We start from the raw sequence: 144,179 nt of genomic DNA on the forward strand, positions 1-144,179 counted from the left end.
GTTCAGCAGAGGGGCGACAGCAGCGGAAGCAGCCAGAAACATTTGCACCCTGCAGATGGCATAGCAAGAAACTGGTTTCCTCATTTTAAATAGGACCATTTTGGCATTAGTGACTATCCACGTTCAGGAAGACCTTTGGGGTTCAAATGGCTCTGAGCACTATGGGACTTAGCTTCTCAGGTCATCAGTCCCCTAGAACTTAGAACTACTTAAACCTAATTAACCTAAGGACATCACACACATCCGTGCCCGAGGCAGGATTCGAACCTGTGACCGTAGCAGTTGCACGGTTCCGGACTGAAGCGTCTAAAACCGCTCAGCCACTGCGGCCGGCTACCTTTGGTGTATGAAGAAGATTGTTTAAACACATTAATCCACAATGGTCCACGTCAGTGTACTTCAGTGCTGGCAAACGTGATGAACTGTCATCATTCCACCACTGTGGAACGTGTGTGTGCAATGAGGAAGGCTCAAAAGTCGGGTGTACGGCTACCACATTCTCTAAGCCAAAATCACAAAAGTCAGCACGTGGCCATTTTTGCATCTCAGCTTGCTCATCATCAATTGGCTCAGCAATAATACGGTCGTTCCTATCCCGTACTGTTACTGTTGATGAGAAATGATGATGTTATGGTAATGTAAAGAAAAGAAAGGAACGGTTGAGCCCAAACAAAGCAGCAACTCCCGTAACAAGACTTGCGCACATCCACAACCGATAATGTTCTGCCTCTGGTGGAACAGCAACTGTGTGGTGTACTGTGAATTGCTTCCCCAAGGTGTAACCATCACTGTAGACATTTACTGTCAATAACTGGGACAATTTGCAGATGAAATCTGAGAACAACAAGCAGGAAGACTGCATGTAGCTCCAAAATAATGACTGACTGCATTGTGCTAGACTGACAAAAAACACTACACAGAAGTAGGGTTGGAAATCATTCGGCAGCCACCTTACTCATCTGATCTGGAACCCTGAGATTTTCACCTCTTCCGCTCTCTTATCAAACAACCTTCCGGGGACTTCCTTTCCAGTGTGGTCCGAACATGGCTCCACAAGCTCTTTACATCAAAACCACACGGTTTCTACATTTGTGGAATCGAAAACCTACTCCAGTGTTGCCAGACTGTTGTAAACAGTGAAGGAGAATATATTCTTGATGACTTAAGTCTTTGTTATGTGTATCTGATGTGTTTATTAAACTTGTGGAATAACACTATGAACTAATGCACCAACTTAATATATTTACAATTCAATCCCAACTTAACCCTTACAAGCACAGTCATTTTTTTAACAAGGCCAGGCAAACAAAATAATTTAATTGTTATTTTTACACTGTTAAAATGCCCAAATAGTGAGGAAACATTTACACGAAAGTCAGTTTTACAGTCTGTAAGACCACAACTAAGCTGGCGGCATTATAGCCTAGTCAATGAAGACCAAAAACAGTCAAACGTGAGAACTAATTTGTGAAGTCGCAAATTTCTGCAGTGTAGTTGCAGGAGTACTGTGATCATCATCCTGGCTGCTGGGGGTGCATTTTAATGTTAAGTTTGTAGGCTTCTCTTTAATAACTCTCAAGTGACGGCCTCTAGTGAAAACGTATCCACGACAAAATTAAACTACTTTTAATTTCGTACTAAAAAGGTCCTATTCCCTTTGTTCCCCTAGGGCCAATAGTTTGCACGAAGAGAGCGAGAAAATACTGAAAATCTGATGTGAAGCGCATGTGCTGTGGTTTAGGTGGTGGTTGTAGGCCGATTTGAGATAGGTATTTGATACACCCCAAGTGTCCTATAACAAATTCCTCATCTTGACTTTCTCCACACCACTGTAACATAATGAAAACCATTACCATTTGCACCCTGTATGAAAAAATGACTTCTGCTATTTGGAAAGCAAAATAACTAATGACGGTCGAAGTAGAGAGGATATAAAATGTAAGATTGGCAATGGCAAGAAAAGCGTTTCTGAACAAGAGAAATTTGTTAACATCGAGTATAGATTTAAGTGTCAGAAAGTCGTTTCTGAAAGTATTTGCATGGAGTGTAGCCATGTATGGAAGTGAAACATGGACGATAAATAATTTGGACAAGAGAATACAAGCTTTCGAAATGTGGTGCTACAGAAGAATGCTGAAGATTAGATGGGTATATCACACAACTAATGAGGAGGTATTGAATAGAATTGGGGAGAAAAGGAGTTTGTGGCACAACTTGACAAGACGACGGGACCAGTTGGTAGGACATGTTCTGTGGCATCGAGGGATCACAAATTTAGCATTGGAGGGCAGCGTGGAGGGTAAAAATCGTAGAGGGAGACCAAGAGATGAATACACTAAGCAGATTCAGAAGGATGTAGGCTGCAGTAGGTACTGGGAGATGATGAAGCTTACACAGGATAGAGTAGCATGGAGAGCTGCATCAAACCAGTCTCTGGATTGAAAACAACAACAACAACAACAACAACAACAACAACAACAACATAAAAAAATGTGCAACTGAGAAAAGAAAATAAACTATATAATTTCTTTACAAATATGAGAGTTGTACCAAAGGTTCCCATATTTTTTACAAATAGAAAACATTGTTTATTATTATTAATTTATACATCGTTGAAAAGCTTACACCTTTGTCTATTTTTCAACACAGTCACCAGTTTTTTTGAAACACTTTTGAAGATGGTGCTCCAGCTTTTGTATTAATAAGTCGAAGAAGTTTCCCACCAACCTATTGAGGAGGCATGTGACCTCCACTCAGATTTCATCGTTACTCTTGAACGTTTGCCACCGAAGTGACCCCTTAGCTTTGGGAAGAGGTGATAATCAGTGGGAGCTAAGCCCGGGCTGTGTGGGGGATGGGGCATAACAGTCCACCCAAATTTCTTCAAAAGCTCTCATGTTTGACGAGCGACGTGGGGTCGAACGTTGTCATGAAGAAGCACTACTCCCTCCTTCAGTCGCCTCTATATGGCGATTCTGGATTGCTCGCCATAGTTCGGTCAATGTTTCACAATATCTGTCTGAGTTTATTGTCATCCCAGGAACACAGTCGCCATAACCTTTCCTGCCGACTGCAGTTGTCTGTATTTCTTTGGTGGCGGTGAACCGGAGATATGCCACTGACGAGATCGTTGTTTTGTTTTGGGGGTGTAATGAAACACCCACGTTTGATCTCCCGTGACAATAGAGTCCAACAACTTCTCCTTGTTGCCTCCCCCCTCACAATGTCGAAGAAACTTCCAAGCACCGTCAAGGCGTCGGTCACTCTGTCCATCAATCACCATCCGGGGGGACCCAGCGAGTGCACACCTTGCAATAACCAACGTTTCTTTTGAAGTTCTTTCAATTGTGCCACTGTTGATCTTCTGGACAGTCGCATCTTAAACAGGTGGTCTTCCACTCTGTTCTTCACTGTGAACTTTCACGCATCCCTCAGCAAAAGCTCTGCACCATTTGCGGACGTGCCAAACGGACGTGCTCTCTCCACCATAAACCTGTCACCTGCTAACAAATCTCCACGGGCGGTAACTTCCTCACGTGGAGAAACCGGATTACTGCTCGAACCTAGCACTCGGCGGGAGCGGCGATCGACTCTTCCATCTCCGACGGCTGCCGAGCCGACACTGAGCGACGTAGCAAATCGCGGACGGACGGGCTCGAGAGAGAGGGAACCACTGCGCGTGGCACTGTTGTCGGATTTAGCCTAGCACCTTCCCTCGAGGCTGTAGCTCATTGGGAACCTTACTTTTGGTACAACACTCGTCGCGTACGGTTCGGGGGAAGAACGACTGTCTGAAAGCCTCCGTGCGCGCTCGAATCTCCCTAATTTTACATTCGTGATCTCCTCAGGAGGTATAAGTAGGGGGAAGCAATATATTCGATACCTCATCCAGAAACGCACCCTCTCGAAACCTGGACAGCAAGCTACACCGCGATGCAGAGCGCCTCTCTTGCAGAGTCTGCCACTTGAGTTTGCTAAACATCTCCGTAACGCTATCACAGCTCTAAAACCTTTGCAGTTCTGTCTATTCAGCAGCTTTGTGTATTCATTGTACCCTGTAGTGTAAAATGAGCCTTCTCGTGATGAACAAGTCAGCTGTAGTGACGGATTTCCGTATTAACTATAATACAAAAGATAGGTATGCCTGACTTTTGCGCTGCCAATGAAAATGTAATAATTTTGTATTTTGACATTTAGTGGTAATTGTCCTACAGATGTCCTTCAACAGCTGCTGTCAACTGTGGCCGAGTCTTCAGCGAATAAAGTTCAGTGAAAGTCAGCCTCACTTGTGTAAAACTAACTGGAGAATTTTTAACATCGTGCTGCCCCGTCAGCAGCTATGATAATTAAACATATAACATGTCAGCCTCAGTTCCAAATAGAAACCAATCTGCAAGTAAGGTTGGCGTGTTATATGTCTAACTGCAGACTTGAAGTTTATATAGTTTACTGATCTGTTTGGTTACAAGAATGAAATTTACTACAAAAACGTTGAGCCCTCAACAGTACGAAGAGTGGTGATATGCAGCAGGAGTAAATTTGAAAATCTGGTGCAAAAGGTTAAATTTCACTGAAATCACACAGCCACTGGACGCAAATAGAGGTGGAGGAGGAAGAGGACACGGCTTCTGCTGTATCGGGCAATTCTTCTACCGGCAATACAGGCACGACCGGCAGGTCGGCAAAGCTCTGACACCGCCGGTGACTAACTCGGCAAGACTGTACGCAAACAGTACGTCCGACCACAACACACACCGAGCAGCACCTGCTTCGTCAAAGGTTTGTATCCCCGACAGGCACAGTACTACTGGGTGTAGTACAGCTATTCACAGAGGTCGGTTGTGGACTGTAATTATAGTACGACTGCAAAACTATAACATTAATGCGGAACAAATTTACGCTATTAAAAAATTAGTTCCAATTTTGGCCACCAGGTGCAAATGTGGCACTGTGAATGCAAGAAAGACAGAAATGTTTCCGTATGTAATGGATTAGGAACAGGACACAGGCAGAAAAAGTCAACTATGTGAGAAAGGCATAATGTCGATTTTATTATTACCACTGCTTACACACTTTGTTCAATGCAAACACCGGAGACACCAGTGAGATGCCGTATCCGTAAAATGACACATCGACAGTTGCTCGCAGCAGTTCTGTTGCAATCTGAGCGACGTCTTCCTGTGTATTGGATTTCGAATCACGTAGAGACCAAACACATCCCCGGTAAATGTGTTCTTATAGATATAACCAGAGCCAAAAGTGTCTCAGCTTTAGATCGTGTGACCTTGCAGGTCGCAGAGTTCTAAAACCTTTGCAGTTCTGTCTATTCAGCAGCTTCGTGTATTCATTGTACCCTGTAGTGTAAAATGAGCCTTCTCATTCCAGTAAAATGAGCCTTATCATTCCATATAATATTGCCTGGCCACATGCTATCAACTACAATCCGTGCCAGATACCAAAGAGTAAATTCAGAATGTCACTGCGGATAATGGGGTTTCAGTTGCTGCACCAGTCTGGATCTTGTATGACTACCAGTGTAATATAGACCAAAAAACGTTCCGTACTGTTGACCACAGGATGGACAATTCTTGTGAGCCTGCACGAACACTAGCACTACCATAGCACATGCTGCACGGTCATTTACAGCAACAACCACCTCGTCAATAACTTCCACCGGGATAGGATGCCTTCCTCTTCTAGGTGCCACACCAGTTTTTTCAGATTTCATTTTCATCATCATTATCATCATCTGTAAACCACATAATGACGTAAGGCCTCTCCCCAGACATTTCAGTCGGTGGTACTCTCTTAGCAGAGCACAGTCATTGCTGCCGTTTCACGTAAAAGAGTTTCCCTAACAGCGAATGTGTTCTTTTCTCAATAGCCACAGTCTTCACATATTAGGGCTTCTCAAATGACAGTCGGACGTTGTACTGTCCTACAAACAGAGTCTAGTGCCAGATTTGCACCTGATGGCCACAATTGGAACTAATTTCTCTTCCACATTAATGCATTAGCATATCTACCAAGTTTTACTGCCATACAATAATTAAAACCCACACTGGACCTATGTGAGGAGCTGCACTTAAAATTAGATTTACTTGGTACCTGCTACCACCAACAACATGTGTGCAAGTACACTGAGCAAATATCATTCTACCAGCCACGGATGGGCAGTCCCAACCACAGAGGTTCACCACAGCAGCCATCAGTCACAGCCGGAGCCCTCGCCTCCACCAATTTCTGCCTCACTCGGACTGTGCCCTCCGGGAGGTACACGCTCGTCGACTCGGATTTCGTCATCTCGTCAATTAAAAATCGACAGTGACGGGTGTCTCACAGAACTTCAAACTGTACCGATTAACTGTCTGCAATGATAGGCACTCGACCAGACTCAGCGAAACTCTTGAGCGTTCTCATTTTTCTGCCACCAGATTAATCACTTTGGAGACTTATTCTCACGCTAAATTCAAATCGAGATCACTATTTTGTGTGTTATTAGATTTAATTACTTTGTGTATCTGAGGAGACTGTTTTTTTGAGACCTTCCACTTTACATGTTGCTGGAATAGTGTTTTGTATTATCACCAACTGGAAAACTTGTTATGGTCGTGTGGGAATCACTCGAGGTTACTCCAACTTCCCATCAACTGACAGGTTGGTGAACTTGTGCGTACAGACGCAGGTGTCACATTCTCAGTTACATATTGAGACTTTCGATTTTGAGCTATATTTTTTATTGATTTAAGTCTCGTTTGATACATAAAGAAAATGAAACAGCACCACAGTCCGGACAACATCCCTAGAATATAGTGCCGATATCGATAGCAACAGTGACCGAGGACAGCCAAAACTGTGAAAGAACTTCACAAAGTGGCCACCTCAGTCAGTAGTTTCTCTCTCTTTCTTCTCTCTCTCTCTTCCTTCTCTTTTCTTCCTTACAGCTGCCTGGCTGCAAGGCGCGGAGAAAGTCCTGGAACAAAGTGAATGCAACTTATCACGATCACATCCAAGCTTTCAGGAATGCTAATTATAACAGTAAATCACAATGTACCTCTCGTGTCGGCAGGAAATGTTCTATGTGAATTATAAAAGAGTCATAACATTAAAGCACATGATTCGTGACAACTTGTCTCCATTTTTAACATTTGCTGAGGAGGCTATCAACTTTCATGACCCATTTCCTTACTTGTATGTTTCCTTACTTGTATGAAGCTGGTATCTGTACAAATACCAATGGTGACCTTGCAGCTCTCGAAGAATGAAAGTACAATGAAATCCAGACTTCTAGCTTCTTACAGGTTTTGATAAATATCAACGGGGACAGTTGAAAAATGTGAGCCCCGAGTGGGACTTGCACCCGGGACCTCCCGCTTACAAGGTAGACGCTCTATCCGACTGATTCACTGATTACAGAGTTCATAGTGCGACTGCAGGGACTTATCTCTGACACACTCCCCGTGAGACCCACAATTTCCAACTTTCTGTCCACACACTACATTTTTAGTGCCCCTGACCACCATATTCATCAGCTAAAGGTCTGGATTTCATTATAATTTCATTTCTGTACTTGGCTACAACAGTTTTCACGCACACTACTACATCACTCAGTCAGCGCAGATAAATTTAAATGTTTTATTACGGACTTCACTTATACAGAAACCACATAGGTATATGCAGTCTGGATTACTTTGATGCACACATATGCACGCCCACTGTCACACCCGGGTGCACGTACCCGACCCTCAGTGCCTGGAAACTACAATGGCCACGTATGTGCAAGTTGTTTACCCCTGAAGGAGGACTCTGTCAAAAGCTGCAATATGTCTTGCATTCTTTTTTACTGTTCCAGTCTGCAACTTGTCTGCTCTAAGGGGTGAGTAGCAAGCTATCCCTTCCATATGACTGTTAAGACCAAACTACTTTTATTTTCTTCATACTTACAGGATCTGAAGATCAGTGCCCGTATATCAATTCTTAAAATAGCAAAACAAAATTATCAAAAATCACCTCTGAAGATTAGAAGACTTTCGAGGACTCTTGAACTCAAAATATTTGTATCTCATTGGCACAGTTACCTGCAGTTGAATGTATAACATAAATACCTTATTATTGTAAAATCAGCAGTTCAAATCTTGCTTGGAGCAACTTTTTCTTTACTTTCATTCAAATTCTATATTTACTATCAAATGGAAACAATTAACAAGTACCGAATCAGGTTTTTTTTAAAAATTACAAATCGCACTAGAATGTGAGTATTTGCAGATGCGGGTGTCGGGACCGGTCCCCGGAGCCGCGTACCCGATATGGCAGAGGCACCTCGAACATTATCCTCTCCTGTGCATCCAGCCCATTCAGCAGAACTCACAAGATCTAGCAAGAACTTACAATGACAGTGGGCGGCATGTCTGTAGTAGTACTGGGCACCCTGTACAGGGGACACGGGAACCGAGCATATTTGGGATACTGTATCTGTAACCACAAAGATCGAGGTGGCATATTTGACGGAAAGGGCAACTGTGCCAGTGAGACTCGCATCACCTTTCGGTAAACATGCCGTGTCCCGTGGCGAGAGGAGGTAAATACGAGGGTCTATTACTCGTCAGAAGTTTGAACGTACAACGAAATGGCATCCGGGGACGGAAAGAAACACCGAGTGCATTCAATGTGTATGCCCGGGAACCTAATTTGACTTGTCGAAGAGACTATTCCACTAGCCACCGAAGGAGCAGGACGTAACTAATTCCAGATTGTGATGCACGATCGAATAAACGGCACCCGTCGTCAGGGCTCGGAGGAGAAGATTAGTGTTTAACGTCCTGTCGACAACGAGGTCGTTCGAGACAGAGCAGGAGCTCCGATTACAGAAGGACAGAGAAGGAAAGTAGCCTTGCCTAAATCGGGACGGCCGAACGCGGATTCAAACCGTCGTCCTCCCAAATGCGAGTCCGGTGCGCTAACCGCTACACTACCCTGCTCATGCTCAGTTGGGGTTCCGAGGTCACACACTGATCGTTTCGGTGACTGGCAGAGATGGCTGAGAAGACCAGCACTGTTTACAGTGTTTCAGTGAAGCTTACAATCTGCAGCACTGTCCCTCAAACTGATTGTGGCCTGCCAGTTCTCTGTCAAGTGAGGGGATCGAACCACAGACTTCAAAGGCTCTGTGACAAGCTAGGCTGCAACTTCGTGGACTTGTGCCATTGCATTCAGACCTGTAGGGTTCCCGTAAATGGGTAGGGTGCACTACTCGCATAGCTGTGTGAGACGCACACAAACTGCTTTTTGGTTTTTTTCTTTTTTAGATTAGGCAACTCTCCATCCAGTCCAGATAACGATGGACGCAGAGGACGTGGAAATGGCAGTACGGGATCGAAAGAAATGCCCCGACAGATGATAGTATTAAAATCCTACAGATTAACTGCTGAAGCATTCCCAACGAAGTGCCACAGTAAAAGGGCTCCTGAAAAGCACTGAAGCTCACATAATACTAGTCACAAAAATACGGTTAAACTTGGACGTTGATAGCAGTCAAATGTTTGGCTTGATAACTGGGAATCAGAAACACAATCCCACAATCAGAATCACAATCCCCAATCTCACCGTTATCATCGAAGGAGACTAAACTACCTACAACAGATCTCTCTCTCGACGGAAATACATTAGATCTAATGGCAACAACCAGAACTGACTTCTTTGAGGATGGCCGTGTCAAAACTGGTGTCAGTGGCCATGACGTGGCTCTGGTAGGAATTATTATCAAAGTACAAAGGACAACTAAAACAAGCAGAAAGATATATATGTTCAATAAACTAGATAAAAAATCAGTAGCGTTGTATCTCAATGAGGAACCTGAAACTTTCAACACAGGACAGGAGCACGCAGAGGAACTATGGCTCGACTTCAAAAGAACAGCTCACGATGGTAGGGATCCTAGATACTAGTCGATAATAAATGTCAAACAAAACTAAGGGCTACAGACAGATAAGACATTGAATGAAATGTGTTTGGCTGACAAGATAGCAATGCACAAAACTTTCAATGGCTACTGTAGGAGAATACTGACAAAAGATCTCTCACAAAAGCCAAAGAATTTCTGGTCATATGTAAAGGCTGTTAGTGGCACCAAAATCAGTGTCAAGACACTCGTACACAACTGAAATTGAGGGTAGTACAGCAAAAGCAGAAATGCTCAACTCCATTTTTAAATGTTTACAAAGGAAAATCTTGGGCTATTGTCCCGATTTACTTCTTGCACCACTGCAAAGATGAGTGATATAGATATTAGTGCCAGTGGGATTGTGTAACACTTTAAATTGCTGAAACTAAAAGTTCCAGAGACCAACAGAAACCATATCAGACTCTAGAGTGAATTTGTGGCCGAGTTAGCCCCTCTGTTAACTACTCGTATAATCTATTGTAGACCCCTCCAACAAAAAACTGTGTCCAGTAGCTGGATGACAGCACACGTCACACCTGACTATAAGAAAAGTAGCAGAAGTGATCGATAAAACTGCCATTTAATATCCTTGACATCCATTTCCTGTAGCATCATAGAACATATTCTTAGCTCAAACATAATGAAGTATTTCAAACAGAATGATCTCTTCCCCACCAATCACCAAAGATTCTGAAAACACCGATCACATGAAACCCAACAAGCATTTTTCTCACACGACATCCTGAAAGCCACGTAGCCAGTCAGTCAGGTAGATACAGTATTTCGTGACTTCCAAAAAGCATTTGACTCTGTACCACATCTACATTTATTATCGACAATACAAATGTATGAGGTGTAGAGTGAAATTTGTGACTTGATTCTGGTATGGAGGACACAGCATGTTATCTCAGGTAGAGTGTCATCTACAGAGAATGAAGTAATTTCAGATGTGATGAAGAAGAACCAAAAGAAGAAGAGGAGGAACACAAAATGATGCCCCTAGAAAAATTAATATGCCTGAAGAAACCATTGCATGCATAACCAATGTCATGCAATTTGCAGCACACACAAATTCTCCCAACGTAATGGAACTATTGTATTGTGCAAAAAAACTGCCTAGAAAAAACAATTTTGAACAGGAAATTAAAACAAGTTTCCCTCCTTGATATGTGGCAAAAAAAGTGATATGTAAAACAAATAAACATGGGAATAATATGTATATACGTACAATAATAAACGAATTTAAAAATAGAGTAAAAATATAGAAATGAGTGTAATTTATCAACTAGTGTAATACTCCAGTGTTCTATTGTCCAATATGCAGTAAATGAACATCTACTGTGCTGGAGTGAAGGTAGATAAATACAGTATAAGCATAATTAAAAATTATTACTTTAATTTTGTGCATGATACCTGACAAATTTTATGTAACCCAGTGAGTTGTGTATAGTTCGGAAACTTGTCCAATTTGGAAAATTATTTTAGTCCCAGACGATTTCGTTCTGAGCATGTTTTACTGTACATTTATCTCAATGTGACACGACATTCAATGCGTTAATGGAAAAACATTTGTGGCTGCCTACGGAACCCCAATTGTACACAGGCGCGCACCTCTGTATTTGAAGCAAATCAACTGCCATGAATGTCTTTCAAGTTTATTTCAGAGTTTGAGAAGTATTCTATCTTCATAAAACATGTGGGTACTCACCATATAGCAGAGATGCTGTGTGGCAGATACACACAACAAAAAGACTCTCACAATTAAAGCTTATGGCCATTAAAGCCTTTGTCAACAACACACACACACACACACACACACACGACTGCAGTTTCAGGCATCTGAAACCACACTGCAGTGTTGACGAAGGAACAGAGTAGTAACTATATACTAACAACAGCAACCACTGGCTCTGAAATTTAAACTTCCTAATATTCATTGAGAAAGTACATCAAATATTTATCATTAAAATAACTAAAACTGTGTTTCTTAAATACTGAGTATTAACTGCAAAGAAACTGATGGATGATATAGGTCTTCTGTTATTGTAAAGGACACTAAAACCAGAAGAATAAGCTACTTTCATTTAAGAAGTTTCTCTCATTATTGTCCTGAGTGAGTACAGAACAGCTATGGCAAACGAGGCAGCAGCAACTGAAGTTCTACAAATATGTAGGCTAGAGGGAAAAAAAGGTACACCACCTTTTGCTTAAGTTCAATGTTACAAGTCTTGTCCAGTGTTTATGCTAGTGACTAAAACAACAGACGGCAAAAGGCATGTCCAGAAGTTAAGAGTATTCAAGTTTTCAAAAATTGCAAACGCAATACATTCTAAAAAAAAAAGGGGGGGGGGAGAGAAAGAATTCATAGATTACATCAAATACTATTTTTCAACACAGTCAGCTTCAGTCTCAACACTTTCTTCAGTCCAAAGATGAGCTTTCTGATGCATTTCTCAAAAGTCTTCAGGCACCTGTTTGGCACATCGTTTGATGGCACTGTAGCCCTCGTGATCGACAAAAAACCTTTTTCTACTCGTAAACATCTTCTGAGAGGTGAAGATGAAAAGTTGGATGTGTCAGATGAGGAGATGACTGGGAGTGGGGTGGTTCACAAAGTCCCAACCAAATTAATTCAAGAGTTGCTTTGTGCTTTGGCTATGTGGGAACAAGCACACTTCCTTTTGTTAACATTCCCCTTCTTTTGTTCTGTGCCAACCATACACACATTATTATAGCTTTCACAGCATCACACGGCTTTAATTGTTTCCCCCAGGGGCCAAAACTCCACGACAAGAGTTCCCTTACGGTATCAAGAGACAGACGCCATGTTTTCGAATTTTTTCACCGACAGCAATGTCGCAACTGCACGGACTGTTTTTCCTTAACGAGAGTGTGGTGGTGAACCTACATTCTGTTGCCAGTCACAATAGAGTGAAGGAAGCGTTCACCTCCCAGTTCGAGTGCTCGAGAAATTCCCATGAACCGTCAACTGTTGTGATCTGTGAGCTGTCGTGGTACCCACATACCTCACAATTTTTGAAAAAACAGTGTTTCAGTAATAATTTCATGCATAAGAGATATGGGGATTTCTGAAAATGTGTTCATTTTATCCAAAGTCCATCGACAGTTGTCATTTCTTTGATCTAATCTCGGTTCTCCACCTCGTCAGAAACAATTGAGGAATGCTCAATCCTCTGCTTGTCACTAACATTCATTCTTTCAATTCAAAAAGCACAATAGCACTTGAACATATTAGTACGGTTCACCCCACCATCCCCATGAATGGTTCTAATTTGCTTAAAAAATCTGCAACGTCTGATTTCCCCTTTGTGAGAAAAAATCCCATTACACTCCTCAGCTCGCAGCTGGTGAGATTCGAAATAGACACACACTCATTTCAGCGCGGAAGTTCAACAAGAGTTTTCAGCTGACTGAAACATATGAGCACGCTTTCTACTAGCAACACCTTGTCGTCGAATGCAGTGCTTCAAACTTCACTGGGAGGGGGAATACACCTTCCCTCTAAAAGCATCAGAGCCTCAGCACTCTTTCTTTCTGGATATGCCTCATACTTTTTTATTGTTGACTAATTTACAGTGAGTATTTCTCACTGCAAACAAAAGAAGACAACTAGTAGCGGAGAAACCGCGCAGCAAAAGATGCCGGTTTTACAGCTGAAACAATGACGAGCTCGCACGACGGCAGGGGATAACGCTGTGTTTCCCCACGGCTGCGTCTGATGCAGCTTCCTCACCTTTCTTACTGGCTGACGGGCTCGATCTTCTCCCCTCCGCGGATCTGTCCCCAGCCAATCAACCTGAGGCAAACAAAACACACAGTATAGCTCCGCACACGCCAAACCTGCACACAATACACTCAATACCTGGTGATTTATCGTGGTATTCGACACATACTTGCAAGTGCTCCGGATATAAAAACAGCTACCCAAAATATTAAGTGTTACATTATATACAATTGTAAGATATAGTATTTTCAAAAATGAGGAACACACTTCGTACACTGTGTCCTGAGATGACATGTTTCAACAGTCTTATGCAGCCATCACCAGATCTAAGCGGCGAACTTGGAGATAATGAGAGTGGGGTGTGGGGGAAGGAGTCACAATTAATTCCACCTAGTTTATAAAATACAAACAACAGAAAATGCAGGATGGAATAGTGACAATCTATGAAAAGGATAGTTGCTACTTACTACATAGCAGAGATGCCGAATCACAGATAGCCTCACTGAAAAGACTGTCAAACAAAGCTTTCGGCCAAAGCATAAATGCAACTCGCAACTCGTGTGTGTGTGTGTGTGTGTGTGTGTGTGTGTGTGTGTGTGTGTGTGTGTGTGTACGTGTGTGTTGTTAATGAAAGCCTGTTTGGCCGAAAGCTTTCTTTAACAGACTTTTCATTGTGACTATCTGCAACTCAGCATCTCTGCTACATGGTGAGTAGCAATTATCCTTTTCATAATACTGTCATACAAAATGCCTAGTTTCACATACCTTATGGAACTTGTTACAACAAGAATCATGTCACATTATATGAAGTCAGAGCACAAAAGGCACTCCAACATATACGTATGTTAATGAAACACACACATAGTTGATAAAATGTACAATTGATGATAATCATAGCGTACTGAAAAGCATACAAATTTACAGAAATTAAAAAGAGATACCCAGAACACCTTCTTAATGAGCAACTAAGTCAGCTCACCACATTTTTTAGCATTTTTGATGGTGTATTACAAGTTCATGTAAGGCAATGGAAGAGGTGGCAGGTTAATAAGTTGCTTGATTTATACACGAAGTGTGAATATACACACACATAGGTGCTTGTAATGGAACAACCCCTTTTATGAGTGATACCATGTCACTAGCCCAAACCAACCTAACCCCAAGTAAATGTCTCACTGTATAACAAATAAATACTTTGCTTCACAGCGTGTAACGGGTATCTCACATGACAGTCAGTTATCATTTGATCATCTAGTACATTAATCTGAGCTTTACCATCATATCACTGTGAGGGACTGCAGGTTTTACAGATTCGGTCTCAACCCTTAGCCATAATACTAAATATCGACCTCCACTCAGTACAGTTATTTGATTTCCATCATTGCTATTTTCTCAAATGCCTCCATTTATATCAGTTTCTGATGCACAGCTTGGACTACAGACACCCTTCGTGCACAATCAGGTCCTGTTCACATATTCACTGTTACGACCCATCCATACCTATACTTTATTGTAGCTGTCCACATTACTATTTATAGTACACATTTCGATTTGACTCTGTAAGAGACACCTTGTACTCAATAGGGCTTGCTTCTGGATTAGATGACTGCTGAAGTAGGTTCAGCCCCATGTGATTGTAGCATACGCTAACCTTTTTCATGAGTGTCACCTAGCGAAACACCTGCAGGTCTGGGCAGCTTAGCATTCGTGCTCTCACCTGTGTGGTTCTCTCTTCATTTGCTTTGTTGCTTCAGCTGCTTTGTTAATTAAAGGTATAGGTTATCTTTTAAATTTTTTTTTTTTTATGTATGACTATAGATTTTATATGAAGAGTAAGCCTGGATTAAATTTAAACACGTGGCCAACTGGCATTCCCAATCATTATATTGGACATTCTGAAAAATCCATCTCTCTTTCTGGTGCTTGCTATTCATTGCTTATAACCTCAGCACATAATCCTTTAGTGTGTACTATTTACAATATCCAGCAGCATGGAGGTAAGTTCGTAGTGAATCTGCCACATCTATGTTAACACTCTGCCCATAGGACAGTGCACTGTGAGAAGCTCGGGAGAGTTATGCCCGTTGCTGATATGCATGGATGGTATGAGGAGGTTATCAACTGTGCATTTGTGTGTGTGTGTGTGTGTGTGTGTGTGTGTGTGTGTGTGTGTGTCCCTCCCACGAAGATCTGTATACGTGTGGAGTGCCTTTTGTGTTCTGACTGCAAGTAAGACAATGTGGCACTTTTATAACAAGTCCCATGAGGAATGTGGAATATTGTATTTTATATAACAGGTGAAATTAACTGTAATCTCCCCCCCCCCCCCTCCCCCATTATCATCATCATGTTCTGTCATCTCGTAACAACAAAAGTTTTGTTTCTGTAAACACAGCATATTAAGTGTGTTCTCTATTTCCAATCACAGAGATTGCCCAACAGCAAAACATGTGCATCCTACAATATAATACCTTCATCGAATGCTTATGAAGGCAACAAATTAATAGGCTATTAGTCTAATCTATGAGGTGTCATCACAATGTGAGACAAGAACATTGTGTGCCCATGAAACAGGAAACAAACAATGTTGATGTATGGCACATACAGTATTGAATCTGATTAGATGTTGACTTATCATAATCCACATTATTATTATCATCAGATATCAATAAGCAGTGTTAGTTACTATTACTGCTGTTGTAGTCTTTATTCCAAACACCGGTTTGATGTCGCTCTGCCTCTGCCCCTCTCTACAGCTTCCCCCACCCAAAAGGAAAATCTCTCTTTATCCCCTACCTTCCTCCTCTGTTGCCAAACTGAAGATTCCTCCAATGCCTCAGGATGTGTCCCATAAATGATCCCTTCCTTTAGCCAGGTTGTGCCCCATATCACATTTTCCTCATCTCATTCAGTATCTCCTCATTAGTTATTCAACCTGGCCATCTAATTTTCTTCATATTTCTGTAGTACCACATTTCAAGAGTGTGTCTTCTAATCTTGAAACTGTTTGTTGTCCACATCTCACTTTCTAGGCAAATACCTTCAGAAAATATACTGTAATGGTTAAATTTATATTTAATATCGACGAACTTCTTTTCTGCAGAAAAGCTATTTGTCATTTCCTGCCTACATTTTACATCCTTTTTACTACTGTTAATGTCAGTTATCCTGCTGCAGAAACAGCAGAACAACTCCTCCTCCTCCTCCTCCTCCTCCTCCCACCCCCACCACCACCACCACCACCACCACCACCACCTTCGGTATCTCATTTCGTAGCTTAATATCCTCACCATCACGCAACACACGTAAGATTCCCGAGGCGGTCCAGCAATCTTTTTTCAGTAGTTGCAGGGGCAATAATCTGTGTGACTGACTTATCTGGCTTTGTAAGATTAGCAGACACCGTCTTGCTGTGCCGGTACAGCAAACAGCAGAATCTGACGGGGAACTGCAGCCTCTAGTTACCTATGTTTTAACTCTTGTCCATTCAGTCTTAGAGGATGCAACTTTACACTCGATCTGAACTGCAACTATTTCAGAATTTTATTAATCTAAAAATTACTTTTAGCTTTTCATTGGAATAGCTTACAATGTGAAGTTCTGAACATGTCACAATAGTTAAAGCTAAAGCATGCTAATACTTATAATTAACCAAATTGTAAAGTTATTATAATGAGAACTGTTTTTCCGATGATATCGATGGGCATATCACTTTTAAATCCACCCAACTATTACTTTCTTAATCATATGAAGTTACTTTACAACCACACAATGTAGGTACACAGGGTGAGGCAGCTAAGACAGGAAACCCCAAATATATCCAGAATGAATAAATATATTGAGGTGCGGTTTTACCAAGTTGTTGTGAGCAATACAGCCAACTTCCTGGCACACTCACAAGTAGTTTTTTTTTACCATTTACGGTTCCAACTGTTTTTTTCCTGATGGAACTATATATTTTTTTCTTTGGCATTTGAAGGAGGCTTCTAAGAGGTCTCAAACCACAAAACGTGTGAGACTCTTTCAAATAGTATTGAGATATCAGCACTGCAAACCACGGTTCAACCATCAAGAAAAGAAGTTCCACAAACATCTGTCCTATTACACTAAATGTAAACCAACACAGAATACTGGTTTGTGTGTTTATAATCACAGCAGTCGTACCGAGTGCTCGAAATGTTGACCTCGGGCATTTTTACACGCTACAAAGTGATCCCGGAGAAACAGTACTGTACGCTGAATTTCATCTGAGGTGAAAAGCAGCATACGCCCGTGTTATACGGCATTTCACGCCTTTGTGGACTGTCAGTGTTTCCTAACAGACCTCTTGTTTTAATTTTGGCACAGATAAAAGTATAAAAGTGTTAAGTGTGGTGAGGGTGCAGACCAGTTTGCATTTTCTGAACAACCGTTGCTCTCTCAAGAGGATCTGTCACTACCTGTACGAAGTGTGAGGGACGTCCACTGTGCTGATGCCACACTGACTCCCTTGTATCCAGTAGGACGTCTTCCAATAACTGCACCAGCAGCAGTATCTATCAGGAACTCTAGATACTCAAGTTTATTTAGATTAGAACACACACCAAATGTTGTCAGATCGAGAGAACTATTTTTATCCACTTCAAGTCCACAGGGGTTTTCAGCTGACATTTAGTGCTTATAGCAAACACTGACTTGCCATAGCTTGTAAACGATGCTTCTTTAAACAAAATTTGGCACAGATATGTCACAACACTTTGCACATTTGCAGACACCATTCACAGAAATGTAACCAATTTTGGAAGTCACTGCCACAAAGACGTCGATGCAGCAAAATGCGAAGAGGATTAAATGCGACGGAACGTAGTGTTCCGAGAAAACACGTTCGGTTGATCCTTCTCGTACTTCTGAGATGCTTCTTAGTGACATTTTCATTTCTTTAACCAACTGATTCTTTTTTTTCTTTGGCGTCCTACTCTCCGCACTTCCACTTTCTAGAACATTTCTTTTTATAACGTCTACGAGAACAAAACAAGTGCCTGGCGCAACCTGGATACTCTTCAGCCTACGACTGCACCACTGCTACAATAGTTTGGCAACATTTGCCATGAACAATATTCGTTTTCCCGACTGTCATATACATTGTGAGTGTCTCAAACGCTTTACGAGCAAGTTATCTAATTGCTACAACACCAGAAGATAAACCGATGGACTTCATACACAAAGGTAAAAATGAGAACATACCCGAGTTATGTGTTTGCTTACATTTGGTATAACAGACCAAATGTTTTGTGGAACCTCTTTTCCTGACAACGGCACAGTGGCTCGTGTCACTGTTATCACCGTATTACTCGATCGAGACTTGTACGTGTTACACCGTTATAGTTTCCTTAGAAGCTTCTTTCAAACACCGCAGAAAAAACTATATAGTTCCCTTTGAAGCAAGGGAAAAAAACGAAATTGGTGTCGTAAATTGGTGACTAAAAACAATAACAATTACTTGTGAAAGTCAGGAAATTTGTTATACTGTCCACTATAACTCTGTGAAATTGCACCTCGATACATCTATTTGTTCCGGTTTTATTTGAGGAGCGTCTTAGCTGCCCTGCCTTGTATATTTTTTCTGTACCTATACTGTACATGTGTAAATTTTGTTTTTCGCGTCCTGTTATGTAAAATATTTATGAACATCTGTTATACTGTACACTAACAGTGGCCGTTTCTGATCCAATCGAAAATGGCCAGGGGCGAAGACTGAAACTGGTTGTACACTTAAATGAAGTAGGTATTAGCAAACGGCGGGCCTTTCACAGCACTCTGAGTGTGGAGAAACTAATACCTGTTTGGAAATCTTACACAAAAGTGGAACAAGGACGACTAACAGTTCAGACAAGAGGAGAATACGAGCTTTAGAAATGTGGTGCTATAGAAAACTGTAGAAGATTAGCTAGGTAGATCACTTCACTAATGGGGAGGTACTGAATACAACTGGGGTCATGTTGGAGGAGTGGGGCATGCCGGGGGGGGGGGGGGGGGGGGTGATCGGGGGGGGTGGGGGGCGGGTGAAACTTTCGTGTCACAGCTCGACTAAGGCGTCCGTTGAAAGGACACATCTTGAGGCATTAAGGAATCATCTATCTGGTAATGGATGGAAGCGTGTGGGATAGGAATAGTAGAGGGAGACCCAGGCTTAACTTCAGAAAACAAGTTTACAGTTTTATACGAGTGGTGTTCAGTAAGTAATGCAACAGTTTTGTTGCCCACTTTCAGTTGAAAAAATGTGGAATTTGTTGTGGGCCACCATGGACCATACCCGTTTCAATCCCTACAGTTTCACGAAGTTCCGACAGGTGGCAGTACTACACGCACCCTTCAAATTCGAGTCTGTAACGGACGTGCACGACAACCAGAGCCGTCACCAAGTTCTTTCAGCGGAAGACCAGAGTGTCGTAGATATTCGAAGGAACTCGCAGGACGTCTACGGAGGCCCGGTAGTGAACAAAAGCACAGCGAGTCACTGCGCGAAGTGTCCGTCACTTATCACGACGAGGTGGTGGAAACCTGTCCGCTCTCCCGCCTGCCACACGCAGGTGTTACTCCTGTACCGTCGGAACTTTCGCACACTCGTTCGAGGTGACAGATGGCTCACAATCACACACTTCGCTGCTTTTGGTAGTGCTGACACACTTGTCCACCAGTTGGGGGTGTTCAAAACTTGTGTGCCCACTGGATTCCTCGTCAACTAACAGAGGAACATAAAGAGCAACGAAGGACCACCTTTGCAGAATTGTTTGCATTTTACGAGGCCGATCGTGACAATTTTACGTCTTACATTGCGACAGGTGACGAATTGTGGGTTTGTCACTCCAAACTGGAAACAAAACAGAAATCTGTGGAGTGGTACTGCACCACCTCTCCTGAAAGCCCTACGCTCAGCCGGTAAAGTTGTGGCAATAATCTCCCGGGACTGTGAAGGCGTCGTTCTGTTCGATGTCTTCCCTCGTGGTGTAATGATCGACTCTGAAGTGTATCGTGCCACCCTCGGGAAATTAAAGAAACGTCTTCACCGTGTTCACCGCCAAAACGACGCAGGCGAGCTTCTCCTCCTCCGTGACAGTGCGAGGCCTCACGAGACTGTGCACCCCGAAGGGCTCACAAAACTTCGTCGGACTGTTCTCCTCGTCCACCGTACGGCCCGAATCTCTGGCTTCCACCTGTCCGGTCCGATGAAGGACGCACTTTACGGGTAGCAGTACGTGGACGACGGAGAGGTTATTGATGAAGCAGGAAGACAGGTCTGACGTCTACCGGTGAAGTGGTACAGTTGCCGACACACTGGCTCTCCGATTAACGCGGCACAGGACCGTCTCATTGAACGGAGATTCTGTCAAAAATAGGGTTTGTGGTCAAAAGGGTGGAGAATAATGTGATGCATTGGAATCCTAAATAAAACCAATCTGCTGTCAGAAAGGAATGTGTTGCATTACTTATTGAATGACCCTCATATCAACCTTAGAAATTTCTGACTTCCTCCACTTGCGAATCGAGGGTGGACGACTATCTCTCTATTCCTCGGTAGACACCCTAATTTGCTTTTACTTAACGGGAGCCGGGATGGTGAAAATGACAAAATTAATGATTTTTTTTTCATTATAAAATTATTTGGAGTTTTTTGAACAAAACAAATCAAGTTTCACTCTGGTTGGTTGGTTGTTGGGATGTTTAAGGGGGACTAAACAGCTAAGGTCATCAGTCCCCCAAGTTTCACTCTCCTAAGTGAATTCTAAGTGTGTTTTTTATCGCTGAAAAGTTGACGCGCCGCGTGAACAGTTGTAGCAACTCAGTGTGTCACCTCTGACGGCGCCACTCGCTGGATGCAGGCGGGGTATCTTTGTGGAATTAGACAGTGTTTTGTTTCCCAACGTTGTACGGATTTATCTCTGTGACGAGAGAGTGTTCGTATCGGTAAACATAAATGATATACCGTGTGTGTTGACTTGTGGAGTTTGCTTTGTGTTGTTTAGCTGTTCAATTTTGTGTATTTGACGAATATTGCACGTACCTGTTTTACGTTTCAGCAATCGAGTGATTAAGAAAAGGCACAATGAGTGGAAGAAGGGAGGTGCTGCTCAGACTGCTTCACCGACTACTCCAAATGAATGTGATAGAACTACTTCCAGCAAGAAACCTTGTGACAGCAAAGAAAAATTTGAAAACTATGAAAGTGACAGTAATAATGTGAATGAAGTAATTAACATTCCCTTGTTCTCTAATATTTTGAAACATCACGTATTATGCCAAGTTTGCAAAGAAAGAGGACTGGAATTGAAAATAATTTCACATATTGGTTTGGCATGTAAAATGTTATTGAAGTGTAACAAATGTGCTGCAGAAGTTTCGTTTTCTAATTCTAACAGTATTCCTCGTAGTGGTAATAGTGGAAAGAAGATGTACGATATAAATGTTAGGCTAGTGTATGGCTTGCATTGCATTGGCAAGGGCAGTACTGCAGGGACAATGTTATGTGGAATTATGAACGTGCCAAAACCACTAACCAAGTGTGGATTTTATAATGAATAAGTGGGATCTTCTGCTGAAGATATTGCTCAAGCAACAATGTAGAAAGCAGTTGAAGAAGCAGTAGTGGATCCATTCTTAAAACTTTCCAGTCACACTTCATGTAGTACAGAAACCAAACTGCAGTTTTAAGACTCAAGGATGTCAAAGGGAAGCAGTAGTTGCGAAAGGGGTGAGGCAGGGTTGTAGCCTCCCAACACGGAGCCCGTACATTCCACGAGTAATAAAGAAAATGGAGAAATTTGGAAAGGGATTCAAAAGTTCCAGGAGAAGAAATAAAAACTTTGTGGTTTGCTAACGACATTTTCATTTTATCAGAGATGGTAAATAACATGGGAGACTAGCTGAGCAGAATACATTGTGTTTTGAAAATAGCTTACACAAAGAATGTTGAGAAAAATACAATGAGGGCAACTGAATGTAGTCAAATTAAATACAATGATGCTGAATGAATTGGATTACGAAATGAAACACTGAAAGTAGAACTTGAGTTTTGCTACTAATGCAGTAAGATAATTCATGATGTCCCAAGTAGAGTGTGTACAAAATTCAAATTGACTGCAGTAAGAAAAGGAGTTTCTGATAATAGACATTTGTTAACTTGTAATGAGGTTTATACATGTAATTCATTGACCATATCTCTGATATTTTTAAAGCATGTCAGTACATTCTTCAGGGACAAAATGTTGTCATTTTTCCACATTACCTCGGTTCCTTTCATTTGCTCAATGCCACTACGGACATAAGGCACGTGTATCTGCACGGCAGAAGTTAGGATCTGGACAATCGAGCCCCTTTTTGGTGGTCTTCGCAAGAAAGTCACCACCTTCAAACCTCATCCCCCAAAGCGATTCTTTCAGTTTACCGAAGAGGGGGTAATCGTGTTGTCCCAACTCAGGGCCCTAATGTGGGTGTTACAATGTTGTCCACCCAAGCTTTGTGATCTCTGTGGTGGTTTTCTCATACGCACGTGGCCCGGTGTTATCGTGCAATAGTACGAGGGCTATTCAGAAAGTAGGGAATGTTTTGGCATTAAAAAAATCTAAGTAAAAGAAATACATTTTATTATATACATCTGAAAGAGCAACTGACACACTAATTTTCCACATAGCCATCAAACACATTGAGGCACTTATCATAGCTGTGTGCATGCTTTGAAAGACCTTCATCATAAAATTCTGCCACCTGAGACCTCAGCCAATTCGAGTTCCGCACCGTCATCAAAGTGCTGCGTTGTAAGCCAATTCTTCATCTTTGGAAACTGGGGGGAAGGCGCTCGGTGCAAGATCGGGGCTGTAGGGTGGATGAGGGAAAATTTCCTATTTGAATTAATTAAGGAGTTCTTTAGTGCGGTTTGCCACGAGAAATCGGGCAGCGTCGTGCAAAAACAAAATTTTGGACATCAGCTTTCCTCGGTGTTTGTTTTGAACTGCTCTTCTGAGGCTGTGCAAAGTTTGACAGTACCGGGCAGAATTTACGGTTGCTCCACATTTGAGAAAATCAATAGGAAGCACACCTTGCCTATCCCAAAACACTGATGCCATCAACTTCCTGGCTGACAAGGTTTGCAAGCATTTTCTTGGTTTTTGGGGGACCTCGTGTGCTCTTGCAATTGACGTGTTTCACCTAAGTCTCGTCACCGGTTACGATTCGATCCAGTAATGAATCACCACGTTTGTGGTAGGCCTCCAGAAATGTCAACATTGACCGCATTCCTGTTCTTTATGGCACTCTGTAAACATTTTGGGCACCCATCGTGCACAAAATTAGTGGCAGCCAAGCTTTTGAGCGACAATTCAACAAAGTCCGTGAAACTTGTGGAAAGTAAAGCGAAAGCTCCATTATTGTGAAGTGACCGTTTTCACGAATAATTTCGTCAACTTTAGTGACAAAATCGTCAGCCACAATGCTCGGGCATCCACTCTTCTCATCACGAACGTCGGTTCGGCCATTTTTAAACCGAATGCACCATTTCTGGACGGAGCATTCACTCATTACACTGTCTCCATACACTTCGCACAGTTCACAATAGATTTCTATGGGTTTAAGGTCTTTTGCCAACAAAAACCGTATCACCGACCACACCTCACAACTGGCAAGATTTTCAACTGCAGCACACATTTCAAACTCGAATATTGAAAAAACAGATGCGCAGAGACGTTCCCGCCGACACGGACGGATGCCAACTGTGCTGCCGAGCACGCACGTACCAAAATATACGCGATCGGCATGCGCCTAGCGTCGTCAGACGGAAATTGTTCCCAACTTTCTGAATAGCCCTTGTAAAGTATCGTGTTTTTGACAATGTAGTCAAACAGGACACAACTGAGCCTCGAAGTTTAAAGCTCCCACATAGCCATCAGAATTGGTAGCCATCACTGCTGAAGGCACAGTTTTAGATTTCTTCTTCAGAGAGTTTGCACACCGCCATTCCAGGGATTGGCATTTCATCTCCGGTTCAAAGTGATGCGACAAGCTTTTGTCTCCCGTCACAATTATTGTAAGGAAGTCATCTCCAGAATTCTTGTATCATTCCAAAATTTCACTGTGCACTGTTTTCTGCATTCGCTGGTGGACAGCTGTCAACAATTAGTAGAACCTACTCGGCACAGATTTTTCTCGACTTCAACTGTCTCGACATTGTGCACGCACTCACTTCTCCTACTCCTGCTCGCCGACAGCTCATTCACTGACATGCGTGTCAGCGAAAATCAGGCTGCGAATACGTCACACGCTGCAGTGTGCGCAGTGCTCAGTCTACGGCCAGGTGGGAGGTCCCGAATATCAGTGTGCATACTTTCAACAGATTATCTGCTCGCTTTATGGTTAACTGTACTGCAATAGACAGTGTCAACCTTATACACATTCTTCAATCTCTCGGGAATGTTCATCACCGCCCCGTTCTCACAACACGGGAACTCGACAGCACGCTGCTTTAGACGAACGTGAAGCATGGCAGTTCCTCTGATGGAGCTCTATGACAATGTGATTTGCAGAAACAGGTCGGATTAAATTTAACTACAAGCAGAAAGAATATTTCTAAGACTTTCCCGAATAGGAAAGGTGTAGAACAAAAACTGGATTTTTCAAAAAAAAATCTTGTTCATTTCTTTTAGAATGACCATCATAAATTTTAGTGTTAGGAACTATTTTCTGAGGATGATTTTACGGAGTGCGGTCTCGTACGAAAGGGAAATGTGGACAATAACCAGTTCAGATGTGGTAATTGAAGCTTTTGAAATGTGGTACTACAGAAAAATGCTGAAAATTAGACAGAAAGACAACATAACTAATGTGGAGGTGCAGGATCAAACTAGGGAGAAAAATATATGACACAACTTGCTTAAAAGAAGAAACCATCGGATAGGACACGTCGTGAGGTATCGACGAATCACAAATTTGGTGATGGAGGGAAACTGGGGGATAAAGACTGTAGAGGGAAACCAATGTTTGCGTGCAGTACTCAGGTTTAAGAGGCTGTAGGTTGCAGCAGTTACACAGGGACGAAGAGACCTGCGCAGGATAGCCTATCTAGAGTGGGAAGCTCCATAGAAACTAATCTTCGAAGTACGGTGATTACGACGACGTTGTCGACGACGACGACAGCAGCTGCACTACACACTTCACCTCAGTACTGGCAAGCAATTCTGTATCTCAACTTTACAGTGTTCTCGAGAAAATTTTTCTTTCGATGCAATCTTATATGTGCGACGACAGTCCAACTGATTGTATCTCGATTGCAAGTAATTTTTTGAAAACTTATCTCCAGACACACAGATGACCAATCTTGACATTTTTTCAAGTGAGTGAGAGAGCAGTACGTACCTCCAGTGCTTCTCCACCCTGCGGCTCAGGGCGATCTTCTCGCCGACCTCAGTGCACACGGGGTTGGTCAGCGAGATCTTGGCCAGATCGGCACGGGTCGCCAGAACCCGCCCGCCCGTCGACAGCGACCCGATGTTCACCAGCAGCACCTCACCCTTCGTCAGCTTCTGGACCTGCGAGAACGACGCGAACGGGGAGTTAGCGACACGAGTGTTTTCGAAATGGGAAATTTGCGTTAAAGTCTTACGGGATCAAACTGCTGAGGTCATCGGTCCCTAGGCTTACACACTGCTTAAACTAACTAACGCTATGGACAAAAACACACACACACACACACACACACACACACACACACACACACACACACGTCCGAGGGAGGACTCGAGCCTCTGACAATGGGGGGGAGGGGGGGGGGGCGCGAAAACTGTGGCGAGGCACCTCAGACCACACAGCTACCCCGTGCAGCAGCGTAATCTTCGGGGCATTGCTGTTACTATGAAACAAAAGTGTTTACTTGCAGAAGTGTGCAGTAAGAATATTGTGTGAAGTTGATAACCAAAGATCTTGTGAAAGCCTCTTAAGGCATCTACAGATTCTTACATTATGCCAGTACATACATCTCCTAGTGGTATTTATGGTTGACAACAACAGTAAATTTAGGATGAACTCACCAATTCATCATGACAGTACAAGAAGTAGAAATTATTTCCATACAGTCTATGCATTCCCCTAGAGTTCAGAATGAAGCTTTATATTCTGGTGCAAAAATTCCAGGTACGGAATTGAATATTTCTATTTAAAAGACTACCTTTGTAGCAACTCCTACAATTTATGAGAATACTTGGACTTAGGAATGTAAATTTCATTTATCTCTGACATTTGTATTAGATAGATCCTGACTTTGCTAAGAAACAGACAACTAATGCTGATCTGCTTAATGTTAAAAATGCTTTGTTTTAAGTACCTTACTATCGTATGTGTGGTGTGTGTTCTTTTAGGCACGTCCGGAAGAGCAGACACCAAACATACAGGAAGACAGAAAGGAAGACTAGATTTCAATTGTTTATTACAGAAAAACTGTAACAGATTCAAATACACGGTGCTTGTCACCGGATAAAGAAGGTTCCAAGTTTTGACACTGCTGCACTGTTGATTTGTTTGTGGCAACTTCGTCACAAGAGAAATCATTTTGCGTGTTGGAATTTTGCAACGTCAATCCATTTTTCGAGTGCAATGTGCATTCGACCATCGATTCGGCAAGAAACTGGCCCTGCACAAGCAGATTTACGACTGGCATACAAAATTCGTGCAAGTCGGTCGCATATGCAAAGGAAAGAACACTGGTCGGCCACGCACGTCTGACGAAAATGTCGAGCATATAAGAGATGTGTACACGTGGAGCCCTCACAAATCCACAAGACGGGTAGGCCAGTACCTCGACAACGCTGTCGCGTGTTCTGAAAGGACACCCGCTTATGAAGCTTTACACGATGCAGTTACTGCAGCAATTGCATAACAGAGGATAGGAATTTTGCATTTCAGTTCTCCAGGATATGGCAGAGGACATTTTTTGTGAAGAACTCGTCTTTTTGGATTAATCGATGTTTCCTCTATCGGGTAAAGTAAACCGCCATACTGTAAGAATTTGTACGTCACAAAATCCTTGCATCATTGTAGAATGAGAGAGAGAGACTCACTGAGACTGGATCCCTTTGGTTCAGTTTCTGTTCACAAAGTTTATGGACCTTCCTTTTTTGCAGAAGAAACTGTGACAGGAATGTCTTACTTGAAGATGCCACAAAACTGGTCGTTTCCTCAGTTTCACGAAGATTCTAAGGACTTAATTTTTACCCACGAGAGTGCCCTACCTCACTTTCACCTCGAGGTGCGGTCTTATCTTAACACCACAATCCCACAATATGGGATTACAAGTGGTGGAAAACGATGTTATTCATTGTTTTCCCAGGTAACTATGCTTCACACCTAATGATTTTTTTCCTCTGAAGTACATAAAAGACAGAGTCTTTGTCCGACCTATGGCAGCTACTCACCAAGATCTGGGAAATCGAACTGTCGGAGCTGTCAGTTCGGTAAACAGGGGCCTGTCGATCTGCGAGTGGAATGAAATGGCGTTTCGATGTTTCTCGAGCAGGACGGGGTTCTCGTAAGGTACAGTGTGTGTGCGACATAAAACTTTGAACCTTTCTTTATCCAGTGACATGTGCAATGTGTTTCTATCTTCCATAGTCTGTCTGTAATGAACAACTGAAACCCGTTCTTTCTTTTTGAATCACTCTGTATAATGGTAATATCTATATGCACTGACGATATTTCATCGACATATCCTCAGTGTGGATGCACCGCAGGTCTGACCGCCTGCAGGAATCGGGCCACGAGCAGCGAGCAGTGAGGACGGCGAACAGAAGTAGTATGCGACAAGTTGGGAGTTTGGGTTGGCTGGGAAGTGTGTCTAGACAGCCGAAGTATTTAAGGCTCCACATTCATAAAGCGGGAAATCTGGGTTCGAGTCTCGGTCCGGCACAAATTTTTATTGTTGCCACCGTTTTATTTCGACATTCCTTTTGCAGCCGTAGTCATATATCTTCCGTTATAAGCCGAGTAGTATAGGAGGAGGAATAGTGGCTTCTTTCAAAATAGCTGCTTTTCTTTTATAAGGGGCAATCAAATAGAAATGAAACAAATGGAGAAAATTAAGTAAACAGTTTATTACTTCAAAAGAGATTGCCATAATTGTTAATACAGAGAGACAATATGGTCAGTGCCTCTGAAGAAAAACATGTGTGGTTGCCTACTGTAATGAATCTTGCCTCCACGGGACATTTGCATGTCAAATGAAATGTTCAATTCCGTATAAATTTTGGGCTGACCTGAGTTAATTTTCATACTTAAGTTACTATTCCATATCAGAAGATTTTTTGCATATATCTGACCATCAAAATATAATTTTATTTTTCATATAGATCCATTTCACAACATCAATTTTGAACTGTGATAATTAGTAATCAAATTTTCCACTTTAGTAAAAGAACTACTTTACTGTAAAGATAATATTAAACTTCAATTTTCATTAAAAAAAAAAATCCGTTTTCATTTATAATTTCATTATAATTGATACAGTTGACCGGGTATGCTTACAGGGAATTGATATTTTACAGATTGTCAAAAAAGGCAACCTTTATTATTAACTACTAGGTGCATAAATCTTCACGTAAATACTGATTTCCAGAGACCACTATCTGAAAAGGTATTTCAGTTAAAAGAGCCAAATACTAAGTTGACTACATCCCGTGCTGCAAGGTATTAGACCGCTGGACTTTTAGATGACGTATATAGTGCACCTCAGTTGAGCCAGAGTGGTTTTACCAGCCACCGAGACTGGTCCATGTTACTATCTGAGAAACAACATTCTTTGTATTGCGTAGAAGTGTTGCACAATGTATTTACTTAACATGTGGTGGTGTAGAAAATGTGTCAGGAACGTAAAATACATTGATACAGTGACAAAGAGTAACAATGTTCCGGCGATCTGTAATTGCAACGCCTCGGACCCCTTCACTGCAATGCCTTAACAGGAATGAAGACACACTAGAGGACGAGATAACCATAGCAAGGTAAGTTATATTTGTCTACTAGAACCTCTACTAAACCTTCTGTTGCAAGATAATGCCAGCCTCATGTTGCCAAAGTTGTTTTGACAACATTGCAGAGGATCTACTGGGACGTCTTTACACATCCTCCGTACTGTCACGGTTTCTCCCTGTGTGATTTCCGTATTTCTGGAGTCCCGAAGAAAGACTTTGTGGCCATCGATTTGCTTTAGATGAAGATAAGCACACATGGGTACAATCTTAATTCCATAAATAACGATAAACATGTTTTCGTAAAGGCAATGACCATTTTGCATCACACTGGGATAAATGTATTAGTTTACTCACTTTTTGTCCATTTGCCTTGTTTTCATTTGACTGCTCCCTTATAATATATACATAAAAGATGTGATATGATCACCTTTAAATGCAAAAATTTAGGTTAGGCTTTATCGTGACTGTTATTGACATTAAATGAAACAACAAGTTTACTGTAACCAGACACTGTTTATTTATCTCCACGACATGTATCAAAGGTTTAACCTCCAGTGATCACAGGTTCCTTTCACAGTCTTAACACATCACATGTATACTGTCATATTTTGTAAACAAATATGGCGTCTAAATCTATTGAGTGCATGGATCGTATAATAGAAGAGAAAATGTTGTCACAAAGTCCAAACAATATACATCCTAACGACATTATTAGAGAATAAATTTTTTATACCTAATTATCAGTTTGAGTAGTTAGTGGTAATCATAGTTTGTTGTTACTACAATTTACAGAGTTACGCAGCAGTTGTTGCCATTTAGGCCACATGTGGGCAGTGCGTCTCGTTCCTCAAGTATTAGCATTTTTTTTCTGGATGCAATAGAGTGTAGCAAATGCAAACCATTTCAGCCGATATGGCAAACGTATTATTTACAAGAAAAGGGAAGTAATTGCGAAATCATAGGGGTGTCTCTCTGATAAACACAGGAGTGTAGAATATATGCTAAAATAGTAACACACAGAATAGCAGAATTGTTGACAATATTCTGCCAGAAACGCAATTGCACTTTAGGAAAGGTAGAGAGTTCACAGGTAATACGTTACACACACACACACACACACACACACACACACACACACACACACACACACACACACTTACTATTTGTAGACTACGTGAAAACTTTAGCCCAAGTAAACAAAGAATAGCTATGGGAGATAACGAAGAAAACAGAAATACCTCTGCACATAACAACACTAGTAGAAAGCATGTACCATGGGATCAGAAATCTCCATTGCAGGAAATGCAAAAATCTAAGACCAGGACAAATTTAATATTCATATTGATGACATGCTGAGGCATCGGATATATAAATTTGTATACTTGTGACCTCACAGAAAGGATATAATCTACAACATTTCTCTTTGGTGATGGTCAAGTTGTGACTGCAAAGAGTGGGAACACACTTCAAAAAGCTGCTCACATTTTATCCACAATATAATCTATTAGTAAAAACAAAGATGATGTAACTTACCAAACGAAAGCATTGGTATGCTGATAGACACACAAACAAACACAAACAAACACACACAAAATTCGAGCTTTCGCAACCAAAGGTTGCTTCATCAGGAAAGAGGGAAGGAGAGGGAAATACGAAAGGATGCGGGTTTTAAGGGAGAGGGTAAGGAGTCATTCCAATCCCGGGAGCGGAAAGACTTACCTTAGGGGGAGAAAAGGACAGGTATGCGCGCGCGCGCGAAGCAACCTTAGGTTGCGAAAGCTCGAATTTTGTGTGTGTGTGTTTGTGTTTGTTTGTGTGTCTATCAACATACCAACGCTTTCGTTTGGTAAGTTACATCATCTTTGTTTTTAGATATATAATCTATTAGTATGGACATAAAAAAAGAAAGTAGTAAGATTTAATTACACTAATGGAACAATATATAAGACTGTCACAGAAAGCTTTTCCCGACAATCTAACAGAGTTGCCAGTAACGACAGAGTACAGCTGTGGCGTGGATGTCAGTTTACGACGTGAAATAATTGTAAGTAGCAATATTGGACGGTGTAGCCACTCACCTTGGCGCCCTTCTTGTCGCCCTCCGTGCGCACGCCCAGCAGCCGCTTCAGCAGGTAGTACGACACCTCCAGCTCGATGAAGATCTCCGGCAGCGCGCCCACCGCGCCCAGCACCTGGCCCACCAGCCGGTCCGCGCGGCACAGCGTCGGCTCGATCTTCGTGCCCACACCTGCGGGCACACGGAGTGTCCTCGGCACGACGTACACGATTTGAGGACCGCGTGCTGCGGCTCACCGGACGGTCGAGTTGTCGAGGAACGGAGTCGTGACCGGGAATGTCTGTAGCTTTCGGGCTACGGAGGGACCGTCCGCACGGAGTGTCGCCGAACGAAATAGTATTGACGTGTAGCGACAGCAACACCGTCGGTCGAGTGTATCAGTTTCCTTTAACTGCGACCCGTTTCGGCAATACAGTCCACCGTAACCTGTCCCCTAGGTAGACGTGGCAAATGTATCGTTATATCACCATTCGTCAATTGAGCCGATATAATTTATATACGTGCACACGACTATCGAGGTATAACACGTCATTCGTAGAATAAGGTGTTCCACGTCTTCAGTATCACTTTTCCAACAAAAGACATTTGTGGCTCAAGGTAGGTAGAAAGTAGGAAGCGCCCCACTTTCGGGAAGTTTTCGACGGTCTGCACGTATCGATATTGTACCGATCCCGTGTTGTCGGCGACGTCGACCGCGGAACGGCCCTTTCGTCTGCCGGGTGGAGTCGTTCGCTCCGTGGGGCCGTAAGGGAAAGGCACGGAGAGCACGTGACCTCCGTCACACCGAAGAAATTGTCACAGCATTCGTGTAAAGAATTTTATTGTACTACTGTTCAGAGTCTCGTGTGGGGCGGACTCACAACAACATCTAGCTGGAATGTAACACACGTGTAGTCATGTCATTAAGATAATGTTGACTAGTACATTATAAGAAGTATGAAGGGTTCAACTTCTCCAAATGTGTAATTCCACCAGAACGAGAAAAAATTCTTTCAGCCCTTTCGATGCAACAGATTGATTTCCACTAGGGAGAAGATGTCTGACAGTTTGATGGTAGTGAACAGCAGGACCTTTGCCCCACTGGTATGTACAGCAACTGTGAGAAAAAGTAAGAGCAGCAAGAAACCTAGCAAGATACGGAAGTTACGAATTGACTACTGGACCGTTTCAGCAGCCCACTCCTAAAACCCCCTTTAGGGAAATAAAGACCTGGGAAACGGTCCACCATCACACTACTAAAACTGTAACAGACAATAGCTACTGATAATGCTCCACTGTAACATAAATTTAATAGCTGCTACAATGAAACAACATATACAACAAGTGTATCACTCAGTAAGAACAATACACACCGTTATGCACCTGTACGTCCCAAAAACAAAAACCAACAAGAGCACAGTACATACATGTAAATGGGAGGGGTGTAAATATGTCTTTTTCATAGTGTCTAAGAACCAAATAGACTAAAGTAACATAATGAGAACTGTATTTACTTTGTCATACACATAAAACAGATAAAATGCTGAGCTGCATAATGCGTCATCTACGTGGGGGTGGAATAAAAATGTAAAATGAAATATGTACAGCTTTGGTAGAAATTTATCCCTATAGGATTCAAATAATATTTCTGATGCAATGTAGCATCACAGGAAGCTATGCATAATATGCACTGCATCACAAATATTATTTGTACCTCGTACAGATAGTTTTTTACGACGACTCAGTTTAAAGCAACTGATATATACATATTTCGTTATACATTCTTATCTCACCCCGTGCAGGTGACACATTGTTGTCCACGGCATTTTATCAGCATTATATGTATGACAAAAGGAACACAATCCTCCTCGTACAGTTACTTTAGCCTAGTCGGTTCTTAGACCCTACGAAACAAACATACGTACATCCCTTTCAGTTATTCGTATATGGTTTTCATACTGTGTAATGCACCTGTTGTGTAAACTGTTTAGTTTTAGCAGCTATTAAATGTATGTTACTGTGGAGCAGTATCAGTAGCTATTGTCAGTTATAGTAGTAACATTGTGTAACTGAATAGACTAATCTACTCACCAAGTGTCAGCAGGACTAAATATATGAAACATTAAAAAATGTGCAAGCTTTCAGAGCCAATAGTTTTTCCTCCTGGCAGAAGAATGGAGGAGTCAGGGAGAGGGATGAAGGGCAAAGACTGGTGAGGTTTAAGAAATGGGGAGAGTTTGGAAAAGTTGCCCAGAACCCTGGGTCAGGGGAAACTAACCGCACGGGATGAGAAGGAAAGATCGATTGCCGGGTTGGGGACCGCACCCAGATGCGTTCTGAAAATGCGAAAGCTCGAAAGGGGAAGATAGGGTAATAAGCAAGGTAGAGATAAGTGACAAAACACTGTGCAAGAGGAACACGCAAAAAAATAGACAGGTAGATGGTAAGGACCAAGGACATGTTGTAATGCCTGTTCCCACCTGCAGGGTTCCGAGAAACTGATGTCTGGGGGAAGAATCTAGATGGCACGTGTCTTGAAACGGGTACTGAGGTCGCGTGAGCAGACACCCTTCAATGTCTATTCATCCTGACTGATAACCAAGTGATATTCATGCCAATGTAGTAGGTTGAACAGTGTTTACACAGCAGCTGGTACATGATACATGTCATTTCATTTCACAGGTAGCTCTCCCTTTGATAGCATATGTTTTGCCAGTTACAGGGCTGGTATAAGTAGTGGTAGGAGGGTGTACAGGGCAAGTCATGCAGTGGGGTCGATAACAGAGGTAGGAACCGTAGGGTAGGAGATGGGTGCAGGAGCAGCATAGGGTCTGAGACTGGGAGGGCAGTGATAAACTATTCTGGGTGTGGTGGGCAAAATGTCACACAGAAAGAACCTCATCTCAGGATATCATTTTACGAAGTCATAGTTGCTGATTAATACATTTGAGACCACATTAGTAGGGAGTGACAAGATGTGTACTCCTAAGCTGTTTTTGGAAGTATCAGCGGTACCAGGATTGGATGTGCTGGCCCTGGAAATCTGCTTTCGAACTAGGCTGGCAGGGTAATTACGACCAGGGATTTGGAACAGGACCGTACGAAATTTAATTCTGAGAATGTATGTTTGCTCCTACCACCATTTGGCAAGTTGATTTTTGGTCCATCCAATTACATTCTATTTTCAAAAAAATGATTGTTTTCATTGATTTATTTGTTTTGATAATGTGATAGCCACATGCACAGATATTATATAAATCAGTTCAGTTAACCACTAGAGTGATAATGATATTTTTAATTTTTTTGTATCACTGAAAGTGGTTGCAGTTAAACAAAATTAATAAACCCAGCTGTTGCTACACCTAAATATAACAGCTGTTGTCCCATTATCCACTAGGAAAGGGATATGTTGAAAAAAAAATCTTAGTCACTTCCTACAGTACACTCGTCGCTTTGGAACGTGCCCATCAAGTGACCCCTCTGCTGCCGACGTGTCACAGCAGTCGAGTGACGTATACGTGACAGTCGGTTGTACGGAACCAGAGCAATAAGGTAATTCCACACACAGATGTGGCAGAAAAGCAGCAAGGGTATATTTTGTTTGGAGGTGCCTTTGACCGCACTGTGAATGAAACTGACCAATTTGGCAACCCAGTAACACGTTAGCCACCTGTACGAGGAACAGCGCATCACTCGCAGCCACATAATGCATTCTAAGAACGGCATTCGTAACAAGATCCTAACCGACAGTGACCCAATACGAGTGTCGTGTCTCGTCAATTACAATCTATTTCAAAGATGACAGGAACTGCTACTGTCATTAGGTGGAGGTTTACCTCAGCCAGTTTCCAAGTAAACACTGGGGAGGGAAACACACACAGAGTACATTCAGAGTCGGGTAGCTCATTCACAGCAGCAAGTGTTTGGTGGGTCAAATGACAGGAGGAACCCAATACGGTCTATCCCAAGGAACTGTATTGTCACTGGTGCTCTTTAACATCCGTGCAAAAGTTTAATATACACTGAAGGCCTCACTTTGACAGTACAGACAGACGATTTTCAAGATGCGATACACGTGCTGAAAAGAGCTCTAGGAATGTTTTCCGATTACTGTAACGTGAACTGTCTGAAGCCAAACCGACAAAAAACTCAGGTCTGTGTTTTCCACCTACAACAACGGCTGGAAGGTAGAAAATTGAAAATGATTTGGAAGGCACCAAGATGGAGCACTGTTTAACACCCAAATACCTTTCACTCAGTCACCAGTGGCACACCCTTAATACTGAACGTGAGTGTCAGCCTGAAACATCATCTTCCAGAAGTTTGCCAGTACTGACTCTGGTGCCTGGGACGGGGGGAGGTCTGTATTTCCACAACGGCACTCAGTTTCTGAGCTGGTGAATGTATCTGCTTAGTGTGGTATAAATACAAGCGTACAAAACGAGAAGGTTTAGCCCTTAGCGAAACAGCAAGGCTAATTATGTGCACCCAAAATTGATTCCTGGAGATAAACTGTAATGCATGGCAGGAGATCCCTCCTCCTGACGCATGCTGAAAAACTAGCTGCAAATGCTGAAAGGAAGAAAGTCAAAGAACATGAGGTACACCCAGTTCATACACATACTCCACTGTGAACTAGTTTGAAGCTGAGGAAGAGCTTTACTGTTAACATTTATGCAAAATACAACATGTAAGAAAGCTACAGTAAAGCCAGCAGAACCATTACCAACCAGACAGAACTCTGACTGCACCAGAAGCAGATCACTGAACGGTTACAGACGAGCAGTGGAAAAACTGAGGACAACCCAAAGCACTGTGGATGGCCTAATCAGTGCCCAGTGGTCTACTTTCAGAAAAGTTGCCGCATGCCCGTCACTGATTTTGCTGAAATTCTGTAAGGCCATTTGCAGATGTTCACAATAAACATTGGTAAAGTTTTGCTATCACCAATTTAATACTTGTACAGATATGGGCACTCGTTTGACCCCACAGCACAGCTGTCAACAGTGCACCCACGAGTTTTCAGCAATTTTGAGACGTGGTATTTCCATCAATATTTTCTCGAAAGTAACAAAACTACACTATTTGGTGCAACTTTTTAACTGCTCTTAAGCAAAATAATAAAATATTTCTTGACCATTTTTCATATGGATAATTTGAAGCAGGTGGTTCAAAAAATAGGTGCTTAAAAAGTCAAAGTTAGCTTTCTATCTGTCCAGAAATAATTGCAGGATAAAAATGAAACTTTGCATGTAATAATTTACCAATACAAGGTCATAGAATATAAAATTTCATTCTCCTCCTGTTTCCAATAGTTTACAAATTGAGAGCAAAGTTGACAAGGTTATTGCCAAATGCCAAAAATGGGTATTTTTTACCCATTTTTATAAAATAATCTTCTGTAAACTATTTTAGACCATTTTCATTAGAAAGGCCACATTCTAAACCACCTAAAAGCTGCGACCATATAAGGCGCTAAAAATCAACAAGGTGGAGGTGCACTGTAAATGGGCTCATATTCCACTGGTACTCAAATCTGAGATCTTTTATGATGTTCTACAATTTTTTAGTACTCTCTGGGGAAAGCAACTTCTGAATTATTGATGAATGGGAAGTGCAATTAAGTCCTAGTAACATAAAAAAAAGATGTGTCTTATCCTGACTTATTGTGACAAATTTCAGTCTGTTTTTCTGCTACAACTACAGAACCAAACTCGTTATGAACTTCACAATTTAAGTGTACATTACCAAGGCAGTGGAGATCATGGTAACAAAATTGTTGCACGACAGCTGCACCACACATTGTACAAATAGCTTTCAGGTTTTACACCATTGTCGCAAATTTCTTCCTCACTTTTTGAAATGGATTCATACTATAGAGAATTATTAGTATGAATCTTGTGCAATGCTATTGAAGTGATGGTATAATTCAGGTTTAAGGATAACATCTTTTTTTAGCATAGTTTGCAGTTTATGTGGAACATTTAAGTGTGATAGTCCATGGTGGCTTAACCACTGCTGGTTCTTTTTAAAGTGAGAAAGTCGGCATCCCCACAGGGGCCATGCCTTACAGCTGTGCAACAGCAGCCATGGGCGGGCGGGTTTCTTTAACCAGGGTACCAAGCCTGATGATACATTTTTATAAGTGTCACAGGCAAAAGCTAGAAGAGATCTCTTTTACGATCCTAAGCTTAAGTTTACTCCAAGCTACTTGAATTTTTTTACAGGTTTCATTAATTTGCTGCCGAGTGTCATGAAGAAAAGTATACTGGTGGCTGTACGATATCACCGACGGGACTGTATGAGAAGAAATTTTGATACGACAGAACCCAAAAATTATATTTTTCAGATCTGATTGCCCCAAATTATTAGATCCTCACAAAAGGGAAAACTGTCCTGCATATCGGATTCTTTATTCCATTTAATGTTTTATAAAAAGAATTCTGTAGATCTGAATGCTGCACAGGTATGTCAAAAAAAGCTATTTCTATGTAGTTTTTTCTGACTCAAGTTCATTTCTTAGTCATCAGGACTTTTGATAGTACCTTCCATGGAAAAAACTAAAAAACTGTAGAACAAAGGATGTCTAACTTAATTTGTGAACCAGTGAAATATAAGTCAATTCTCAATGCACCTCCATCTTGTTGTTGCTTTTCAGAGCCTTATATGCTCAAATTGTAAAACCATAATTAATTTTAGCTGGTTTAGAACATGGCCTTTCTATTAAAGATGGTTGAAGAAAGTTTGCAGAAGATACTTTTTTGTGAAACGGCTAAAACTGGTTATTTTGACAGTTTTAGGAAAACTGTCAACTTTGCCTTCAATTTGCGAACTATTGGAAACAGTAGGAGAATGAAATTTTATCTTTTACAACCATGCATTGATAAGTTATTAAATGCAAAGTTTCAGGTTTATCTCACAATTACCTCTGCATGCATAAAAAGCTAAATTTCACATTTTTTTCAAGCATTTATTTTTTGACCGACTTTGCTTCAAATTACCCTTACAAAAATTGCTCCCTATATATTTTTTATTATTTAGCCTAAGAGAGTACAAAAAATTGTACAGGATGGTCTAGTTTTGTTTCTTTCAAGAAAGTATTGACAGAGACGTTATGTCTCAAAATTGTCCACAACTCACGAGTGCACTGTCAATAGCTGGATTATGGTGTCAGACAAATGATTACTCCCTGTAAGTACTGAATTAATGACTGTGATACTTTACCGGTATTTATTGGGAACATGTGGGGAAAGTTCACACAAAACTTCAGGGACTTCTGTTATGGTCACGTGGGAGCCTCTAGACAGTGTGGCATGGAATAACCACGACACTTATAATGAATGTGGAGAAATACAGACAACAAAACATCCACGTCAGTGTTTATGTTGCCACGATTGTTGTAATACGGAGGAGTTGTTCACAATACAAGAAAATGCTGTAGCGTTACTCGTTCCTGGGCAAAGACTGTTCGATTTCAATTTTGTATATGTATAAATTTCTTCTATTTCATTACCTGAAATTTTAGATTTCTAGAATCCTATATTTATTTCCTGACTAGAGTAAATAGATAGTCTCATTTATTATCTTGTCGACAACTTAATACGACCACTATTCAGCGAGTTGTTACCTTTACTCGTAGATTATTTGTAGGTATTACGTGAATGTGTGGTGTCTGTTCTTTCGGACACATCCTGTCTGGTCTTCTCCTTTCATGTATCCAGCAAGTCCCGTCCTGACAGTCTCCAGTAAAAGCCCCCTGTGCTGAAGCAAAAATTGCCGTTGTTTCTATAGATACAGAGTGCCATTGTTTAATGGAAACAGTTAAGGAACCACAGTACAATATCTTGTTGTGAAACTGTCTACTTTTCTCACTTGTGGCCGAGAAAACTGAAACCCTCTCACCTTGGGCTGGAAGAATTAAAGATCATGACTGGGATTACATACATTGACTCATGAAGTAATACAAAATTAATTCACTCTTCATTGTATTTGTTTCTGTACAAAATGTGCGTTCTATTGCTATATTTCTATGTTCTTTTGGACACATCCGAAAGAAAAGATATCATGCAGAATCCACAGCTGTGAAACATTATAAATTTAAGGCGATCACTTGCTGGCAGCTGCAGCGGGACATTAAGCGGAATCAGTGGCAACGAGCGAAAATGTGTACCAGATCGGGATTTGAGCCCGGGATCTTACGCTTACGAGGCGTGCTGAAATAGCCCACACAGTTGCAATAATGGTGTGTCCCGAATGGTGCAGTGGTTAACGCACCGCAAGCAGGAGATCCCAGGTTAGAATCCCAGTCCGGTACACATTTTCGCTCATCGCTGTGATTCCACGTAATGTCCCACTGTAGCTGACAGCAAGTGATCCCCTTCAATTTTCATATAATACTTATAGATAAGGAACCTGCTTACATTGTGAGAATAACAGAGTGCACGTGGCATTCTGATGCAAAAAATGTATACTACTTCTCGCTGCATGTCAACAATTCATGAGACGCTGCGCTGTTGACGTACAGTGAAGAATGTACACGATTTTCCGTGCTGGTTCACAGAAGAGAATGAAGTAAAAACTTTGCACCCGACAATATAATGAAAAGGATAGTTGCTACTCACCATATGGCGGAGATGCTGAATTGGACATAGGCACAACAAAAGGACTAAGCTTCCGGCCAACAAGACCTTTATCGGGAACAGACAACATACACAAACATGATCACAGTCTCTGGCCAATATGTTGACCAGCAACCATCCTTTTCGTAATACTGTCACATTCCATCCTGGAATTATATATTCTCTTTCCACTCGCACGGCCACGTGCCAGAGGGACGGCACACTCCCTTACCTATGAGGCCACCTGGCACAGCGAACTGCAGCTCGTTCTGCTCGGTGTAGAGCGAAACGATGCGCGAGAAGATGGGCCGACAAGTCAGGCGGCCGTCGCTGTCCTTGGACACCAGCCCGGGCCGCACCTCGATCTCCATGCCCACCTGCACATTGAAATGCGACTGTCTCAGCTAGCAGTTAATAAGATATCTCATCCGAAAGACTAGTGGAGTACTGCACACACACACATTTTTTTTATTAATTGTTTTCCTTTCTAAATTTTGAGTATTTGCAAATGCTGTTATGGTGTGGGTAATATTTTTTGATGATAAGAGGTTTTATTTCAATTTGAAATTATTTTTCATAAATATGAAAGTTGATACAGTTAAGATGAAAAAAAAAGAAAAAAGAAAAAAAGAAAAAAAAGAAAACAGTCTGAGGGTGTACAAAGGAATACTCAGCTTTACCCATGTGACTTCTGGAAGTAACCAAGCATGCATACTTTACATAACTATGAGAAACTTATGAAGACAAGTGGGCAACTGTTGAAGCCTTTCAAAAGTGTGAAAATTATCACGTTAATCATAATGAGAGAAATAGAAAACCATGTTTTGATGATAGTAAGAGTGTAACTGTATAAAAGATGACAACGCTAATAATTTTACACAGAAATATTAAATTTCAGGCAAAAACTGTAAAAAAATTGTAACTGTTTAATAAAATTAATTTTAAATGATGTACCTACATCTACATTTATAGTCCACAAGCCACCCAACGGTGTGTGGCGGAGGGCACTTTACATGCAACCGTCATCATCTCCGTTTCCTGTTCCAGTCGCGTGCGGTTCGCGGGAAGAACGACTGCCGGAAAGCCTCCGTGCGCGCTCAAATCTCTCTAATTTTACATTCGTGATCTCCTATGGAGATATAAGTAGGGGGAAGCAATCGATATCTCATCCAGAAACGCACCCTCTCGAAACCTGGACAGCAAGCTACACCGCAATGCAGAGCGCCTCTCTTGCAGAGTCTGCCACTCAAGTTTGCTAAACATCTCCGTAACGCTATCACGCTTACCAAATAACCCTGTGACGAAATGCGCCGCTCTTCTTTGGATCTTCTCTATCTCCTCTGTCAACCCAACCTGGTACGGATCCCACACTGATGACCAATACTCAAGTATACGTCAAACGAGTGTTTTGTAAGCCACCTCCTTTGTTGATGGACTACATTTTCTAAGGACTCTCCCATTGAATCTCACACTTCAAATCGTTCCGTAGGCATACTCCCAGATATTTTACAGAAGTAACTGCTACCAGTGTTTGTTCCTCTATCATATAATCATACAACAAAGGATCCTTCTTTCTATGTATTAGCAATACATAACAAAAGATGACAAGTTTTAATCATAAAAATTGTATAATTTTCAACAGTGGTGGCTGTAGGGTCCGCTTGTTTTTATCTTTCTCTTGACTGCAACGAGTTTGATGGCTGCTGTACCCATTTCTTTGCTGGCATTATGGTTGCTTGGCTATGGACAAGGAATGTAACATCAAAAAAAAGAGTACGATTTGGAAATATCAAAACCTGAGGATCACAACAGGAAGTTTTTAAATGTAAGTTTACACTATTAAAATCAATTATGCTTTGTTAAGATGCACTGCCAACTACACATATAGTGATATTAACTTTTCATAATTGGACCAGAAACAAGAACATCAAGAAAAATAATACTGTGTTTCATTCAATTTGTGTATATTTTGATTACGGTTCGTGAAGGGGAGGAACATTTCAACATGTGACAGCTGACTTCTGGAATAGTAATTGCCCATTTTGTATTTTTACTTATTTACATTTCAACTGAATCGGCAATTTGTCTGAGTTTGATGTAGTGAACACTTCCAAAATATTAGAAGTTTTACGATATAGGTAGCCCTTGCATAAATTATTCATTTATTTAATGTCTTTCTAACCCGAAGAGGGTTCTCTTTCATGTCGAGATCTAGACTTTGTTCACGTGCTCCCTTCACACGGTATTCCCTGCTCCACCTGTCACAACATTATCACTACCCTATAGCAGAGATCAATAACCTGCATGTGTCTTCATACATTCCAGACTACACAGTGTGTCTTTTTACTTCTTGTTGTAGACACAACACCCTCAAAAAGATTTATTACTATAACACAGGATAATTGTCATAACCATGCCAAATGATGTTATGAGAGTGGTAATAATTACATAAATGTATTTAGGAAAAGATTCCAACTTTTTTCCACCCTTACATGTTTCTGTGCAACTTCACCACCACAGTGGGTTCATTTATTCTGTGACGAAAACAGGTAAAAAAGTTGTATTAAAACTTACAGTCCTTTGGATCGGGGCCACTATGTTCCATAACATTTTAACAAAGTATATGCCTTATTAGCACATACTGATGTTCCTACAGTTATCTACTATCTCTAGTAAAGATGATATTTTGGTACAGTTTGTCACCTGCAGCTTATAAGGATTTCTCTATAGTACGATAGTGTGATGAACAGTAATGCCTCCAAATTTTTTTAAAATTCTTCAAACATATTAAATGATTTTTTTATTAACATTCTACATCTTTATTCTTCATGCCTTCATACCTGTTTCTCAATATAGTCATCCTGGTCACAAACACACTTCTCCCAATGAGGTCAGTTTGTTGATACTGTCACTGTAGAATGTTTGACTCCACTGACTGTGCCACATCATCACAACGGTGTATCAGACCCGTCATTCGTAACGTTGAAGGAGATGCCGAGCTGTAGGCGAGACTCCCGTATTCTAGACGGCCCTGGACAAATGCCGTGCAGAGCCGCATCACGGCAGAGTAGCCTGTGCCCCAGTTGGAGTTGCTGAGGCACCAAAAGGGACTGAGGTGTGACCAACAGGCCTGCTTCACTTGGCAAAGATGGGGAAGACATGTCAAGCGGGACTCAAAGACCGGTCCCAAAAAACAATAAGACCCCAAAACACTGAGGGATTGGCCGTCAAGTTATTGATCTGGATGGAGACGGACTGTGTGGTGACGGCAGAAACGGATTACACGGATCTACGCATCCGAAAATTGGAAGCCACAAGTGAGAGCCCAAGATTGTGCTCAGTGTATCGGTAACTGTAGTCTGCGCTCGATGACTTATACTGTGGATGAACAAAAATAAATTAAAAAATCATCACAATACAGAGAGGGGGACACCACAGGCCCCACAGCCACCACCAGACCATTGATAGACACTAAAAATAGAGGTACACTCAAGACAGAACCCTGCAGATCTTTATGCTCCTGGAGGAGCTAGATGGTGCAACAGGAGACACCAACCTGTAACTGAGAAGTAAGACACGGAAGAAAGTTCCGGATAAAAATCTGGAGTGGGTTACAGAGAACCCATTCGTGTAAGATAGCGAGGGTGTAGTGGCACCGTGTTGTTTCATAAGCTTTCTGCAGATCGAAGAGGGCTGCAACGAGATGTTGACACCGTGCAAAAGCCGTTCGGACAGCAGACTCCGGGTGAACAAAATTATCTGCAGTAGAGCGGCCTCGGCGAAAACCGGCCTGGGTCAAAGCCAAAAAGAAAATGGTGAAGAAATAAATGACCCAAAAGAAGTGTGTGAGAAATTTATACAAAAGTTCAGTACAGTTGGTACAAATGAAGTTCATGTCAAGCCACAAAATTTTAGTCTTGCAAAATCTAGCCAGTCCTTTTACATCCACCGCATTACTGAGAGGGACGTCCTAGCAATCGTATCAGCACTTCGACCAAAAATGTCTTGTGACTGGGATGACATTTCACCTAAACTGCTAAAGGAATGCAGGGATGAATTAGTGAAACCCCTGACTCACTTGATAAATACCTCCCTCAGAAATGGAGTATTCCCTGACCTTTTGAAAATTACTGAAATTATACCAGTGCATAAAAAGTGATTAAAAACTGACACTAAAAACTACAGGCCAATATCATTAACCTCAGAACTAGGCAAATTGTTAGAGAGAGTAATACTAAATCAAGTTGAATCATATTTCACCAAACACAATCTGTTAAACAACCTACAACATGGATTTAGAAAAGGGAGATCTACTACAACAGCAGTAGCATCTTTTATACATGAAATATTAAATAAGCTGGACAAAAGTGACAAGGTAATAGGCACTTTCCTAGATATGAGTAAAGCCTTTGATACTGTGAATCATACCATTCTTCTGTGTAAGCTAGAAGAGTACAGGTTGAGAGGACTAGCCTTGAAACTACTTACCTCCTCTTTGAAAGGCAGGAAACTGTGTAAAGCTAACTTATCAAAATAATGAGCAGCTCCTAACAACCAAATCAAACTTCAGGACACTTCAATGTGGTGTGCCTCAAGGAAGCATACTAGGGCCTTTTCTGTTCCTCGTATATGTAAATAACTTATTTGAACCCCAAAATTGCACGGTCGTAAGCTATGTCGATGACATCTCCTTCATCAGCTGTAGCAGTGATATGCAGTCTAACAGTACCAAGATCAGTTTCAATACTCTGTCCGCATACCTTACAGCAAACGAGCTTCTTGTAAATAAAAACAAAACGGTAATAATGAAGTTCATCCACAGTTATAATGCTGCCATAGCTAATACTGTATTTACATCCCCATTGGGTCTTGCATATGCAAATTCACATAAATTTTTGGGCATCGTTGTTGATGAACACTTATCATGGAAAGACCATGTAGATAATATTTGCAAGAAAATCAGTAGAAATGTGTATCTACTGAAACGGGTCTCAGCCTTCTTGGACCACGATACTTCAAGGCAAATATATTTTGGGTTAATTCATCCGCACCTTCAGCGTGGTATTGAGATATGGGGTGGGGCATCAGCAGTTCATATAGATAAGACTTTTTAGATTACAAAAACAGGCAGTAAGAATGGTAACCAAGGTAAAGAAGAGAGAGCCTTGTAGAGACATCTCTAGAAAATATAAAATTCTTACGGTTGTACTCCATGTATGTACTGCAGACAGTCATGTTTGTGAAACAAAATCCTGAATTTAATATGAGAAACAGTAAAGCACACAACTATGATACACGGGGAAGGGAAAATTTTCATAGAATTGTGACCAATAAAAAGGCAACGGACCACAACTCACACAGAATGGGAGCAATTTTCTACAATGCACTACCCTGTGAACTCAAGAAAGTAAATCTAAATATGCTAAAGAGTAGACTGAAGCAATTATTAATAGAGAAGTGTTGTTACTCTATAGAGGACTTTAAGTTGTAGTGCCATCTTGGAAAACAGCGTATATAGACAATGTCTCCGATCTATCAGTGGTATGAAAGAATGTAATTATACACCGTATTATGTGTACTGTACTATTATAAATATAAGCTAAATTGTGTTACACTATAGAGGAATCTACTTGTAGTGCCCTTTTGAAAAATAATGTGTACAGACATGTGTCTGATCCATATGCTGTTATGAAAGAATGTAAATATTTTACTGTATAGGCGTAATGTAATCTAAATTTTCCTGACAATGTCCAAAAACTTTTTGTTATATGGACAGAAAATAAATAAATAAATAAATAAATAAAAGGTCCCAGGATTCAAGGATCCAATACAGCTTCCAACCCGTCACGGATCCAAGTAATCTGCAGAGGACATCGGTTAAACTGATCGGACTACAGTTGTGCATCTGAAGAAGTAGTTTACCCAATTTCGAAACTGGGGTAACGGCACTTTCTCGTCATTGGGGAAACAGATGCACCCAGTCTGGTCCGGGAGCCGTGTCCGGGCAGACAGCACTGTGGCCCTACGGCAGCGACATATTGTTGCCAAAAAATCTCTCTCTCCTGTTTAATAAGATAAAGGGCACGGTCACGGAGCCAGTTAAAGACCGAGAGGTGGTCGAGACACGGATGCCGTTTGTAGCACCGGAGGGCACGACAGCGGTCTGCAATAGCTGCAGAAGTTCTGAGGTCCACCGAGGGACAGTCTCCCGTCGGGGAGAAGCCGAGGAAGGAGGAATCACCAAAGCAGTTGCCAAAAGGATGGCATTCGTCAAACTTCGTACAGACAGATCAGTGCGATTGTGTGGTGGAACACACGCAATGACAGCTGAGGAAAAGGCATTTCAGTCTGCATTAGTAAAGATCCACCTGCAAGGGCGTCCAGGCGAGTGATGCCGGAGGTAAGGTAAGACGGTCCAAAAATGATCAACGTCACACAAATTGTCACGAATTCTCCGTCAAACAGAGGGGAGGAATCCAGAGCTACAGGCAAACATCAGTGCCCGAGAAAGTGCCGTGTGCCACACTTGAGTGTGTGGGGACCCAGTGTAGAGGAGGCAGAGATCAAGCTGTGCCAGCACATCTTCAACAATCCTGCCCTGTCAGTGGTCGTAGTACCGCACACAGGGTTACGGGTGTTAAAATCTGCAAGGAGAAGGAACGGGGGAGGGAGCTGTCTAAGGAGGGTCAGAAGAGCAGGAAGCGTAGGAGGCCAGTCTGGGGGAGATAAAGACTGCATATTGCTACTACAGCACCTAAACGGACCCAAATGGCCACAGCTTTCTGTACAGTATAAAGAGGAACCCGAGAACTATGTCCTTGCAGACTGACACACAGACACCACCAGAGGCTCGGAAAGGGCCAACCCCGCGCTGGCAGAAACTCTGAAACCGTGAAGAGTCAGCGAATCAGTATCAACAAAATGAAATCTGTAATACAACATGAGCTACAGAGTACAGAGCAAGAAGAGACTGCAATTCCAGAAAGTGATGATAATAACTGTTACAATTCCACTAGAGAGAGAGAGAGAGAGAGAGAGAGAGAGAGAGAGAGAGAGAAACACGAGAGGCTGGACGGAGATCTAACAAGCCAGAATTGGGGTCACTGTCCCGAGTCAGTGTGCGTCACTAGTAAGGACGGAGTGACGTCCACAACTGTAAGATTGGATCCTGACAGAGAGAAAAGGGGGGGACAGCTCCTGGGATATTGGGGGCTCATCCAGAGACTTACGCATCTTCTACTTCTCCTCTGGAGAGTGAGAGGAAGTGTGGTCAGGAAGAGAACAAGTTCCGACAATATCAGGATCTGAAAGAGGACGAGCAGCCTCGGGGCCCAGATCGTGCGCCCCGTTTCTGACTCGAAGTAACAAGTTCCTCATCCTGGAGATGCCCGGCAGGTGCCAGAAAACAGGGTTTCTCCTCCGGCTGTGGAGAAAGAGCAGCTCCACGAGGAGAGGGAACGGCAACTGTCAGGGAGGAGGAAAGGGAAGGAGGACACGACAGAGGTAAGGAGGAAGTGGAGGAGGAAAAGACATAACAGAAGCAAAGGTAGATGTTAGAGACACCGGGTAAAGACGGTCGAATTTCTGTTAGGCTGCAGGGTAGGGCATACGGTCGAGAGTTTTCAATTCCTGACACTTCCTTTCCTCGTCATATCTCAGGCAATTCGGTGAGCGAGGAGAATGTGGGCCGGAACAGTTCGTGCACTTTGGTAACGGAATGCAAAGGCGTCCCAGACGGAGAAGGCAGCCGCAGTCACTGCAAATAGGATTCAGCTCGTGCTGTGAAAACGTGGGACTGAAACAGAGAGGCCGGAAACGGAGCGTGGGAGGTGGGATACGAGGCTGCACGTTGCAACGGTACACTACAACTGACTTTTTCCAGATGGGTATCCCCTCACAAGACAGACTGAAAGTGCCAGTATCGACGTCAATGTCCTTACGACCTCTCCGGACAAGCCGCAAAAAATGAACGTCGCTCCGTGCCAGGTCAGTGCCGAGTTCCTCGTCAGACTGTAGGAGAGTCTGTGGAAGATATTGCCTCGAGTCATACCTAAGGACTGTTGAGAAGTGGTGCACACTGGCGTGTCTCCTAAGCACTCAAAAGTACAAAGGGCTGTCAAATGACTGGCAGAAGAAATTTTAATCGGCAGGGAACCAGATCTCATCTTATGGAGTCGACTTCGCCAAACTTACCTTCCACATGTTCTACAAAAAAGAGCAGTTTGGTAGAAGTGAACGTCTCTGTCAGTCCCGGAGCAAACCGAGTAACGGAAGAAGGGTTTCACCCCGAACCGGCAGGCCTGGCTCTCCTCCGACGGGGTGGCCGAGGAGGGGAAGGTCGAAAAAGCAAACGTAGGAGCAGAGTGTGAACCGTTCCCGTCCGGAGAGACGGCCAGAACAATGGAGCTCAGCCCGCTTCACCTGCAGAGTGTCTAGCCCCGGTACCGCCCTTTCCTATCACAGGCTCACCACGCGAGTGCTACCCAGTCCGAGCTCGCCCCGCGGATCCCTCCGGTCCCGGCACGGGCCACCCGGCACGGCGGTCACTGTCGGGAGTTCCGATGCACCGGAGAGACGAGCAGCCACTTCCGGGCATACGTGAGGAGGTGAAAGCTCGAGTACTAGAAAAGTGATCGCTGTGTTGTCAGGGGTATGATGTAAAATGCTTGGGCATTTATAAGTAGGGGCTAATGTCCAGGATAAATGCCTGGGTAAGAGCCCAACATTTATAAATGCTTGGGGGCATTTATTCATTTTAAAGATTAACTTATAAGTGGCACTTATAAAAAAAATTTAAGCTGATGTTTTTTAGTGGAAAAGGTGTTTTGCAACAATGGTTCTGTAGCAGTTGTCTAACCCAGTTGAAAAAGCTGCTTGAGAGTAAGGGAAGAGTTATCAGGGGAAATAAATTGGACTGTAAATGTAACTATACATTTTTAATGAAATTAGTTCTTGGGACAGTACACAATAAAAAAAGAAAACACAACTCAAGTTTAAAAGTAAGTCTTTAAGTAGGTAGCCTGTACGTAGTATTTTTACTTATACTATACTACAGTAAAAATGTTAGAGTAAAAAAAGTTTATCCATAATGATTTTAATTAGGGACGAGTCATGTGTCGATTCCAATTCCACAAGTCCAAGAATAGCCAATTCTCTGAGAATCGACTAGTATCAGAATCCAATGAGTCCACAGTCTTCAGCATCGATTCTTTGTTATTAAATCTTTTTTTTACATTAGTGTTCTCGTTTTATCTTCACAGCAGTGCAGTTATAGGGAAGTAGATAAAGGAAGAAGGAGAACAGAAAAATATAGCCCGCCTCAAATGTCACTACATCTGACAAAAGCATTCTTACACCCCCAACCTGCCCCCACTGCAAACCGTTTATCAAGAGACACATGCCAGCTGCTTAATACTATCAGTAATAACTTTGCTATCCATTATCATTCTTCAGTAATATTCAGCAATTATGATCTAAGGACAATTTTTTTTTTTTTAAATACCAGCTTATCACTACACAGCTACTCAATGACAGGTGTGTGTGTGTGAGAGAGAGAGAGAGAGAGAGAGAGAGAGAGAGAGAGAGAACGAACAGGTAAAAGTAGAAAGGTGATTCTAAATGACAAGCAGCTGTCAGTTTCACACACCCTTCCTTGGTGCAACAAGTTGAAATGCTAGTAAAAAAATGCTTCTCTCTTTCTTCTTTCCATTTTTAGTAATAATAGTAATGAGGGATGTACGTATGTTTAAATGTAAACATTTACCAACTTCTAATATCGAGAGTATCATTCCATCCCTTATTTTAGTTGGTAAATTATGCATTCCAACATAAAAACTTTAAAATGTACTTTTTTATAAATGCCCAGATTTTTGGCATTTAAAACTGCTTTGGGCAAATGTCGATATATAAATGTCTTGCCCACTGGGCATTTGCCCGGCCAACATCACTAGTTGGGGTCTCTGTAAGACGGATACTTAACAGCCCCAAGCCCCACCAAACGGAAAGTGGAAACATGGGACACAAGAGCAAAAGGAAAAAGTTGAACCGAGGGAATAGCTGGATCATCATAAAGGGAAATGCAGGCTGCAGCAACGACACCACATGCCACATGGACCATTACATTCAGTGTGTTTTTACTGATTAACTTCTTGTCAGACTTAAATTTGTCTAGTACAGATCTGCTATTCCCATGAAGGGCGGGGTGGGGGGTGGGGGGGTGGGGGGGGAGAACCCCCCCCCCCTCTCTCTCTCTCTCTCTACACACACCTACCTTAGTGCCAGCTTTAAAATTTTGTATTTAGCTGGACCTGACATTTTGATTGTAAGCTATTAAAACCTAGCTCAACCACATAAAAATCTGTGATAAAATCAGAAACTGCACAACACATCTAAATAGCAGGCCCTCATCTTCAGGTAAACTATATAAGAACCTTCTGGAAAAAGTTAATACTTGAACAATGCAAAATGAAACATTGTTATCCTATCAGTAATTTTACATGTTTGGGTCAAACTTTATACCTGAGAAAAATAACATACTTCCCTTGTCGAGCCAGCAGTTACGATCTGTCTAGGTGCAATGGAAATTACACGTATCTAGTGAGCCAAAAGTTATTTGAAGTGCTGTGTAACATCCATCACACTTCAGTCTGCCTACACCACGAGCACACAGAATACGATACAGTACCTTGAGCACACCCCTGAGAATACTGCCACCGGCGACACCTCCCTTCAGGTCGTCAACCTCCGAGCCCGGCTTGTTGACGTCAAACGAACGGATGACGATAAGGCGTGGCGGGCTCGTGAAGTCCCTCATCGGGACGGGTATCTTGGTCGTGATGTACTCGCACAGCACCTCTATGTTGTACTTGAGCTGCGCCGAGATGGGTATCACCGGCGCTCCCTCGGCTACTGTGCCTGTGACACCGTACGACGAGTTCACAAAATGCACTCCGCAGGAGAAAAGGGGGCAGATCTGTGTGAGTAAATTTTACAAGCGAGCAGTATCAAGAGACATAACACGTCAGTTCGTACATCAATATTCTACACCTAAATTATCCTTTTATTTTGAGTAGTATAGCTAGTAGTAGTTACACTAGTTTATATGCAGTTCATAATATAAAAGACAACTGAAATTACAGTGCCACGAACAAGCTCAGGGCAAAAAGAGACCGAGTGCTTACTATAAGGTACGTGTATTATCCGTACATAGTTCGGTCGTTACCAAGGAAATGAAGCACTAAGTATTATCTTATAATTAGAACAAATGTTTCTGTTTAGAATACACTGCTACACACAACTTGTAGGCTGGTGAAACTCTCTGACCCCACCAGGAATCGAACCCGTGACCCCGTGCTCGGGAAGCAAGAACGCGACCGCGAGACCTCGAGCTGCGGACTATCCGAAAGAGTTGATACAGTAGCTCGTGCAGATTTTTGCCAATTCTCCTTTTGTTCAAGCTAATTCTGAAGTTTTAGACCAACCGAATACTTTGTCCAGTTACGTGAATACGAACAACACTACACACAGTGTGGTTTTTGTTAGGATAGAAGTGTTGGAAGAAGAAGCACAAATGGCACAAGCTGTTCCAACTTCTAACAATTTCTACCGATTCAGAACTAGGGAGACTAGTGCTCAACTAATTATATTGTGTAATGTTTTTAAAACGCCTTGCCAACATCACTATACCTCAGCTACAAGTTGCCCGTTTTGATTTTTTTTCTCTCCATAATTGGAAAATTTACAATTATGATAATGTAGAAGAGGGTGAGAATTAACATTCTGACCATATACGAGGGCGGTTCAGAAAGTAACCTCCGATTGGTCACAGTGCGGGTTGTGGGGGGGAGTAGCGATGCCATCTGTGCGTTCACGCACTCAACAGGTCAGTCGGCATCAAGCCGTGGTCGAGTGAACGTCGTACCTGCGCTAGTTTAGTTTTTGTGGCAGTTTGAAATGTGTGCTGCAATAGAAAACCCCGCCAAATGTGAAGTGCGTGCTGTCATAAGGTTTTTTACAGCCAAAGGATATTCTGCAGCAGCTATTCATCGTGAGCTTTGTGCCGTGTACGGACCGAGAGTTATGAGTGAAGGAGTTGTCCGTGAATGGGTATGTTTATTTTAAAGTGGACGAGAAAACGTTCATGATGAAGAGAGGAGTGGTAGACCATCATTGGTGACTGACGAACTCGTTCAGACAGTTGATGCAAAAGTTCGTGAAAATCGACGTTTCTCAATGTCGGAGTTGTCTACTGGTTTTCCACAGATTTCCAAGACTCTCTTGTACGAGATAGTGACAGCAAGATTGGGTTACCGTAAGTTCTGTGCACGGTGGGTGCCCAAAATTCTTACCGACCACCACAAAACTCAAAGAATGGCCTCTGCATTAGACTTTCTGTCACGTTATGAGGACAAAGGAGAACCATTGTTAAACAGAATCGTGACCGGTGACGAAACCTGGATTAAGTATGTGAACCCTGAGACAAAAGAACAATCAAAGATGTGGGCATATTCAAATTCGCCTACCAAACCAAGAAAAGCCTCGCAAGATTTTTCTGCCAGAAAACTGATGGCAACGGTGTTTTGGGATGCCAAAGGGGTGTTGTTGGTTGAATTCATGGAACGTGGTACGACCATTAATCAAGACGTGTACTGTGAAACAATAAAAAAGTTACGACGGGCTGTACAGAACAAACGCCGTGGAATGCTGACTTCCGGTATCGTTTTTTTGCACGATAACGCCCGTCCTCACTCTGCTCGCAGAACAACGGCCCTTCTTGAGTCCTTCAAGTGGGACGTTATCAACCATCCACCTTACAGCCCAGACCTGGCACCAAGTGATTATCACCTCTTCATGCATTTGAAGAAATGGCTCGGGTCACAGCGGTTTGATGACGACGAAGAGCTCAAAGATGCGGTCACAGGCTGGCTCCAGGCGCAAGCGGATGATTTTTATGCAGAAGGAATTTCAAAGCTTGTGAAGAGATACGATAAGTGCCTCAATCGCTATTGAGACTATGTAGAAAAATAGTGCAAAGATGTAGTTGTAAGATGTATATATTAAAATATTTTTATTTAACTTGGTGTATTTTTTTAAATCAACCGGAGGTTACTTTCTGAACGGCCCTCGTAGAATTTGAATGGACTGGTAAAGTAAACAGTTGGGAAACACTGACTCAAGGAACATAATGCCAGGCTTCAAAGTTTTAATTAACAAACAAAGAAGAGTAATGAGGAAAGACACCAATTCCTTGCAATGTATTGACGATTAATTTCCCAACAGGATTTATCTCGAGGCAAACACTGTCACCAATACAGCATACCACCTGTTGAACCTACCCGACAAGAAATGGGAACTTTACTTCACTTGTAAGACAGCCTGTAAGTGGACTCACCTTGCACAAACTTTATTATCTGCTCATACTGCTCCTTGGCCTGTCCCTCCTTGACGAGGTCGATTTTGTTCTGCAGGATGAGGATGTGCTTCAGCTTCATGATCTCGATGGCCGCCAGATGCTCCGACGTCTGCGGCTGCGGACAAGACTCGTTCCCAGCTGAAACGTACCATTAGGGCATGTGGATAGCATGATTATGTATGACATTCTATGGGTATTCTACTTGCAGGTGACTAAAGCCACTATTGCTGCTAGGGTAGCCCTTTGTAAATAAATGTGAGATAAACTTATACAGTATGATGCAATGCAACCAGTGTTTATAGTGATAAGCCCCGAGGTCATTAGTGCACCTGTGAGAAATAGAGGTAGGTGTGTGTGTGTGTGGGGGGGGGGGGGGGGGGGGGGGAGTGGGGATTGGTGTGGAGTGTGAGGACTACAAGCACTAACGTACATACTTTAACTCAAAAAAGAATTCATCTGGAAGTTACCAAAGTTTTCAGTATTGTTTTTATGATTGCCATTAACATAATGCCTCTACTATTTGGTTAGTTGTTACTTTTACTCCTAAATTATTTACATTCTGCCAGAACTTCACAATATTTAGTCCTAGGAGAGGCAGGCGACAGATTCCTTGGACGGATCACCACAAAGTTTAGTCGATGCAGGAAAGAAGCAGCTTTAAATGCCCTACTTTCACTGTTACTCCAATAGTGCTGCTCTGTCTGTCAACTTCATAAGGTAGGATCAATACAGAAAAGAGAGAATGTCTAAAGAAGAGCAGCGCATTTTTATCACGAGCTCGTTCAGTAAATGAGAAAACATCATTCGGATGTTGAGCCAACTCCAGAGGCAGATACTACGAGATAGGCACTGTGCATCACTGAGTGGTTTACTATTGAAATTTCGAGAGCATACATTTGCAGAAGAGTAGAGCAATATGTTATTTACTCCCATGTGCATGTAGTCGAGTGAGCAGGATGAGAAAATCTTAAACATGTTGGCTCTCATTCAGTTGTTCTTCCTCTGCATCATTTCCTAATTTGATAGGAAAGGGTTACCCACACGCTGAAAGATGCTCGGGGAGAGAAGATGTAGATATGCTTGACATCATTTCAGCTAGAAGAAAGTGTTTAGATTTTCCTGGTTCAATAATTTTTATTTCAGAGTGGGATGTATAGAGACACACACAGCACGGCACATTATTAATGTTGTGCATAGAATTAGTTGAATCTCTCCATTTGTATTTACTTTGACTCCAGCCGTACTTCTATAGACTCTCCTTTAGTAACTCAGTAACATAACATACCAAAGAAACAAATGAAGGCTGGGGCCAAACAGTTATAGTTCAATATTACTGTGATACAAAGGAAATGTGATTCTTAGCATTACTAAAGAACTGCCCTGTTACAGTGTGAAAGCAATTTCTGACACTGAACTGTGTCTCTCAAACTGTGACAGGTTTCATCAAAATCAATCTGTTCGTTCAGAGGATGAGCTCGAAATGGGACAAGTTCATACAATACACCTGGACAACTCTCGTGTTTGCCACTGGAGAGCAGCAGCAGGTGATAGACAAGACTGATTAGCCAGGAGATACTGAATGATCAAGAATGGATCAGGAAATTGTAAGAAGCAGAAGTGGGAGTCGTCATGTGGAGAAAACTGAGTGGAGCAGGTGTGAGAAACAAACAAGAACTGAAACAGTGCAGACAATCAATGTTCTATTTTCCTTAACTGAATATGTGGTTTGGTTTTGATTTGTGTAACACGAGTGGAGGAAGGTGTAAAATCTTTTTGTTTTTATATCACGGAAAGTGTAACTAATTATACAAGTATTAAGTAATGTCGACTTCCACAAAGATTAATTCAATTATTACACGAGACAGCTCTCCCACTTTTGTGCGTCCATAAAATTTCTGAATATAGTGTCACTAAACTAAACTAATGCTGAGAAACACAATAGTGAAGACAGCAGAGGGAATCGAATACATATAGAGACAAGGCCTAGTAGAAATCCTCGGATATCACTGAATTTAACTGATGAAAGGAGAAAATATAAAAATCAGCAAAGGAGACAGGGGAAAGGGAATACAAATCTGCAGACTTAAGAGAAAGCTTTTGACACTGTCGATTGGAATACTCTCTCTGAAATTCTGAAGGCAGTGGGTGTAGAATAGAGACGACAAACCCAAGTGGAAATGTTAACTGTTAAAAAATGGGCATTCCACCAGGAAGTGTCGGACAGGTAAAACTTGAGCGCAATGTGTACAAAGTGGTGGGGGAGAGCCACTTAACAAATGGTGATGGCTAGAAAGGCAGTGCGCAATACGCAACATAGTTAGGATCACCACATCCTGGCAGGAAGGCAGAGAGGAGGTTATCCAAGCCGCTGGGAGGGGCTTAACAATACAGAGCTTATTACCGTGAGGGAAGGACTAATGGCGATGCCAAAGTGACACCACCTCCTGACAGACGGCAACACAGAGATCTCCGAAGGGAATCTAGGAACCGGTGGACTGCAACCTCGGCAGCAGCGTCAGCAGCATCGTTTCCTGGCAGACAGACATGACCGGGGACCTCCAGAAACATCACAGTAGATCCACCGACAGTGAGCAAGTGACGGTTTTCCTGGACCCACTGCACTAAGGGACGGGCGGTGTACAGCGAACAGAGACTTTGAAGTGCGCTGAGAGAGTCTGAGCAGAGGACACGAGTGAAAAGGCTGTGTCGCCAGATGTACTCTGAGGACTGACACGGGGTGAAGAGCTCGCCTGTAAACACTGAGCAGTGTGCCGGAAGCCGATATCAAAAAATGCCAGTGCCAATGACGAAGGCACTCCCGACACCACGATCAGTCCGAGAGCCGTCAGTTCCACGAGAAGGTCACGAAACTGAAGGCGATAGACCGAGGCTGGAGTGGTGTCCTTAGGAAGTGAATGAAGGCCAGGGTGACTACAGGCCGCCGCACAAAATCGAGGTTGTGAGAGTTTCACACCCACCGGGAAACTTGTGTGAAGGTAAGCCGCCATAACAAGTGCCAAAAGTGGACACCAGGAGGTAACATAGCGGCGACCAAAGGAGTCATCTGAGAAGGAGGTATAGGATGGATGGCCACACACGGTATACAAATGGCACGCTTACCTGCCGAGGAGAACGCCACGGCAGTAGAACAGTGGTAGTTCAGCAGCTTCAGCACACAGACTCTCAACTGGGCCGGTGTAAAAGGTGCCAGTGGCCAAACGGATGCCACGACGGTGGATAGTGTCGAGACGGGGTAAGAGGGATGGACGTGCAGACACACAAACAAAGCACCCGTAGTCTAGCTAAGAATGGACAAAAGACCAGTTCAAATGGATGGCAGTGTTTTGACCTTCACCCCACGAAGTACCATTGAGGAAATGTAGGACACTGAGGGACTGCGTACAGCGAGCTGCCGGGTAAGGTACACGGGAGGACAAAGATATTTTCCTATCGAGCACGATCCCAGGAATTTTGCAGTTTCAACGAACAGAAGGGCAACAGGTCCGAGATGTAAAGATGGTGGGAGGATCCAACTGCGCTGCCAGAAATTCGTACAGACAGTTCTGTCAGTGAAAAAACAAAGCCACTGTTGATGCTCCAGGAGTAAAGACGATCGAGACATGCTGAAGACGCTGCTCGGTGAGACGAGTCCACGGAGGACTGCAATACGTGGGAAAATTGTCAACAAAAACGGAGCCAAAGTTGCCCGGCGGGAGACAGACCGTTATAGGATTAATGGCGATAGCAAAGAGGACGACGATCGAGACGGAACCCTGAGGCACCGTTTTCCTGGATAAAGGTGTCCGAGACAAGGCAGAACCCACATGCTCCTCGAAAACTCTACCTATTAAAAATTCCTGAAGGAATCGAGGCAGGTGGCCACAGAAGCCCCACATGTGGAGTGTACAGAGGATACCAGTTCTCCAGCAAGTGTCATAGGCCTTCTCCAAATCAAATAACACAGCCACAGCCAGATTTCAGCGGAAGACCTTTCATGACATGGGTGGCCAAAGCAATGAGATGGTAAACTGCAGAACAGCATGCTCAAAATCCACATTTTGCAGTGCTTAGTGAATTGTAAGACTCGAGCCGCCATACCGGCAGGGCACGAATCGTACATTCCATCATCTTGCAAACGCTGCTGGTGAGGGAGATGGGGCGGTAGCTAGAAGGAAGGTTTCTGTCCTTACCGGGCTTAGGTACGGGTATTAGGGTGGCTCCACCCAACGTCCGGGAAACGTGCCCTCTGCCCAGATGCGGTTGCACGTATTAAGCAGAAAGTGCTTCCCTCCAAGAGAAAGGTGCTGCAAAATCTGAATGTGGACAGCATCTGGCCCCAGGGCAAAGGATTGGGTTAAACTGAGAGCACGACCTAGCTCCCTCACAGTAAAGGCAGCACTGCAGCACTCACGATTCTGAGAAGAGAAGGGTATCGCCAGAGCTTCCTCCATTCGTTTCCGATCGACGAAGGCAGGGTGATAGTGGGAAGAGCACGAAATTTCCACAAAACGGCGGCCCGAGGTGTCGGAGACAGCAATAGGGTCCACGGCGACATCGTCAGCTACTGTCGGGCCAGAAAGTGAGGAACGGATTTCGGTTCCACAGACCCGTGAAGGTTGGCCCACACGACACAGGAAGGGATGGAACTGTAAAAAGAACTACTGAATGAAATCCAGACAGCTTTTTTGCTATCCCGAACAACACAATGACAGTTTGCACGCATCTGCCTATAATGAACGCACTCTGCCATCGTAGGATGACGTTTAAAAATGCGGAGAGCACGTCACCACTCGTGAATTGCATCACGGCACGCCTCAGTCCACCAAAGGACTGGGACACAGCACGGTAAAGAGGAAGTGTGAGAAATGGAACATTCCCCAGCATTAAGGATAACTTTTGTAAGATATTCGACCTGGTCATTGCAATTGGGAAACCTCGTTCTTCAAAGGTCACCAGGAAGGAATAAAGCCACCAGTCAGACTTAGTAAGCTGCCATTTGGGTGTGTACGCAGGTGGGGTAGGAGACAGCAAACGGGTAGCATACTGGAAATGGTCGCTCGAGTAGGTGCCAGAAATAACGGACCACTCGAGACGATGGGCAAGCTGGGCAGTGTAGAAGGATAGGTCCAAATGGGAATAGGTGTGTGAGAAGTCAGAAAGGAATGTGGGTGCTCCACTGTTAAGGCAGAAGAGGTTAAGTTGATTAATAAGATAAGCCAAGAGGGCACCTCTCTGACAGATTCTGGGAAAACCCCAAAGGGGACGACATGCGTTAAAGTCACCGAGCTGCAGAAACGGATGAAGTAGCTGCCCAATAAGCTGAAGAAATCAGTTCTGGTGACCTCAAATGATGGAGAGATATAAATGCAACAAAAGGAAAAAGTCAGGTGAGGAAAAAAATAGCAAACTGCAACAGCTCGAAGATGTGTAGTCAGGGAGCCAAGTTGACTACGAATGTCATCCCGTACGAGTAGCTCGACTCCACCGTCAGATGGAATGTCGACTTACGGGGAAGGTCAAAACAGACAGGGAAGAAATGCGAAAGCTCAAAGTGGCCGTGAGGACGCAATTTTGTTTCCTGAAGGCAGAGTACAAGGGGAGACTGGGTTGCTAAAAGCAGCAGTAAATCCCCCTTGTGGGACAGAAGGCCACAAACATTCTGTCCGAGGAGAGTCACGACGAGGAAGAAACGGAGAGGTGTCACCACCGCGGCTGCCAAGTGACAGCCTGCGAAGACTCGCCACTCGAGGGCACAGAAGCAGAAGGATCCCGCTTCACGAGTTTCACATAAGCACCGGCTCTCTCGAGCTGTCAGTCTGCAGAGTCTGACGCAGAAAAACAATCGGTGGTGCACACCAGCGACACGTAGGCCGCCCGGGCTAGTGTATTACGTGGCGACACCGTCGAAGAGGATCTTCGAGTCGGCGAAGGACAAGACCGTTTGCCTCTGTCGGACCCCTTTGAGTCTTTCCGGTTAGCAGAGGAAGACTCGGGTGTCAGTCGGCCGGAGGGACGTAGGAAGTCTTCACGGGAGAACTCCTGTCCTTTCTGGCCGGCCGGTCGTGGAGCCGCTGGCTCCTCCCCTCGAGGGGAGAGTTTGACGGCTCGTCGCACAGCTTGACACTGGGCGATTTCACAACCTCAGAGCTGAATTCGGGGTCACACGTATGCGTGACCCTGTCCTTCACGGAGTGAGAGTAACAATAACAGAACTGTAAGTGCCAGACGGGAGAACGCAGGGTTTGTGACCGGCCAACAACTTGCGAGCGACTGGGCGAGCCACTTTCTCCTTTACCCAGATCTCCCAGACAGCCCACTCCTCAAGATACACGGAACAATCCTCAGAGAATGAGGCACGGCCGCCACTGCAGTCGGTACGGCGGGTAGGAGGTGGCGGACAGTCGCCCTCGTGTGCATCTCTACCACAGGTTACACATTTGGCTGGGTACTGACAAGAAATTCTAGTGTGGTTGGAAAGATGACAACGGTAGCAGTGCATCGGGTTCGCAATGTACAGCCGGACTGTGATAATTTCATAGCCTGCTTTCATCTCGGATGGTGCAAAACTCTAACAGAGGTGAGAAAAAGAGTGCACTAAGAGCGTATCTACATTTTTCATCACCTGATGGACGACAATGATACCCTGACATGCATCTGCCTATAATGAATGCAGTTTGCCATCGTAGGATGACTGTTAAAAATGTGGAGAGCACATCTCCGTGCGCGAATTGCGTCAAGACTGGAGTTCAGCCTCGGTCAGACCGTCAAGCAGCCAAGTGTAAATAATACCACGGAAAGAATTCAAAGTTCTACGGGCCTAGAAAAACAGGATATATAGGCAGTTGTTATGCTCGATAATCGAAAGTAGTCTCCAAAAGCTAAGTGTCACTCCGTAAACGAGAGCAGGATTTCACAGGGCCGGCAACTGCGCCAACACTTTTCTGAATAATAAGTGGATTTAACGTTGCGAAGGACTGACTTTCTTCAGTACGTGAAACCACTAGGAACCGTGGTGCAGCTGAAAGGGTCTTTGAATCGTTAGCCTAATTCCGTTTACGTTTCATAAACGTCGATTGTGTAGGTGATCGGTTCACTGCGAGAAAATCCCTCAAGATTCCCAGTGTCTGTAATGGCACGCTCCTTCCAACTGGGGCCCACTTCACAAGGGGGCGCACCTGCCTTAGACGATTGTTCAGACTTCAAGTCACACATCCTGAACGCCTGACGGGGGAACAATCGGCGATTTTGGAAGGTAGCAGCTCAGGCAATCACCCCTCCCTGGGCCCGGCCTGTACCAGGGGCTGCGGGCGAACCCTACCTGTCGACCCGGGGCTGGGAATTACGCATTACCCATTCACGTGTTGCACTTGAGACACCTGGGCCGGCCTTCAGGAGCGCACAGGGAGGAAGAAGAAAAAGAGGATCCTCAAACACCAAATCGGAGGAAGGATAGGAGAAGGGAAACGAAGAAAAATAAGGGAACGAATAACTGGTGGTGAGACGGTTCTAATGTCGGTGACGGACAATGCAGAACATTTCCAATAACACCCCAGACATGTTCCCCAAGGGAGGGGAAAAAAATAGCAAGAGGATAGACATGCAGCTTTATTTGTGACAGCCTTTTTGTTGTGAGTACCTGCGTCTCAGCATCTCCGCTATATGGTGAGTAGGAACTTTCCCTTTTATAATACTGTTACAATGATTTTTATAAACATATAAATTGTTCATTCTTTAACTTCTTAAGAACAGAAAACTATGTTGTCAAAAAATAGCACTAAAAGTTGTAACTGTTTTGACTTAAATAATATAGACACACATTTGTACTACAGCAAAAACCTACTTCTCTATAGCCCTGGTCACTGCATGTATAAGAATCAGAAGTTCTTTTGTCGCATGCAATATTTTTAAGGAACCGTGTGTTAAATCACATTATGCACAGTACAGGGACAGAAGGACACAATACCCACATACCTATAAGCAGGAGCGCTGCATCCATCACGGCGGCACCGTTTAACATGGTCGCCATAAGAATGTCGTGACCCGGGCAATCCACAAACGATACGTGCCGAACGACCTGCAACCACCAAGCATCACACAACTCTGTAAACGACTAAGAAAAAGTAATACGTAATTTCACATGAAAATTTGGTGAGAAAATCCTGAAACACACTCCCAAGTTTACACCTATAAAAATACTTCTATTAAGGAACATCACTATTGGAAAAAATGCAACGGCTTCAAGTGCAAGGTCAAACAAAACGTTACAGGTAGTTCACCACTGTAGAGTATGTGATAAAGTGAGATGAAACTAACACAATTCACAATAGAGGGTGCCCAAACAGTTACATATATGTAACAGAGTTAAAGTTGGAAATCACGCAAAATGTTTCCTAACTGCATGTTCTGTCAATCACGCAAAACGTTTCCTAATATAGATATTAAAAGTGTGAAAACTTTTTCACCTTTATGTTAGTGACCCAACTAATATTTACAATCACATAAAATTTTTATTTCTTTCTCCAGAAAGTAACCATGATGATCCCTGAAAAGAAGATGATGGCACCTTCAAGACCATCAGCTAAGAAAAAAAATTATATTTTAGTAAAGTGAACACACCATTCCATTACTTTTTTTTCTCAGAATAATTACAAAAGTCTGTTTAGTGGACACATTGTATCAACATTACTGAAACAGTGTATCACACAAGTAACAAAAATTTTAGGGAAAGATCATGCGAGGCTGAGATTTACTGGAAGAATCCTAAGGGAATGCACTTCATTCACAAAAGAAGTGACTTATAAAACACTCGATCGTCCGATTTGCTAGTACTGTTTGTCAGCCCCATAGCCAAGTATGATTTACAGGAGGGAGGGGGGGAGGGGGGAGGGGGGGGGGAGCGGAGAGCGAGTGCAAGCATGAGTGTTAGCTATGTTCACATTGTGGGATTTGTTGTGGAGATTTATGCCCGGCTCGTGCAGCCGATGAGGCGTGGCCCAAGCTGCAAGTTCCTGCAACATCGATGCTAGAACTCTGAGAAATACTCCGTTCTGGCACATGGTCCTGTATCCGTTGGCTCGTCTAAAACACCGCACAAATCCCAGATACATCATCAACTGCACATGCGCAGCTCACAGGCAGACCTGTGATGTTGCATCTTGGGTACAAGCATACAAGTAGATTATAGCTGTATACATTCCATAGTAATCAGTATAACCTTGTTTTCCATTTGTTTGTCAAGATGGAGTGGACAAAAAATAATACAGTAAAACATACTGAAGAATTCTCGAATGATGCTCGTTGTGGGATCTAACATCCCCAGATCATGAAAACCGCAATTCCAAAAATGATGAAATTCACCAGCTAATGTCTTTAATCGGCGTGTCGGATAAAGAGAGAGAGACAGCAAACTTCATAACCTCAGGTCCCAATTCCTCCGAGAATAGAATAAATCTTTATCTTCAAACACATCAGGATCTGGCAGAGAATAGTTTTACATATTCAGGCATACAATTCACTGTGCTTCCTCAAGGACACAAACAGCCTGAGAATGAGTTTATACACGTTTGAGGGAAGTTAGAGCAAACTTATTTTACATGATTTTTATCACAGATATTTATCTGCATAACTTGCATGCTTGAAAAGGAAAGCCTTTTCAATGAACTTCATAGTTATCACTGAACTATCATCGACACGAAGCAAACAAATATTGCCACTCCACTTGCCGGTAGTGACAAAATATGCTGCAACTCACTTCTAACTTGCTTACCGTCCTCGGCAACATTTCTACCGAGTCTTCATAGCAATGTAAATGGTGGTGGTAGGGGTGGGGAGGGGTGCTCTCCACCTCCCAGGTTCTACAGTCGCCCCTGCTAGGTTATCGGTATCTAAACTGCCAGGTGGTGAATAAAGTATACAAGCTTCTCAGTTTCTTCTTAGGAAGTTATGAAGATGAACGCAGCACAAAGTCACAATAGTTGCTTTATGGGGCTCAAGATTAATAGGTTTTCATAGAAAATGGCAAACAGAGAGTAATACTCCAAAGGCATTTTTGACAACTCGCCGGGCTCTACAGAGCCGTAGTTAAATATTCTTCCTTTGTTATGATTACCTGGAAAGAGTTTCATGACATATTCTTCTTGTACAAAAGCATCATCTGCAACAATTATATAAGGGGTGCTCTTCCAGACAGAGATTACCGTCCTGGTATGTGCAGCTCACCTGCTTGAAGGGCTTTGTTAAAGGATGCATGGTTAAATAAACCTCCATCTGAAAAACACCCTTGTACTCCCACACCTGCATAAAGAACCCGGTAATCGGCATCCACTAATGCCATTAACACCATGCAGAATGTGTCTATATAGTTGCAGCAAGTGCTTCCAGCATGAGCAGGATTAACAGTTTGCAAATTGTTGGGTTGGGTTGTTTGGAGGAAAGAGACCAAACTGCGAGGTCATCGGTCTCATCGGATTAGCGAAGGACTGGGAAGGAAGTTGACCGTGTCCTTTCAAAGGAACTATCTAGGCGTTTGCCTGGAGCGATTTAGGGAAATCACGGAAAACCTAAATCAGGATGGCCAGATGCGGGATTGAACAGTCGTCCTCCAGAATGCGAGTCCAGTGTGCTAACCACTGCACTGCCTCGCTTGGTAGTTTGCAAATGTTTTCCACCTAAAGCCCTTATGCAGTGAGGAAAGTTCCACCTAATCCCAAATTCTCTTGAGCAGTTTCGTTCAACTGCGTTCCAGCAATCAGTACCCTCAATAATAAACAAAAAATCTGAAGAACGTGTTTTTCATTTTTTTTTTTTTTTGGGTACATCAGAAGAGACAAGTGTCAAAGAGGAAACAGAACTGGAGGAGGAATGAAGTACTCATTCGGAGCCACCTCAAAGTCCACAGCGCAAGAAGGCCAAACTTATTCAACACAACCTAAGTTTACATCATTCGCAAAATATATGGAATGTTAACATCAAGAATTTTGAAACATAAAATGCCTTACGATCCTGTAGGAGAGGATACAGAACATTCTTGAGGCAAACCTGAAATATTAGATGAATTTCAGAATGAATCGAGGGCAATAACGGAAACTCTACACCAGCTGACACAAATGAGGGGCAGCTGGAAAACATTTCTATTTAACTGAGGACAACTAATGTTTTATTGTCCAAATCAATTTGTTTATAACTGCAGTTAATGGCATTTAGTTTTAAATAAAATATCAGTAAGCATAACAAGTTCCTACCTCAATTTATCTTTTAAGTGCCTTTATTTGCCTGACAAACTTTTTTTAATGATTTGACTGATTTTGGGGTTGGAAATGCTACGCACGTACATCGAGGAGCTGTACGAATCTCCAATTGCTAACAAATGTAATGTAACCGCAAGCTGTTCAGCAGCGGTTACAGCTTCTAAAACTTTGTATCCTTCAGTGTGTATTATTGAGCTATCGTATTTAGTAATTACTTCAAAGTCCATTGTAGAGACACGAACAAAATTTTTGAAATCCTGTTTGTCTTCAACTTTCTTGTCACTCGTCACTGAACAGTAAGCTCCACGACTACATCATTTATGGAGAAAGTTACGCATCCCAACATCTACATTCATTTCTCAGATTATTCTCTCTTTTTACAATTATATTCACAGTGCTAACACAGAGAAATAGAAGTTCTGCATTGGACGCCATTTTCCGTGAAACGTGTCACCAGTGAGAACACTCACGTCGGCTGCTTGTGACGGGCACATGTCTCTGGACTAGGTCGCGAGATACTTTTCTCTGCGGCCTGTGCCGGGCACAAATCTCCGCAACAAATCCCCCAGTGTAAACGTAGCTTTAGAGATGCTCGACAGATTCAATTTGTAGACAATACGACACAGGTGTGCATCACGGATAGCATTGCTCTGGAAATTCCAAGAGTGTACGCTCGACGAAGTGTCCGGTAACACATTACTTCCTCCCACAAATTTCTTGCAAAATGACCACGATGAGAAAATCAAGAGAAACCAGAGTTCGTACAGACGTCTACTGACAATCATTCATCCCACACACCATTCTTCAATGAAAAAGGGAACTTTGGGATTAGCTAGTGATTCCAGAAGTAACCACATCCTCACACTCATGTCAGATGGCTTGCGGAGTCTGGCTGTGTAACGCGACTAATCCTCAAAGTGGTATCTGATGATACGTTTCATCATTAGACATCTAAATACATCATGCAAGCATGACCACCAAATATTTCTATACTGCACACACATTAAAAAACCTACAGTGATTATAGCATAGCAGCCAGCTGAGACCCGGATGAGTGATAAAAGTCTTTAACCAATCACCAGGTCCTATTATGTTCACTCACTAACATCAAACTGAGAAACAGAATCTTTCTTCAGTGTCTGCTCCACTGACGGTATAGTACAGATAGTCGAGCTGTCAGGAATTGGGAGTGGGCATCCAGGGCTGATACTAAATGGTAAAATAAAGAGAATATATTTCAATGTAAGGGATGCATGGGCCTAGGGTAGGAAGTTACCAGGTGTAGGCCATTCTAGAAGGTTCAACAAACTAAATAAAGTAGGCAATGGGAGAGGAGGCAGTTCACGTTACGTTCTGTTGGTCGTCAGTCGTGGAACGCAGAGGCAGATGCTCTGCCCCCCAGAAACACATCTGTTTTAGTAGAGGCCTGGATCAAATGAGTTCTGCTCTCCAAACCCTCCAATGGCCACACACGTGAATGAGTTCTGCTCTCCAAACCATCCAGTGTCCAAACACGTGACCTGCTTCACGAGTTCACTATTGGCTAAAGCGATGTGGTGAATTCGCCAGCAAACTTTGGCAGAGGGGTGAAGGCGTCTGGTGTCAGCAGATTTAACCACACAGAACTGCTTCGGTTCCAAAAGCAGGCAGCTCGGATAACGTATGCATAGCTGAAGTTGCTAAGGGAGATAACTTGTACAGACTTAACTGGGGCCTTTGAAATAAAAATTTTTTAAGCCAATTCCCGAAAATATTTCTTGACTGGCTGGCACCTCAAAGTATCAGTGTAACTGCGATCAAGAATTTTGCAAAACTCGCAACAATAAAACCCTGATTAATGAACCTGCTTTTAAGGAAATCTCACTTTTAATGAAGATATTCTTCAGTCCTGGAGAAAATCCCATAAAAACAATTTTATTCCTCTATGTTTTTAACGGGAGGTTGAACATCTAGTGTCAACAATGTTAAACTCTGTCACTTAAGTTTCCTGTACTTTAGAAACCACTGTAGCAATGAACATGAAACATTTACAGGACATTATACATTATGTTTTTCGTGTACTGAACTAAAATTATTCCATTTCAGCCTGTGGTTTGGGAAATATAATACTGTAACTACATGGTTAAAATTTTGCACGACTTCTTGTACCTTCTCCAAAACAATTTTAATTATACTTGACATAATGTTTCTATTTTAGCTCAGTAGACTCAGTATATTTGTTGCAACTCCTTGAAAATTTGCATACTCTATTCCACATGGTTCCTGAGAATTAGCAAATAATGCAAATGAAAATGTAAATTTTCAAAAATGGTTTCTTAAGTTTGAAACGGACACCTTACTAAATAAAGGTTTTATTTTTTGAAATGATGATTAAATGGACACCCTAGCTGCAAGCAGGCGTTGATCTACTTCATTGGGGACATGTTGAAAATGAGTGCCCCGACCGGGACTCGAACCCGGGATCTCCTGCTTACACGGCAGATGCTCTATCCATCTGAGCCACCGCAGGCACAGAGGATAGTGCGTCTGCAGGGACTTATCCCTTGCACGCTCCCCGTGAGATCCACATTCTCAACGTGTCCCCACCACTACATTCGTAGTGCGCCTAATAGATGTTTGCCCATCATACTCATTACTCGTGGCAGATTAATCTACCAAGTCCAGTACGAGTTGGGGCATAGCGTGTGCGTTCACACAAGAAGGTCAATGGCCGGGAAGCCATATTTTAACTATATATGACGGTAGTATCTGTTCCCGAAAGAACACATACCGTGGATGACCATGCAGCTTTGCTAGAAATGAAATGATAATTAAATAGACACCCTAGCTGCAAACAGGCGTTGATATACTTCACTGGGGACATGTTGAAAATGTGTGCCCCGACCGGGACTCGAACCCGGGATCTCCTGCTTACATGGCAGACGCTCTATCCATCTGAGCCACCGAGGGCACGGAAGATATCCTCATTTCATTTCTAGCAAAGCTGCACGGTCATCCACGGTGACTGTTCTTTCGGGAACAGATACTACCGTCATATATAGTTTTATTTTTTATTTTTACTCATTCAGAAGCACCTTGCGCCATACTGTGTATCACCCTGTGGATCATTTTTCCATGGACCTCTTTCTTTTCTCCCTCCCGGACTACTTAGTGGCCATTTCTGCTGGGTATACCTATTTATGATGCGAAACTTGACCATTCATTGAAATAATTTGATTCAGTTTACTCTAGGAATAATTCCCATATGCTGTAGCACTTTCCCCTAGCAATGTTGCTATCATTAAACGCAATAACAGCATCACAGATGTCCCCCCATTTTACTGTCATCCTCCCAACAAAAACATCTTTCGGTACGCGAGCAGATACGAGATTGATGAAAGGCTCGTATGGGTTCCGTGTCTGTCCTTGTGGACACTTCCTCAACAAATCAGGATGAGCCAGGTCTCTGTAAGTGGGATTTATGCCTTCCATGACTGCTGCTGGGATAGAATGTTTCTTGCTGTATGAAGTGTCCGAGTACTAGCTGTCGCATTATTTTCACTACGATTTTGGTCCCACAAGGGTAAGGTATATGTATTGGTTTGTCATCTGTTACAGTTTGTGCCTGCCTTACTCTGAACAAATCATCAATGTTATTCCTAATGGTTATCCTACAGTACTGCTGTATTTCATCAATAACTTTGTCTGCCAACCAACGACTTACGACTTTACTGTCAGAAAGTTCCCGGTTTCTCAAACTTAGTGTCAACTCCCTCGGCCTGGTGCCCATACTCTTCTCTAGGTGATCAACACATTCCAGAATGAGATTTTAACTCTGCAGTGGAGTGTGTGCTGATGCGAAACTGGCAGAAGTGAAGCAGTTAGGACCGAGTGCGAGTCGTGCTTGGGTAGCTCAGATGGTAGAGCACTTGCCCACGAAAGGCTACGTCCCCGAGTTTCAAATCTCTGCCCGGCACATAGTTTTAATCTGGCAGGAAATTTCTACACATTCCAGCTTTGCGATGATGATATTATTATTACCATCAGGCAAACCTCCTAGTGCACCGTTGCATGCTTTTGAGTCTCCACCTAATAAGAACTCAACAGTAACACAAAGCCGTTTCCTTCATGGACCGACCAAAAATTTCAAATAGCTGCAGAGGCTTCCGTTACATCACCTGTACCTTCATAGTTAAGGCCACAGGTATGTTTTTCTTAGCTCACTGATTTAATTTATAACAATGTTTTTCAATATCCAAAAGTCAATTACCTTTCCAGTTCCACACTGGATGCTACAGCAACAGAATTCTTGAAACTTTAACATACTGCAGGGGTTTAGATTACAAAAAGCTACAGTACTGTTTTCGACACTACTATACGCAAAAACAACATAATTTCACTTTTGTAATATTGCAATCAACATCTTTCTATCAGGGTTGCCACAAGTTTCCCCAAGTGAAATTCTCTGTTATTTCCAGAATAGTTTTAGCACTTTTCCCTGACAAATTTTGAGATCTCAAGGGTAAATAAAGACAAAAAAAGGTAAGGCTTTCTGTCTTTCTAAACATGTGAGCAAAAATCTTAAGTACAAACATCAACATCTTGTGTCATGAACTGCTTTTAAATGGAGAAAGTAAGCCAAATGGTATGTATGTTTCAGTAAGACCATTGACGTAATTTTATTCCAATGAAGCAAAACAGATTTGGTGGCAAAAATACGCATTTCGTTGGAATCACAAGAAAGATTTACAAATACCTTCACTGCTTTCAGAAATAACCACAAAAAAAGTAGGCCTCTTGAAAGAAATGTATAAGGTGGGGAAGAGTTGTGTAAACCAACACTGTATGTGTCCACAAATAAAATGTTGGTTCTACAATGTCCATTATTGTCAATTATTACCCAATGTGCTATATCTATTATTTTACACAATTTTGTGATTTTTCTTTCGAGAAATCTACGAGTACATAGCGTACAAACTGTCAGCAACTGACAATTTTCTTCTTCTTATCGTCCATACTTTCCAATATATAAACTACTTTTGAAGTGCCAAAATGTACTAGAACAAATAAAATGTCTATAAAATGCCAGACTGTACAATGCATTGTGGTGAGACAGTCGCAATTCATGAAATCCATCACCCGTGGCCTCTGGCCTGCTGATGAGCGCTGCAGTCCTGGTCTGTGGATAAACTGTGAAAATCCACCACATTACACCCGGCCTGCGGGCCGATCGGCGAGACTAGATCCGACAGGCAGAGCCCACACATCAGTGGGAAACTGTGGGCTTCAGATTGGCAGGCCCGATCTGTTAGACACACCCACAGAAATGGCCCGCGGTTTTGGCCCGTCACGGAAGTCCAATCGTGTGGCCAGCTATTTGAGTGTCGTGTACACTGTATTGATGAAATGAGACTGCAGTGACCAATCTGAGCAACACGTACCTTGCGTGAATACTCTGAGAATCAATACTAATGAGCACAGGTAGCAAGTGACTGAAGATGGTCGCTGATCCACAGACAGGCACACAGAAAAGACAATCGCACTCTCACTACCAAATTTTTGGCCACAGCCTCTGTCAGCAAAACAGAGCGCACACATATTCACACAGGCACAACTCGTGCACACACGACCGTCGTCTCCGGCCGTTGTGTCTTCCGAACAAACTACTACTCACACCGCCCTGCCTCTCATCGGCAACTACTAGGCTAGCAGCAAGTAGCGGTGGCAGCAGTGACTGCAAGCTGAGGGCAGGTGTAGGGTGGGAAGGGGAGGAGCAGTAGGAAAGATAGAGTCGGGAAGCGGCGCACGTACTCAGCTACACCTAGCCAGCAAAAAAGCATGACATCTCAGTAAACAATAAATTTCATGCTACCAAGAAGAAAACGAGATTTTTCCTGTTTTTTTTCTTTCCAAATTTCCCTGACGTTTCCCTGATATGTTTGAAATTCCCTCATTTCCAGAACTTGTGGCAACCCTGTCTATATAAAAAGTTGCCAACTATTTGATCTTGAAGTGATGGGTGTACAATTCTACAATTTTTAACTGTTTCAACAGGTGCAGACGATATTAATATTTCGCGCATGCGCCCACCCCCTCCCCCCCCCTCCCCACACACACACACACACACACACACACACACACACTCTCTCTCTCTCTCTCTCTCTCTCTCTCTCTCTCTCTCTCTCTTCCCTTGCAAATTTATAAGTGCTTTATCTACCATTTTATTAAGAAAATTGCAAATTTGCTAATGGGATGAAATTGCAAAAATGTCAAAAATTCTTTTTGCATTCTAGGTCCCCTTACCGTACCCCATTTTAACCAAGACTCTGCTTTTAAGAAATAAACTCTAAACATTCTGCAAATTAAAATCCAATTTTTTACTCAAACCTTAAGATGTCCGAGTGAACTTCCACTTTCTTTCAGTTTCAGGCATTGTACCTTGTACTGTGCGACGCAGTTAATGGTCATCGATTCTATGGTCAACACATACCTAAACAGTAGTCAATACCACTACTTCACTTATAGTGGTATCGGCATGTGCACTGAACGAATCTGAAATCTATTTCTGCTCTGCCTAACATGCGACTTAGCCCACGTGATCTGATGTCACCATCACGCAGTCTACGAAATGTTAAAGTGTAGTTACTCATTTACTGAAGTCCTGAAATCGCCAATTTTAATTTTGTGGTGTTACACCCTGCAAATGTAGAACACTTACAGTTCAGCAAATGCTTACGATCACTGTGTCAATGAGTATCTTAACTTAAAACTATCTGACACAGCACAGAAATTACTATTTGGCGCTGTGTGCATGTACGGCACACTGACAAGTAAGGAAGCATTCTTAAAGGCCGAAGCTAGCGATTCTTGATCCAAAAGAACGAACATTTGTACATCTACATTCAATGATGTGGAAAATATTCTTTTAAAGTAGTTTCAAGGAATGAGAAGTGGCAGCACTCCTATGTGCAGAAACATATTGCAAGACAAGCTCTGTGAAACTGCCCTGAGGATCAGCATTGAAAATATCATGACTGGTTGGACTGTTTTAAAAAAACGCCACAATCTGTTGTTTCAAAACGGAAGTGGAGAAAGCGATGCTTTGGCTACAGAAAGTGTAAACTATTGAAAGAACATGACACTGCCAAATTTAATACAGGGTTATACGTCAAAGAGATTCCCAATGGCATTGCCGCAGTGGTAATAGCGGTTACCACCAAATTTAAGTGCCATCGGAATCTGCTAGAGCTCTGACAGGTCTGGCGAGTGCTGTCGCCAAGTGGGCTGCACACAGCACTCGCGAGGCCATTTCGGGAGCTACTCGATCGAGAAGTAGCGCTACAGGTCACTAAAACTGACAACAGCCAGGAGAGTGGTGTGCTCATCAGATGTCCCTCCGTATCTGCATCCAGTGATGCCGAAGGGCCGATGACAACATGGCGACCAGTCAGTACAGTTGGGCCTACACGGCCTTCTATTCTTCTTGACAGTACACAACAACTTCATCATAATGAAGTGAAGAACTGAACGAGCTCCTGAACTGGGTAGGAAATACTTCCACAACACGTAGGAGGATTGCTACTTTTCTGTACGCTGTCCAGAAATTTTGTAGTACACTTCCACAGGAAACAGAATCTCCAGATTTAACGAACCCTCATTTTTGCGAGTCACGAGTAATGAAAACTGCAGACAGTTGTAATCGTCCTCAACTCGACTCGCAGTACACTTACGAGGCCCACATTTTGAGGCAGTATTTGGCCTCGACAGCGCTGCTGCCGACATTGCTGCAATGCGGATGCAATACACACAGTACGGCCAGGCAATACTGCCGATAGTTGCGCATGTTTTGCTGAGGAGTGTGGATCGTTTCATATTATATGGCAATGTCTATATTTATCTTTGAATGTAAATGCTTTCCTCTCGCTCTCAGCTCTGTCGATGTCGCTACAGTCAAATGTCCAAAAGAAAACAACACTTTTTCACTTCCCTTCTAAAGTTTGCACGTGTACATATAGCTCCACGCTTTGTCAGTTGTTTGTTGTTGTGAGCATTTCGTGTACAGTAATGCAGAAGTGGGCAAACAAGAGAACCACGCATTTCATAAATGTTATTCGTGTATGAACAGAGGTTTGGGACATTAAAAAAATGTATACAAAGACTGCAACCAGACAAGTACACTTGCCAAACTATTGTCAACAAGCTCAGAATCATTCTCAAAGTACAAAAAAATTACAAGGTCTTCAAACTTTTGCCAACTGCAAGGCAAAAAATTTGTATAGGAATAGGGGAAGTGCAATTCAGTTTGCTTCGGATGCCACGAGTTTCATTCTATCGCAATATGTGCCTGAAGCAGGAATTTACAGGGTGTACTGAAATTAATGTAGAAAATGAGAGGGCTGGCATAGTGGGTCATAACAAGCACATTTCACACAGCAATCAATGTCCACATCTCTGAGGGTACAGCATTAGGCATCACTGAACAGCACCGTGCACCATCGAGATCAAAGTTTTGCGATATTTATTTGCAAGTGCTGTAGTCGACACAGTCGCGGATATTCCAGGTAGGACATTACGGGTTTTCTGCCTCTTACTGGGATGTAACAGGTTGCTTTTGACGTGTCGCATAGAGGCCCGTATCTGTGCACACTGCAGTTCGGTTCATCCTGCGTCAGTTTGTCATTAACCGGGCCACTGCCGTGTCTGTTACTGCGTGGAGTGTACAGGAGACTGAGCGCTATTCTCGGGCGGGGAGGGCAGACGTGCACTGTGCTCTCCGGGCGGCGAATGGAAATCCTCACACTGCCCACCGTTTGCACATTCGGCAGTTTCCAAATCGCCGAGTACCAGATCCGTGCGGATTTACTGCCATTTCCAGATCCCTACGAGAGAGAGGTTCACCTGAGGTACGTTTCCCAGAGGGAGAGGCATATGCGCATTTAAGGCCTACTTTGAAACCCGGTGTATTAACTTTGTGTCACAAGTGCGACGGCACGAAAGACGTGGTCGTCGACGCACAGTGTGTACACCACGGCTCGAAGAGGAGGCATTAGCACTGCTGCAGGACACACCCTCCACAAGTTCACAGTGTACTGGACGAGAAAGGGATGTAAGCCATTACACAATTTAGTGTGTGTGGTATGAAAATGATTTGTACTCCTACCACCTTCAGAAGATTTGAGCCCTTAACCCAGGTAATTTTCCATGTCCGATTGAATTCGGTCAGTGGGTTTTGCAAAGGTGTGCCATTCAACCGGACTTTCCGAACCGTGTACCTTTTACAGTACGTTCGACAGCCGCAATCGACACGTGTCGGCACTGGAAAATCGCCCACCGCCTTTGTTCGTGGTCAACAATGTAGCTTTGCCGTCACCATTTGGGCCAGTCTGGCAGGTTATAATCTGGCCAGCCCACGCAAGTTTCCACGGCGACTGACCACAGAGAGATACTTAATCTTTTTATGAGAAACTTTGCCCGAATTGTTGGAATACGTTCCACTCAAAGTGCGACAGCAAATTTGATACCTACACGATAGTGCACTTCGCACATGCAGTGAGAATGAATTTGGATTAAACCTTTGGTGAGAACAGAATAGGGCGCAGTGGACTGGTGGCACTGACTTCACATTCCCCCGTCTTGACACCCACTGATTTTTTTTTTTTTTTTTTCTTCCTTCTGGGGCCATCTGAAATCTGACACTGATGAGGAGCTGATGGCACATTATGGCAGCCTCCGATTCAATTAACGCTTTGCTAGAAGTGTTTGAAAGAGTGCGTCAGTCACTTCAGAGTCGTTGCACGGAGCACATTCACGGACAATAGCCTAATCTCGAGCACTTTTTGTAACTGTTTTCAAATAACAGTTATAAAACTTCACACCGACTTCTCTTTTACCCTGTTGCCACAAATACATTAAAAACGTTGCCGTGCCGTGCAGACCTGCTACCGTGACGGCTCCGATGGCACATTTTGCGCCTACCCTCTTGGCGGAGTGCGATGCTGTTCCGATGATGCCTAGCATCATATGCTAAGGGATGCGGACATCGGTGTCTGTGTGTTATCATCCGTTCTACCAACCCTCTCATTTTCTACATTCATTTCAGATACACGCTATACCCGTAAAATGTGGTGTGCACTTGCGAACAATAATAAAATATAGATAAAAATTGTTACCGTAATGAAATCTTTCATTCCTTTTACCAAAGCACTGCATGCTTCTGATACCGAGAGGTTTATTGATGAACAGTGTATTAGAAGAGAGACACACTGAATTTCTGTACAGATCGCCAGTAGCTAGAAACCGGAAGGCGGTCGCCAATCTGGTCGGAATTGGTATACACTCTCTCATATTTGTATCAGTTCTTTGACAACCACCTGTATGAGATATCCAAAATAATGTTTCAAGATTATGATAAAATTCTGGAAGAGGTACATGTCCAGCATGAGCCCCTGACAGTTTTGAAGCATTCCACTTAAAAAAGAATGTATCTACAAAGCTCAACTATGTGGCCCTTTGTGAACACTTCCGACCCTTAAATGTATTGCCACCAACATTGCCAGCAACTGTGGCTGGTAATGTTGTTGTAGATGTGACTGCAATTGTGTGTGGAATGTTGCCAGACAATACTATTGGGATATACTGTCTACAATATTCAATTTTAATGGCCCATGTAAAAGTACCTTTATATCTACAATATCCATCTACATGACCATTTCAAGTCTTTTGTATGCCCGGTTGGTTTGGTTGCATCCAGACAACTAATGTGATTGCCACTGACGTCTAGCGCATCAGCTCAGCTCCTCAGTGCATGTGCTCCCCAGTAGACTGCATCAGAAATCAAATACTGTCACATCACAATAACAACACATGATCTAACTTATCTGATACCCTAAAATGTGCCTGTCCCTGAAACAGACTAACAAACTTGTCCTCTGTTACTGCTGTCTGCTTCTGGAGCCACATAGCACAGTTGAAAGATAAATGGGGATTAGAAATCAAATGCAATGCAATTAACCTAATGAACCACAGAGACCACAGGTCCTTGTACCAAAATACTTGGAAAATATCCTTGAACAACCTGCAAAATTTCGTTAGTGGCATTCAGGTTCATCCTGTATATAATTGTAACATTTAAATGTTTTTGGTGCATTAAAAACAAAATGTGTGTGTGTGTGTGTGTGTGTGTGTGTGTGTGTGAGAGAGAGAGAGAGAGAGAGAGAGAGAGAGAGAGAGAGAGAGAGAGAGAGAGAGAGAGAGACTGTCTGATTAAAATCAAAGTATAATGCAATATCAGCTTTTACAAAAGAAGCTACAATGATTCCTGCCACAAACGAGTCGTCATAAGTCTGGAATAGAATGTTTGAAAGTTCCCACCTGGAAACGTCCGGAACATGCTGCACGGAGACAGGGAAAGCTATCGTCCTTTCCCGATCCACCAGATATATAACATGCTGGCCGTGGACACCTCTCATTGTCACATTTGTATATCTTCGCATTAGCGTAGCCTGGAAAAAAACATTAAAATGTTCTAAATTAGTGGAGATTTCCAGCTCAGAGAGAGAACAAATTTGAGAAACTTAACAAGTCTGCAAGCAATACCACAGCAAATGACATACATACATCAGAATAGCTGTTTTACTATCAGAACATTACACCAGCATGTTCGAGTAGTGTAAAGATGACTATCCCATTATTGAGGTACGGAGAAACTGGAATAGGCATTCCACAGAGTTCAACATCTACAGACATACTACGCAAGCCACGTACGGTGCACGGTACCCTCCCATTCGCAGACAGAACGAGGGAAAAAACTACTGTCTATATGCCTCCGCACGAGCCCCTATTTCTCGAATCTTATCTTCGTGGGCTCTACACGAAATGTATGTTAGTGGCAGTAGAATTGTTCTCCAGTCAGCTTCAAATGCCAGTTCTCTAAACTTTCTCAGTAGTGTTCTTAGAAATGAATGTCTTCTTCCCTCCACAGATTCTGACTCGAGCTTCCGAAGCATATGCGTAACACTCACATGCCGATCAAACCTACCGGTAACAAAGCTCGCAGCTCGCCTGTAAATTGCTTCGATGTCCTCTTTCAATCTGACCGAGTGCGGATCCCAAACACACGAGCAGTAGCCGAGAATACGTCGCACTAGTCTCCTTTACAGATCAACCATACTTTCCTAAAATTCTCCCAATACACCAAAGGCAACCATTCGCCTTCTTTATCACAATCCTCACACGCTTGTCCCATTTCGTATCGCTTTATATTGTTCGGATAGTTAAAAGACATGACTGTGCCAAGCAGAACACTACTAAGGCTGAAAGGGTTTGTTTTTCCTACTCATCCACATTAACTTACATTTTTCTACATTGAGAGCCAGCTGCCACTCATCGCACAAACTACAAGTTTTGTCTAGGTCGTAAACAGGACAGCATCATCAGCGAACAATATCAGACTGCTGCCCACCCTGTCTACCAGATCATTTATGTATACAGAAAATAGCAATGGTCCTGTCACATTTCCCTGGGGTACTCCTGATGTTGCTCCTGTCTCCAATTACCATTCACCATCAACAACAACAACAAACTGGCTTCTATTACTTAAGAAGTCTACAAGCCACTCACATATCTGTGAACTTATTTCATATGCTCGTACCTCTGTTAACAGCCTGCAATGGGGCACCGTGTCAAGTCTAGCAATATGGAATCTACCTGTTGCCCTGCATCCACAGTTTGCAGTATATCACGTGAAAAAACGGCAAGTTGATATGAGAATGCAGGCTTTCTTGGCAAATCTCGACGATAAAATCTTATTGGACTGACAGCCGAGTCAGTGTGTTGTTCTCTGGCAACATTTCAGCGCATTTCTTACTTGCAATCTTCACGTGAAGTGTAAATCGTCATCATCTTCACCTGAAGGTGGCTCGTAAGAAACTTGCTGTAACGTTGCCGGAGAACGCCGCATCGACTCGGCAGTCGACCCGAGAAGATTTTATCGAGGGCCGGCCGAGTTTCGCACGAGCGATGCTTTCTGACGGCGTGCCGATTTGTGGACACGAGCTTTTCGATCTCTAGAAAATTTACTGTATTCAAACTCAGAATATGCTCTAGAATTCTGTAGTAAACCGATGTTAAGGATACTGGCCCGCAATTTTGCCGGTCTATTCTTTTATCCTTCTTATATACAGGAGTCGCCTGCAATTTTTTTCAGTCGTTTGGCACTTTGCGCTGGTCGAGAGATCCGTGATAAACGCAAACTAAGTAAGGGGCCAAATGACAGAGTACTCTTTGTAACACAAATTCGGATTCCATTTAGACCTGACAGCTTATTTGCTTTCAACTATTTCAGTTGTTTCTCTACGCCAGAGATGCTTATTACTACGTCATCCGTACAGGACTCTGTGCGATGGTCAGACGACAGTACGTTTGTACGTTTCTCCTGTGTGAACGATTTCTTAAATGAGGAACTTAAAACTTCGACCTTCCTTTTGCTACCGTCTACTGCCAAACCAGACTGGTTAACAAATGACTGGATGGAAGCCTTAGACCTGCTTAAATATTTTACATAGGACCAGATTTTTTTTTTTTTTTTTTTTTTTTTTTTTTTTTTTGGGTTCTCCACCACAGCTCCACCAAAGCTGCACGCTTCATGCATAGGCCTTTCAACAGACACACAAATCTCTACTAGTGTTTATCTGTCACCATTTGCCTGTCCTCTCTTGAGCAGTGAGCGCACCAGTATTTGCTTCCTCTGAATTTCGTTATTAAATCACAGTGGGTCTTTCCCATCCTTAATCCACTTACTAGGTACATACTTGCCCAGAGCACAATTTATGATCTGTTTAAACTTTGCCACAATTCCTCTACGGCCACCATTCTGGAACTAAATGATTGCAGTTCACTGTCCAAGTGAGATGCTGGCAACTGCTTATCTTCTCTTTCTAACAGAAACACTCGCCTAGCCTTCTCGACTGATTTATTAATTTTCATAACCGTAGCTGTTATGATGACATCATGATCATTACTCCCTGTCTCTACATCGACACCACTGACAAGTTCCAATCTGTTTGTAGCTACATGGTCTGAGATACTTCCATTGCAGTGGGCTGCCAAACTAGCTGTTCAAAACAATTTTCAGAAAATGTGTTCAAAAGTACTTCACAAGACTGACTGACTGTAATGCTGCAATGAATCCATACATGTCCCAGCCTGTACTCTGTAGGTTAGAGTGACACCAACTAGTATTGAACGATCCGGGTATTTACGCACAATGACCACAGACTTTGGAAAATCCATGATGGAATGTAACAAGGCCTTTGTCAACCCCCCCCCCCCCCCACACACACACACGTCTGGCTTCAGCTGCCAGAGACTGTAGACATTTATATGCGAGTTGCGTTACAGTGAGTGTGTGCAAGCATGCATGCGCTCATGTGTGTGTGTGTGTGTGTGTGTGTGTGTGTGTGTGTGTTTTCGACAAAGGCCTTGTTGGCCGAAAGCTCATTTTGTAACTGACTTTTGTTGTGCCTATCTGCAACCCAGCATCTCTGCTATATGGTGAGTAGCAACTACCCTTCACATAGTGACCATAAACTGTCATTGAATGACTCTCATATTGACCATAGACTTTCTTTGAACTGTGGTTGGCAAAAACATTTAACAATTTACTTGGTTTCACTTAGACGTGATATACATGACCAGATAACTTCACTATCACATTCAGTTTCAGCCTAAGACAACAGTGAACAATGCCGCTTCTACGTTGTCCAACCTGTCTTTCCGATAAAACATTCCACGACTTGCTAAATATCTCATAGATTTTTACTTTGTGTTTTCGCCGGCTCTCAATCCCGAGAATAATTCGAGGCTCAGAACTTTCTGGGAAGGCAGTAAATACGGGAACTTTGTTACGAATATTTTGACAATTTACTGATAAAATTGTTACAGTTGAACTGTCTTTACTCTGAACGCAGTCTGATTACCCTACATGCTTACTGACTGGAAAGTGTTCATAAGAGTACCTCAAACTACTGCCTAGACTAAAAAACATCTATCATGGACACAGACCTGTTCTTCCTCTGTCTTTCTGCGGGTGACAGAGCATTATCGTCAAGTGAAGGAAAGAAGCAGCAGCAAATGTAGTAAACTGTGTTTTTGGGCAATTCCAACATGCTTTGGCATCAAGAACTAGCAACTCTATTTATTTAGTTTTCCATCACAGATGCGTACAACCTTTAATGGTGCTAGTTTCAAAACCCTTGTGTTCATTTTCAACCTTTGCCTACATTTCTATTATTTGACTGTAACATAATTACAATGCAACATTTGATAGGCTTCGGACGTACATCTGTGGAACGTAACAGAGGAAATATGTTACAGTCAAATCAATCAATGGTTTGTAGTAAGTGATGTTTTGGTTCAACTTGTTATTTAGTCTGGCACAAAGGTTTTTAAATTAGGAAACCACAAACTCATTTAGTTTTATACAATCAAATTCCCCACTTCCTATTAATACAGAGCTCCAACCAAAAATAACATACAGTGCAGAGACAAGCTCTATCCGAAAAGTTCAGTGAACGATCTCATAAAATAAAGGAAACAAGAGTTACACACAAAATACCTTTACTGGTGTTGAAAGTAATCGCCACTGGCTACATCACAGTTCTCACATTGGTTGTAAAGCTGTCAGAAAATGTCAGCAAACACTTCTTGTGGAACTGCTAGAAGCACAGTTGTCACGAGATTGTTTGGGAAGACTCAGTATCAGGGATGGGCATAAAATGGTAATGGATCCTCCTATCATCAACCACACTCATCTCCTTAAGTAACCAAAAACTTTAGAGTGTGATTGTACATAAGTTCCCCAATCATACTATAATCATCACTGCAGGCTTTCATCACCCAACAACTAATTCGGAAAATTACAGTTTTGTTAGCGGTAGGCACGATAAGGCATCCTAGGAAACATTACTAAATACCTTCTCTGAAAACTATCTATAACAGACAGATAGGAACCCCACTCACGACAGATATATATCGGATCTAACGGCAACAAATAGACCTGATCTCTGGTATCAGTGACCATAACCCAAGTGTGGCGACAGTGATTACCAAAGTAGAAAGGACAACTAAAACAACCGAAAGATATATACGTTCAGTAAAGTACATAAAAAATCAGTAGTGTCATATCTCAATTAGGAACTTGAAACTTTCAGCACAGGGCAGGAGCATGTAGAACTATGGCTCAAGGTTAAAAAAACAGTTGACCATGCAATGAGATAGATATGTATCCAGCAGAACAAAATGGGAGGTACCCTCCATGGTATACAAGTACAGTAAAGAAACTTCTAAAGTAACAGAGACTACAGCATAATCGGGTATGACAAAACACGGGACAATAGATAGAGAGATGCCGAATGAAACACATTCGGCTGTCAAGAGAGCAAAGACTACCGTAGCAGTATTTTGGCAAATGATCTTTAAACCCAAAGAAATTCTGGTCGTATGCAAAGGCTGTTAGTAGAATCTAATTTAGCAATTAGTCACTCGTGGATGAGACAGGTACTGAAATTGAGGGTTACAAAACGAAAATTGAAATGCTTAACTCTGTGTTCTTTTACATAGCAAAACCCAGGAGAATAGACCAAATTTAATTCTCATAAAAGTGAAAAGATGAGCGAAATAAGTATCAGTGTCAGTGGTGCCGAGAAACCTACGAAATCGTTAAGACTGGACAAATCTCCAGGACCTGATGGAAAGCCTATTAGATTCTATACTGACTTTGCAGCTAAGTTAGCACCTCTATTACATATTGTAGAATCCTCCAACAAGAAACTGCACCAGTAGTTGGAAAAAAAAAACACAGGTTACACCCATCTGCAAGAAGGGCACTAGAAGTGTGCCACGAAACTACTGTCCGCTATCCTTAACATCAACTTATTGTAGAATCTTAGAACATATCTGAGCTCAAACATGATGATTTATCTCTAACAGAATGACCCCATCCATGGATTCCAAAAATATACATAACGTGAAATCCAACTCGCACTTTTCTCACATGACATAGTGAAAGCTTTGGATTAAGGCAGTCGGGTAGATGCAATATTTAATGATTTCTGAAAAACATTTTACTCAGTACCACACCTAAGCTTATTGTCAAAAGTACAATCATGTGTTGTTGTTGTTGTTGTTGTGGTCTTCAGTCCTGAGACTGGTTTGATGCAGCTCTCCATGTTACTCTATCCTGTGCAAGCTTCTTCATCTCCCAGTACCTACTGCAACCTACATCCTTCTGAATCTGCTTAGTGTATTGATCTCTTGGTCTCCCTCTACGATTTTTACCCTCCACGCTGCCCTCCAATGCTAAATTTGTGATCCCTTGATGCCTTAAAACATGTCCTACCAACCGATCCCTTCTTCTAGTCAAGTTGTGCCACAGACTTCTCTTCTCCCCAATCCTATTCAATACCTCCTCATTAGTTACGTGATCTACCCACCTTATCTTCAGCATTCTTCTGTAGCACCACATTTCGAAAGCTTCTATTCTCTTCTTGTCCAAACTGGTTATCGTCCATGTTTCACTTCCATACATGGCTACACTCCATACAAATATTTTTAGAAACGACTTCCTGACACTTAAATCTATACTCGATGTTAACAAATTTCTCTTCTTCAGAAACGATTTCCTTGCCATTGCCAGTCTACATTTTATATCCTCTCTACTTCGACCATCATCAGTTATTTTACTCCTTAAATAGCAAAACTCCTTTACTACTTTAAGTGTCTCATTTCCTAATCTAATCCCCTCAGCATCACCCGATTTAATTTGACTACATTCCATTATCCTCGTTTTGCTTTTGTTGATATTCATCTTATATCCTCCTTTCAAGACACTGTCCATTCCGTTCAACTGCTCTTCCAAGTCCTTTGCTGTCTCTGACAGAATTACAATGTCATCGGCGAACCTCAAAGTTTTTACTTCTTAATCATATGTGGTATAAATTGAAATTTGTGACTCAACTGAAGACTTTTTGGTAGGGAGGACACAGCATGTTATGTCGGATGGAGAATAATTGCCAGATTTTAGTAACTTTGGGTGTGCCCCAGGGAAGAGTGTTGGCACACTTCTTTTCATTTTGTATATTATTGATCTTAAACACAATATTAATATAACAACAAAAATAATCAATTTTTGACAATATAATGTAACTGAACAGATAAAAAACATCTATTCACCAAGCAGCAGCAGGAGAACACACACATTAAAAAAAGGTTTTACTTATGCAACCTTTCAGAGCCACCAGTTCTTTCTTCTGGCAGAAGATTTGAAGGGGAAGGAAGAGGGATGAAGGATAAGAACTGGAGAGATTTAGGAAAAGGGGTACAATTAGTAAGTCACCCAAAACCTCAGGTCGGGGGAGACTTACTGGGTGGGATGAGAAGGAAAGACTGACTGCCGGGTGACTGCACCGGATGAGATTTGAAAACCTGAGAGCTTAAACATGGAAGATAGGATAACATGCAAGGCAGATATAACTGCTAAAACATCGTGCAAGAGTTAATAAGAGTAAAAAGCTAAGTGCATTGTGTGTAACAGAGGTCGGAGGGGATGGCAAAAAATAGACAGGTGAGAAAATGAAAGGTGCGGAAAACTAAATTGGAGTGAAGAAAGGAGTAGTTACTGTGAAGAAAAGTTCAGACAGAAGAAATTAATGTAAATTAAGGCCAGGTGGGTCACAAGAACCAAGGATACGTTGTAACGCTAGTTCCCCTGTGCACATAGTTCTGAGATACTGGTGTCTGGGGGAAGAATCCAGATGGTGCGTGTGGTGGAACAGGCACTGAGGTCACAACTGTCGTGTTGTAGAGCGTGCTCTGCAACAGGATACTGGGTGTTGCTGGTGTACACGTTCTGCCTGCACACGCTCATCCTAACAGACAAATGGGTGGTGGTCATGCCGATGCAGAAGGCCAAATGGTGTTTTCATAAGAGCTGGTGTATGACATGTTGTTTCACCTTTGATAGCTTTTTTTTTTCTTTTTTTGGCAGTTACAGGGCTGGTATAGATGGTGGTAGAGGGGTGCATAGGGCAAGTCTTGCACAAGGGATGTTCACAGGGGTAAGGTGGGTGTGATGGGCTAAATCGTAGACAGACCTGATCTCATTTCAGGGCATCATTTTAGGAAGTCGTGGCCTTTTCGAAGTAGCCGATTAATGCATTCGAGACCAGGATAATACTGAATTTCAAGTGGTGTGCTCTGGTGATGTTTTTGGAGGAATCAGCAGTACCAGGATCGAGTGTGATGGCCCGGGAAAACTGCTTTTGATCTAGACTGGTGGGGTAATAACATCCAGTGAAGGCTGAAGTTAGAGTGGTGGAACATTGCTGTATCCAAACAAATACATTTGCCTCTAATGCCAACGCTGTATGGGACGGAACATTTGACATGGAAAGGATAGTAACTGTCAAAATGTAAGTACGGTTGTTTGTTAGTAGGTTTAATGTGGACAGATATGTGCAGCTGACCCTCAGTGAGGATAAGATCAACATCGTGGAAAGTGGCATGTGATTCTGAATAGGAACACGTGAAATTTAACTGGGATGAGGTATTCAGAAATTCCAGGAATTTTAACCTGTCAGCCTCACCACGAGTCCTTACGCGAAAGATGTCATCTTTGTATCTACACCAAACGAGGGTCCCAGGAAAGTCCTCCTCCGAGCGACCCATGAAAAGGTTGGCACAGGTGGGAGCCGTGCTGGTTCCCATGTACATACCCCTAATGCTGTTTGTACCTCTGGACCTCAAACGTGAAGTAAATGTTACCAAATATAAAGTTGATTAAGGTGGGCAGGAAGGACGTCATAGGTTTGGAATCAGGTGGGCACTGACTGAGGAAATGTTCAGCAGGAGACAGAACATGTACTAGGGGGATGTTGGCAACATTTGACAGGCTTCAGACTGACATCCGAGGAATTACGTTACAGTCAAATATTAGAGATGTAATCAATGGTCAGAAAATGAATGCAAGCCTTATCAATGGTGATAAGCAAGGTGTGCTGGGAGTCAGACAGACTAGGATTTCAGACAATCTATGAAATGGTTGGTTTCTTTAATATAGGAGTCTTTTTACTATAGGTTGTTGAGGCTGATCAATGCAGTGCTTTGAAGCCAGCAACATAGGATGGCCAGGATGATTGGGTTTCTGGATCTTACAAAGGAGGTAAAAAGTGGAAGAGCATGGTTTGGATGGGGTAGGAAGTTGTATGGATTGAGATGTTAGTCCTTGTGAGGGGCCTGAGGCTTTAAGGAGGGACAGCAGGTCAGTTTGAATCGCAGGGATGGGATCTTGATGGCAAATGCTGTGTGTAGAGGTGTCAGACAGCTGGCACAGACCTTCACTAACACTCCTGTCGGTCAACTACCACAGCCGTAGACCCTTTGTCTGCTGGGGTGATAATGAAGGGGTTGTCAGCTTTTGGGGAACGTAGAGCCTCGAGTTCTGCAGGGGGCAGATTACGGTCATGTTGTAGGGACCACAGGAACGCTTGGAAGAGACGATTTTGAGGTATAGGCATAGGATGTATTCCGGCAACACACGATACCCTATTGCAAAGCATGCTCTACAAGCTGACAGCCGTGACCTCGGTGCCTGTTCCACCACGAATGCCACCTGGATTCTTCCCCCAGACACCAGTTACCCAGAACTCTGCACATGGAAACTAGCACTACAACATGTCCTCAGTTCTCGCCACCCACCTGGCCTTAATTTATATTACTTCCTTCTGTCTCAGCCTTTCTTTAAAGTAACTACTCCTTTCTTCAATCAGTTTTACTTCTCTACATGTTTCACATTCTGACATGATTATTATTCACCAACCTCCTCCCACCTCTGTTACATACAATGCATTTAGATTTTCATTCTTATTAACCTTTGCATGATGTTTAGCAATAATTACTATCTAGCATATTATCCTGTGTTCCACCTTTAAGGTCTCCATCTTCAAATCTCGTCCAGTGCAATCCCAAACAGTCAGTCTTTCCTTCTCATCCCATCCGGTAAGTCTCCCCCGACCCAGGTTCTGGGCGATTTCCCAACAGTACCCCTTTTCCTAAACCTCTTCCTTCCCCTTCAAGTCTTCTGTCGGAAGAAGCCAAAACCAACCAAAGACAAATATTAAAAGTAACCTGAGAATTTTTTGCAGATGATGCAGTTATCCATAATGATGTATTGTCTGTAGGAAGTTGCACAAATATTCAGTCAGATCTTCATAAGATCTGAAAGTGGTGCACAGAATGGCAACTTGCTTTAAATGTTCAGAAATATAAAACTGTGCACTTCGCAAAAAGAAAGAAAAAAACACGGTATGCTATGACTACGATATTAATGACTCACAGTTGGAATCGTCCAACTCTTACAAATACCTGTGGTGTAATATTTTGTAGGTATATGAACTGGAATGCTCACATAGGCTCAGACATGGATACAGCAGGTGGCAGACTTCAGTTTATTGCTGGGGAAAAGTGCTATGCATCTGCAAAGGAGACTTCTTACAGATCACTTGTGTAACCCATTATCGAACACTGGTACAGTGTGTGGAACTCGTACCAAATAGGACCGACAGGCGATATTGAATGTATACAGAGACGGGCAGCACGAATTCTCTCGTGTTCATCTGGCCCTTGGGAATGTGTTACGGAGATGCTGAAGAAACTGAACTGGCGGACACTTGCAGGTAGGCATAAACTATACTGAGAAAGTCTCCTGACAAAATTTCAACAACTGGCTTTCAATGATAACCCTAAGAATACACTACAACTCTGTACATATTGCTCACATTGGGATCGAGAGGACAAGATTAGATTACTCACAGCATATGCAGAATCATTTAATTTTCATCAATTGTGCTTCCCGCATTCCACATGTGAATGGTAAGGGAAAAAAACATTAGTAACTAGTACAGTGGGATGTACTGTTTGCCATGCACTCCACGGTGGTTTGCAGAGCACAGATGTAGTTGCAAGTCACATTTTGATGGATATCCACAATGTCTGCAAATGTTCACGATCAATAGCTCTTGCAACATCTTTGCTTATTTTCGGCTCTCCTGCTCTCATTTTCAAACACAGCCACTGATCATCCGCATGCATCCATCGCACTGTCTTGGAGTTGTGCACCTTGACCCAAATGTGACTCATTTTCTACACCACACTTCTATCTTTCAGGAATTTAAAACAGTCAAGCAGACACTTCTAACTCACTACTTCAACACAGTATACTTGTACTAACATTCAATGAGTCTCCGATGCCATTTTCCCTAATTTGAAGCAAAAATTCACATTAACACATTTCTACATTTTTCAATGATATAAGTGTGATGGATGCTTGCAGATGATCAGCAGTTGTCTTTAATAATGACAGCAAAACAGTTTAAGATAAGCAAAGACAGTGTAGGCACTACTGTTCAACATGTGCACACATTGCGGATATCCGACAACGCGTGACCACAGTTCTTGGTTTGTAACTCTTGTTTCCTTTACTTTTTGAGACCATCTACCGAACTTTTCAGCTGCACCTTGTATTTCTAAGTTCTTATGATGAAAATTTAAATTGGAAAAAACTGAGCCAGTTGGCTAAGGCTGTGTTTAGCACACTGGGCTCACTTTTGGGACGGCAGTGGTTGAAATCCTAGTTTCACCAGTTTGCCCAAAATGATAAGGCGAACACTGGGAATGGTTTCTTTGAGAAGGACACGGCCAATTTCCTCTGCCGAACTTCCCGAATCCGAGATCACGCTCTGTAACTAATTACCCATTTGTCGATACAGTGCTCCATCCTAATTTTCCTTCATTCCCGCCTCAAACAGAAAAAACAACACAGCAGTCCTGCTGAACACTTAGGTTCAGTTACATCTGCCACAACAGTGACAGCCACCATCAGGGACACAGAATTCAGTATTTCAAAGTATTTTGCATATTCTCATTCAATAACATTCCACCGGATAATATTCTGGGGTAATTCCTTACTTCAGCAAAACATATACCTATAGATTGTTTGCAGATGATGTTGCTGTTTACTGTTTAGTAAAGTCATCACAAAATCAAAACCAATTTACAAAATGATTTAGACAAGCTACCTGTAGGGTGTGAAAAGTGCTAATTGACCCTGAACAATAAGAAGTGTGAAGCACCAATGGAGTACTTAAAAAATATCATTAAATTCTGGTTACACAGTAAATTGTACAAAACTTAAAGGTTGTAGTTGCAATTAATTACAGTAGAGCAGCAATTATCCGAATGTCGGTCCACTCTACGACTGCTTACTGAACTGTTACTCGCGCATGTCGCCCTTCCCCTACCTATATTCTTATTCCCTCCCTCTGATTTACGACGCACTACTAATATGTACGTGATGCAGAAATTAAATTATGTTGGCGGCCCTAAGTAATAGTTGAACAGCACAGACTAACAATGTTATAAGGCTGTGGCAAAAAGCTCTATGTAAGTGTCTTAACTTTGTCTGTCTGCAGCTCAACGTGTCTTCTTTACAATCAAACAATCTATCTTTTCCTACATTGTTGAATCAGTTATATGATTCACAAAAATTTTGAACATATTTCCACACTTTCAAATGGGACACAGACAGTTGAGGTACACAAATTCTATCCCCTGGGTGAAAAGAGGTGGAAACAGGAACTGCAGCCAACCAAGTTCTGTCACTAACATTCCCAAATCCACAATAACATGACAGCCCTGTGAGGATGCAAGCTAAGGTCAGGAAAAATAAGAATATATAGGAATAAAGAACTATTTCACATCCAATCAGTTGTCTTTAATGCAGACAGACATACTGGAAGCCTCATAAAATAATGTATTGGGTACAACATCTGCTAAAACTCCATCCACGCATCTACTCTGAAGTGTAGACTGATGACAGTGTCAGTGAGCAATGGCTGTTAGTCAAGAAGCCGATTCTCTGTAGCCAACATAATGACAACATGACACACTTCTGATTGCAGGAGCCGATACAAGTTTTTAATGTTAAACAATAAGTGAATAAACTGTGTTTCTGGTTAAAGCACCGTCTTTTGTTCACAGCTAATTAGACTATCATCTTCTCCCAAACTGCAATCCATGCAACAGATCAATGTGTCACCACTACTGAGACTTCTTATTACATACAAATGATCATTCTGGGTTCTGGAGCAATGTAGGAACACACGAGGCAATATTAACTATGACTTATCTTAGAGGATGGATTAAAGAAAGGCAAACATACAATTACATTGTTTGTAGATTAACAGAATGGTTTTGACAATGATGGCTGCAATACACTCTTTGAAATCAGGAGGTAGCAGTGATAAAACAGTAGCTATAACAGTCTAAGGACACGAAAGGCTGGCAGTAGTTGAGAAGAGGGTGAAATGGGTTGTTACGTGTTCCTGGAGTTATTCAATATGTACACGGGGTAACCAATAAAGGAAACTGTGGTATCAGTCGGACATACTTCAAAATAGGTGCACCGCCAGTGATGTCGCCACATTTCTGACAGGCAACACCCCGGCACGAGGTCGCTGCCACTAACGTTTCTGCCACTGCCGATGGTACACAAACATCCTCTCTGTGGAACTCCAGCAGTGGGTCTACTTAAGTTCAAACATCCATGTACTTGAGACCATTTTGTGTGTGTGTGTGTGTGTGTGTGTGTGTGTGTGTGTGTGTGTGTGGGCGCGCGCGCGACTTCATAACATCTACAGACTTTCATAGTGGTCAGGGCTCGTCATCTATTGACTAGTCATTGTATTGTAGATCTACTGTCTTGTAAACCTTTGTATCTGTATATATTTCAAGAATCAAATCTAATGTTAGCAACCGATGTTCCACCTACTGTGAACAAAGTTGTGTACTACTTTTACTATTTGACACTAGATGTAGAATAAATGAATACCTAAATTCTGTATCCACAAGTCACATCTGTTCCTTGCTCCTATATCCAATTTTTAAAAAATCACAGAGTGCGCAAAGGAAGTTACAAAAGAAACCACGGAGAAATTTGGAACAGGAATTAAAGTTCAGGAAGAAGAAATAAAACCTCTGACATTTGCCAATCACACTGAAATTCTGTCAGATACAAAACAGGAAATGGGAGATCAACTGTAAAGGAAAGGACACTCTTGAAAAATGTTATAAGGTGAACATCAATAAAAATCAAACAAGAATCGTAGAATGTAGTTGAACTTAATCATGCAATGCTGATAGTATCAAGTTCAGTAATGAGACACAGAAAGGATTAGACAAGTTTTTATTATTCGCACAGCAAAATAATGGATGCGTGAAGAGAGAATGTAAAATGAAGACTGGCAAAAGAGAGAAAAGCATTTCTGAAAAAGAGAAATTTTTTAACACCTCATATCAGTTTAAGCATCAAGAAGTCTTTTCTGAAGGTATTTGGCTGAAGTGTAGTCCCGTATGCATGTGGTAGGTTGACAAACAGTTCACACAAGAGGTGTGTGTGTGTTGGGGCTTACGGGCACTCAACATCGAGGTCATCAGCGCCCTGACACACATTAAAAGGAACGATTGTGGACAGACCTAATAAAACTAAAGCACACACTCAAAGAAAGCAGGAAAAGTAGGATAACGCTACATAAGAAAGTAAAATCTAAGGAAAGGGAAAACATAGCAACAAGAATGCCACAGGAAATCGTCAGTGGCTGGCCACTGACACAAGAGGAGAAGTGAGGTGCTACAGAAGAATGCTGAAGACTGAAAGGAAGTATTGAGGAGTTACTTAACTAAACTGGGGTGGAAAGAACTTTGTGGGACAACTTTACTAAAAGAAGGAATTAGTTGACAGAATGATTCTGATGCATTATGGAATCGTAAATTTCGTAATGGAAGGAAGCACTGGGGGTAAAAATTGTAGAGGCAGACCAAGGCTTGGCTACAGTAAGCAGCTTCAAGTGGACGATGGCTGCAATAGTTAATCAGAGACGAAGAGGCTTTCACAGGATAGAGAAGCATAGAGAGCTGCATCAAACCAGTCTTCAGACTGCAACAACAAGACAATTGCCACCAGCGGAGTGTGAATATATTGGCACAGAATAGTAAGACTTCCGAGAATCCCTAAGAGGCTTTGGCAACATATTTGGTTCCTGTCTTTATGCAGTATTATTAAAGCACACAGTAAATTTAAATACTTCTTACACATTACAATGCATTGCCTCAGCTAGTATCCAGTGGAAGTATGTTAGTTCATGCCATCTAACCTGTGTCAGCTTCCAAATCAGCAGGACAGAATGACCAAAAATATAAAATTTTTCACACAGCCACCCATTTAATTTATCTAGCACTTAATACACATACCATGCATTAATAACACAATTCTACTGCTTTACCCCTTCACAAACTGACTATTTTTTGCTATTGTTTACCGTACTCTATAATAAGAAAACAAGGACATAAATAAATGAGAAGCTATAAATCTTATTGTCTCAGTTGTCACAAATATTTCTGAGACAATGATTACGGCCTGTTACCCGTGTTTAAATTATTGGGAGTGAAACGAAACACTGGCTAATTTCATTTATGAAGCAGATGAATTTATGTACAAGGAATGTCACTGGCTACCCAAATCTGACTAATGATCTTCCTATCATTCATCACACAAATCGTTATCGACAGAAGCGTGGGATGGAAAAGCCGTGGGCAATGTAAGTGCAGTTTTGCCAACTCTTTCCTATTTTTATTTAAATTTCATGTTTATTAACTACTATAAATGTTAATTAACAAATAATGAATCACAAATGTATGTACATTTTAGTCAGTTGCTGCATAACAGATACACATCAGCATCTCCGCTATTCAGTAAGTAGCAATGTATACGTTTCATAATATGATCATTATCAAATTCTAGATTCAATTGTTCAATCAAAATAGATTAACCTGAAACTGAATTCCTTAAAAAGTGATGTAATTTTAGTAATTATATATTGTCAACTTGATGCAATCTTCCTGTAAGAATGGCTTAAATATTGGTGTTCATCTCCCCACCCCCCCAAAAAAGTCGTATGCCTTATACCATGAAAATTTTACTCGTGTTGAAGACTGCTCAAAGATCAATATTCTGTGGAAAACTTACACAATAAAGCACTGTCACTGAGCATCCTAATCTTAGTGCTGGCGGGTCTTGAGACCTCTCGAGTCCGTCCACAGCTCGTGGTATAGTGGCTAGCGTCACTGCCTCTGGATCGTGGGCTACTGGGTACAATTCCAGCCAGGTTGGGGATTTTTTTTGCCCGGGGACTGGGTGCTTGTTTTATCATCATTCGTGACAATGGTTAGATTGGAATGTGTGAAAATTGGGAATTTGTACAAGCACTGATGAGCGTACAGTTGAGCGCCCAACAAACCAATCATCATCATCATCTTTCACAACGTATCACATGACATCTAGGCCAACAGTAACAGCCACAGCAAGATTCTGCTTCTGAAGCCATTAATATGTAATACAATAATATGAAACAGCTTTATAATAATAATAATAATAATAATAATAATAATAATAGAGATACAAACCAAGCTTAATCGTAATGTTCCGTTCAAGTTCATTTTTGAATCTGACAGTCTGCACCCCAGAGATTGCTTTTACCACAGTTGATTTGCCGTGCGCTACATGACCAATGGTTCCTGCAAAAATATGGGGAACAGAACATTATCAAAACTTTGAACACACGAACGAACGAACGAACGAACGAACAAACGAATGACCGCATGCACGCACAAATGCACTTTGGGCTGGAATGGGCGATACAGCAATTATAAATGTACATGCTGCTTAATGTTTGTGAAGTTATAAATTCTGGTACAGACTGACCTTGGAATTAATGACATAAATGTATACAAATTAGATCAAACTTCTGCAACTTAACTGAAAGGGCACCTATATGAAAATAAAGTGTTTAATCTTCAGTGGAGTTAAGCTTTATAAAATGAGAGATACATGGTGTTAAATATAGCTAGGTCAAATTTGGTGTATTTGGTAATTTTAAAGGTTGTAAACACATAATGAACTTTTTGTAGCAAAGTTCATAATTTACTAATTTTACTACAGGAAGATTAACTGCACTGACAAAGGACCATGTTTCAGTGCCTTTTACACACTATTGGCAACTATTCGTTTAAAAAATTGAGCAAAATTTGTTGCAACAATTTTTTTAAGCAAAGCTGGAGAGAAATTGTGCCATGTGGATTGGTTTCTGGTATTATTCTTATCCTGCACAAAAAATATCAGGATGGCTAGTAGCTATATTAGGTCTGTAAAAAGTGAACTTTAGGGTTCTTTTCGCATGTTTAAAATTGCGAAGAAAGTTCCCTTGAGAAAACTGCTCTAGAAATTACATCAAGCAACACACAAAGCTGAAACTTGAGGAGTTCATACAAATGTCAACACAACAGATTGTCCAGCTGCGAATTATCGGTATCTTTCACACTAGATCAGTTGACACACAACTTTTGTTATGGAGTCTGCGAAATATCCAACAAATTCATTTATAAACAGCGGAAAAATGTTGTGTGTGCAGACTATTTTTTTACATTGGGTTTCCGTATTACACAAAATAGCTATGGTTGAAGTCAAGGTCTTAGAAATGTTAAAAAACTACTTATAAAGCTCTCATAACGATTCAAGAGTAACTGTAGCCGTGAATGTTTGAAAACTAAGTTACGAAACTATAATGACAGATGAAAGTATATTTTAAAGCTAATGTATACGTACCGATATTAATTGTAGCCTGTTTACTTATGACTTCAGGTGAGAGGGGTGTCAACTTTGTCAAGTCCTATAAGAAATTATAAACCAATTTGTTAAAAGGAGCGTTACTGCATATCAAAGCAGGTACACAAATTGTGTGGAGTAACACACATGACGAGTGGGGTAACACACTTTACAAATGTAGCAATAAAACTAGAATTAACGTTACTTAACCACTTGACATTCCTACCATTATTTCGGTGACATCGAATAATAGTTAACGAGCAAAAAATTTAGAATTAATGATTCAAAATCTGCCGGTATTATAAATACATATATACAAAATAATAAACTTATTTACTCACGAGTTCTCCGTTAATAACAGCTGGGCTACCCATGTTCTTCAGTATATAAATATTTCGCTACTGCTAAGGTAAATTATAAATATGACTCCTATATCAATGAAAGATATACACAGATCTAATCATAAAATCATATGCAATTAGGTGTAACAATGATACAACCTCTCACAAATTACTATCTACATAGGTTAGAACACGACATGCCACATTCAAAGAACATGTTACCACGTTTTCAGAGTTGATATAACCATTCGACATTATACAAACCAATAAAGCTAAGATCATTTTTGTATAATAGAACATGTTATTTACATATAGCGAATGCAACTGTTACGAGTAAACACAGAATGTTTGAAAATAGTAACCCGCATAATTTACATTACTCAACAAATGGCTGTCTGCATTTTGATGTTGGCACGAGTGTATATCGTGCTTTGAGGTTGGAAATACTTTGACATTACAAGCGTCTGCTAGTTAAGCACTTGCAGCGTTTTTTCTTTTAGTGTTACAAGTTGCAGTTTGCCACTAACAATTTCGTACTGCATTTTTCCAACTGAATTACGGTGTTCATACCTGACATTGGCCCTGTAAAGAAAGTTTTAATATTACACATGCATAAAACTGTTTCTGAAATTTCGGGCGAACTGCCGGATGCCGGTAACTTCCTGCGGCAATATGTGGACGCCGTATCTTCTTGCCATAGCCAAGACCTAGCGTATACTGGTAAAAGGGTGTCTGAAGATGGCTAGAAGACTCTGCTCCGAAGTATCGTGGAAGCTACTTAACGACTTCCGCCAGTTCGTACGATATTTCATGGAACAGTCGGTAGATGTTACATAGTGGAACATCCCCTTGCATTTTTCATAGTTTGTGTGCGACAAATGTGCGTAATATACCTACATAAAAATACTCGTCGGAGACTTGTCCATTCCCTAATCAACGCTTTCGGAACGTGTATTGCAGTTTTAGTTTTTATGACGAAAACGGCGCTGAATATGCCATAGTGCGCTTAAATATGGCGCGAATGTAAACATTAAGGACCCTTTACGGGTCCAGATATTTGCACGGACTTATCTGAACATACATTGTTTTCACAGACAAATCCTTGCATGTGGATGAATCGGTGACGGAAAAACGTGTCGGTGTTAATGTCGGTATTCGGCCTATGCGAAATCTGGCAGCGCTTGAACTAATGCAGCCCAGATGAATCGGCCACATAAGTGCTACATGTATGGCAAGATGTGTTTTCAGAATGATGTGGCTCAACGAAGAAGGTGTTCACACAGCAGAAAATTTCGGATAAGCATAGTAACTTCTGCCAGTTGTCAAGTATCTCATTGATGCTGTAAGTGCTTTTACTGATTTTCCCATTACAATGTCATTTCTCCTTATACACGGTGTAACATACTGTAACAGAACAAAAACTGTCTCGGGAAAGTCATGATGACCTTTTTCTTTAACTGCCAAGGCCTGCTACTCATTGACATTCCGGAACATGGCGTCAAAGTTAAGACACAGCGAAAAGCTCGTCAGCAAGCCTAAATGTTGAAGGGTAACACCATTCTGCTGCGGGAGAATGCCAGGCCACATGCTGCAAAGGCTTCTCCAGAAGTTTCTCTGGGAAGTCCTTACACATCCTCCATACAGTCTCCATATCTCCCCATGCAATTTCCATATTTTTGGAGCCCTGAAGAAAGACATTCGTGGTCATCGGTTTGCTTTGGACAAAGATGTGTACACCTCAGTATAATCTTACCGCTGTAGCTAACCGAAAACTATTTCCATGAAGGCACTGACTGTTTTGTCTCACAGTGGGATAAATGTTATGGGCGACAGCTTTCGAAATACTAAATTAGTTTATATATGGTATTTTTTCCCACCTGTCTCTTTTTCATATGTCTGCATGTTCACAAACTTCCACAGTGGCTTTACAGTCATTATCAGTGTTGTGGAACTATACTTTTGAATCTGAACTCATTTGTTTTTCTGTATGTCTGATTTCGAAGTACTATAAGTTTTTTACTTCCATCATCAATTACTATCAGTCAGTCAGAAACTGCTTGTAATTTCGATTACTGTGGGTGTAGTACACGTTTTCATCAAATTTTCAAGACGTACGCTATCTGATCAAAAGTATGTGGACACCTATTAGTGGACATTAATACACTACTGGCCATTAAAATTGCTACACCAACAAGAAATGCAGATGATAAACGGGTATTCATTGGACAAGTATATTATACTAGAACTGACATGTGATTACATTTTCAAGCAATTTGGACGCATAGATCGTGAGAAATCAGTACCTAGAACAACCACCTCTGGCCGTAATAACGGCCTTGATACGCCTGGGCATTGAGTCAAACAGAGCTCGGATGGCGTGTACAGGTACAGTTGCCCATGCAGCTTCAACACGATATCACAGTTCATCAAGAGTAGTGACTGGCGTATTGTGATGAGCCAGTTGCTCGGCCACCATTGGCCAGACATTTTCAATTGGTGAGAGATCTGGAGAATGTGCTGGCCAGGGCAGCAGTCGAACATTTTCTGTATCCAGGACCTGCATCATGCGGTCGTGCATTATCCTGCTGAAATGTAGTGTTTCGCAGGGATCGAATGAAGGGTAGAGCCACGGGTCGTAACACATCTGAAATGTAACGTCCACGGTTCAAAGTGCAGTCAATGCGAACTAGAGGTGACCGAGGCGTGTAACCGATAGCAGCCCATACTATCACGTTGGGTGATACGCCAGTATGGCGATGATGAATACACGCTTCCAATGTGCGTTCACCGCGATGTCGCCAAGCACGAATGGGACGATCACGATGCTGTAAACAGAACCTGGATTCATCCGAAAAAATGACGTTTTGCCATTCCTGCACCCAGGTTCGTCGTCGAGTACACCATCGCAGGCGCTCCTGTCTGTGATGCAGTGTCAAGGGTAACCGGAACCAGGGTCTCCGAGCTGATAGTCCATGCTGCTGCAAACGTCGTTGAACTGTTCGTGCAGATGGTTTTTGTCTTGCAAACGTCCCCATCTGTTGATTCAGGGATCGAGACGTGGCTGCACGATCTGTTACAGCCATGCGGATAAGATGCCTGTCATTTCGACTGCTAGTGATACGAGGCCGTTGGGATCCAGCACGGCGTTCCATATTACCCTCCTGAACCCACCGATTCCATATTCTGCTAACAGTCATTGGATATCGACCAACGCGAGCAGCAATGTCGCGATACGATAAACCGCAATTGCGATAAGCTACAATCCGACGTTCATCAAAGTCGGAAACGTGATGGTGCGCATTTCTCCTCCTTACACGAGGCATCACAACAACGTTTCACCAGGCAACGCCGGTCAACTGCTGTTTGTGTATGAGAAATCGGTTGGAAACTTTCCTCGTGTCCGCACGTTGTAGGTGTCTCCACCGGCGCCAACTTTGTGTGAATGCTCTGAAAAGCTAATCATCTGCATATCACAGCATCTTCTTCCTGTCGCTTAAATTTCGCGTCTGTAGCACGTCATCTTCGTGGTGTAGCAATTTTAATGGCCAGTAGTGTATGTGGCGTTTTTACCTTCGGCTTTATGACGTAAAGAACTCCGCTGGGGACACCTTCAGTGAGGTGTCTGAATGTCTTTGGAGCAATAGGATCACATTCTGGCCCAGGAGGCAAAACCAGAGAAGGTAGTGATACTGGATGCTGGCATCTGGAGCGAAGTTGATGTTCTATCTCATCCCAAAATGGCTTCCATTGGAGTCAGGTCGGACGATGACTGAAAAATTTGATTTGTGTGTGTTAATGTCTGTACGAGGATGGTCCCATAAGTGACCTCCCAACAGAGAAAACAAAAAAAAAAAATTGGAAAAAAGTATTTATTTTTCAACATAATCTCCTTTCAACTCTATACACTTTTCCCAGCGATGTTCAATAAGTTCGATACCCTTTTTATAATGAGAACAGTGAAACTTTTCAAAACAGCCATTAACTGCCGACATCATGTGATGTGAACAAACAGGGCACAAACCTTACACACAGTTTTTTCGTGTCCTAATTTTCAGATAACATGATATGTACCGCAAATTTGAAATGCCTACCATGTCTGCTAGCTCGCACACTTCCAGTCTACAATCATCCAGTACCGCTTCATGGATTTTCTTCACCATTTCTCGAGTCGTTATCTCATCCGGTCGACCACTGCGATGCTCGTCTTGGCAGCTCGTACGGCCTCGTTTAAACTCAGCTACCCAATATTTTACTAGTGTCAAAGAAGGAGCAGACTCTCTCAAAGTAGAATTGTATCACATAACGATTAACAGTTTTCTCCATTTTCACAGGTTCACTCACAATGTTTACTATTGATGGCTGCCAAACAAATACCAAACAATGTGGCGTCTTGAAACTTGAAACATATGCTTCATAGATGGTATATTTTCTGATCCAGAGATATTTTTCAATAACGACTGCTATCTCTTGGTCAGGCTGGGTACTTATGGGACCATCCTTATACAGGGTGGTCCATTGATAGTGACCGGGCCAAGTATCTCACGAAATAAGCATCAAACGAAAAAAACTACAAAGAACGAAACTCGTCTAGCTTGAAGGGGGAAACCAGATGGCGCAATGGTTGGCCTGCTAGATGGCGCTGCCATAGGTCAAACGAATATCAACTGCGTTTCTTTAAATAGGAACCGCCATTTTTTTTATTACATATTCGTGTAGTATCTAAAGAAATATGAATGTTTTAGTTGGACCACTTTTTTCGCTTTGGGATAGATGGCGCTGTAACAGTCACAAACATGTGGCTCACAATTTTAGACGAACAGTTGGTAACAGGTAGGTTTCTTAAATTAAAATGCAGAACGTAGGTACGTTTGAACATTTTATTTCGGTCGTTCCAATGTGATACATGTACCTTTGTGAACTTATCATTTCTGAGAACGCATGCTGTTACAGCGTGATTACCTGTAAATACCACATTAATGCAATAAATGCTCAAAGTGATGTCCATAATACTCAATGCATTTGGCAATACGTGTAACGACATTCCTCTCAACAGCGAGTAGTTCGCCTTCCGTAATGTTCGTACATGCATTGACAATGCGCTGACGCATGTTGTCAGGCGTTGTCAGTGGATCACAATAGCAAATATCGTTCAACTTTCCCCACAGAAAGAAATCCGGGGACGTCAGATGCGGTGAACGTGCGGGCCACGGTACGGTGCTTCGACGACCAATCCAGCTGCCATGAAATATGCTACTCGATACCGCTTCAACCGCACGCGAGCTATGTGCCGGGAATTCATCATGTTGGAAGTATGTTGGAAGTACATCACCATTCTGTCATGCAGTGAAACATCTTGTAGTAACATCGGTAGAACATTACATAGGAAATCAGCATACATTGCGCCATTTAGATTGCCAACGATAAAATGGGGGCCAATTATCGTTCCTCCCATAATTCTGCACCATACATTAACCCGCCAAGGTCGCTGATGTTCCACTTGTCGCAGCCATCGTGGATTTTCCGTTGCCCAATAGTGCATATTATGCCGGTTACGTTACCACTGTTGGCGAATGGCGCTCCGTCGCTAAACAGAACGCGTGCAAAAACTCTGTCATTGTCCCGTAATTTCTCTTGTGCACAGTGGCAGAACTGTACACGACGTTCAAAGTCGTCGCCATGCAATTCCTAGTGCATAGAAACGTGGTACGGGTGCAATCGATGTTGATGTAGCATTCTCAACACCGACGTTTTTGATATTCCCGATTCTCGCACAATTTGTCTGCTACTGATGTGCGGATTAGCCGCGACAGCAGCGAAAACACCTACTTGGGCATCATCATTTGTTGCAGGTCGTTGATGACGTTTCGCATGTGGCTGAACACTTCCTGTTTCCTTAAATAACGTAAGTATCTGGCGAACGGTCCGGACACTTGGATGATATCGACCAGGATACGGAGCAGCATACATAGCACACGCCCGTTGGTCATTTTGATCACAATAGCCATACATCAACACGATATCGACCTCTTCCGCAGTTGGTAAACGGTTCATTTTAACGCGGGTAATGTATCACGAGCAAATACCATCCGCACTGGCAGAATGTTACGTGATACCACGTACGTACACGTTTGTGACTATTACAGCGCCATTTATCACAAAGCGATAAAAGTGGTCCAACTAAAACATTCATATTTCTTTAGGTACTACACGAATATGTAATAAAAAACGGGGGTTCCTATTTAAAGAAACGCAGTTGATATTCGTTTGACCTATGGCAGCGCCATCTAGCGGGACAACCATAGCGCCATCTCGTTTCCCCCTTCAAGCAAGACAAGATTCGTTCTTTGTAGTTTTCTCGTTTGACTCTTATTTCGTGAGATATTTGGCCCAGTCACTATCAATGGACCACCCTGTATATTGACTCGGGGCAGCCCAGTCCATTTCAGGAGCGTCTACAAACCAGTGCTTCACAGACTCTGCTTTATGGCAGGGTGCATTGTCATGCTCATACAATCATCGTCTCTGAATTGTTACTCTACTGTATGCAGTACACGATGATGTAAAATCTGTTCATATCCTTCAACAATTATCCTTTTCTTAAGCACAGTATGGGGACCAGACCCTAACCCTGAAAAACGCACTGTACTGTAACACCACCTTCTCCGTACTTCACTGCTGACATTACACGTGATGGCAGGTAGCATTCTCCTTGCATTTGCCAGACCCAAATGTTTCCATCGGATTGTCTCAGGGAGTAGAATGGTTCATCAATCCAAATCACTCATTTCCAGTCAGCCACTGTCATGTGGCGTCACTCTTTAGACCACCTCGAATGTTGCTTAGCACTGATTACAGAGACGTGTAGCTTTTGAGAGGATGCTCAACCCGTGCACCACATTCTTTATAACTCCCTACGCACAGTCATTGTGCTAGTGGAACGCTGGTAGCACTTCGAAACTCGAGAGTGATTCCATCCACCGATTTCATATGATTTCTTACAACAAGCCTTCCCAACAGTAGATCTGGGCAGCTTCAGAAGGTCTGAAATGCCCCTGATAGATTTATTACTCAGATGACATGAACACAGCACAGAGGTAGGCTGACATGCAGTGACCAGTCCACATTCAAAGCCATTGAGCTCTCCTGAGCGATCCACTCTGCTGTTACAACTTCTCCACTGACACAATACTCCCCAACTCCTTTTATACTGTCGGGTCTGCCCCTTGCGACATCTGGTGCTCAGTTCCGAATTACATATTAGTGTCCATATGCTTTTGATCAGATAGTGTATATTGGATCCAAAACTTAAGATTCCATTTTTGACATGTTACTTACACTGAGGTGACAGAAGTCACGGGATAGTGATACGCACATACACAGATGGCTGTGGCATCGCGTACACAAGGTGTAAATGGGCAGTGCATTGGTGGAGCTGTCATCTGCACTTAAGGGATTCGTGTGGAAAGGTTCCCGACAAGATCACGGCTGCACGCTGAGAATTAACAAAATTTGAACACGCAATAGTAGTTGGAACTAGACGCATGGGATATTCCACTTCAGAAATCGTTAGGAAACTCAATATTGTGAGATCCACAGTATCAAAACTGTGCCGAGAATGCCACATTTGAGGGCCACCGCGTTGTCCGTGGTGGGAGGTATCTCACCGTGATCAATGCAGTGGCCTACGGCCTTCACTTAACGACTGAGAGCAGCAGCGTTTACGTAAAGTTGTCAGCAGTAACAGAGAAGCAACACTGCACGGGATAACCACAGAAATCAATGTTGGGTATACGATAAACTGGTAACCGTGGTCTAGGGGTAGCGTCTTTGATTCTTAATCAAAACGTCTTCGGTCCCGGGTTCGATCCCCGCCACTGCCTAAATTTTGATAAATAATCAGCATTGGCGGCCGAAGAGTTCCGGCATAAGAAGTCAGCCTCATTCTGCCAACGGCCTTGTCAAAGAGGGCGGAGGAGCGGGTAGAGGTTCAGGGCACTCTCTTGTCCTAGGGGTGGGAAATTGCCCCTAAAGGCGGAAGAATCAGCAATGATCAACGACATGAGGATGCAGAAGGCAATGGAAACCACTGCATTAAAGACACGTAACGTGTATCCACACGACATGTGGCCTGTATTTGAAGAAGTGTCATGATGATCTCTCCATTGGCAAAAGATTCCGGAATAGTCCCCCATTCGGATCTCCGGGAGGGGACTGCCAAGGGGGAGGTTACCGTGAGAAAAAGATTCAATAATCAACGAAAGGATAACGTTCTACGAGTCGGGGCGTGGAATGTCAGAAGCTTGATCGTGGTAGGGAAACTAGAAAATCTGTAAAGGGAAATGCAAAGCCTGAATCTAGATATAGTAGGGGTCAGTGAAGTGAAGTGGAAGGAAGACAAGGATTTCTGGTCAGATGAGTATCGGGTAATATCAACAGCAGCAGAAAATGGTATAACAGGTGTAGGATTTGTTATGAATAGGAAGGTAGGACAGAGGGTGTGTTACTGTGAACAGTTCAGTGACCGGGTTGTTCTAATCAGAATCGACAGCAGACCAACGCCGACAATGATAGTTCAGGTATACATGCCGACGTCGCAAGCTGAAGATGAACAGATAGAGAAAGTGTATGAGGATATTGAAAGGGTAATGCAGTATGTAAAGGGGGACGAAAATCTAATAGTCATGGGCGACTGGAATGCAGTTGTAGGGGTAGGAGTAGAAGAAAAGGTTACAGGAGAATATGGTCTTGGGACAAGGAATGAAAGAGGAGAAAGACTAATTGAGTTCTGTAACAAGTTTCAGCTAATAATAGCGAATACCCTGTTCAAGAATCACAAGAGGAGGAGGTATACTTGGAAAAGGCCGGGAGATACGGGAAGATTTCAATTAGATTACGTCATGGTCAGACAGAGATTCCGATAGTGACTGGATTGTAAGGCGTACCCAGGAGCAGATATAGACTCAGATCACAATATAGTAGTGATGAAGAGTAGGCTGAAGTTCAAGACATTAGTCAGAAAGAATCAATACGCAAAGGAGTGGGATACGGAAGTACTAAGGAATGACGAGATACGTTTGAAGTTCTCTAACGCTATAGATACAGCAATAAGGAATAGCGCAGTAGGCAGTACAGTTGAAGAGGAATGGACATCTCTAAAAAGGGCCATCACAGAATTGGGAAGGAAAACACAGGTACAAAGAAGGTAGCTGCGAAGAAACCATGGGTAACAGAAGAAATACTTCAGTTGATTGATGAAAGGAGGAAGTACAAGCATGTTCCGGGAAAATCAGGAATACAGAAATACAAGTCGCTGAGGAATGAAATAAATACGAAGTGCAGGGAAGCTAAGACGAAATGGCTGCAGGAAAAATGTGAAGACATCGAAAAACATATGATTGTCGGAAGGACAGACTGAGCATACAGGAAAGTCAAAACAACCTTTGGTGACATTAAAAGCAACGGTGGTAACATTAAGAGTGCAACGGGAATTCCACTGTTAAATGCAGTGGAGAGAGCAGATAGGTGGAAAGAATACATTGAAAGCCTCTATGAGGGTGAAGATTTGTCTGATGTGATAGAAGAAGAAACAGGAGTCGATTTAGAAGAGATAGGGGATCCAGTATTAGAATCGGAATTTAAAAGAGCTTTGGAGGACTTACGATCAAATAAGGAGAAGGGATAGATAACATTCCATCAGAATTTCTAAAATCGTTGGGGGAAGTGGCAACAAAACGACTATTCACGTTGGTGTGTAGAATATATGAGTCTGGCGACATACCATCTGACTTCCGGAAAAGCATCATCCACACAATTCCGAAGACGGCAAGAGCTGACAAGTGCGAGAATTATCGCACAATCAGCTTAACAGCTCACGCATCGAAGCTGCTTACAAGAATAATATACAGAAGAATGGAAAAGAAAATTGAGAATGCGCTAGGTGACGATCAGTTTGGCTTTAGGAAAAGTAAAGGAACGAGAGAGGCAATTCTGACGTCACGGCTAATAATGGAAGCAAGGCTAAAGAAAAATCAAGACACGTTCATAGGATTTGTCGACCTGGAAAAAGCGTTCGACAATATAAAATGGTGCAAGCTGTTCGAGATTCTGAAAAAAGTAGGGGTAAGCTATAGGGAGAGACGGGTCATATACAATATGTACAACAACCAAGAGGGAATAATAAGAGTGGACGATCAAGAACGAAGTGCTCGTATTAAGAAGGGTGTAAGACAAGGCTGTAGCCTTTCACCCCTACTCTTCAATCTGTACATCGAGGAAGCAATGATGGAAATGAAATAAAGGTTCAGGAGTGGAATTAAAATAGAAGGTGAAAGGATATCAATGATACGATTCGCTGATGACATTGCTATCCTGAGTGAAAGTGAAGAAGAATTAAATGATCTGCTGAACGGAATGAACAGTCTAATGAGTACACAGTACGGTTTGAGAGTAAATCGGAGAAAGACGAAGGTAATGAGAAGTAGTAGAAATGAGAACAGCGAGAAACTTAACATCAGGATTGATGGTCACGAAGTCAATGAAGTTAAGGAATTCTGCTACCTAGGCAGTAAAATAAGCAATGACGGACGGAGCAAGGAGGACATCAAAAGCAGACTCGCTGTGGCAAAAAAAGGCATTTCTGGCCAAGAGAAGTCTACTAATATCAAATACCGGCCTTAATTTGAGGAAGAAATTTCTGAGGATGTACGTCTGGAGTACAGCATTGTACGGTAGTGAAACATGGACTGTGGGAAAACCGGAACAGAAGAGAATCGAAGCATTTGAGATGTGGTGCTATAGACGAATGTTGAAAATTAGGTGGACTGATAAGGTAAGGAATGAGGAGGTTCTACGCAGAATCGGAGAGGTAAGGAATATGTGGAAAACACTGATAAGGAGAAGGGACAGGATGATAGGACATCTGCTAAGACACGAGGGAATGACTTCCATGGTACTAGAGGGAGCTGTAGAGGGCAAAAACTGTAGAGGAAGACAGAGATTGGAATACGTCAAGCAAATAATTGAGGACGTAGGTTGCAAGTGCTACTGTGAGATGAAGAGGTTAGCACAGGAAAGGGAATCGTGGCGGGCCGCGTCAAACCAGTCAGTAGACTGATGGCCAAAAAAAAAAAAAAAAAAAAAAAAAAATGCGACAAACGTATCCGTTAGGACAGTGTGGCGAAATTTGATGTTAATGGGCTGTGGCAACTGATGACTGAGATCAGTGCTTTTGCTAACAGCACGACATCGCCTGCAGTGCCTCTCCAGGGCTCGTGACAATGTGAGTAGGAGCCTAGACGACTGGAAACCTGTGGCCTGGTCACATGAGTACCGATTTCAGTTGGTGAGAGCTGACTGTAGGGTTGGAGTGTGGTGCAGACCCCACGAAGCCACGGACCCGGGCAGTATACCAGCTGGTAGTGGCTCCATAATGACGTGGGCTGTGTTTACGTGGAATGGAGCGGGTCCTGGTCCAACTGAACCCATTATTAAGTGGAAGTGGTTATGTCCGGCTAGTTAGAGACCATTTGCAGCCATTCGTGGACTCGATCTTCCCAAAAAAAGACGAAATTTTTACAGCTGACAATGTGCTGCGCCACCGGGCCACAATTGTTTCCCATAGGTTTGAAAACATTCTGGACAATTCGAGGGAAAGGTTTAGCCCCACGAATCGTCCGACACGAATGCCATTGGACATTTTTATAGGACGTAAACATATAGTCGGTGCGGCTCGAAACAGAAGACATTCTCGGATGAAGGCCACGTTTTTCCACCGACAATGGAACAGTCAGATATGTCACGAAGAAGCCTGTTGTAATGCTTTGGCATTCGTAATTAACACCACCCGGAATACACAAAGTAATAGATCCCTTTAGAACAAGGACCGAAAACCGTCCCTGTGAGAAAAAAAGGTTTGAACGAGGTTGGTTATTTGTTCACAGCACAGTATACTTTAGCTGTGTCAGGAAAGATAATTCCTTATGTTTTCTTATGTATGCACGAACCACCTGGGAAATTTGATCGGGATATTCAAAACAGAGTTGACGAGCGGTCTCATAAATTAAAAGACGCAATTGTGATCTGCACGAAATCAGGCAACTTCACGAACATGCTAAACAAAGAGTTTTTATAATCTGTTTTTCTTCCAAAACGCAAGACAAGAAAAATTTGTTACGTTATTGACTTGTGGTGCGGGCAGACCGATCAGACACTATGCTATAAAATATTTGAAATTGAAAGCAAAGTGTGCGCCTGCATTGTGAAAATTATGCGATCCAAGTGTGCTCTGCTTTGCCATCTCTGTGATCTTTAATTTTGCAGGCAGGGTAAAACTTTCACGTAAAAAAAATTCAAAATGGTCCCGAATTACTACTGACTAATAGGTAAATGGCTTCGAGGGAAAATTATATAAAAATTTATTGTTTCATTCTGCATCAATTTAGTACACCTGCTTTCACAGCACTGATCAATTACGCGTGGTTTCCATTGAAGTTGATCTAACACCGATCAGTCATTTTGAATTGAAACGAACGGTGTTTTCCTGTATCGCTTCTGAAAAATGTTTGTGCCTGCAACACAGTAGCTGCCGTTAAATGTGCGTAGGACTCTTCGAAATTGTATTGCGCTTGCTTCCGCGACAAATACCATTCGGAATCCTGTTCTAGCACAGCAAGCGATAGTGATTAAGACGATTCTGTAATCTACATTGACAGAAAAAAATCCCAACACCAAAAAATAATTAATGTAGAGCAATGGAAGTTCGTGAATGCATTTGTCTAGGTAACGTATTTAAGAGATTTAACATTGCAAGGCCGCAGGTTAATGTAAGCGTGAGATAAGCCACTCTATCTATCGCTTGTGCCTTGTCCCGCCGTTACGCAGGGTCGGCCATGGTAAATCGGATTTGGCATGTTAATTTGAAGGGGTGGCTGGCCACATGAGTCCCGAGGTCAGTTAGTAAGGGCTGATGGTAGGGTTGAAGTGTGGCGCTGACCACACGTAGCCCGGGACACAAGTTGTCAACAAGGCACTGTGCAACATGGTGGTGGAAGTGTTCTGCTTTACTTGACGTGTTTGTCAACTCTGGCCTGTATTTCACATGTGTGAGAGACACTTTGAATTGTGACGGGTTTGGCAATGTATTAAAAATTTAGAATAGATATAGGAATCGAGCGCAGGCCCTCGACTCCTCGGCCAATGTCAGAGTCGCACGATCGAGGTCGCTTGCCTTGGAGGTCCCTGTAGACGATCCAACAATTCGTCAAACTTCATGTGTTTGCCAAATTAATTGGCAGTGTTCTGCTTTATTTGACGTGTTTGTCAACTCTGGCCCGTATTTCACATATATGAGAGAAAGTTTGATTTGCGACGGGGTTGGCAAATAAGTCTGACTATGTATGGTTGCATTTGTCAAAAAAAAAAAAAAAGCTAGTTACTTGCCAGACTTTGGGATGACAAACCGTACGAATGTTGATGTTTCACCGCACATTTTAACCTGAAAAGGTTTTTTTTCTGTTTCTACTTTTCTCTTTATACCTAATATCAAAGGATTATGTGGACACAGGTGTTGCGTGTTTTCTATCAAAATACTGTACTGTGCAGGAAGACATAAATAGAAAGAAACAATAGTCTTTGCACGATGTACAACTGGAATGGCAATATAATAGCTATTATTTTAATACTTCATTTATTGCTTCACATGTTTCCATAATAATGTCGATCATTGTCTGAAATCTGTGATAGTTGTCAGACATTTCAAAGTTGTAGATAACTGTTGAGATACTGGAATAGAATTTCGCATAACTGTGTCTTTTTTATGAATGTGGGTGCGAAGTACAGGATGTCTCAATACGTACACTACAACTTCAATGTGGTACAGCACCCAAACTAATTAAGACATTCACACCTTTGGCTTATGAGACACATAAACTCACAAAGTTTTGTTTGCGTGTGTTCCAGGATGTCGTGGGTGAAGCTTAATGACAACGGTTCGACAAAAGGCTCGGTACGGTGTGTGGAGTCGTTTATTCAGACCAGATAGGACACACAGGTTCAAAAGAACATCGAAAATGATATAGGAATCAATACCCTTGCGGACGTCGAAACCCAGGTGGTTCAGGAATTTTATGCAGATGGGAAGTGCTGAGGTAAAGCATCATATCGGACGACACGGACCAAGTGAACAGATATGGTTGGCTTTTAAAAGTTCACCTTAGGAGTCCGTTCTGAGGGTGCACTGAACTCTCATTCGGGAGGACGATGGTTAAAACCCGCAATCGGCCATCCCAGTTTAGGTTTATTATGATTTCTCTAAAGCGCTTCAGGAAATGCCGGGGTGGTTCCTTTGAAAGGGCACGGCCGATTTCCTTCCCCATCCTTCCTTAGTCCAAGCTTGTGCTTCGTCTCTAATGATCTCGATGTCGTCTCTAATGATCTCGATGTCGACGGGAGGCTGAACACTAATCTCCTCCTCCTCCTTCTGAGGACGACCGTGCAACAGGTCGTTCAGAAATGGGCTTCTGAGGACACTTTCAATAACAATTTCATATCAAATTAATTAACTGACCAATTAATTACCCCCTGCTCTCATTCCATTCTCAGATGACGTCACGAGTCTTCCACAGCCGGGGCATGCATCCCGCCCCCTCCCCCTCCTCTTACTGTGCTATTGGCAGAATTTTGAATTTTGGTGGGAAGTTCAAAAGGTGGTGGGAATTTCTTTGTCCTGAGTCTTTGCTGACGTCCCACTCTACCCCTCACTGGGGAACTGGAGGGAAATCCAAAATGGCGGTGCCGTTTCCGGGACTCGAATCTCAACACAGGGAAACTGTCCAGATGCAAGACAGGAAGGCTAGATTCGTTTATTGTATGTACTTTGGGTGGGAAATTTAAGTAAGGACCGGTCCTAATTACACAACAATATGCACAGCGTTACACGAGGAGCGCCTAAAATCGCAATGCAGCTCAAAAATTGACATCATACAACTGGTGTTATCCTGTTGGGAAAAAGTTTCACAGTACCACTTGAACCTAGTGCCAGATGTACTCAAACTCTACATAGGATGATCCCTTCACCTGCAGGCTAGTGGAAAAAAGGCTGAAGTGGAAGGTAATATATTTTTGGCTGGAAATGTGTTCAACTGACAAGATGCTGGTCCCAGGCAGAGACGACTCCTCTAGAACAACAACAAATTTCCAGAGAACTCTCCAGAACGCTTTTTCTAACGTCCACTGGCACCTTCCTTCATCGTCCACCACCCTCCACCAACTGCCAACTGCCATCACAGTGTTCGGCCAGCGAGCATAGCCTTTGGCCAGTTGTGGTCAGAGCAACCTCCCCAGCAGAGCACGTGTCTGGCGGCCATCAGCCACAGAAGGAAGCGAGACAAATGACGGCTATCCTGAGTGCAAGTTGTTTGCCTGAGAGTGCAGCTGCGGCAGCACTCCCCCCTCCCCCTGCCGTAACTGGTTGCTTCCACGGGCTCCCACCGTTCTGAGAGGGAAGACATTTCAGTGTAACAGTTGTATTCATTGTCAACGCATCTCATATAAGCGAGCGTCTACACACATCAAAAAAAGTTTTGCATCACCTCGGTTCCTAGAGTTCTGGAACCTGTACAGAAAATTGGAATAGAGATCAACATAAACATCATTTCTGCACTTTTTATAGCTCATGAAAACCACACATTGCATGTTGTACCACCATACAGTGAGACCTTCAGAGGTGGTGGTCCAGATTGCTGTACACACCGGTACCTCTGATACCCAGTAGCACGTCCTCTCGCATTGATGCATACCTGTATTCGTCGTGGCGTACTATCCACAAGTTCATCAAGGCACTGTCAGTCCGGATTGTCCCACTCCTTAATGGCGATTTGGCGTAGATCCCTCAGAGTGGTTGGTGGATCACGTCGCCCATAAACAGCCCTTTTAGATCTATCCCAGGCACGATCGATAGGGTTCACGTATGGAAAACATGCTGGTCACTCTAGTCGAGAGATGTCGTTATCCTGAAGGAAGTTATTCACAAGATGTGCACGATGGGGGCGCAAATTGTCGTCCATGAAGATGAATGCCTCTCCAATATGCTGCCAATACGGTTGCAGTATTGGTCGGAGGATGGCATTCACTTATCGTACAGCTGTTATGGCACCTACCGTGAGCTCCAGCAGCGTACGTCGGCCCCACATAATGCCACCCCAAAACAGCAGGGAACCTCCACCTTGCTGCACTCGCCGGACATTGTGTCTACGGCGTTCAGGCTGACCGGGTTGCCTCCAGACACGTCTCCAATGATTGTCCGGTTGAAGGCATATACAGCACTCATCGGTGAAGAGAATGTGATGCCAGTCCTGAGTGGTCCATTTGGAATGTTGTTTGGTCCATCTGTACCACGCTGCACGGTGTTGTGGTTGCAAAGATGGACCTCGCCGTGGTTGATGGGAGTGAAGTTGCGCATCGTACAGTCTGTTGTGTACAGTTTGGTCGTAACACGATGTCGTGTGGCTGCACAAAAATCATTATTGAACATGGTGGCGTTGCTGTCAGGGTCATCTGAGGTATAATCCGTAGGTAGCGGTCATCCACTGCAGTAGTAGCCCTTGGGCGGCCTGAGCGAGGCAAGTCATCGACAGTTCCTGTCTCTCTGTAGCTAATCCATGTCCGAACAAAATCGTTTTGGTTCACTCCGAGATGCCTGGACACTTCCCTTTTTGAGAGCCCTTCCTGGCACAAAGTAACAATGCGGACGCGATCGAACCGCGGTATTGACCGTCTAGGCATGGTTTGAACTACAGACAACACGAGTTGTGTACCTCCTTCCTGCTGGAATGATTGGAACTGTTCGGCTGTTGGACCCTCTCCATCTCATAGGCGGTCCTCATACATGGTTGTTTACATCTTTTCGCTGGTTTAGGGACATGGACTGTGTCTGTGATACAATACCCAGTCAATGTCTACCTTCAGGGGTTCTGAGAACTTGGGTGATGCAAAACTTTTTTTTGTGTGTATTAAAAAAAACCACAATCGCGATGACAACAAAAAACAGTTATGTTTCAATAAAAATAGGCGCAGTCCATTTTCTTTTAGTTTTATAAACAAAACTGGTATAGTTTGAGAGCATTCCTCATGTTCAAATTACAAATTGTTGTGCACAAGGGCATTACATTCTTTTCAGACAATTGAATTACCAATATAGAACGGCATCTAAACACTGCGGGATAAAAGTCGCATCTCTCTCTCTCTCTTTCTCTCTCTCTCTCTTTCTCTCTCTCTCTCTTTCTCCTCCCCCCCCCTACCCCACCCCCCCTCCACCTCCCAGTGTTTTGTGACATCTAAGTATGTGACGAAAAGCTACAGTAATGTCGCCGATTACGGATGACCGAACTGCAGAGGTCGAAGCTCTATAGCGACACATCTGACAGATGTATTAAATTATCTCACACTTCCTATGCATGTCCATCCTCCATGAAATCGAAAAAGCTGTCACTATTTGCTGCAAAAACCTCCAATCACTGCAGAATGTCTTTGATATTTCGAATCTTTCATTGGAATAAAGAAAACGTGAGAATTTAAACTCTGAAGAAAAAAACATACAGTCTAACGAAACATCTCTATTAACCGATTTCTTTTAGTTTATGGACGAAATTACATGGTTTGAGAGCATCTCAGGCGCTCGGATCACTCTGTAAATAAATTGTCAAGCACGTGGGTATTACATTTTACACATGTGAGATAACATTAGGGAACACAGTCTTTTCTGCAACCTGTTCACATGTCGGAAAAAACACAATAACTTTACGTTTGACAACAAGAAGCTATAATTTAAGAAGATGTTGTTTTGTGCACCATGGCAGGTCCCATTTCACCAGTGCAATGGTATAACGCACTGGCATCTACAAAACACAAAAAACAAATCGTGAGAGCATTCCCTGTAATAGAACCTCCTAATGTCACTTAGCAGAGAACCCTATAAGATTTCAGTGATGCACTGAAAGCAAAAACCATCTGCGTGCTAACATCTGACATTTTTGGTGCATACCGACCTGTGTGTAAAGTTTCTGTCACCTTGTAATGGTCCGCCTAAGTCGTTGATATCTTGCTAATTGCTGTAAACGCACTATTTCACTCCCATTTACGGAGCTTGTTAGCACTTGGTGTTAGGTTGGCGCCATTACAATGTATTGTATTGTAGTAATCGCTGCTGCTTGCTGGATCGCTGCTGTGTCTCGATGCTGATGCTGGCTCTAAATCTGGTTGTCTAGGGTAAACACATGAGGTCCCGTGTTTTTCATGTGCTTTTGATGATAAAGAACGAGCGAAACCAACACATATGTAAATATCAAATATTTATTACTTTAGTGGCCATATTAATTCCACTGTCCACCAAAGACCATAACACAACACAAAGTAGTACTTCCTTTACATGTTCTTTGCATTGTTTTGCCAAACAATAACACAGAAACACATTTCACCAAAGTGACATTCCGACTGCCCTCGACTGCCTCCGACTGGTTTTTGACCCTTCTCGCTGCTTGTATTTATAACATTGTCAAAGAACTACTAAAAAGAGATATAGTTTATAAGTCACATGTACATCTGTTATCATAATTTGTGCAGAAAAGTTATTAATTTGCATCGAATGACATAATTTAACATGTTATTAAAATGACAGACAGATTTGTTGACTTGACAGAATAATTCTTTGTTACAAAAAGGCTGTTTTTTAGAAGTTTGTCAATTGACTTCTCTAATTTGCATAAATAAGTAAGTAACATGAATTATGAAGAATTACATTGGGTTTCGTCTAAAATAGGATTGATTACGTGAATACTGAGTGAAAACGCTCCTAGTGAACAAATAGGTTTCACTGGGTGATTTTTATTTAAGGAGATCCAAAATACCTAAGTTGGCCACTATTTTTCGTACTTCATATTAATTATTTAAGATGAACTTAGTGTTTTTACATGATGACATTTGCTGTATCAGTGATCAAGTGATATTAACTTTTGTGTGGGTCAGTTATTCAGTATAATTTAATGGGTTGACTGTTTATGGAGACATGTTGTGCAATCATTGTTAACATACACAATAACTTTTCTATAATCATAACTACTCATTAAACTGGTTGAATTTGGAAGGGATCGCATACTTCATTAAAGTAAAGCCTTTAATATGTTCCGTTACAACCTGTATTTGAAGAAGAAGTCAACATCCAGCAGACCGTCAGTCACAATAGCAGCAGATTGTTGTGTTGTTGTTTTAGTGAGCAATTTGGTCATCACAGAGCAGCCTGTTTCACGCAATTTAATCATATGTAGGAGGAAACACTATCATTGCTAGGTTCCACAAGGAGCTGTAATTCAAGTGTTTGGCTACACTATAATTAGAGGTTACGAAGTATGAACAACGCAGCACTTACAGTATTACATATTTTAAGCACACAACCGTGATGATAATCATAAAAACAGTCAGGATTTGAAGAAAGTAGATACAGTCGACTTCCATTAGTTTTATGAGCTACATCGGTGTAGTTTGAGAGCGCACTGTGTGTTGTCATGCACGAGGGCATCATCTTCATTTCAGACGTATGAAGCACAGATACAAGTCAGCATATATACATTTCTTTATTATGTTCGAGAGCACTTCTCATCATTATTTTCTACCATCCAGAGTAGGTAGAAAAAAACTATGAACTACCTGTATCCAAATTTTATCCATTCTTACCATTTCTTGTAATAGAACCTCAATAACGTCGCCCTATAAGATTTTACCACATCTCCCTCTTCCGATATATCGAAAAACAAATACCATCAGCGTTTTGACATCGGCCATATTACGTATACGTGTATTTGTCTACTGGAGCAGGTGGTCAGCGATCCAAGTCACAGGCTTTGATGCCTGTGCCGGAGGAAGACCCTATCCCGTAGACTGCTATCAATCACAAAAGAGAGTTTCATAAGCAGTTTGATGCAGAGTTGTTTGACCTGTAATGCATCCTAGCTGTGTATGACTACAGCTTTTTACACCGCCACATACTTTGTTTTTCTACTATGACTTCAAGGTCTGAGTCAGGTACTCAATTGAAATTAACACGTTTCGATCCATTGGCTCTCACAGAAATCTGGACATCACATAGTGTAAACTATGTTGCCCCCACAACGTACAGAATGGTGGAAATAAAACACAAGGTTGATGTTTCTTATTGACAAAAATGTGGAGGACATCGCAACATATTGACACTGGAAGACGTTGTGGCATTGTGGAGTGTTGCCAAACTGCTGTCCGAAGGAGATGGCCTCTATACATTTAATCTTACGAGGGTCACTCCAAAATAAATACACATTATTTTTGTAAAAATACAGCTTTCATTCTGCATGTGTGAAAGTTTTACAGTGTGTAGATACATCCTTCCCACTTGTTTTCAAACTTAGTTCAACCTGTTCCCGTGAGTGGCGCCGTCACAGCATGTCTTCAAAATGGCTGCTACACTTGACGTTCGTCAGAAGCAACGTGCTGTCATAGAATTCTTGTGCTGTGAAAACGAGACAGTGGGAAACATCCACGAGAGATTTAAAAAGGTGTACGGAGATGCTGCTGTCGATCGCAGTACAGTTAGTCGGTGGGCGAGCAGGTGTAACGTTCCCTGGCAAACTCACGTTATTAAAGAACAAGAGTTTATTTGTACCATATACGCCGCTCTGGGCAAGTTGTATATACCGTAATTATTGAACAAAAATATTACTGAATTTTGTGTAAAAGACATTTGTTATTATCGTAATATTTTTTGTTGTAATATTTCTCTGTATTTAGGATAGTAATTTTTCTGTATTTATTATGTGATTGTAAAATGTGTCAGTATTTGCGATAACAGAGATATGAAATTTTGCCAGAGGAGAATAATATCGTCAAATTACAAAGAAATGTTAATAGTCAGCAATACTATATAAGCACAATGCACTATGTATTCTTTGGTCTTCTCTGTTTAGAAGTCAATGCGGTAGGACACTGTGAAAAAGTTTTTTACGAGTGGGTAGACTTCTTTTGTCTCTGTCTAGACTTAGCCGCCATTAGACGAGGCGTTACGAATTAATGTGAGTTGAATTATTGTTTGATCTAAATATATCAGAATTTATCAAAAGTGTGAATTATTAATGTAAATTAGCTTGCCCATGTCATCTATAAAATTCCTTTAAAGAATTTTCAGCATTTTTTAGCGGTGTTGCTGGGCTGTGCCGCGACCAACAATTAGCAGCGGCGGCACATTTAACACGTTCGCTGCGGTCGCCAGTGCGAGCCGCTAACGCGCGAGGCGGACGCTTGTAAGCGCACGTGCGCTGAGAGCTGAAATCATAGCCCTGCGAAACCTGTAAGTTTGTGGCGAATAAACTAGATGCCGCCAGCTGATTCGTTTGGAGTTCGTACGCTGGCTACCAGAGGCGCAGCGTTCCACTCAGTCAAAACAGTTCGGGGCTAGCTGCCAGGAGCGCTGCAATCACTTCTCTTTGCAGCCGCACGGCCTTCTATGATTTTTATTTCGAGGAAATAACTTTACATAGTTACCGACTTAGCTCGCCACTGTATCTTTTCATAATTCTTATGGATGAATAAAACTTTGTTCTGCAAGGGAAGTCAGCAGTTTCAAGTTATAATAAGATACTGCTGGAATTTATATTTCGTAATCCATACCTGGCTGAATACAAATTATGAACACGCCTAAATTTTGATCGCAAGACTAATGTCTAGTTTTGCGACAAATTCATGTTGTGCACGAACGTAATATTGGCAACGAATATAACGTCTGCAGAAGAGGTGCTAGATATAGAAATACAAGTACACTTTAGCTGCATGCCGATCATGTGATAAATGCTGCCTGCTGTCTGTCGCTTATAAGCGTTACATGCATTTATTGCAAACAATTCTAACAAAGCCCCTTATTTATTTATTGTATTGCTAACTGGACAGAAAATGCAATTCACACAAGTGACAAATCCACTCCATTGAAAAAGAATTAGTCGGAAAACACCAAAAGATTTATAAAACGAAGAAAAAGAAACAGGACTCGTCTGCAATGTGGTGCTATGGAAACCCAATCACAAATATATACATATTATAAAAATGACTGTATGTGTATGTATGTATGTTCCACATCTCCTCCTACTGGACCGATTTCAACGAAACTTGGTACACATATTCCTATTATCGGAAAACTATCACTGTAGGGGTAAGAACCACATACGACACATACGTCGGGAGATATGACGTCATGAACAATGTAATTCGTCAAAAACGGCCGCATCATGTGACGATATTCCACATCTGCTCCTAAACTAGTACACCGATTTCAATCAAATTTGGTACAAATCTTCTCTAAGGTAATGAATCATTTGCTATGGTAGCAAAAACTACTTACGATATATAGTTCAGGAGATATGACGTCATAAACAATTCTGTTCTTGAATAACCGCAACATCAGGTTTGTGATTTCTATTTATTATGTCATTACTACTAAAGCTATTCGCGACGAATTTTGCAGAGGATATGCATATATACCACTAAATGTAGCTTTGAAATTATATCATAGTATGACACGTAGTACAGGAGATATGACGTCAAAGCTATGAAACGCACGAAAATCCGTCCCACTATGCATGTGGTTGTAATGTATTACGTCTGTAATACCAACTCCATTCGCAACTCATTTTGCAGTTTCCTAATATTCTTCCCGGGGAACATGGAAAATTATATTCTTGTGGGACACATAGTACAGGAAATATTATGTCATGAAGATTGACCTGTGTGAAAACGGAACTGAGATGAATGGAAAATAGATAGCGATAGAACAGGAGGCGATGGACAGAGAGAGAAGAAGCAGATGGACTAAAATAAGACAGGAATGAATACACACCCGGGCAACGCCGGGCACTGCAGCTAGTAACAAATACGTTTTCAAGGTGTAGAGGTGATGTTTTTATAGCAAACCACAAATAAGTCCACATACGGTACTGTACAGAAACATCATATTCTGAGCAACCAATGTAACTATATTTACATGGCTATCAAATAAAACAAACACTTTACAAATCAAACACAAACAGATCTTCCTCTGTAGATACGACGTCCCATTACATTATGGATGTGTAATTGTGCAGCAGTTCAAACAGAATCCAGGATGGTTTGGACACGTTATACACACGTATGGTGTATCCGTACGCTTGCCCCGTGCCGCGCACGTTTTACATCGCTTCCGCATAACTTGCTTCGTCCCTTCCGTTGCGTCCCGCTTTTGCACAACATGTGTGTCTTTACATTTGTTACGCACACCTTTTGTAACGTCCATTGGTGGAAGTAGTCCCTTTATTATTTGTATTCTATAATCATACAAAGTCATATTATGCCCTGAGTATTTATTATATAGGTAATGTGCATTGAACATTAGCATGTCAACTACATGGAAGAATAGTTTCTTTGGCCAGCGGATTGTCTTTCGTTCACATAAATAATAAGACAACATCTGGTCCTGCCTATCGGTCCCAGACATACAACTATTATATCTGATAATTGGCAGTGGTTTCGCGACTATTTGCTGGCGTGCATTCTGCACACGTTCCATTGTATTGGGGTATTCTGTGGAAATATAGGAGACCTCTCGTCTATCCTTCCATTTGCCGATCATTACCCCGTCCGAATATCGTGCTATGGTGTCCCCTTTCCCCAGCTTGGCGCATACCACGTCTTTAGGGGTATTTTTCCTATTTACCCTTAGTGTCCCGGTGCAATGTGTTTTTGCATTCAACAGGGTTTTAGCTAAGGCAAAGCTGTTGTAAAAATTGTCCATGTAAATGTGATGGCCAACATTCACCTTCTCTTCTAACAAATGCAGTACTATCTTTTCAGCATGCCCTTTTCCCCCCATATCACCACGCATCCCCGTGTACACAGCGCATTTATTGATGAAGCCGTCTGGGTTATTTAGCATGTACAATTTGATGCCATACTTATTTCTTTTGTTTTTTATGTATTGTCTAAATGACAATCGTCCCCTCCAAAGAATCATTGATTCATCTAAAGAGAGATCCCTACCTGGATAATACACATTACACATTTTGTTGTTGAAATAATTCAATGTAGGGCGTATCTTATACAGTCGATCATTTGGTTTCGGTTCTCCTGACTCTGGATTTTTTGCAAAATGCAATGCGCGTAAGATCAGCAAATATCTGTCTCTGCTCATACTCATCGTTATTCCTTTATTTTCGAACAGCGGATCCCTCTTCCAGTAGTCTTGTAGTCGGGCACATTTGACATTACCCATATGTAATGAAATCCCCAGGAAGACAAGTATTTCTTCTATACTTACGGGTTTCCAATTACTAATTCTAGAGCCCTCTTGTGTATTTGCGCTCGCAAATATATTCCGTGCGTTATCATTTGTTTCGTCAACTATGAGCTGCAGTATGTCATCTGTAACCAGTAGCCTAAAGAAATCCATTGGCGTATTGCCAGCAGGCTTCATCAGCAAACATTCTGCTTTCGTAAACGGGTGATACTGCATCCCATGTGGTTCTTCATGCCACGTAACACCTGGTTTGCTTACCTCTGCGAGCGCTGGTTCTTTATCGTCGGCGATTTCCTCATCATCGTCGCCCGTATCGTCCGATTCCGAACTGTCACGAAACATACTGGACAGTTCTGCTTCCACACTGTCATCACTGTGGTCTGTTTCTGCAGTCTCCAAATGCCAGTCACCCTCATCTGGTTCGTCCTCTCTGAACTCTACATCACTATCTTCTAACACACGTAGTAACTCATGGTCAGTATATTGGTCACTCTTCCTACACTTTTTCGCGTTCGAAGGCCCCGGTGTCGGTTCAGTCGCCGCCATTGCAAACAATGCACAACACAGACGACAAAAAACGAAAACACACAACTGCAGACAGGAACACGTTACGTGATATGTCGTTGGTTACTTGAACTAACACGAGTGCACAGCCGAACAAACTAAACTGAGAACTCTGCTAGTGAACGCGCCGCTTATATGCGTCAGCCGCAGCGAACATGTTGACGGCGTAGCGTAATGGTCAAGCGCATTGCTCACGAAACAGTCGACCTGGAATCAATCCCAGGTGCTTCCTAATTTTTTTCAATTTTTTTCATTCTTATTTTCCTTGGTTTCGTCAGATTTTTCAACTATTTACCGTAGAATTTAAATACATTCAAGTAGTATATTTATATAACTAGGCGAAAGTTTTAATGAAAATAAAGATTTTAAAGATTCTTGTGATTACGTGCGCTACTTTTTATTCATTACGACAGTAGAAGTTTTGCCATTTTTATGGTGACATATCATAGAAACATGTGAAACATATATGTTTCACTCTAGGCACATTTTATGAAGGCATTGTTTGAGCAGTTACATTTCTCTGCAACATGCTTCATTGGAAAGCACACTTAATTCAAGTTTTAAAACTAAGGTGTTTCCTCTAATAGTTTGGATGCAAACCAAGCGTACTAGATCATAGGGGTGTCCACAAGAGCACTGAATTGATGCAGCACGGTCGAATGTATTTTAATTGCATCTTCTCTTGATGATACCTCTCGCTGTTGTTGGAGTTATTCAGGGACACTTTGTAATCTTTTAATTAGATTTTTGACTTGACGATAGAAATATACATCTACCGTAAATAACCGAACACTCTGAAGATACGAAGTAAAATAAAAATGAGAAAAAAAAATCAGGACGGACCTGAGATTGATCTCAAGTCGCCTGTTTCGTGAGCAATGCGCTTGACCATTACTCTACGCCAATAACGACGAACAGAGCGCTAAATAAGGTATAGCCTCCTATAGTGCTATCGGAACAACTTTCGAGAGCATGTTCTCCTTTCCTATGGCCAACTCAGGCGAAATATTTCGGGCACGTTATGTGGAGTCCCACCTCTTTCTAGAAACAATTCGGACGAAATCGGCGTGTCCCAGTTGGCGACCTCCCCTAGTGAGAACTCAGCTAGCGAGCGCACCGCTTATAAGTGTTACCCGCACTGGCTTGCTGATCGCGGCAACGCTTATGAGCGTCAGCCGCTCTGGCGTGTTGATCGCGGAAACGCTTATAAGCGTCAGCCGCAGCGAACGTGTTAAAAAAATTACCAAACCCGTAAATCGGGAACAGATACATAAAAATCAACAGTGAATTAAGAAATTGTTCTTCTTTTACAGTGATCCTGAGGCTGATAAAATTTGAATTAATTGTACGTTTGTGCATTCGTAGGCGGATAGTTAATGTTAGTTAACATTGAAATTTAAACAGTTTGGTTCTTTCAAATGACTTAAATGTATAGCGAAGTAGGTTTGATCAGTGATAAATGTCGGCTTGGCAATAATTAAACCATTTTCTGCTAATAGAGATAATCTTGTGTTCTATGGCTAGTGCCGGGATAAAATTCAGTAAATATTTAACAAAAAACCCACTGCATCTAGAAAGTGTGTGCCAAGGCCGAATGATCTAAAGGACTCAATTCTCAACTAAATATTCTTAACCAGTTAATATGAGTTCACGTAATTTTTCTTAAAATGTACGTAATTCTTTTGAAAGTGAATTTTTTATTACCACACGAAAATAAGAGAAAGGTTCTACAACAAAGTTCGCACGAAAGGAAAGTAAGGTAAAGAAAATTAACGTATAAAAGCAAAAGAAAAAATAAAATTTATTATTATTCTTTAACGAAATTTCAATTCATCAATTTCGTTAAATTGGCGCCCAACGTGGGGCCTCGAATATGCAGTGGCCACTAAATACCCATGAGATAACTAGGAAATTATAATAGTCGAACTTTGTTGGAGAACATTTAATAATTTTTCCATGTATTGTATGTATTGCATAACCAATATTGTGTGGTAATACCTGTGTATGATTTTTTGCATGAGAACACTATATACCCAGAGGCAAGCTGAAGAAGAGAGCTCATTATAGCGAAAAATTAATTACCTACCACAATATCAGGGGGCAGCTGCACCCAAGATAGATCACCAAAAGGTAAAGCTACAGTGTAGTTGTCCTGTGGGTAGTAAAGTAGCCTCAGTGCAGTGTTCTCGGATCATTAGTGGTGTGCTTGTTGTTAGTGCTTTGTTTTAAAATAACAGGACATTTGAGTAGTTAGTAACTGTAGTATATAGTATGACCATTTCTTGTGTGATTATGTCAGTGAAACCTGAGTGTTAGGATATTTAGTTCAGATTTTATTTCTTTTGTTTACTATGGTTAGATTGCGTAGTAAGAAAGATATCAACATGGATAATGAACAACAGTTAGTAAGTAGTGATACCGAGTTAGAAAGTGGGACACAAAGTAATGTTAGTGACGTAGTTCAGGAAGTACAATGTGAGAATCTGGGGGCAGAAGGGCAAGAAATGTTGCCACTGCCACCCAGTGATTCAGTTGATAGCGAAAATACTGTGCCATCCGCAAGCACTGGACACGGACCAGAGAGTGGTGAGATGTCAGAAGTGCAATCATTAAGAGTTATGTTCGAGCGCATGCTCAATTTCCAAGCTGAATTTGTACATATGCAAGCAGAGCGTGACCAGAGATTGGTAGCTGAATTTGCAAGTATGCAAGCAGAACGCGATAAAGAACGTGATGCTAAACAAGCAGAGCGTGACCGACGCCTGCATGAGAGGGACTTGCAATTGATGCGAACTTTAGAAGTTATGCAAAGTGAGATTGTTAGTTTGAAACAAAAATATGAAACCATACCCAAAACGGTGCAAGAATTAAGCGAAAGAGTAGATAGTATTCAAGTGGCTAACGCCAATATCGTAGAGGAAATCAGTGTCTTGACTAACAGGGTCGAACAATTAGAAATTGACACAACTCAAGTAATTGAGAACAAAGTGTCCGAACAGGTGCACAACGTAGAACGTAAATTCATAAAGGAAATAGACGAGAAGGTGCACGCCAAGGATGTGGGCTCGAGTGCGTATGTGCAGGACCTTAAGAAGGCGGTGCACACTGACATTCCGCTGTGGCAGCGGAGTGTCAACCGTCGTCTTGCCGAGATAGAAGTTAGCTTGCGGCATGACGATGGGTAGCTGTGTGTCACGCCAGCCAGGTCCAACAATGATAGGCATATAAATACAGCAGTAAAAAATTGCGACTGCGAGACAGAACAGGCAACCAGTGTAAGCGAAACAAATAAATGTCATTCCAAAGTAGTGATTGAAGAAAGCCTGATTAGGAACCGACAGTTTCAGATCTTTACAACGGAGAAGAAATCTGTTCACCCTGTAGTGTTTATTAAGGGATTTAGAAACATTTTGCCTAGCGTTTGGAGTCATACACAGAAAATACAGTTCGTTATGTCTTACATACAAGGAGATGCTGCATTATGGGCAACCGAAGCAGCTGACAGTTGCGATACATATGAGCAATTTGAAAAGGCATTCTTGGCCAAATATTGGTCAACATGTATTCAGGAGAGATTACGGAAGGAGGTATATAATCCAGAGCCGTATTCTCCACGACTAGGCAATCTGCAAAAATATTTTGAGAAGTACATTAATAAGACCCGTTACTGGGACGAACAGATTTCATCCCGGGATTTGATCAGACTTTTGAAATCACACTTGCCGATACACGTAAAGGAAAAACTTTACACGTGCCGGAAAATGATATGGAACATTTCTTGTCTGTTCTGGACTCAATTGACCTGATTCAGGAGGACGTTAAGGCAGCCTCTGAACAGGCTAGAAGTAACGGAAACGGTTACAGAAATGGTCGAAATAACACGCCTCCACCAAGTAATGGAAACGGCGGAGGTAATAATAGGAGACAAGATTATGCGCAAAACGGAAATAGAGGTAGAGACCGGAACGGCAATAGTCCGCCGGTGAATAATGACCGGAAAAGGAGGTACGATGACCGGTATGAAACAGGCCCACCAAGCAATAGTAGATGGAAAAATGCCAGGGGGCCGTGCAACACTAATACTTATAATGATGCAAACCGAACTTGGCCACAGAACCAGAGGCCCAGTCCGGACCGGCAAAACAGTGAAGGATATGACAATAACCGACCGCCACCACAAAATGCGCCAATTGCGCAACCGTGGCGGCCGGCGCAACACAACTTACACATAGTGGAGGTCAGTGACACAGAGCAGCCACACCCATCCACTGTAATAATTCAACAAACTAGATTCAGCCGAGATACGCTCTCCATCGTCGGCTGAGGTTTGGAGTGAGAGCAGCCCGACACAGAACAAAACATCGGGAATCTGTATCCTTAGGTATAATGACGGGGTACAGATGGGAGATGAATTAATAACTGAACCATCCACGTGCATAAAGGAGCACAAAGACAAAGTACAAGCGATAATAGAGATCAAAATTAACAATATTGATGTGCAAGCAATCGTAGATACAGGTGCTACTGTTAGTGTCATGAGTATGGACTTATTCAAAGTACTGGGAAAGGAAAGGCGTATGCTGACTTTTCCCGTGAATAATTGTAAAGTCACTGGAGCCATAAGTGCACAGCGACAAATAATTAAACTCCAAGTGCGGGTAGAGATGTATATAGGGGAAGAAGCCATAGCGAGCTCATTCCTGGTAGTAAAGGGTTTAAACGTAGCCTGCATTTTGGGGGTAGATTTTTTGAGAGAAAGGGACGCAATAATTGACCTTTCTCGGGGAAAATTAAGTTTGATGAACGCTGGTAGGAGGATAGAATTGTCCATGCTCAGATCTGAAGAGGTACCTGCATCTAATTGTAATGCTATTAACTTAAAATGTAGGAATCAGTGGATACTACATTTAGACAATCATTGTCAAGGACAAAATCTCTATTATCCTGACGTACAAAGTGATCAATTAAAAGCAAATGTGGACGCATTAGTGAGCAAAGTATCACAGTCCGAAAATTTAAACTCTATGCAACAGCAAGATTTGGTACAGTTATTATTTAATTATGCAGATGTATTTTCTGAACGACCAGGAATTGTTAAGGGATATCAGTACAATATCGAGGTGAAACCTCACAAAACCTACTGTCGAGCCTCATACTCCATTCCTTGGTCCAAGAAGGAAGTAGTAGCTAAAGAAATAAGAAAACTGATCGAGTGGGGAATAATAGAACCGTCTTTGTCCCCTTATAGTAGTCCTTTGGTGGCGGTAGCAAAAGCAGACGGACAGGTACGGTTAGTATTAGATGCTAGAGACATAAACGAAATTATTGTACCTGTCAGGACTCATCCGGAAAACCTTGATGAGCAAATTCAAAAATTCCATGGAGTGCAATATTTGACATCTATTGATATGAGAAGTTCATTCTGGCAAATCCTGCTCACACCCGAGTCGAGGAAATATACTGCATTTATATTTGGGGGAAGGAGCTACCAATTTAGGGTACTACCTTTCGGCTTAAATGTAAGTGCAGGAGTTTTCATAACAGCCCTCGACGCGGTTTTGGGTCCGGATTTGCTGCAAAGGGTAACAGTGTATGTAGACGATCTGGTGATTGCCACTGCCACCTGGGAGGAGCACGTAGAACTACTGAGTAAAGTCTTAGAAAGGTTTAAGCAAGCGGGAGTAACAGCGAATCTTGATAAATCCAAATTTGGACGTAATCAGATTAAATTTCTGGGTCACATAATAACACCACAAGGCATCAAACCTGACAGCAAAAAACTTGATGCAATTCGTGGGTTTCCTAGTCCGAGAACTAAGAAACAACTCAAAGCGTTTATAGGTCTAGCATCTTTTTTTAGACGGTTTGTTCCAAACCAATTAATGAATAACGAATCTTTATTGAGCCTGTTGCGTAAAAATGCGCACTGGGTGTGGACAGAAGAATGTCAACGCGCATTTGACGCTATCAAAAATGCCTTGGTGAATGCAAACATACTGCGACACCCAGACATGACGAAGGATTTTTGCATAGCGACAGATTCGTGTTCATACGGTCTGGGCGCTTGTTTATTTCAGTGGGACAGGAGCAACGACCCCACAACAATCAATGTAATCGGATTTGCCAGCCGCACACTAAACAGCTGCGAGAGAGCATATTCCGCTACCGAATTAGAGGCTCTTGCAGTGGTGTGGGCGGTAAAGAAATTTAACTATTACATCTATGGTAAAGAAGTCAAAGTATTCAGTGACCACCAGGCTCTGAGCTATTTAATGACTTGCAAATTATACCATACCCGCTTGCTAAGATGGAGGTTAGCATTACAGGAATATAAAATTAAGATTATGTACCTAAAAGGACAAGATAATGTTGTAGCAGACGCCTTGTCGAGGCTCCCACTAGGACAATCCTCAATGTCAAATATTTTGGAACAATCGGAGGAATATCGAATACTCTTAGTACAAGATAAGGTACATAGGAGGGACTTTTTACATATGTGTAAGAATATGTCTATATTGCAGGAAACTGACCCGATTTGGCGAGATATCATTAGCAAAATTAAAGAAGGAACCAATCTTAAAAGTGTTCAGAATTTCAAAATAGTAGATAATATTCTGTATTATAAAACAGGTGTGTCAAATGACCATGGAGTCGTGTGTATACCACAACAGGCTATCCCAGCTGTAGTGTGGCACACGCATTTAGCATGGGGTCAGGCTGGGATAGGCAAAACAATAAGGATTTTGTCCAAATTCTGTTATTTTAAGCGGATAAGCCAGCAGACTCGCACCATTATCAGGACTTGTCCTCTGTGTCAAAAAGCTAAGTTTCAAAATAAGTCCACAAGGTTTGAACTGCATCCTATAGTGCCTCATCGGCCACTTCAGTTAGTATCTATAGACATAGCAGGACCCTACCCACGAGCCAGGGGTGGATTAAAGTACATTCTAGCGGTGTATGACCTTTTCTCTAAATATTTAAAAATATACTGCCTTAAATCAGCCACTGCTCGTGGAATAGTTAAATGATTAGGGAAAGAATATTTTACACAAGTGGGTAAGCCTGAGGCGATAATATCGGATAATGCTTCCTATTTTACAGGCCATACCTGGAAAAACTATTTACATGAACAAGATATAAAGCATACACTAATTTCCCGCTTTCACCCACAAGCAAGTTTAGTAGAGAGAACATTTGGAGAGTTAAATAAATTTTTCAGGTTATACATTGCATATAAACACACAAGATGGCCAGATCTGATACCTAAGTTTGTAGAAATTCACAACGCAACCCCGCATGCTTCTACGGGGTATCCACCAAACGAGATTATAATGAATAATAATAGAGTTCTGAATGAGTGGCTGGCACCTTTGCCTAAGGTCCCAGTCATTCTTGAGCCTAAGGAAGAGAAGATAAGAAAAGCAGGGTGCAACCTTACCAGGTGCGCTCAGAAAAGGAAAGAAAAATATAATCGACATGTGACGAATAACCAAAAATTTAGTGTTGGGGACTTGGTACTCTTACGCAATCATCCTAAGTCCTCGGCATCCTTGAAACAGAATAGCAAGTGGCAATTGGTGTACAATGGACCTTTTAGAGTAGTAAGTGTGCCACATGAGTGTAGCTGTCTCTTAGCAGATCCCCACTCAGGGAGAGTACGGGGACTGTATCCGCGTAAGGATGTAAAAGTATTCCTACAGTAAAAGACTAATAGTCCTATGTGGACACCATTCTTTTGTAAATAATGAACATTAATGATGTGTGATCTCTAGAGATAATGTACTAGTGTAGAAGTGTTTAGTTATAAGAATATGATTGACTTTCTCATGTGTATGGATATTTGTGTTATGTACTCTTTTAATTTGTGTTATCTAAAACATGCTCTAAATGTCTGCACAGATAATCTGATTAGCGCAATTATTTGTAGTGTTAAGCTGTGACAGAGATCAGTCAAGAGGAACATTTTAGTAATGATTAGTTAGTGTACTGCATAATTTTCTATATGTGTGTCAAACTTGAAATATTTCTTGGCACAATCTTTTCTATTATGTGTATGTATGTATATATGTGTAGTTGTCAGATTGACAGATTCGAACCCAGAATAATATCAATAATATGAGGCCCTGAGAACTTTACTATCTCACCAATGTTATCAGAGAGAATAATGCACCCAGTAGTGACCCGAGGGCACCACGGGAGGCAAACTTATTGCAAATTTAAGTACCGCAAAGTTACGCACAAAGAAGCTTCAATTGAAGCATGTGCAGATTCAATCAGTAAAAAAGGGAGCTAGCCTAATACACTCCAAGTCAATTTTTGCCTACAGAGACTACACTGTAGTTACGTAGGACGTTGATAGTAAAGTATGACATGAGTTCAAAGGAGTTATTGAACAATATGCCTGAATCCGGCTGGAATGCACAAATAAAATCTACTCGAACACGAATATAGATGACTTTTGGGCAAACTAATACGAATTTTTAATATTTGTTACCATGTACGCAAATATCACACACCTTGGTAAAGAGTTACGAATGTGCTGTTACAAAAAAATTTGCACAGCGGACATTGTACATAAAAATAAAGGAACTTAAACAAAAGTGCAGTATTGTGCGGCAGAGACAGTGACTGTTAAACCTGCAGCAATACGTCACGGAGTAGTTGTGTATAAGTAATAAAAAACTGTATCATCGCCGTGTGTGCAAGTGGACAAGGAACTAGCACGACACGAACAGTGAGCCGATAACGGACGGTGGATCAAGTTAGTGTCAAACTTTAACTCTTTGTGTGTCAAGGGACGCTAGGAAAGCGCATTGACTACAGAGATACATTTTGTCCTAAGGTGAAAACTTGCGTGTGACTAATGACAAGTCATGACATGGTGAAAAATATTGTGTGCCCATAAAACTTGTTACTGTGACAACGAAACATTGTGCAAACCAGACTAGTGAAGGCCTACTGAATAATAACTGCCAATAACTGTGTGCGTTCTTTCCCACAGCAGGAAAAATGCCTATAAGGATAGTACACTGTTTGTAAACTTGTTGCATGTTTCCTGGAGCACTACAAGAAGACGTCGCACGGGCGAGCTGATATCCAACGCGCATCCGGCTACATCAGCTATGCAGCGGCCGCAGCAGCCCGTAGCAGACCAGACAGACAGCCACGCCCCTCCGCGCCGTAGCTGTCAACGCCGGGGGCGGTGACCTACACGGAGTCAGCGCGCCGCGCCGAGCGCCGCTCAACAATCACTCCGCACCGCTCACCAAATACAGCATGATTGACCTTTTTTTGAAATGTTCACATAAACTGAATAACATGTCAATGACTCCATTTTGATAAACATTGAACATTTACTATGTATGTCCGTAAACTGATAGGATGAAATGAACACTAACATGTACAAGAGATGAATTTGTAACACGTAGGTAGTGGAACCATCATGAAAAGTGATTTAAGAAAAAAACAACCCTAAGTGATATATCCTTGGACAAGTGACCTTGTAGTGTATCACAAGAATAATAATATCACACACAAAAAACTTCCGTTGAACTGTATGTGACTGTGATATTGTGTAACCGTTTGTGACAAACTGCTAATTTAATTCAAATTAATAACTGTTAAAGAGACAATATTGACCATGAACCAACTGGATGGCTGGGCTCCGGCACAGTTTTGCCCAGCTTTCCTGTCTGCCTACGCCCAAATGGGGGAGCCATGAACATATATAACCCTGGGACTAAATAAAAAAGCCATTCCGTAAAAAATACAGAATTGTAAAGAACGTTACTGGCACCATTGTGTCAAAGTATAAAAACTCTTTGCCAAATGCTGCCAGGGGGCAATGTAACGTTCCCTGGCAAACTCACGTTATTAAAGAACAAGAGTTTATTTGTACCATATACGCCGCTCTGGGCAAGTTGTATATACCGTAATTATTGAACAAAAATATTACTGAATTTCGTGTAAAAGACATTTGTTATTATCGTAATATTTTTTGTTGTAATATTTCTCTGTATTTAGGATAGTAATTTTTCTGTATTTATTATGTGATTGTAAAATGTGTCAGTATTTGCGATAACAGAGATATGAAATTTTGCCAGAGGAGAATAATATCGTCAAATTACAAAGAAATGTTAATAGTCAGCAATACTATATAAGCACAATGCACTATGTATTCTTTGGTCTTCTCTGTTTAGAAGTCAATGCGGTAGGACACTGTGAAAAAGTTTTTTACGAGTGGGTAGACTTCTTTTGTCTCTGTCTAGACTTAGCCGCCATTAGACGAGGCGTTACGAATTAATGTGAGTTGAATTATTGTTTGATCTAAATATATCAGAATTTATCAAAAGTGTGAATTATTAATGTAAATTAGCTTGCCCATGTCATCTATAAAATTCCTTTAAAGAATTTTCAGCATTTTTTAGCGGTGTTGCTGGGCTGTGCCGCGACCAACAATTAGCAGCGGCGGCACATTTAAAAAAATTACCAAACCCGTAAATCGGGAACAGATACATAAAAATCAACAGTGAATTAAGAAATTGTTCTTCTTTTACAGTGATCCTGAGGCTGATAAAATTTGAATTAATTGTACGTTTGTGCATTCGTAGGCGGATAGTTAATGTTAGTTAACATTGAAATTTAAACAGTTTGGTTCTTTCAAATGACTTAAATGTATAGCGAAGTAGGTTTGATCAGTGATAAATGTCGGCTTGGCAATAATTAAACCATTTTCTGCTAATAGAGATAATCTTGTGTTCTATGGCTAGTCACTGGTCCTGTCGAAGCTTTGCCCTTTACAGTACTCATTCATCACAAGGCAGGAAAAAAATGCATTAAATTAATTATTATATCTAATTATGAGCCATCTTGAATCCCAGCATTGCCTAACTATGTGTCGCCAATAATTACATGAATGACATTTTACTGGAACTGATTCCGTACATGGCACTGAGCGGCTAGTGCCGGGATAAAATTCAGTAAATATTTAACAAAAAACCCACTGCATCTAGAAAGTGTGTGCCAAGGCCGAATGATCTAAAGGACTCAATTCTCAACTAAATATTCTTAACCAGTTAATATGAGTTCACGTAATTTTTTTTAAAATGTACGTAATTCTTTTGAAAGTGAATTTTTTATTACCACACGAAAATAAGAGAAAGGTTCTACAACAAAGTTCGCACGAAAGGAAAGTAAGGTAAAGAAAATTAACGTATAAAAGCAAAAGAAAAAATAAAATTTATTATTATTCTTTAACGAAATTTCAATTCATCAATTTCGTTAAACAGGTTACGTGATGAAAGCGGGCACGGCAATATTGAGGATTGTCCTCGCACTGCACACACTCCAGACAATGTGCAGAGAGTTAACGAATTGGTGACTGCTGACAGACGCATCACAGTGAACTAATTGTCACGCCAGTACGTTGGGATAGAGGAGGGAAGTGTTTGCAGAATACTGAAAGTGTTGGCGTTAAAAAAGGTATGTGCCAGGTGGGTTTCCAAGATGTTGACAGTGGCTGACAAAGAAACAAGAAAAACTGTATGCAGCGAACGTTTGAAACATTACGAGAATGGTGGAGATGAATTTCTTGGAAGAATTGTCACAGGTGATGAAACATGGCTCCATCATTTTTGACCAGAGATGAAGAGGCAATCAGTGGAGTGGCATCATGCAAATTCACCTAAGAAAAAAAAAATTGAAGACCACACCTTCTGCTGGAAGTCACGGCTACGGTGTTTTTTGATTCCGAAGGATTCTTGCTTGTGGACATCGTGCCAAGTGGAACCACCATAAATTCTGATGCATATGTGACGACACTGAAGAAACTTGAAGCTGGACTGGGTCGTGTTCGACCACATCGGCAAAAGCAGGCTGTTTTGCTGTCGCATGACAATGCACGGCCACATGTCAGTCAAAAATTACATGGAAGCGATCACAAAACTCGGATGGACAACACTGAAACACCCGCCTTACAGTCCTGACCCGGCTCCATGTGACTATCATCTCTTTGGGAAACTGAAAGACTCTCTTCGTGGAACAAGGTTTGAATATGATGACTCCCTTGTGCACGCTGCCAAACAGTGTCTCCAACAGGTTGGTCCAGAATTTTACCGTGCGGGTATACAGGCGCTGGTTCCAAGATGGCGTAAGGCAGTTGAGAGGGATGGAAATTATGTGGAGAAATGAAAATATTGTTCCTAAAGGATGTATCTACACACTGGAAAACTTTCAAACATGTAGAATAAAAGATGGATATAAAAAAAAATAGTGTGCATTTCTTTTGGAGTGACCCTCGTATTTTCCACAGTGATAGCGTAGCAGAGTCTCAGTTTCCTGCTTCAAAGAGACCGAGAACATTGTTTCCTCTTATTGCAGCCATGTAAATAATCATTGTTACAGTGTTGACCATCTCCAGAGGGTGCTGTTCGCAATATGCACAGGGCAGTAGAAATAAAAAGAGGTACTGTTATTTTATTGGTGGAAAAAAATGTGACAGGCATCGCAGCATATGCAAACAACACGAGTCCGCTGCATTGAGCAACATTTCCGAACAGCTATCTGAAGCTGATGACCTCTACATTTAATCCCATGTTCCACAGTGACAAGTAGCAGATGTCCAGTGCTCCTCCAAGGCTCTCTTCATCTCAAACAAGTGGTGGCAGTCAATCAGTACGTGGCAATCAACAGCATACCAGTGGATGGAAGGGATGGAAAAGACGCCGTCGATATGGGACAATGTACTATAATAATCATCACAGTTGATAGGACGATCAATTTCAGCAATTTTACGATGTGTCCCGTAATTTCAACCCCCTTCAATGACATGGTAGAGCGCTTCCCAATTTCTAAATCATCGCTAAATCTCTCCTCCACTACTATGGAAGTATCATATATTGGCTTGCGAATGCAGCTAGGTGACAGTGCTGTACATCCAGTCGACCATATACACCAAAGTATACCAGACAGCGTCCTCCACCAATTCCCAGTACGTCGATCGTAGTGCAGAATTTACTATTACGACTGGCCATCTTTCCCTGTGTGGATGGGCCCCACAGAGTATTGTCGCGTTTGTAGGATACAGTCGGACATTGACAGATCCCTCCCACTTTGTCCTTCTCCAATCCTTCCTGCAACAGTAATCTTACCCACGGTACCCATCCAAAAGCACGAGGTCTCTGCAGATACGTGTGTGTCGAGGAGGGTCGAACCTCTTATCGGTGCACAGTAGACATGAATGTGTCGCGTTGCTAACAGACGGTTTATACACGATGGACGTGCAGACATATGGAGTTTGAGACATTTCACATAAATAAACCGAGCAACTGATCCTGAAGTATTATTCCACTGTCCGGAATCAGTACCAGGAAGGTACTGGCATGAGAGAAATGATCTTAAAGCATAAACGCACACTCCGATCATTCCACAGTTCTGCACCTAAAAATGCTACACTGTTAAAGCCATACTGTCGCGTGGAATACAACGCTCTTAATACTCTAATAGAGGGTATACCTATTTGTACAACATCAGACATACAATCATCCCACAAGTAGCTGTTCTAGGCGCTTCAGTCCGGAACCGCTCTGCTGCTACGGTCGCAGGTTCGAATCCTTCCTCGGGCATGGATGTGTGTGATGTCCTTAGGGTAGCTAGGTTTAAGTAGCTCTAAGTCTAGGGGACTGATGACCTCAGATGTTAAGTCCCAAAGTGCTCAGAGCCACTTGAACCATTCTTTTTTCATTCCACAAGTATGTTACCCCATTCACTATGGTAACAAATTTTAAAATGATCCAACTAATCCTTCTACACTATTCTGGTGTCCTAGGAAGGCATCGTCAGTGTGTTTCCACAGTTCGAACCGCTTATAAACCAACTAGAGAAACTCTGGAGACTGTTGTTCTGTCTGTTAGGCAGGCAATTAATGGATTTTATACGTCTTTTTAAGTTGGAAATCTACGTATGTTCAGTCAAACTTCCCATGTCAGTCATGCCTATCATTATTAATAGTAGTAGTATCGGTCTTGATGGATGTGGCTATGTCCGACTAGGAAACAGAGCGACGAAAAACCAACTCGAATACGTATGGAATAACATTGATTGTGAGAACCAATCCTAATTTGGTAATATCTACAATGTGTGATCAAAAATATTCGGACACCCCCCAAAACATACGTTTTTCACATTAAGTGCATTGTGCTGCCACCTATTGTCAGGTACTCCAAATCAGCGACCTCAGTAGTCATTAGACATCGTGAGAGAGCAGAATGGGGCGCTCCGTGGAACTCACGGACTTATAACGTGGTCAGGTGATTGGGTGTCACTTGTGTCATACGTCTGTGCGCGAGATTTCCACACTGCTAAACATCCCTAGGTCCACTGTTTCCGATGTGATAGTGAAGTGGAAACGTGAAGGGACACGTACAGCACAAAAGCGTACAGGCCGACCTCGTCTGTTGATTTAGAGAAACCGCCGACAGTTGAAGAGGGTCGTAATCTGTAAGAGGGAGGCATCTATCCAGACCATCGCACAAGAACTCCAAACTGCATCAGGATCCACTGCAGGTACTATGAGTTAGGTGGGAGGTGAAATTGTAAATTTGTGGTAAGATCTTATGGGATCAAACTGCTCAGGTCATTAGTCCCTAAGCTTACATGCTACTTAATCTAACTTAAACTAACTAAGGACGACACACACACCCAAGCCCGAGGGAGGACTCGAACCTCCGACGGGACGGGCCGTACGGACCACGACAAGACGCCTCAGACCGCTCGGCTACGGTGGGAGGTGAGAAAACTTGGACTCCATTGACAAACAGCTGCTCATAAGCCACACATCGCGCCGCTAAGTGCCAAATGACGCCTCGCTCGGTGTAAGGATCGTAAACATTGGACAACTGAACAGGAGAAAAACGTTGTGCAGAGGACGAATCACGGTACACAATGTGGCGATCCGATGGCAGGGTGTGTGTATGGTGAACGCCCAGTCAACTCATCCGGCAGCGTGTGTAGTGCCGGCAGGAAATTTCGGAGGTGGTGGTGTTTTTCATGGAGGGGGTTGCACGCCTTGTTGTTTGGCGTGGCGCTATCTCAACACAGGCCTACACTGATCTTTCAAGCAGCTTCTTGCTTCCCACTGATGAAGAGCAATTGGGGGATGGTGATTGAATCTTTCAACACAATCGAGCACCTGTTCGTATTGCACGGCCGGTGGCGGAGTGGTTACACGACAATAACATCCCTGTAATGGACTGGCCTGCACAGAGTCCTGATCTGAATCCCATACAACACCTTTGGGATGTATTGCAACGCCGATTTCGTGCCAGGCCTGACCGACCGACATCGATATCTCTCCTCAGTGCAGCACTCCGTGGACAATTGGCTGCCATTCCCCAAGAAACCTTCCAGCACCTCCTTGAACGTAAGCTTGCGAGAGTGGAAGCTGTGATCTAGGCTAAGGGTGGGCCAACACCGTACTGAATCCCGGGATTACCGATGGAGGGCGCCACAAACTTGTAAGTCATTTCCAGCCAAGTGTCCGGATACTTTTGCTTTTGATCACATCGTCTATATTCGACACCATGTGTGAGAACACCGTGCTGGATTGAGATATATATTTTTCGCCTGCTTTAATATAGCGCTTCAGTACAATAATTCTTTAGCGTTTTTTGAAGTACGTGTTACTAAGACCCATGTAGTTTACAGGCGGAGGGGGGAATTAAGATTGAATGTAGACAGAGCATAACTTTTAAGCTTTTCTCGCTCTTGAGTGTCTGGCTGCCCCAGAACCCACCTCAGTTCCCCGCATTTCATAGTATTTTTTCTCAAGTTTTATGTATTCTCAGTCAATTTACGTAATTTTGGTAAGTTTTCGCGATTTTACATATTTCATCGTATTTCCCACAATTTTACGCATTTGCCATCAATTTGTCGTAATCATACCAATTGTTCCTCGAGTTTTATCGATATTGTGTCTTTTTCAATTTCTTTTCGGTAGTTCTCCATGTTTGTACGGTCATATTGCTCACATACCCATACGTTGTTTGATTTTATACGAGGATATTTGCTTGTCTTACACGCCATACTACTAAAAATTCCTCTCTTCCCAATGATCTAAACGCACGCATTTTGGACAGCACGACCTTGAAAAGTATAACAACACACGCTTCGTAGCTAAAGTGGCGCAGATGATGGATACATTGAAAACTCTAAGTCTGAAAACAATTTCCGTGAACTACTACCATACATCACAGAGCCTGTCTGCAAACTGAAGTAGTGATGCAGTTGATTGAAACTCCAAGTGTGGAAACAGCTCTGCACGTTTATTTGACTTCCACTGTATCGTGTGGGTATCTGCAGCTATGGGATGACATGTGTACAGAGTTGATTTCTGTTGCTGCTCGGATATTTTTTCCGTAAGTATATGCTCTTATTGCTTATCAGATGAGCTTCGCTCCTTCTGTTCATACCTTACAACTCTGATACATGGCCACAACCCTGGCTGGCTCTGAGCACTATGGGACTCAACTGCTGAGGTCATTAGTCCCCTAGAACTTAGAACTAGTTAAACCTAACTAACCTAAGGACATCACAAACATCCATGCCCGAGGCAGGATTCGAACCTGCAACAGTAGCGGTCTTGCGGTTTCAGACTGCAGCGCCTTTAACCGCACGGCCACTTCGGCCGGCTCCCACAACCCTGTCAGGACATCTACAAACTGCAGATTTAGGGTATTTTTTTACCCTTGTAATAAGTTATTTGCTAATTTACAGTGTGTTGACTGCAGTTAGCATCCCGCACAGTAAACGTTTCCCTTCCCTCTACATTCAGAGCGCGTCTCCCCACCAGCGTAATTTATAGACGAACACTTACCATGTTGTGGATTCGAACCGCAACCTTAGCCACTGACAGCTCTACACACAGACACGCACACACACACACACACACACACACACACACACACACACACACACACACAGACACACACACAAACGCAAGCATACTCCATGTATATTACCAATCGCGAAGTCTCGATCTCAACCACTTGTACGTTATTTTCGACAGTGCAACAGCCCTGGTAATAGCGAAAACTCTACGCAAAAATGTTCTGTAGGGTGTGTAAGTACATTTGAATTCCTCCTGCTAAAGAACATAACATCTCTGATGCAAGTTATATTACTAATATTTCGTAACAAGATTGTCTAAATTCTCCAACGAAACAAAGCATCCTGCTGCGCCTATCGCACCTCCTTTTACACACTGAAAGATCGACGATGACGGCACGTGATCGTTCCGGTTCCGCTATTTCGTGTGCTAGATGTCTGTTGGGTGGACGGAAACCGTCCTTTTATGTACGAGATAAAACAGCACGTTAGTCGGACGATATAGTACAGCACTGTACTGGAACGCACCCAGTCACTTACAACCCACCGTATTTCTACAGATGCAGTGCATTTTCTGTATATCTATGTCTATGAGAGTGTTGTGGATGGATCCGCCATCGAACCCTATCCCAGACGTAATGCATTGTGGACCCTCCTGTAGACACGGTCCCGTGTATAATGTGGGGTGGATCCACCTTGGAACCCTGTGCTGGACATAACGTATTGTGGGTTCACCTCTAGAGTCCATTCCGGGTATAACATTGGGTGGATCCACATTCGAACACTAACTCATATCTACCCTGCGTCAAAAGGAATTAAATACACTATGTGATCAAAAGCATCCGCACACCTGGCTGAAATTGACTTACAAGTTCGTGGCGCCCTCCATTGGTAATGCTGGAATGCAGTATGGTGTTGGCACACCCATAGCCTCGATGACAGCCCATTCTTCACGGAGTGCTGCACTGAGGAGAGGTATCGATGTCGGTCGGTGAGGTCCGGCACGAATTCGGCATTCCAAAACATCCCAAAGGAGTTCTGTAGGAATTCAGGTCAGGATCCTGTGCAGGCCCGTCCATTACAAGGGTGTTATTGTCATGTAATCACTCCTCCACAGGCCGTGCATTATGAACAGGTGCTCGATTGTGTTCAAAGATGCAATTGCCGTCCTGTGATGTGATAGTGCCTCGCAAAACAAAAAGGGGTGCAAGCCCCCTCCATGAGAAACACGACCACACCTATAACACCACCAGCTCCGAATTTTACTGTCGACACTACACACGCTGGCAGATGACGTTCACTGGGCACTCGCCATACCCACACCCTGCCGTCGGATCGCCACATTGTGTACCATAATTCCTGACTCCACAAAACGTTTTTCCACTGTTCAGTCGTCCAATGTTTACCAAGCGAGGCTTTGTTCGGCATTTACCAGCGTGTTGTGTGGCTTCCGAGCAGACGCTCGACCATCAAATCCAAGTTTTCTCACCTCCCGCCTAACTGTCATAGTACTTACGGTGGATCCTGATGCAGTCTGGCATTCCTGTGCGATGGTCTGGATACATGTCTGGCTGTTACACATTACGACCCTCTTCAACTGTCGGCGGTCTCCGTCAGTCAACAGACGAGGTCGGCCTGTACGCTTCTGTGCTGTACGTGTCTCTTCACGTTTCCACTTCCCTTCACGTCGGGGACAGTGCAGCTAGGGATGCTTAGGAGTGTGGAAATCTTGCATACAGACATATGACACAAGTGACACCCAATCAGCTGACCACGTTTGAAGTCTGTGAGTTCCGCGGAGCGCCCCATTCTGCTCTCTCACGATGTCTAATGACTACTGAGGTCACTGATATGGAGTACCTGGCAGTAGGCGGTAGCGCAATGCATCTAATATGAAAAACGTATGTTTTATGGGGAGTCCGGATACTTTTCACCACATAGTATAGCTTTTCTGGTCTCGCTAGTAGTACACATCTAAATAGCTTTTCTGAGAAGCATATACTTCATTTTCTTCTCTCGTTCCACAGCACTTGTTCCAGTATGAAGTGAGAAAATAAACATTTTAGGATTATGAAGCATTATATGATACCAGATTCTAATTGTAGTCCCAATTGGCAACGTCATAAAACCCAACCCTCTTTTTTATTTCATGCATAAACAACACTCACAAATTCTTATGTACGGATTTGAAGACATCGAGTTTTTCTTGTGAATGAACCTTGTGTCACCTTACTCGGTATGGTATGGGGAAGTGTAAGGATGGAGACTAAACCGCCTCCCCTCCCCCCCCCCCCCCCCCCACGCCTACTGCAGCGAACATTGAAATTGCAGCTTAGATTTTAAAGATGTGGCTGGCCAGCATTAGTTTCCTAAGTCAGTGTAGCTTCTCACAAGCAGGGACGTTAGGAATATTTCTAGGTTTCCAGAAGGCTTCTGAGATGGTTCCTCACAGGAGACTGCCGGCCGCTGTGGCCGAGCGTTTCTAGGCGCTTCAGTCCGGAACCGTACTGCTGCTACTGCGGTCGCAGGTTCGAATCCTGCCTCGGACATGGATGTGTGTGATGTCCTTAGGTTAGTTAGGTTTAAGTAGTTGTAAGTCTAGGGGACTCATGACCTCAGATGTTAAGTCCCATAGTGCTTAGAGCCATCAGGAGACTTTTAATCAAATTGCTTGCCTATGGAATAACTCATTAGCTGTGCAACTGAATTCGTGGTTTTCTCTCAGAAGGGTTACCGTACACAGTAAGCGATGGAAAATAAGAGTAAAGAAAAAGTGATATCCGGCGTTCCCCAAGGCAGTGTTACATGTCATCAGCCGTTCGTGATCTATATAAATAATTTAAGACACAATCTGAGCAGCGCTATGTTTGCAAAAGGTGCTATCATTTACTGTCTAGTAAAGTGCTCAGAAGATCAAAACCAGTAGCAAAAAAATTTAGATGAGACATTTGTACGGTGTGAAAAGTGGCAATTGACCATAAATAATAAAAAATTTGAGGTTACCAACTTTGGGAAATCCATTCCTGGTCCTCTAATCAGATTGCTTGAGGAGAAACCACATTTTTGATATACCAAATCAAGGGATTGGTAGTCGGTCGGTGATCGGCCAGTAGACGTAACTGTTCAGAAAATGTGTCTCGACATTATGAAGGGTGCAGTGGTGCGTGGCAGCTTTCGTGCTGATTGGCTGAGATAGCTGAAGAAATAATTTCAGATTGTGATATTTTCATCGAATAGTCAAATCACTGGCCAGTTAAGCGAAATTTAAATAAACACAAATTTGAATTAAATGAATAATGATAAATGGTAATAAAATCTGCTTACAACAGATGTGTAGTGGCATCTACACAAATTTACGTTGAATAAAGTGATAATTTATTCAACATAATCACAAGAAATAATATTTAAAATCTGCACGTCTCCACGATATTTTAGGGGACAGTGTGTGATGTTTCGAAAGTTTTCCCACTTAGTAATGAGCAGCGAACGGGCAAAGGATGGCTTTATAGTAACACCGTTTTGGACAAGTCGCCAGAGAGCACTTACATTGGAAAGGTGCGGAGGAGGCAGACGATTTCTTTCCCCTGTATCTCAACTCGGTAAGTGGAATTATCACATATGGCCTGGTAAACAGGCAGATGTTCCTTTTGAAACGTCCCCTTAGAAGAATTATACGTGACTGTGCTTAAACTGACTCACAATATTTTTAGTGCAACGCAATCTGACTTTGAATAACCCCTACAAAAGAATGGCCCTGACTAACATTAACCTATACCTTTCACAAATCACTTACCTCACAAAAATCTTCGTTACTCGAAATACTGCAATACAGCGAGCGCCACTACTGCCAGCTAAATAAAAGATTCAAACTACTGAAGGCACTAACTACTGATAGGCATAGTTAGCAAATGAAAGATTTTGATACAGAACAAACAACGTATTTACCTTAATAGTGTTCAAAAGTCACAATGTATATAGCAGTTCATGATATCCAGTGTTACAAATTTCAAAACTCCGCCATCTCTCTCCCCACATCCACCACTGCTGGCGGCTCACCTCCAACTGCGCAACGCTACGCGCTGTTCACAGCCAGCTGCCCAACACTACAATGGCAGATATTCCAACAACAATGCAAACCAGCGACAGACTGCACACAGCACATACAGAGCGCTACGTGGCGTTACCAATGTAAAAACTTAAACGCCTACTTACACTTTCATTAGTTCTTCCATCTAGTATTAAGCAGTGCAGAGGTGACAGATAGTAGAGTGTTGGTGTGCTGATGTCATCAATGAGTCATAGGTTTCCCCCACCCCTCCCCTCTCTGCCAAGGGCCGATTGTCCTATGCATAATATGGAGAAATTCGAATGTCGGCGAGAAATTCAAAAAACGGTCGATTTGCGCTAGTGTCTCCCTCGTCAGGAGGGCTGTTGTTGTCGTAAGTCTATGTAGTCCTGTGCCACAAGGAAGCAAGGGAGAGGATGTCGTTGTGGGTGGCTGGTATCCTCTTTGTGGATTAGTATAGTTCTTTGTTTCCATGAACTTGAAACACTTACTTAACTTGAATAGGGTCCATCTTTGTGGTACAAGCTCCTTCAGCAATCACTGGTCAGGCCGCTATGTACTATCGTAGCCTGTGACGAGTTGAATCCACTCTGTGAGCAAACTGGCAGATGCCAAACTGGATGTCTGAGTGAGTGTGTGAGCGCCCTGCAGTCAGCAGCGGCGGCCTACATACTTGCTGTCGGGAGGGCGTTGGCGGTGTGTCGCTTGTCGGTGTGTCTCTGGCCTCTCTCGTGATAGGCATGCCAGATCCAATGCCTACTAATCGATCTTCGTACTTCACCTTTGCTGAGCAGTATGTTGGCAACAGCTTCTGCCAGCACAGTATAAATTGGGAGAACTTAGAAATGATGCATTGTGATGCTTGCTGACTAGGAATACTAGGACAGGCTTTTGATGACACTAACCGAGACGTGGGATATGGGCAGCAGAGATGGGCAAAGTCGTTCATCCTTGGGAAGTAGTTCACTGGTGATCGTTCTTTTTTGGGAACCGTTCATTTTCATTTGTTCACTGTTCACTGTGCTTGGTATACGGTTCTTATGAGAAATTGAAAATTAGTAGCATAGGTGACTGAAGATGGAAGGCACCAACAGGGGCACTTGTCTCCCTCCTGGAGTACAGAGTTTTTATTCATAAGAGAATTCTCAAACACTTGTAATTTTCGTGATTCTGCAAAACAACTCGTTTAGCCGACTGCAGCGTTATGTGGCTGATCGCAGTGAGATCGTATAAGGTGGCGCACAAAAAACTGGCCCCGAGTACAGACTGCTTGCCAACCACGCACGATTTGTTGACCGCTACGAGCGGACTAGATGAACGTGTAATAATTAGGCGGTGAAGAAATGACAAAGAAGCTAATGCAAAGAACAACTGCGAAACAATAGATGACGATTGGTGGGCGACAATGAGCAGTCTAGTACTTGGGGCCGATTTTTCGTGTGCCACCCTGTACCACTGGAATAATTTGTAGGAGTCATCGTATTCTCTTTACTAAATGTCATACCGTACATTCGATTACGAAGCGCTGGCTTCATTCGGTTGTAAGTCTGTCTGCCTTCCATAACAATGAACATGCTGTTTTACCACGGATCAAAAAAAGACGGAAAATGACCACTCGTGTGTGCCATGACGACGTCCTTTGCACGTATACTAACAAAAAGTCTTGACTTTTTACTAGTATTTCTTCTGCTGATACAGCGTTCTGCTAGCTGAAAAGATGTACCGGTTGATCATAAAGTCAGTATAAATTTGAAGACTTAATAAACCACGGAATAATGTAGATAGAGAGGTAAAAATTGAGACACATGCTTGGAATGAGGTGAGGTTTTATTAGAACAAAAAAAAACTAAATTCACAAAATGTCCGACACATGCGCGTATCGTTTGCTGATGATCGTGTGCTCAGCCGCCACTTTCGTCATGCTTGGCCTCCCAGGTCCCCAGACCTCAGTCCGTACGATTATTGGCTTTGGGGTTACCTGAAGTCGCAAGTGTATCGTGATCGACCAACATCTCTAGGGATGCTGAAAGACGAACATTCGACGCCAATGCCTCCCAATAACTCTGGACATGCTTTACAGTGCTGTTCACAACATTATTCCTTGACTACAGCTATTGTTGAGGAATGATGGTGGACATATTGAGCATTTCCTGTAAAGAACATCATCTTTGCTTTCTCTTACTTTGTTATGCTAATTATTGCTATTCTGATCAGATGAAGCACCATCTGTCGGACATTTTTTGAACTTTTGTATTTTTTGGTTCTAATAAAACCCCATGTCATTCCAAGCACGTGTGTCAATTTGTACCTCTCTATCTACATCATTCCGTGATTTATTCAGTTTTCAAATTTATACTAACTTTTTGATCACCCGGTATGTATTACATACCACGTAATTTTTATGTAATTATAAAATCCATTTTATTTACCGGTCGTGAACGCTGAATAGAATATGAAAAGGACCAAAAGTACAAGGTTTGAAACAGATCTACAGTGGGCGTCAGAAGCGAACGAAACAAACAACAACAACTCGGTACTGAACTATGAGCAGTGGGCAGTGGAGCCGCGACGAGCGGCCGCGGGGAAGAAGGACGAGTCTGGCCGAGCGAGACCGAGGCCGAGGCAGGCGGGAACGAGGCCGAGGCTGGAGCGAGACCGGCCGATGTGCCGTTGCGGGAACGAGACCGAAGTATAAGTAGAAAGCCGCGACTGAACCATGAAAGACTGTTCCCTTAGAATTCGTTCCTCGCTCGTTCCATTCATCTCGGTGAACCGTTCCTTTGGACCCGTTACTTCGCGAACGACCCATCTCTAATGAGCAGCAGCCTAACTATGACGTCAGAATCCTAGATGGCTGACCTGTAATGCGAGATGGCCAATACTGGCACAGCTCTGGACATCACAATCCAGCTCGAACCTGTCGGGCTACTTATAACAGTGTGGTATTCTGCGGCAGATTCTGGCTCAAGGCCTGGCCAGACAGAATGCAGCCTGCCGCTGCGACGGACGGCCCAGCGGTGGGCCGGACCCGTCAGCGGCCAGGGACGCCACACAGGCAACGGCCGGCCGGCCGGCCGCAGCTACTCTTGATGCGTCAGCTGTGTTACACTGTGGAAGGGGCCGAACCCCATTGTTAAGCTTGCATGCGTGGCGCGATTGTCTTGCGTTAGACGATTTGGAAGCTCCACGCGGGACACGTTATCTTTCTGGGAGTTCATTTTCTTTTTTTAATTGCAGAAATGAGTAGCTTGCACTAGCGATACGAAATGGCACCAAGAAGAGGAGATGTTGGGTAAACGACATTAATAGCAAGAGAGAAAGCTTAGGAGAATACCATCCTCTGTGTATTGATCTAGAGTCTGACGAAGATAGGTTCTTCAAATATTTTCGTATGTCGCGAGAATGTTTCGAGGAAATGCATCGCCTGATAAAAAGGTAGCACCGAGAAGTGTACAACGAACTGGAGAAAGCCAATTGATACAAGGCACAGGCTAACCATTTGTTTGAGGTACGTTTTACCGTTTGTAGCCTCTTTGTGCTTCAAACAGAAGTCATATAAATTATTCCATTCCAGTTTTGCTGTATCATATGAAAGGTTCGGCGGAAGAAAGTTCTATCTCACAACGTAGTTACGATTGGAGTATTAAATTTATTTGCAGTGTTTCCGAATACAGCAAACGATAGTAACATCTAGTTCCGTATGTCCCGCTAGAGAGAGCTTTCTACTTAATAGTTTGTTTTGTTTCATGGTATTCATAACATTGTCATTGGATTTAAACAAACATATCTTTGGTCGTTAACTTATCCATTCGTTCTATCGGCATAACACATTTTAATCTTTTCCAGATACTTGACTACAGGCGACACTGACCAGGCCATAGCTTTTTCTTTTCGGTTAGGACGTTCAACAGTCTCAGATATTGTGAAATAAGTGTGCCAGGCAGTATGGACTGTTCAAAAATGGTTCAAATGGCTCTGAGCACTATGGGACTTAACATCTGTGGTCATCAGTCCCCTAGAACTTAGAACTACTTAAACCTAACTAACCTAAGGACATCAAACACATCCATGCCCGAGGCAGGATCGAACCTGCGACCGTAGCGGTCACGCGGTTCCAGACTGTAGCGTTTAGAACCGCACGGCCACACCGGCCGGCAGTATGGACTGTTCTACAGCCCATGTATTTACGTACTCCTACAACAGAGATGTGGAAGACATGTCAAGAAGGATTTCTAGAACTTTGGGAG

The 144,179-nt window shown here is 42.4% G+C and overlaps 1 protein-coding gene and 2 non-coding genes across 3 annotated transcripts; all 3 read right to left on the minus strand.

Moving 5' to 3' along the window:
- Positions 1 to 6,720: 6,720 nt before the first annotated feature.
- Positions 6,721 to 94,304, minus strand: LOC126213030 (eukaryotic translation initiation factor 2 subunit 3). The gene is made up of 12 exons (XM_049940600.1): positions 94,088 to 94,304; positions 93,747 to 93,810; positions 92,549 to 92,659; positions 76,349 to 76,479; positions 61,725 to 61,827; positions 53,733 to 53,891; positions 51,027 to 51,256; positions 40,575 to 40,719; positions 31,747 to 31,916; positions 26,067 to 26,239; positions 13,695 to 13,757; positions 6,721 to 6,973 (listed from the first exon to the last, which is right to left on the minus strand). Exons 1-11 carry the CDS (start codon positions 94,118 to 94,120, stop codon positions 13,700 to 13,702), a joined length of 1,377 nt encoding a protein of 458 aa, XP_049796557.1. The 5' UTR covers positions 94,121 to 94,304; the 3' UTR covers positions 6,721 to 6,973; positions 13,695 to 13,699.
- Trnat-ugu (transfer RNA threonine (anticodon UGU)) lies at positions 67,435 to 67,509 on the minus strand. The gene has a single exon. It is a non-coding gene; the product is annotated as a tRNA-Thr (tRNA).
- On the minus strand, positions 67,875 to 67,949 carry Trnat-ugu (transfer RNA threonine (anticodon UGU)). The gene has a single exon. It is a non-coding gene; the product is annotated as a tRNA-Thr (tRNA).
- Positions 94,305 to 144,179: the final 49,875 nt, after the last annotated feature.

The sequence above is a fragment of the Schistocerca nitens genome, chromosome 11 (assembly GCF_023898315.1).
Source record: "Schistocerca nitens isolate TAMUIC-IGC-003100 chromosome 11, iqSchNite1.1, whole genome shotgun sequence".
Taxonomy (NCBI): domain Eukaryota; kingdom Metazoa; phylum Arthropoda; class Insecta; order Orthoptera; family Acrididae; genus Schistocerca; species Schistocerca nitens.

Coding starts and splice junctions, on each gene's coding strand:
- LOC126213030 (XM_049940600.1), bottom strand. CDS start 94,120: ATGGGTAGCCCAGCTGTTATTAACGGAGAACTC. Junction 76,480..92,548: donor GAACATTACGATTAAGCTTG/GTTTGTATCTCT, acceptor GTTTTTTTCCAG/GCTACGCTAATGCGAAGATA. Junction 53,892..61,724: donor TGCAGCGCTCCTGCTTATAG/GTATGTGGGTAT, acceptor GGTACGTTTCAG/CTGGGAACGAGTCTTGTCCG.